A 144,179-nucleotide genomic window follows, 5' to 3' on the forward strand; every position below is an offset into this window, starting at 1 on the left:
CTGAACCCTATCACTTACCCTATAGTCTAGCAACTCCACTCCTAGGTATTTACCTGAGAAATGAAAACACATGTCCACAAGAAGAGTCCTACAGGAATATTCAGAGCAGCTGCTTTATCGGTAATGATCTCAAACTGGAAACAACACAAATGTCAATAAACAGAGAAAGTGATAAAGTATGTTCATACAATGGAATGCTACTGAGTGACAAAAGGAATGGAGTGCCAATATCAGTGACAACATGGCAAATCTCAAAAACGTTATGCTGAGCAAAAGAAGCCAGATGCAAAAGCCTACACATGGCGTAATTCCATTTATGTGAAACTTTAGAACAAGTAATAGTTACCTATGGTGATAGATATCAAAACAGTGGCTGCCTAGAAGTGGGTGGGTGGATGGATGGGATTGGATGAGAAGGGGCAGGAGGAACTTTCTGGGGCAATGGGAATGTTTTATATTTGACAGGCGTGGGTTACATGCATGCATATATTTATTCAAACTCTCATCAGGGGTGCCTCGCTGGCTCAGTCGGTGAGCATGTGAGTCTTGATCTCGGGGTTGTTAAGTTCAAGCTCCACGTCAGTTGTGAAGATTACTTAAAAATAAAATCTTAAAAAAAAAGATCTCTCATCAGACTGCTCGCTTAAGATTTTTGTGCATTTCAGAGAATGTGAATTAGGCCTCAACCAGAGGGGGAGAAAAGGGAAACAAATCCCTGTCCTCATGGCAAGTCCCTGTCCTCAGTTCAATAAGCAAAATAAGGGATGAATACCTATCGAGAAAAGCAAAACAGGGAAAGGAAGGATTACTGTTTTATGATTTATGTATTTATTTATTTAGGAAGGATTGCAATTTTAAGTAGACTGGTAAGACCTTATGGAGATGGTAGCATTTGAGCAGACTTAAAAGAGAGGAGGGGTAAAAATCTCCAACAAAATACTAGAGAACTGAATTGGACAGCATAGTAAAAGGATCATACACCACGACTAGGCATGATTTACCCCTGCAATACAAGGATGATTCAACATACAAAAACTTTTTTTTTTAATCTAAAATCTGTTTATTGGAATAGTTTCCATGCATGATGCTTCGGGGTGATTTTGGTACTAAAGGAGCATCCTTCTGTAAGCTTTGCTGTTCCTCCTGTGGGTTGGTACAGGACAGTGGAGCAGCCCACACACAAAACCACTGTCCATAATGTAGGAGCTGGGGCTCTGCGCCAGGCGCTCCTTCTTGTGCTTTCTCTTCTCCTCTTCCGGGGACGGGTGCGGGAGGTCCTTCGTGAGGAGCATGTTCTCCTGGGCATGTAGTCATTGCTGGAAAGCTTCAACATACAAAAATTGACCGATGTCATACACCACATTAACAGAATGAGGGGGGGAAACCACTCAATCATCTTAATTGATACAGAAAATGCATTTGACAACTGAGGGGTTAGTTGTGCTTGTGGTCCGAGGGAAGACGATTCCACGTGGTCCAATGGAAGACCATTTGTGGTATAGCAAGTGTAAGGACTTTCCTGAAGCAGGAAACAGCAAATGTATTTGAAAACAGCAAGATGATGGGTCTGGCATGTTTGAAAAGGCGTTGAAGGGGGCAGATGATAGGACTGGAAGTCAGAGAAGGGGCCAGGCTTGTGATGGGAAGGCACGGTGGGTGCAGTGCTACTGGAGGGCATACAGGGGGGCATTCACATGACCTGACTTCCTTTTCAAAGGATCCCTCTGGCTTTTTCTGTTGGGAACAGACCACAAGGAGCAAGGGTGGAAATGGAGAGGTTAGGAGGGCTAGTGCAATAATCCAGATGGTAGGTGATGGTGACTTGTACCAGAGAGAAGCAGTGCCGGTGGTGAGAAGTGGTAAGATTCTGGGCATATATTTTTTAATGTTTATTTATGCAAAAAGTTTTTAATGTGTATTTATTTTTCAGAGAGACACAGAGTTGTGAGTGGGGAGGGGCAGAGGGACAGGGAGGCACAGAATCTGAAGCAGGCTCCAGGCTCTGGGCTGTCAGCACAGAGACCGTCACAGAATTCGAACTCACGAACTCACAAGATCATGACCTGAGCCAAAGTTGGAGGTTTAACCGCTGAGGCACCCAGGTGTCCCTGATTCTGGGTATATTTTTGAAGGTAGAGTCTATAGGATTTGGTGGTGGATTAGTTGTGGGGAGTGTGTGTGTGTGTGTGTGTGTGTGTGTGTGAGAGAGAGAGAGAGAGAGACAGAGAGAGAGAGAGAGGGAGGGAGGTGATACTGAGAGGGAGAGAGGGAGACGGATGGAGAGGGAGAGGGAGGGAGAGAAGGAGAAAGCAGGAGAGGAGAGCAGTGAGAGAGAAAGCAGGCAGAGAATGTGTCATGGGTGACACCAAATCTTTCTTAAACTTTAGGATTTAGCTATCATCGGTGATAAGTGTTTCCGCCGTATTTTACAACTGAACCAGTGTATGGTAACATTGTGAGTGAGAATCTGCTCTTTACACAGAATTAAGCCTATGTCACAGTTGCAGGGTTTGTTGGTTTTTGTTTTTCTTTGACCATTTAGCTGACACACCTGGCTGATGTTAAGCTTGCTTATCACTAGATGGCACCGTAGCTTTAGTTGGCAGAAGATTGCATGTTTCAGTAACAGCTCAATCCCTTTCATTGCAAACTGGTCTTAAAGGGCCAGCTGTCAGGATTTTTAGGCGTGACTAAGTGACCTGGGTTTGTAAGTTTGCCTCCTGAAGGAGCAGCAAGCTCAGATGAGGAACTGAAAAGAAAAAACCTACACATTCACACCGACATGGTCCTACACAATGACTGCAAGAATAGTTTGGTGGAGAGAACCTAGAAGGAAGCTTAAGCTCTAGAAACCCCTCAACTTCACACTTCAAACGTCTGGGGAGAAGCACATTCTGGGATGGCAGAGGCAAATCACACTTCCTTGTATGCAATTTTTTTTGCAAGTAAGCTTTACACCCAACATGGGGCTTGAACTCAAGACCCTGATATCAAGAGTCACATGCCCTACAGACTGAGCCAGCCAGGCACCCCTCCTTGGGTGCAATTTATGTTCTTTGCATCTTGAGGCTATTTTTAGAACAAAACTGATGTGTCAATATTTTATTAGAAATATATTTACAAACTTATTTGTAATTTGTATTTATAAACACTTAAAAATTATGTTATGTTGGGGCACCTGGGTGGCTCAGTAGGTTAAGAGTCCAACTCTTGGTTTCAGCTCAGGTCATGATCTCACAGTTTCGTGAGTTTGAGCCCTGCATCAGGCTCTACACTGGCAGTGCAGAGCTTGCTTGGGATTCTCTCTCTCTCTCTCTCTCTCTCTCTCTCTCTCTCTTTCCCCCTCCCCCACTCACACTATCTCTCAAATAAATAAATAAACTTAAAAATTTTTAAAAATTATGTTATATTTATAAACAATATTCTCCCAATGTGGCAAAAGAAGTTATGTTTTTCTCATCATTCCATATAATTCCATTAGCTTTATTGTTCTCCCGGCACTGAGGGAAAACAAAGATAGAAAGCCCCTATTTTTGGTGTACCTGAATTGTGTAAGAACAGAAGACAATGCAACAATTTCGATTTAAAATAAGCCACAAGGCTCAATCAGTTCAGCATCCACCTCCTGGTTTTGGCTCAGGTCATGATCTCACAGTTCATGAGATGGAGCTCCACGTTGGGCTCTGTACTGACTGTGCGGAGCCCTACCTGGGAGTCTCTCTCTCCCTCTCTTTCTGCCCCCCCCCCCGCCACCAAAATAAATAAATAAACTTTAAAACTATTTAAAAAATAAAATGAGACGATTTGAATAGAAGATGAATGGATGGCAAATAAGCATATGAAAAGATGCTCAAACAACATAGATGAATCTCAAAATAATCATGTTGAGTGAAAATAAAGATGAAAAAGAGTACATACTGTATGATTGCTTTCATATAAAAATCTAGAAAATACAGATTAATCTGTGGTGACAGAAAGCAGATCAGTGGCTTCATGGGAATGGAGGAAGGGATGTGGGCAGGGACGGGGTGGTGGGGGGAGAGAACACAGGGACACCGAATATGTTCACTATCTTGATTTTGGTGATGGTTTCATGAGTGTATACATACATCAAAACATCAAATTGTACACTTGAAATATGTAAAGTTTATTGCATGTTAATTATACCTCAATAAAACTGTTAAAATTTAAAAATGAGACACCGATGTATAATGTTTATTAATTTACTCATTTATTTGCTTTCTCTTTCATGTAGCAAAATTTATTGAATCTCTTAACTGTGCCAAAAGAAAGAAGAGGAAAAAGATGGTCTGCCTCTCAGTCTAGTAGAGGAGCCAGGCAGTGACAGTGCTGCATGATATTCCTGTCGGATAGACCCGTAAGAAGCTAAGAAAATGTCGAGATTAGTGTGTATGTGTGTTGGGGAAGGCGTTTCAGAGGGCCTCGACCCTGAGCTGAGTTCTGAAGGATGAGGAGGTGGTTAGAGACAGTGAGGATGGGTTGTCTCTGTGGGGGTGGCCCTAGCTTGCTGTCTTCATCAAGGCTTAGGGTGAGAAGACAAGGCCCAGAGGCAGGGGAGCAAACTGTAGGAGAGAGGAGAGTTTTGAAACCAGGCAGGATAGAGAGATAGGGACTGATCCCTAAGACCCTGGGAAGCTGTGAGCAGGAACTGGACTCTGATAGGGAAGGTCTGGGGAATCAGGGAGGATTTTAAGCAAGGGAGAATATGATCAAATAGCATGGTTTAAAGAGCATGGACAGGTCAAGTTGAGAAAGAAACACCAACATTTTTGCCCTTAGGTTTTTCCATCATTATGGTTACACAAGTATATTTAACTAGCCTCCAAGCCCTGCTAGGAACTTTTCCTGAATCTGTTCAGATGTGTCCAATTCTTTACATCCTTGGCACAACTACCTTAGTTCTGTCCTCATTATTGCTTGCTTGGATTATCACTACATCCTCCGATAGGGGTCTCCTTGTCCTCTGTCCTGTCTCTGTGCTCTACCTGCAGCTTAAAATATTGTTCTGAAACTCAATCTGATCCTCTCAGTCTTAACTGAAAACCTGATCTTCAGCCTCCAGTCTTGTGCCTTACCAACACTATCTCCACATTTCCAACGATAATCAGTTTCAGTGTACTTATCAAGCATTTACAATATGCCAAGAACTGTGCTAAGCACTTTACTTTTTTTCATTAAATCCTTCCAATTCATTATTATTATCATCATCACTATTTTACAGCTGAGAAAACTGATTCTTTTTTTTTATTTTTTTTTTTCAACGTTTATTTATTTTTGGGACAGAGAGAGACAGAGCATGAACGGGGGAGGGGCAGAGAGAGAGGGAGACACAGAATCAGAAACAGGCTCCAGGCTCTGAGCCATCAGCCCAGAGCCTGACGCGGGGCTCGAACTCCCGGACCACAAGATCATGACCTGGCTGAAGTCGGACGCTCAACCGACTGCGCCACCCAGGGCCCCTGAGAAAACTGATTCTTAGTGTAGGGGAGGGAAAGCTTTCCTCTACCTCTTATGGGATCTTCATATTTAACTGAGAGAAGATAAATGAATGGAAAAAAAATAGAACGTAAACATGCAACACATACAGAACTCACTCTTGAGTAACTCAAAGGGGGTGGTTAGAATTTGGCACTCCTACATCTAACTCAGTAGGTGATGGGCAAGAGTAGAGAGGGCACTTACAGGAATGACTTTTTGGAAACATCAGTGGTTCTTTAGGAGAATAGGTAGGAGGTAATTTTGAGACAATGTCTGTTTGGGTGTGGTATTGATTTCTCAAGTGTAAGAGGATTAGTTGCTCCCAGGAAGGGGTTTATGACAGTTGAGTTCTTTTGGGATGTTCTGCTTTGGGCAGATAAGGGGTTTCAGGAAGTCAAATCCCTTCAGCTCAAAAGAATTCTTATGCTGAAGTAGCATATTTTGGGGTGGCATATCCGGGTCCCCCTCATTAGGGAGGTTTTTAATGTACCTGAGGTCATTTAGCTAATAAGTATAATTGACTAAAAAAACCCTTGAAGACAAATTTCAGTACAGAACAAGATTTTTTACTTGCACTTGCAAGAGAGTCTGCTTATTAGAGAGCTGGCTCTCTGAAGAAAAAGAAAAATGTAGGCAGATATTTAGAGTTAAAAATCATAAAGTCAAATGATAGCTCAATTGTTATTAGACGCTTGACAAGTCTGCTTGGTAGCATTTGGGTCAATTTTAATAAAAACAAGACAGTTCTTTCTTTTAACTAAGAAATAATAATACATCAACACCAAGCAACAACAGAAAGAAAAATCCATGTCTGTTTTTCATGACTTATCTGGTCTATCTTATAGGAATGTAAGGCCTTTTCTGGACTATAGAATATACAATAGCCCAGGAAAAAACATTTAAGTTGTACCATAGAGAAAGAGAGGAAGGCAGGATTGGAGAGAAACTAGTTCTAAGAATAGAAAGTGGATCAATTTTAAAATTATTAAGGTGGGCTGGGGCAGCTGGGTGGCTAAGTGGGTTAAGCTACCGGCTCTTGATTTCGGCTCAGGTCATGATCTCAGGATTCATGAGTTGGGAGCCCCACATCAGGCTCTCTGCTGTCAGCACGGAGCCAGCTTTGGATCCTCTGTCTCCCTGTCACTTCTCCTCCCCCACTCGTATGCGCTAGCTCTCTCAAGAATAAATAAACGTTTAAAAAAATATTAAGGTGGGGGGGCGCCTGGGTGGCACAGTCGGTTGAGCGTCCGACTTCAGCCAGGTCACGATCTCGCGGTCCGTGAGTTCGAGCCCCGCGTCAGGCTCTGCGCTGATGGCTCAGAGCCTGGAGCCTGTTTCCGATTCTGTGTCTCCCTCTCTCTCTGCCCCTCCCCCGTTCATGCTCTGGCTCTCTCTGTCCCAAAAATAAACGTTGAAAAAAAAAAATTAAAAAAAAAATATTAAGGTGGGGAAAGGACATTGAGCAGTCCCTTTACCTAGTTCCAAGTGTTGGTTAAAGTAGCTTCACATTACTAAATGCATCTTCAGTGATGAGCACTTAGATTTTCTTTAAAGTTTATTGATTTATTTTTGAGAGAGACAGGGACAACATGAGTTGGGGAGGGACAGAGAGACAGGGAGAGAGAGAATCCCAAGCAGTTTCCTCGGCACTGTCAGTGCAGAGCCCTACGCAGAGCTCAAACTCTTGAAACTGGGAGATGGTGACCTGAGCTGAAACCAAGAATCTGATGCTAAACTGACTGAGCCACCCACGCGCCCCTTGAGCACTTAGATTTTTACTACAAATCCTCTTTTGTAGCAACATTAGGCTTGCTTCTTCTCCCTGGTGTTTTGGGCAACAATTGGGTTGTTCATGGTATTCACTGGGATAGAACACAGAAGCTAGTTAAAAATAATTCTTTGACAAATTGATCTTGAACATGTATTAAGGTTTATTGCTAGTGAGGGAATGGGAGAGCATGTGGAAATAAGAAGTTATAGTTGAGAAAACACAGGTTTACATCAACAGCTAATTTTTTAAAAAGTAGCTAGTTAATAAATAGAGTTTTATTCACAGTCATTAGTTTTATAGAGGAAATCTAGGGCAGAATGACTCAGAAATGCTAGGTGTGTAGCCTACCAATTTAAAATAAGTATAGCTATTCATGCAAGAAGGAAACGATAAGGATGCATCTGGGCTTGTTAACTGGAGTAACAGTTTCATTCCCTTCTAGTAGTTCCTAGAAGTTCCAGTTTACAGGGAAAATGGGAAACCCCATAAACTGAGGGCAGAAATGGAAAACAGAAGCAACGAGCTCTAATTTTGAAAGGTGGCTGCCAGATACTGCAAACTAAGATGCAGAAACATGGTTTGTCTGTTTTTTCATTTGGGGTCAATTTTCCTTTCCTTTGGCACAGCAGAGCAGGTTTTAATTGTTGTCAGGAGGGATGGTGAGTTGATTTTGGACTATATTTAGTTGAAGGTTGGAAGATGGACATATGGGTCCAGAACTCGAGTGATATAGGTTGCAAACAGATTTACATTGTACATTTATGAAAATTATTGTAAAAGGGAAGACATACATCATGATTTAATCTCAGTTGAAGGTAAGCGTCATAAAAGGCTTATACTGTGACTATTTTGCTCACCATTCTATGCAGGGTGCCTAGAAGTGTGTGAAGGGGCTCAGAAGGAATTGCCCCAAGGTCTGCCACTTTGGCCTGCAGATTATTTCTGAGCTGAAAACCATCAAGGTACAAAAAAGACTCAGGAAGAAACTGACCTCCCCTAACTGCCTAAAAGAATTTAAAAAAAGGACCTGCTCCAGAAGAGAGCTATCACCATAGATGACTATAGTATAAGATGAATTAGATGTGATTAGGGAGGAATTTAGCAGTCTTAAAATTGCTCTCTATGTCCCATTGTTTCCTATGGGGCAGCAAACATTTCTTTACCAAACATTTACTCCTTTTCATCTTCTGTGAATTGCTTTCCTTCCCTTTGAAGTCCCAAACTCCCTTCTCCTCAGTTCAGGATGACATATATCCTCATTTTATCTTCCTGCCTTTTCATTTCTCCTGTACCTGGCATTCCCCATAGGTACAAAATTCAATTTGGTCTTCTTCTGTTAATGTATTTAATGTCAATTTAAGACTAAGATCAGCTGGAAGAAGCTTTGAAGGGTAGAGGAAAGGAAGAGAAACCTATTTCCTCTCCAACACGTGCCTGGCACAAAGCAGATGCTCCAGTTTGACTGGATTTTGTAGAAATCAGAGTTTGGCGGTCCCCGGTTCCCAGAGGTAGGTGGAGCGCCACCTCCTCCAGAAGCCCTGTCCCTTTAAGAAAGGTAGGAAAAGGGAGAGAGAGGCTGCTGGGAAGGAGGGCGGGGCCCTCTGCCAGCCGGAGCAGCGCGTCAACCTCCACGCGGGGGCTCGCAAGCGCCAGGCGCGCTTCTAAAAAACGCAGGAGAAGACGCACTGGGGCCGGGGGCTTAGCTTCCCTGGGCCCTGTTAGCCCAGCCTGGTAAGAAGAGGACTGTGTCTGCCCCTTTAAGGCTGACTCCTGTTCTCCTTGGAGGGAAATAACGTGGTCACACACACATTTGGGACTTACCCTTTTGAACTTCCCCTTCTTTCCTTAACAGTGCATACAGGTACCAAGTGTCCTCTACGTAAGTCGCGTGTTCATAACAGATGCTTCATTGGTGCTGGAGTGGGAGGGGGAAACGTCGGTCTAGAAGACATCGTGTCCCAAACCAAAACCAGTTTCACGTTTGTTCTGCTGTATTTTTAAGCTTAGGCTTGTGCGATTCAAGGGCTGACCCGATACTTCTAATAGAAGGAGTCCAGTGAGAAGGCAGGCTGTTAGAGACCCTGGGATCCCGAGGGCACGATCCGGAGATGATTAACACCCGCTGGAAGTCTGTACCGAGTTCACATAAGTGGCCTGACAGGTATTTTAGCCTGCCCTGTGTTTTGATATTTTAATTGATCGCTTGCATTTACAAGTGGGAGTTTATGTGTAAATATCTGGGTTATTATCTTGGGAAGATCTGGCAGTGTGTTCTTCCCTGACCAGTTTGCTGGCCTCTTTGGACTATTGAGAAACCATCTCCAGTTCGCTACAGTCTTTCTGTTACAACCATTGGCATCACTCATCACGAGTCTGGACCCTAGTAAGGGTTTGAGTTTGGGGCCCCTCCTCTAAATATTGGAGTGGATGGATATATGACTATTTAAAACATTTATGTAGAACAGATCAGAGGTCCCAAGTAACTGGGTGTATAGTTCGTGTTTAAACTGCTGTTCCTTACTCTCGCTTATTCTCATTCAAGGTGTTTTTCTGTTGGAACAAGCGTTTTTGGCCCAGGCTTGGGAAAGATGAGTCATCAGAGATATTTACAGAAAGATATTTGGGAGTTGATATTCTTTTGTGACAATTAAATCCACAAAGTTTTCTTTTGAGGAAAACATCTGAATCTTGATTACATTGATGTTTTATGCTACAACAATTTTTATTGAAATAGAGTGTACTCAGTATGATTTATATGTCTTTGTCCACAGGCAGCTATAGTTTGTTAACCTCCACAACTCTTGGCAAGGCTTCATAAAAGCGAGACCAGTGTTTGCCCTGGTAATAACTCTGCCTCACCCACTAGAATCTAAGCTTCCTGAAGCCGCAGACTTTTATTTTGTTCAGGGTGCGTGCTTAAAGGTAAGTGATTTATTCAATGTGTGAAAGCACTTTAAAGGTAAACCTTACTTTATGTAACAGGCATGTTCCCAAGGATTTCTCTCAGATTCAAGTGCGTGTATATTTGTTGTTCTAAATTATTAAAAGGCTTTTGTTGTGCAAAGGCTTCCTTTTTGAAAGGTTGTATTTTCCTAAATTGATGCACCAACACTTCCATCTGAAATGGACTTGCACTTGTGAATCATCTGCTACAGAGCTTACACTGTAATATTTTCTCACTGTGTAATGGGATTTGGACGTGTCAGTGAGCCTTGGAATTTTCAGCTTTATTTCTATTTTTAGAGACGCACAGATTTCCAGTTGAGATCAGTGTGGCAGCCAGACCCTTCCTTCCTCATGAGGAGCGGCAGCTCTTGTCAACAGCATCACTGACAGAACCTGTGTTTTGGAAAAGGACTGATGGCTTTGAGCCTGGGTGGGAGAACATTTGCACCATTTCCTGTGAACCACTCTGGTGTCTTTCTGAAAGCTGTGAGAAGCAATGGTCTTCCCTTGTTTCCCTGGAGCCACAGCCCCTGGAGAAGAACTGGAAACGTTTTGGATCCTGAGATGAAAGCTTTCCTGGAAGAGAACACTGAAGTCACCAACAGAGGCAGCCTCACTCCTGAGATCCAGTTGCGGCTTTTGACGCCAAGATGCAAGTTCTGGTGGCAAAGAGCTGACCTGTGGCCCTACAGCGATCCTTACTGGGCAATCTACTGGCCAGGAGGCCAAGCCCTGTCTAGGTACTGCCCTAATTGAAATGGGAACCTTTAAGGACCATTCAGATCCTTTCTGTTTTCTACAGATCCTTTTTTCTGCATTCTCCTTCTCACAAAAAACCAGAGTAAATCCCTAAATTCTTGTTTGTTTAATTTGGAACAGTTTACTTCAGGCTTATCAAGGTAATTCCCCATAGACAGTTCTCTCTCCAAGAGAAACCCTAGGGTCAGCTGTGAAGACCATCGCCAGCTATAAATGATCTGGAAATTTCACACTATTCTCAGGTTCATGGTTCATAATATATGGCCAGTGCAGAGTTCCTAGATGGAAACTAAAGCCCCAGTCCTTCAGCTTTCCTAGTTTAATTTCATAAATACTGCTCCTCGAGCCTCACACTCCCTCCATCATTGCATCTTAATCTCTCAAAGAACAAGAGATATGAGTGGGCCCCACAAAGGTTCCCTCTTCTGTAGTGGCTTATTGACGTCTCAAGTGAACTCTGGACTTGAATCAGCATTTTTTTTTTAAAGTAAGCCATATGCCCATTGTGGGGCTTAAACTCATGTCCCCAAGACCAAGGGTTGCACCTCTACTGACTGAGCCAGACAGGCGCCTCTGAATCTGCATTTTTTAAGGTCTCCTAATTCCCCAGACTGCAAAAGTGTTCTTTTTTTTTTTTTTTTAAAGTGTATTTATTTATTTTTAGAGAGAGCACATTCGAGCAGAAGAGGGGCAGAGAAAGAGGGAGAGAAAAAATCCCAAGCAGGCTCTGTGCTGTCAGCTCAAGTCCTGGGGCTCCATCCCACGAACCTCAAGATCATGAATGAACCTCAATATCATGACCGGAACCAAAATCTAGAGTTGGAGGCTTAACCGACTGAGCCACCCAGGCACCCACAAAGGTGTTCTTTAGAACATTTTCTCACACATTCACACTATGCTTTTTATTAAAACACAGCTGCTGAAACAAAGGCAAGACTTTGCAGCATTTCAATCAGGTCTTTGCTCTTGAATTGGTAAATGATTAAACCTGTTTATGCCTTGAGGTTCTAGAGCTCTGAAATGAAAAGGATAAGGACTTCTCATTCATAGGTATCATATGGCCTAACAGAACTAATGTTGCTTATAGTTTTAAATGTAAATTAAATAAATGTAAATATAGGGCTCTTCAGAGAATGAAGATTGGAAAGCTTTCTAGGTGTTAATAAACAATTCTGATTTTCTGGTTGTTGTTGGCAAATTTTCAAGCTTTCTTCACTTACATCCTACCTTAAAAATATTGACATTTTAAATGACGTCTATTAAAGTGATTGTTTATCAACTTCAAATACAAATTCCTTAACAGACTGAATCAGAGGCTGCACATTGGTGCACCCACAGATGTGTTTTGTTTGGCCTTGTAAGCTTAAAACAAAAAATTAGTTGCTAACATTTTACAACTTGGAAAACTTCATGTAAAAATCTACTCTGACTTGAAAAACAGGACTATGTGATAACATGGGATTTTGTGTGGCAACAGTGCGCTGAAGATGGGGTAGCAGCTCTCCCTTTAGCCTGGCCATGGACACCCCTACTTTGCCATAGTCCCTGCTGTTCTTCACTTTCCACTAGTAAGGTCGAGTGTCAGTTGATAATTATTATTTCAGGGTTTCTCATCCATCTTCATTGTTTGATAACTATTTATCCCTGGTCCAAATTCTTTAGTTGAACTGGACTGTGTGCCTTATCAGAGAGGTCATTATAATGTTAGCAGTAGGTAAAACCATTCTAGAATGAACAATCAAGAGGAGACTGTGAATTTTGGATCTCACTTACTGAGTCCTGATTGTAGCAATATTTTGTCTGCTTATATTCTTGGTGCTTAACAGTTTCTGGATCCTAGTAAAGTGCTCAGTACTTTAAAACGACACATTTTTGGTGGGTGCTTGGCTGGCTCAGTTGGTAGAGCATGTGACTTTTCATCTTAGGGTCATGAGTTCAAGCCCCATGTTGGTGTAGAGCTTAAAAAAAAAAAAGGCTTTTTCTTTTATTATTAAAAAAAAATTTTTTTTTTAACGTTTATTTATTTTTGAGACAGAGACAGAGCATGAACAGGGGAGGAGCAGAGAGAGAGGGAGACACAGAATCTGAAACAGGCTCCAGGCTTTGAGCTGTCAGCACAGAGCCCAACGCGGGGCTGGAACTCCTGGACCGTGAGATCATGACCTGATCCGAAGTCGGATGCTTAACTGACCAAGCCACCCAGGCGCCCCGCCATTTCTTTTATACTTCTTACTGACCTTCTCCCATCTCAGATAGTGTTTTTTTCTTTCTTTCTATTTAGGTATCTTTTGGATAATCCTGATGTTGTCAGAGGAAGGTCTGTATTGGATCTTGGGAGTGGATGTGGAGCTACAGCTATTGCTGCTAAGATGGGCGGGGCATCGAGGATCTTGGCCAACGACATAGACCCTAGTAAGGATTTCATATTTAAAAATATTTAAAACTCAACTTTATTTTCTTTCAGGATAAATATCTATAGATGCTTCAACGTGATAGCTTATTTCCATGCGTATTTTGTAATCTGATATTGTGAACTTATGTTCAGTGGGATATTGATATTATCTGTGAGGATCCCGTGAGGCCTGAATTGAAGTACATTTTTCTTAACAGGATTTATATTTATGTCTGTCAGATATCCCAAGGCGATACCACTTGGGAGCCTGGGAGCACTCACTGTTAATTTCTGGGCTGCGAATTTCCTGAAATATGTAGGTTGTGTGTATTTGACCCCAAACCGAAGTGAGGAGAGGCCTTGGGTTCTTAAGGGAGATTTTAGTCCATTAAAACCCAAGTTGAGACAGGTAAGTTTTAATTTCATCTGAGTTTCTTTTAGTTTTCAGTTTTACCGAGGATTTAGCTCTTGAAGATCCTGTTTTATACAGGGGTCTCAGTTCTAACTTGCCACATTGCTCAAGCCCAAGGTTTGTTTCCCTGTCTCCTAGACTAACAAACCAAACCCTTGGTTTCTAGGTCAGCAAATGTTCCTTAAAACCTCCACAGTTTTAGGTGTTTTGTGTTGTTTTGTTTTGTTTTCAGGATATCCATTCATATATCTGAAGCAGTAAATGGTTTCTATTGGTATAAACTGCTTTACCTAAAAAACAACTTACAACAAAAGGGAAAAAATATTGTTAGGAGATTTTCTGAATCACTTAAATGAATCAATAGGGAATTAAAACTGCCCAGCATATACCAATGCATTATGTTCTTTTTAAAGTTGCAGGAATGGCTATCACACTGAATTGTGAATTGAACCAACTGAATCCTTTTCCAATTTTAACCAAAAACATTTTGGATTTGGAACAAGATAAGTGGGACCTTGTTGTGCTTGGAGACATGTTTTATGATGAAGACCTTGCAGACAGTCTTCATCAATGGCTGAAGAATTGCTTTTGGACTCACAGAACTCGAGTACTGATTGGTGACCCTGGGCGACCCCAGTTCAGTGGACATAGCATTCAACATCAGCTGCACAAAGTGGTAGAATATTCACTTCCAGAGCCTACTAGGAAGGAAAACAATGGATTGACAACAAGCACAGTATGGGATTTTCGGCCTTGAGTTGTCCAAGTGCTTCTAAAATGAATATAGCTATGTTTGGGTTTACTCCTAAGAGACCTGCCAGTTTAGAGCATGCCGTTCCTGTTAAATGGCAAATCTTGTTTCCAAAATGTGAAGGCTTAAAGTTTTGTCAGCCGTTGTCACGTAGTTCTGCATTATGCCAAATATACAAATCTCTACCTGCAATTTTCTAGTTTTACTGCTGTAGGGATAGAACTATAAAAGACAGTACCAAAATGGTAGCAACATGTAATTTAAGTAGTGGAGACAAATGAGAAAGTGTAGCAAAGTCTGTTTGTGTAGTTGAGGACAACTATATGATATATCTTTGAATTAAACACAATACAAAATATATAAGAATGCTGTATTTCCAAAAAATTACCTGTAAAGATCAAAGATGCAGTTAACATGGTACAGAGTACATGGGCTTTGGAGTCAGGCAACTCTGTCACTTTCTAGTTGGGATTTTCAGGTAGTTAAGCTCTCTGAGCTCTAATTTCCTCATCTATAAAATTGTAACAAAACTTAGTAAACCTCACCTCAAAGGCTATTATATTAAATGAAAGCATAAAGTACATAATATATAATAGGACCTCAATGGAAAGTCATGCATAAAAATAAAGATTCTAGAATTTCCTACATACTCTGTACTGTGACACCTTATGATGCCTCTTTATGTCTCGCTAAGGTTAGCTAGAAATTGGTTATGCTACCACTACATGTCCCAGGTTGTCAGGATCTGATAAATCAGAAAAAAACCCTATGACATAAATGAGAATGTAAAGAAGAAGATGTACAGTATACCACTATTTATATAGAAAAGATATACATATGTACTTACATATATGTTCACATATAAAATACGTATTTGCTTGCAACATACATAGACTATCCCTGAAAAGATAAATAAGTAACTGGTAACAGTGGTTGCGTTCGGGGTAGGGTACCAGATAGCTGGTAGACTGGGGTAGGAGGGAGACCTAGATTTTACCTTTGGGTCTTATAATTTTGTACTAATTATATGTACTACATTTTCTTTCTTTTCCTTTTTTTTTTTTTTTTTTTTTTTTTACTTTTTTTAATGTTTAGTTTTGAGACAGTGAGCACGAGTGGGCAAAGGGCAGAGAGAGGGGGACAAAATCTGAAGCGGGCTCCACCCTGATAGCAGCAAGGCAACGCGGGGCTTGAACTCATGAACTATGAGATCATGACCTGAGCTGATATCAGACGCTCAATCTACTGAGCCTCCCAGGTGCCCCTATGTACTATATTTTCTATTCTCTAATTTAAAACTAAACACCAGCATCATATATGTTACAAGTGAAGTAGAAGATGCAGCCTTTCTAATGTGCTCTCACGTTCTTATACACTGCTTAGGAATTGTTTATAACATACGCATTATATGTAAGCTTTCTAATAATACATGCATGCCACTGGGATTAGGGTACCAAGGAGATGTGATCAGTTATACAGCAGAAATGTGCAGAAAGCAGTAAAGGACAAGTTGTTGCTTAAATAGGAAAATAGGATAATTAGATGGGAATTTTGGAGCTGGGGCTGCAGAGGAACTTGGGATTCTTGAACTTGGAAGTCAGAATTTATTCCAGCCTACTGAAACAACTCTTGTGCATCTAATTCCTGCTGGTTTACTGGGTCTCAAACATTATCAACTGTAAATTTTTATTCAGTCTTGGTTAAAATTAATAGAAATTATAGGCTACAATGGCATTGGATGATATTTGAGAGGAAAGAGTTTTGTTGACATATCCTTTGAAGATTCAGAGTATTCTGCTGGTTATTGCCCTTCTTAGCAAGATAAGAAAGAGAAAATTGGAGAAAATTACACTCTGGAGCACTGTGGAAATTAACCTGAGACAAAGAGAAGATTTAAGCTTAAATATCTACGAACCCTGCTTCTATTATCCTCTCTTGATGATTTATTTGGAGGGCACAAGAAGGTCGTTGAGGTATCCAAATGTTACTTATTTTAAAATCTCCCATGTATATAATGGTGAGCCGTGAATGACTTCATAGTTTAACAAACAGGTTTGTATTAAGACTATTCACATTTAGTGGTGCCTGGCTGGTTCAATTAGTGGAGCATGGGACTCTTGATCTCACCCCATGTTGAGTGTAGACATTACTTAAAAAAATCCTTTTTTTTTTTTTAAAAAGGACCATTCAGGGAGCGCCTGGGTGGCTCAGTCAGTTAAATGTCCAACTTCGGCTCAGGTCATGATTTCACGGTTCATGGGTTCAAGCCACGGTTCATGGGTTCAAGCTGTGCTGACAGCTCAGAGCCTGGAACCTGCTTCAGATTCTGTGTCTCCCTCTTTCTGCCCCTCCCCTGCTTGCGTGTGCTCTCTCTCAAAAATAAACATTTATTTTGAATTTTTTAAATGTTTTTTAATGTTTATTTTTGAGAGAAAGAGAGAGAGAGAGAGACTGAGCATGAGCAGGGGAGGGACAGAGACAGAGGGAGACACAGAATCCGAAGCAGGCTCCAGCCTCTGAGCTGTCAGTGCAGAGCCAGATGCGCGGCTCAAACCCACGAGCTGTGAGGTCATGACCTGAGCTGAAGTTGGACACCTAACCAACTGAGCCACCCAGGTGCCCCCAAAATAAATAAACATTAAAAAAAATAATAAAAAAGGACCATTCAATTTTAAAGTGGTTATTGATATAGTTGGATTAATATCTTCCATATTTGTAACTGTTTCCTATTTGTTGCCCAAGTTCCTGGTTTCCTTTTGGTGTTCTACTCTTGTCCTGCCTTCTCTGCTTTAAAGATTTTTTTGTTTAATGTTTATTTTTGAGAGAGAGAGATGGAGCGAGAGACAGAGTGTGAGCAGGGGAGGGCAGAGAGAGGGAAACAGACTCTGAAGCAGGTTTCAGGCTTTGCTCTGTCAGCACAGAGCCTGATGCAGGGCTCGAACTCATGTACTGTGAGATCATGACCTGAGCCAAAGCCGGGCACTTAACTGACTGAGCCACCCAGGTGCCCCCTGCCTTCTCTGCTTTAAAAAAAAAAATTTTTTTTTAATGTTTATTTTTGAGAGAGAGAGAGAGGGAGACAAAGAATCCGAAGCAGGCTCCAGGCTCTGAGCTGTGAGCACAGAGCGTGAAGTGGGGCTCAAACTCACAAACTGCAAGATAATGACCTGACCTTAAGTCAGACGCTTAACTGACTGAGCCACCCAGGTGCCCTGTGCCTTCTCTGCTTTTAATTGAGCATTTTCTATGATTCTCTCTCTTCCCTTAGGATATCAATTATACATACTAAAAAAAATTTTTTTAGTGGTATACATTTATAACTAGGCCGAGTCCACTTATAGTACAAGCAGTATTGTAGCACTTAATGACTTTCAGTTTGTTCAGCTTTTATCTTTCGAGGACAGGAGTGATGACTTCCAATCTCTTTATAACATCAGACCGGAAACTGGAAGTACGGAGATTATTTTTATTTATTTATTTTTGTCCTTTATTTTTTTCTGTGTCCATCAATTCAACAAATATTGGGTGCTTGTTATGTACCAGATACTGTTCTAGGTACTGGGAATACAGCAACGGGAAAAAAATTTTTTCTGTCTTCGTGAAGCTTATATTCTAGGGTGGGGAGACAGTAAACAAAAAATAGACAAGATGTCAGATGGTGATAGATGGTAAGGAGAAAAATAGAGATCAAGGTAACAGGTGAGGATGATGAGATAGATAGGCACGGGGTCCTGAAATTTTACTACACTTGATCTTAGCCAAAAGGCCGAGAAGCGATTGGGGTCCTGAAATTTTAAATAGAAATAGCTAATACAACCAGCAATATAAAAAGTCAAGAATATTAAACTGCAAAGTGCTTTAGGAAGATAATCCTTTACAGACCCTAAAAAGCTGATCTTTAGATCTTAAAACTTGTTTCCCCAAGAGAGGAAAAAGCTACTTTGTTTGATATTTACTATTAAATTTTATTGAATTTGTCTTTAGGGGTAGCTGGCTGGCTTAGTTCGTAGAGGAGGTGAGTCTTAATTTTAGGGTTATGAGTTCAAGCCCTAGATTGGTGGAACCTACTTAAAAGAAAATTCACAGGTAAAACAGGCTTTACCCATTTTACACATATACATATGTACCACCTTTGAGGGGCAATATATATATCCATACTATAAACATACCATATTTATAAAGTAATAGTAAGGTCAAGAAATAGAGTTGACTGTGTAAACCCTCCTTCTAAACATGTAGGAGAATTTTGCCTATGCTATACTTCCCTTCTTTTGCACTACATCAGAGTTAAAATAGAAAATCTTTAAGAAAGTCCCACTGAGACAGGCTCATGGCACAGGGAATATTCTGAATTTGGGGGTAGTTTAAACACTGTATATTTCACTGTATACGTATGATAATAAAAGAGCAATATGTTTGAAAACTAAGACCTGTGCTATTTGTTTCACAATGTGAAACCAACAGAGCTTTAGAAACAGCCTCTATAATGATATTTTGTAGCTACTCATTCTTACAAATTCCTGAATGCAGTTTTTAAGGAAGAAATTTCATAGATGCATAGCACGTATTTGGAAAAAGTAGCTATAAAAAGTAAGTGGCTGGGCAAGGGCCTCAGTAACATTCATATGCTGAATGGCTGAGGTGTATGATGTCATGGGTTTATGGCATTAAACTATTATATTTCTTTCTTTTATTGAAATATTGAATTCTGGGAAGATTTAAAGGCCTGATGTTCAGCTTTCCTTTTAGCCAATGAGCACTTAAATACTTCAGGAAGGTAGGGGCCAGAAAATAGGAAGGTAATTATGCCTTTAGAGATACTTAGAATTCTAATGGTTATTCATATTGGTAAAATTTCTCTTATAATGGCTCAAATATGTAAGTAGGAGAAGGAAATCTCCAGGGAAAACTGGTAATTTAAAACTTTGTTATTTAAGAAACAAACACAATACTCCCCCCCCCCCCCCAATACATCAGAGGGCATGCTAGGCTTACCATGTCAAAAACAATGACTCCTCAAACAAACATAGAATAATACCACTATTAAAATGTTTAAGAGTCTGGTTAACTTCAAAGCAAAAACCACATTATTGGAAAGCCAATCTCAAAAACCATTGTTTCCTGGGAATGTAGTATGAAGATCATTGCTTTGATAAGCTTCAATAAGCATCAATAAACAGTCCAAGTCACTTGCTTTAGTTTGTTTGGGCCTACTAATTGCTCCAGGACTTCTCGTGAATGATCTACAAAAGAAAACAATGACAATATATTAACTCACAATAATCAGAAATATTTAATATGTCCTCAATATAAACTAGGGGTGATAATAACTATTATATCTCATAGGGGTATTTAAAAGATTAAAGGGCATGATATACAAAGAATAGCATACAACTAAAAACATTTAATTAATGGTAACCTTCATTTATTAGCTGCAGTGCACATGTCATAGTAATACTTTTTAAAAATGGGTATTCATTATTTTCTCTGTAATTTCATCTTAATCTCACCAACCAGAGAGTAATGGTATAATTTCACCATTAGTCTGTGTATGAACTTTCCCAGGGTCCTGGTGGGAAACAGACATACTAAAGTGGTGTGCTTGAACAGGGTTTAACAAAACAACTATTTACAAAGGAGTGAGCAGGATTAAAGAAAACCTATAGGTGTGGTAAAGCACCTTGGAAAGCTGCAATATAAATGGTTAGGGGAAGGAGCAGTTACTAGGACAATTTGACCGGTCGGTAAACATTTCCACATCATACAATATTATTATAAAGCATGATTTTTAATAGATAACTATTATATGAATTCATTATGATTTAACCAATCTATATTATTTGACATTTAGATGTTCTCAGTTATTCATATTGTATAGCAGCAGTTTTTTGTTTTTTGTTTTTTTAAAAAAAAAATTTTTTTTTTTCAACGTTTATTTATTTTTTGGGACAGAGAGAGACAGAGCATGAACGGGGGAGGGGCAGAGAGAGAGGGAGACACAGAATCGGAAAGCAGGCTCCAGGCTCTGAGCCATCAGCCCAGATCCCGCCGCGGGCCTTGAACTCACGGACCGCGAGATCGTGACCTGGCTGAAGTCGGACGCTTAACCGACTGCGCCACCCAGGCGCCCCTAGCAGCAGTTTTAATATGGTTTACATTTCTTTTGCAAAACTGATTTTATAAGATCTTTTAAAAATATGAATTAAAGCAAAAATACTGATAAAATGTTATTGCTTTAAAAATTATTCACAAGTTTACCAAACTTGTTCCATAGATACAGCCTATGTTGTATATACAACAGATCTCCAAACTAGTCTTGGAAAGTTTCTAGGTTAGTGGTTGTTAGTTACAGTTTTCACAAACCAATAGAAAAAAATTGGGCCCAATATATGGTCCCTAAATTTGATTTTAAACAATACAAAAATAAGCCAAAATGCCAAGATTTAGTGCAAGCAAGAGAACCAGAGTGTATGAAATGAGAATTATAGTTCAAAAAACAAAGGTTTATATCAGCAGCTATTTTTTTTTTTTTTAAAGCAGCTTGTAAGTGAACAAATGTAGTTATTTTGTCATAAATATCAGGGGTGGGGGTCCTAGGTGGCTCAGTCAGTTAAGCGACCAACTTCAGCTCAGGTCCTGATCTCACATTCCTGAGTTCGAGCCCTGCGTCGGGCTCTGTGCTGACAGCTCAGAGTCTGCTTCAGATTCTATGTCTCCCTCTTTGTCTGCTCCTCCCCCACTCGTGCTCTCTCTTTCCCTCTCTCTCTCTCAAAAATAAATAAACATTTAAAAAATGTATCGGGGCGCCTGGGTGGCTGGCTCAGGTATGTCCAACTCTTCTTGATTTTGGCTCAGGTCATGATCTCAGGGTGGTGGGATCAAGCCCCATGTCAGCCTCCATGCTCAGAGTGAATTTCTTCCTCTCTCTCTCTCTTCCTCTGCCTCTTCCCCTTGCTCTCTCTAATGTAAATTTAGAAAAAAATTTTTTCAACGTTTATTTATTTATTTTTAATTATTATTATTTTTTAGAGAGAGATCGTGTGCGAGTTTGAGAGGGGCACAGAGAGAGGGAGACACAGAATCTGAAGCAGTCTCCAGGCTCTGAGCTATCAGCGTAGAGCCCGACGTGGGGCTTGAACCCATGAACTGTGAGATCATGACCTGAGCCGAAGTCCGACACTTAACCAACTGAGCCAGCCAGGCGCCCCAACGTTTATTTATTTTTTGAGAGAGAGAGCAAGAAAGGCAGAATATGAGTGAGGGAGGGGCAGAGACACAGAATCTGAAGCAGACTCCGGGCTCCAAGCTGTCAGCACAGAGCCTGATGCAGGGCTCAAGCCCACAAACCGTGAGATTATGACCTCAGCTGAAGTCAGATGCCCAAACAACTGAGCCACCCAGGCACCCCTCTCTAATGTAAATTTTAAAAATATCATTTATTATAGAGGAAATCTAGATTAAAGGCAGGCTTTAAATAGTTTGAAAGCAAAAAGATGGACAAGGCTGTATCATGAAAACAGTAACTATTAACAAAGCTGGAGTGGTTTTACTAAGAGCCGAAATGGGGAATACTTCCTAACTCATTCTGTAAGACCAGTATTACCCTGATGCCCTGATGCCAAATAAAGATATCACATACACACAAAGCTACAGACCCATATCTCTAGTAAATATGTACTCAAAAATCCTCAACAATACATTAGCAAATCAAATCTAACAACATATAAAAAAGCTCATATGCCATGATCAACTGGAATCTATCCCAGGAATGAAAGGTTGGCTTAACATCTGAAAATGAATTAATGTAATACACTGTATTACTTTCTTATTACTAATGTAATAAATTACTACCACCTTACTGGCTTAAAGCAACACAAATTTATTATTATATAGTCAGAATCCAAATTAAGTCTCGTTGGGCTAAAATGGATCAGCATTGCTTTTTGGAGGCTCAAGGGAGAGGATTTACCTTTGACTTTTCCAGCTTCTAGAGGCCACCACATTCCTTGCATTCCTCCATATTCAAATGGAACAACATGGGACAGAGTCCTCATGCTGCCATCTCTATGATTCTCCTTCTGCCTCCCTCTTCCACTTACAAAGATTTATGATTACACTGAGCCCACCTAGATAATCCAGGATAATCTCTATTTTAAGGTCAACTGATTAGCAACTTTAGTTCCACTTGCAATCTTATGTAACATAGCATACTCAGGTCCTGTGCATTAAAATGTGGACATCTTTGGGTGGGGGCATCATTCTGCCTATAACATATATATCAATAGACTAAAGGACAAAAACCATATCATTTCAATAGATGCAGAAAAAGCATTTTACAACACTGATGGTAAAAACATTCAACAAACTGGGAATAGAAGGGAACTTCCTCAACCTGATAAAGAACATCTAGGAAAAAGCTAATACTTAATGATGAGAGACTAATGTTTCCCCACTAAGATGAGAAACAAGATAAGGATGTCTGCTCTTTCCACTTCTATTCAGCATTGCAGTGGAGGTTCTAGCCAAGGAAATTAGGGAAGAAAAAGAAATAAAAGGCATCCATGTTGGTAAGAAAGTAAAACTATCATTACCTGTACATTATATAATACTGTATACAGAATGTCCTAAGGAATACACTAAAAAATTAGAACTAGTAAATGAGTTCAACAAGTCTCCACATACAAGATCAATATACAAAAATCAAATGATTTATATACACTAGCAAGGAACAATCCAAAAATGAAATTAAGAATTCCATTTATGTTACCAATAAAAAAGAATAAAATACTTAGAGATAAATTTAATAAAAGAAGTGAAAAAGTCTGAAAACTATAAAACATTGTTGAGAGAAATTCAAGATTTAAATAAATGAAAAGACATCTGTGTTCACAGATCAGAAGATAATATTAACATGGCAATACTCCCTAAACTGATTGCAGATTCAATGCAATCTCTCCCAGAATCCCGGTTGCCTTTTTTTTTTTTTTAAGAAATTGACAAGGGATGCTTGGCTGGCTCAGTAGGTAGGGCATGTGACTCTTGATCTCAGGGTTGTAAGTTTGAGCTCCACGATGGATGTAGAGATTACTTAAAAATAATAAAACCTTTAAAAAAAATTGAGAAGATGATCCTAAAGATGAGGGAGCATGGGGCACACTGAGGGCAAGGTATAGGCTAACAGCACACAGCACACTCTGCACCCCCCCCCCCCCGGTGGAATACGTGTGATATTCCACGGACACTCCTGGCTATCGAAGAACAAAAGGAAAGGGATTTAAGTGCTTGCCATGGTGATGTGGGAAACTAAGGCAAATGAAAAATTAAACTCTCTTACTGCCTACAGCCCACTGACAAGTCCTGGAAACCAGCAGAGTGACCTCCCACTACGAGCTCAGCTGCCTCTAAGATGACACTTTGCTGGGGGCAAAAGAGAATCTTAGCTGAACATTATCCCAACCTCAAGGATCCTGTAAGTCTACTTCCTTTATCTCAACTGCCCCAACATATATGCTGTCAATCATACTTCAAGATTATGGCCTCCTCATATACATCTGAAGGGTCTCATGACTGAGGCTTTACTAAACGGTAATAAATGGTGTTTTCCTAACAACAGTTAGCCACCCCCCCGCCAGGTCCTGGAAACCTTGCTTCCAAAATTTCTTAGAGACTTACACTGTCCCTGACCCTCTCCCAACCTGAGGGTATATAATGAGTTACCGGTCACAACCCCAGTGCAGCTCTTTCTGCCCATGGATCCTGTCCCTGTGCTTTAATAAAATCACCTTTTTGCACCAAAGACGTCTCCAAGAATTCTTTCTTGGCCGTCAGCTCCAAACCCCAAAACTTCATCACTAATATGTATATGGGAATTCAAGGGACCCAGAACAGCCAGTACAATTTTGAAAAGAAGAACAAAATTGGAAACTATACTTCCCAATTTCATTTTAGTTGTTTTTAGGATTATTTTGGCATTTTTACTAGTTAGGAATATGTTATCAAACATTATACATACATGTTTTCTAACTCTATTTGAGTCATTCTTCTATAGAAATTTATTACTGCACATAAATAAGAGGACACTTTTCCCTCCAATAGTAACCATACAATATATTTTTATGTAATTTAAAGATTTTGAGGCTAGATGGCAGTATTATATTACTCAAAGCCCCCCCCAGGCACCTTTTTCCTGAGAAAATAGAGTATTTAGGACTGTGAGTTTGAACAGGAGGAGTATTTGGTGCCTATGAGTTTATTATGCTATATGGAGAAACTGTGGATTCTCTAAGTATTTAGTGATCCCTTGCCAGAACACTGTAGAAACTGTAGGGGAGGAAAAACAATTTCCCCTCTATCCTCTAAGTTCTTGGCTGAGACACTCTTGTAAAAAAAAAAAAAAAAGGCAATTAACCAGAAAAAAACACAGTTTATCAATATGTTTACTTACTTCATGTATGCATGAGAGATACCCAGGGAAAATAAGTAAACTCCCTGAGACAGCCCTAGCCACCACCTCAAATCCCATCTTCAGCTAAAGACAAAAGAAAGATATTGGGGTGGAGTGGGCAGGCCAATTATAGCAAGTTATTAGAAAAAGCACAGTAAGGAGTAAAAGGTAAGATTTGCTATACACATTTAGGTTGGTGTCTCCTCCATTGGTAAGATTCTCTTGGATTTAGAGTTACCCTTTTCCTTCCCGGTGTAGAGGGGGAGATCCTTACAGATGGAGATTTCCTTTATAAATGCAAGTTTCTCTTACAAGAGGATAACTTCTCCATTTTCAGAGCTCTCTGGTTGTCTGCTGTTTCTCAGCCACAATCAGCTCAAAAAAAAAAAAAAATCCTTATCCTAAAGAAGCATATTTTGGGGTGGCATGTTCTGCCACCCTTTAAAACACAAACTCTCAACATTGAAAAAGACTCAAAACGTCATCAAACCAATCCCACTGCTGTTGCTTGATGTCACTCTCCTATTTCCCTCCCTTTTCTAGTAACAGTTAAGCCTCTTGACACTGTCGGCTCAGGAAATTGCTCTGTTGGGGAAAGAATTAGAGACTGAATCAGGTGACCTAGGTTTTTACTCCCAGTTCTACTATCAAGTGTTTCCACTTAAATTCATTCTCTGTTCCCTTATCCTTAAAACAAGGGTGTTATATAGATGAAGTCTAAGGAAGCTTCTACCATCTCTCAAAATCTATGACTAACATAGTTGGAGGCCACTTTTTGAAAGAGATGCATGGCAGGGGCTTTTAAAGCACCAAGAAAAAGAAGAAACTGTGGGAAATATAAATTAATGAATGTTTTCAAATGATCAAGGAAGATGTAATTTAGATATTTTTGTAGAATACACAGTGAAAAAGGTGAGGCTGGCAGATTTTTACAAACAATAGTTCTAATGCTTCAAGGTTCTAACGCTTCATCTGTGTCTGGCAGCAAGAAGTTCTGTCATGCATGGGGCTGGGGCGGGTGGGGATCGCCCCGGGTGGCTCAGTCAGTTAAGCCCTTAAGCATCAGACTTCAGCTCAGGCGAACTCAGGCTCAGGTGATCTCAGGGAGTTCAAGCCCCCTGTCAGGCTCTGTGCTGACAGCCTGGAGCCTGCTTTGGATTCTGTGTCTCCCTCTCTCTGCCCCTCCCCTGCACACACACACACACACACTCTCTCTCTCTTTCAAAATAAATAATAAAAAACATTTTAAAAACATTAAAAAAAAAGTTCTATCATGTGGGATTGATAATGGATGAATAAATAAGGAGAAGGAAACAATAATATAGGGTTTAGAAAAAGTAAAATACAAAATAAAAGAGTTGTCCTTTAAGCAAGGAATCAACTTTAATTAAAGGAAACTCTGAAGCAAAACACTTGGGTCTTAAAATATATATTTGTTAAGTTTATTTATTTATTTTTAGAGAGATTGAGAGAGAGAGAGGGCAAGGGAGTATGAGCTGGGGAGGGGCCTAAAGACAGGGAGACAGAGAATCCCAAGCAGGCTCCGTGCTGTCAGCAGAGTCTGATGAAAGGCTGGAACTCATGAATTAGGAGATAATGACCTGAGCTGAAACCAAGAGTTGGTTGCTTAACCGACTGAGCCACACAGGTGCCCCTTAAAATACTTTTGTTTTGGGCTCTATGTGGTAAATCGTGACATATTTATGATCCAGGAATTGAAGTAAAGAACTTCCTTGTATAGTAATCAGGATGAAACATATTCTCACATGTGACTAATATTTGGGTCAGTTCAATAAAAAGTGGCAGATTTCCTGTTGGATTTTCCTGTCTTTCAGTGTAATACATAAATTAATCTAGTGCTGTCTCATTGCTTTATTGCCCTTCTAAAATCTAAACCTCCATGCCTGCAAATACTGTGAAACTGAAATGCATGTCTGTTGTAGATTAGTAAAGGTGTATGAGTTGAACTTACTGATAATCATTGCAGACATAATTGAATTAAAAATAGTTTAATAAGTTGTAAAATTATTTTCCTGCCTCCATAACATGTATAAAAAATATATTATGTGAAAGAACAAAATTCAACCGAGTAAATTATTGGCTTTATTAATCGGTTCATTAATCAGGCTGCATCCCATCTAGCAAGTAGAGGGGAGTTCTAAGGAGTTGTACAAAATGGAAGATTTTTATAGGAAGGAGAGTAAGGCAAGAACTTATTAGCAAAAGAAAAGAAAGGATTGGTTCAGGCAAGTTCACCTTCTCATAGGAGGAAAGGCAAGGAAGGGGTCTTATTAGGTGGATTATCTCATCTTTCTTTGGGGGATGAAGAGGGCCCATATGACAGATTACCTCAGTGGTGCTGACCAGAAAACTCACATTGATTGGCTTAAAATTTCACTCTTGGAGAAGTTGAAACTTCAGTTAAGTCTTAGTTTGCTGTACTGGGGCAAGTGACTCTACCTTTGGCCTGTGGCTTTCTAACAATCATAATTTACGATATTTTAAATAACAGCATAGTTTTTTTTCTTTTCTCTTCTGCAGTAATAAAATCAGCGTGTTTCTAAGTTTCAAGACCCAATTTATAATGTGGAGTTCTGTTTATAGTCTGACCGTAAGGTTAAGAAAATTTAAATATACTAAGAATTATAGTAGAGAAGATAAACCTATTAATTGAGGGAATTTGATGAGAAACTACAGCAGACACTGCCAATTTTGGGGTCTGCTTACTTTGAGGTTAACATTATAATTGAACATACATGTGCATATATGTTTTAATGGAAAATAAATCCTATTATCTTATATATTCATATATGAGCAACCACATAGATATACGAGCATGAAAAAAAAATGTTATATAATGTGTCACATGAAAGACAAAAAACTTTCATTTACCAGGCCAAGAAATTCTTTGGAGAAAAAATAAATAAAAATTAAATATAAAGTGAATATATTACCTCAGTTTATTCTCATTCAATGACAGCAGCAAAAATATACAATGGCTGTAGTGCCGACAGGAAAGGGGGAAGAGTAGAGATGATCTGGGTAGCTGAAAAACTTCAGCTTCTTCTCTTTATAAACCTTTATTAATAAAACCATGGTAGGGGCGCCTGGGTGGCGCAGTCGGTTAAGCGTCCGACTTCAGCCAGGTCACGATCTTGCCGTCCGTGAGTTCGAGCCCCGCGTCGGGCTCTGGGCTGATGGCTCAGAGCCTGGAGCCTGTTTCCAATTCTGTGTCTCCCTCTCTCTCTGCCCCTCCCCCGTTCATGCTCTGTCTCTCTCTGTCCCAAAAATAAATAAACGTTGAAAAAAAATTAAAAAAAAATAAAATAAAACCATGGTATATGAACTCTTTTGCATTATTATCAGATCTCCCAATTTTATGTCTGACAATTATACGCAAGGGAAAGCTGAGGTGCACAAAAGTGTTCTGTGCTAAAAAAATCTTGGGAAATGCCTGCATAAAGAAAGTTAAATAAGATTCTTAGCTATAGTGTTTCTCAGAGTCTTTGATAAATTAAAATTCATTATAGTGGTATATTGCATTTCTCAAACTTTTTGGACATATAAACACTTTTAGTTCTATGCTATTGTTGGAGAAGAAAAATTTCCCTCTACCCTTCAAGATTTTTCTGGCTGATCTATGAATTAAATTGACATGAGATAGATTAACAGGAGAAAATAAAATTTAATTTCCATGTATGGAGGTCTCATAGATATGGGACCTAACAAGTGACCAAGACAGGCAGCTTTTATACTTTTTTGACAGAGAAACAAATTTGTGGGGAACTGACAGGAAAAAGAAAACTTATGTTTGGGAGCTTGAATTAATAAGGAATTCTAAACAGAATTTGGGCTGGGGTAGTAAATAAGTAAAAAAACAAGGTTTGTTTACATAGGCTTCTTAGGTCCTGAATTCCGCATCTCTGATGATAAGGATGCCTTTCTATCTCCTGGTATAGGGAGGGTACCTTTCACATGGGAGATTTGTTTCCTGCTTTCTAGAGACAAAAGACAGTCAGAGTGTTCTTGCACGGGCTGTTTCTTAAGTAACTTTACTTTGTATTTTTATTTTTTAAAACTTTTATTTATTTTTGAGAGAGAGAGAGAGAAAGAGAGAGCTCAAGGGGTAGAGGGGCAGAGAGACAGGGAATCAGAGGATGTGAAGTGGGCTCTGTGCTGATAGCAGAGAGCCGGATGCAGGGGTCAAAGTCATGAACTGTGAGACCATGACCTGAGCTGAAGTTGAATACTTAACTGACTGAGCCATCCAGGTGCCCCTCTTAAGTAACTTTAATTCAAAATAATAAATACGCTCCAGGGCATATTTTTGGGTGGCCTGCCCTGAGCCCAACACTATACCTATGGTATTTTCTAGAACACCATACCATACCAGGTCACTGTAGTAAGTTTAAGGGATTTCAGGGTAGAGCAAGGAAAAAGATATGACCACACGGTGGCAGTAGGACACAACGAGCTTTATTTGGGCAGTGCTTTGACAGATTTGTTCGCAGAAGTCCCTCACAACATAAGACCTTCCAAAGACAACAGTATGTGTGTATGTGTGTGTGTGTGTGTGTGTGTGTGTGTGTGTGTGTCTGTGTGTGTGGTGGGGGGGCACTACTGAGAAGGGAAGGAGGGTAAGGCAACTCTCAGAGGACAGGAGAGGAGGTTTAGGTCTAATGATGTTGCTTAGCATCAAGATAAGGAGTCTCTGGGTCAGAGTTCCAAAAGGCAAGGGGGTCTTTCACACCCCTAGGTTTCATCTTATCTATGGTGATAGATGTTGAATGAAGTTTTTCAGGGTATGCAAAGCAGGCAAGTTCTGGATGGCTAAAAATCTTCTTCTTTTAAAAATTTATTTTATTTTTTTAAATTTTATTTATTAATTTTTTAATTGTTTTAAAATTTAAGTTTATTTATTTATTTTGAGAAAGATTAGATAGCACAAGCAGGGGGAGGGGAAGAGAGAAGGAGAGACAGAATCCCAAGCAGGCTTTACGCCATCAGCACAGAATCTGATGTGGGGCTTAAACTCACGAACTGTGAAATCAGGACCTGAGCTGAGATCAAGAGTCGGCCACTTGGGGCGCCTGTGTGGCGCAGTCAGTTAAGCATCCAACTTCGGCTCAGGTCACGATCTCACAATTCCTGAGTTTGAGTCCTGCGTTGGGCTCTGTGCTGACAGCTCAGAGCCTGGAGGCTGCTTCAGATTCTGTGTCTCCCTCTCTCTCTGCCCCTCCTTTGCTCACATTCTGTCTCTCTCTCAAAAATAAATAAATGTTAAAACAATTAAAAACAAAAGAGTCAGATGCTTAACTGACTGCACCACCCATGTACCCCCTTAATTTTTTTTTATTTTAGAGAGAGTGTGTGAGTTGGGGAGAAGGACAGAGGGAGAGAAAGAATTCCAAGCAGTCTCCTCATTCAGCGTGTAGCCCAATGAGGGGCTTGATCCTATGACCCTGGGATCATGACCTGAGCTGAAATCAAGAGTCAGACACTCAACCAAATGAGCTACCCAGGCCCCCCAAGATCTGCTTTCTTAGCCTGTATTTAAAACCATTGGATAAACAAAGATTCAGTGCTGGTGGGCTTTTGAACTAACAGTCCCAATTTGATGTGAAGAAGTAAACAACATAGAAGTCATCTTTGGTTCATTCACATAACAGTAACATAGTTGGTAAATGCTGGCCTAGATAATCTTCCAGGTCAAACTATAGTTATTTTATCCCAAGTATTTTGAACTTCTGTCATTTTAATGTCTACTTTCACTTCCAGTAGTCACATGAAAATATAAGAAGTGATTTGAAAGGGATATTTGTTCCTGCTCCAAATGCTGAAGCTAACTGATAACTGTTTTTTTTTTACTGTAAAGCAATGGTTCTCAAAGTGTGGTCTGCAGATCCTCCAGTCAGACCTTTTTAGGGTTGTGAGCTAAACTAGTCATTTTATTCATGGCGCACCATTTTTATTTGAAAGAATGACTGTTAGCCTAAGGTTATTCAGACTTGGGTGCTTCTCAGACGATTTCTTGAAAAAGAGCGAAATGAACCTGTCACTTCAAAGAAAACACGTGACAGAATTTGTTGGCAATGAAAAATTTTAGCATCCAAGTGAATTTTGGAAAATTTGTAGCTGCCACTATGATCTTGACAACCACCCAATGGTGATATTAACAAATGTGACTTTTTTTTGTCTCATGAAATGTGTCAACATTGGAAGATCTGTATTACTAACAGAACCAATATTGTCTACACTGCCAATGCATGACATTACAAAATCATGTATGGGTAAAAGATCAAAGATCTAATCAAATGCAAGACAGACCAATGGATTGTAATTTAAGTATATAAAAATTTCATTAATATGTTTTCATTTCCTACACTGCAATTAACCTTTAAGAAACTACCAGTTACTAAGTTTTGGGGTAATATCAAAGAGGAGCATCCACAGGGTAACCAGAAAGATAATGAGGGTAAAATGAGCAACAGTTGATTTTATGACATGTTGTCTAGCCAAGTTATCCTGAGACAAATATAACAGAACATTAAAATAGAACTATTTCAGCTAATGTTCCAGGACTATAGTTACCAGCTACTCTCTGATTCTAGTGAGATTCCAGACCACGTATACATGACTTGAAAATGCTTGGCTAAAATCTGATTTTGGAATCCATGGCACTTCATCCATTCAAAGATACGAAAGTGTTAAATTTAGAAGGGATGGACAGTAGGAAATTGAAGAAAGGATTTCTTTGAAGACAGCTGTGACTGGAGTTCTAGAAAGAAGCCTGGAGGTGCTTGCTTTTCCCTTCAAGCCTAGTGAGAGGAAATTCTAAGGAGATCAGTCGGTGAGTCTGATATGTCCCTTGGAGCTTGGGGGACACAGGACACCAATATCAGACCCATATCTGAGAAAAATAAAGGACAAAAAGCTATGGTGAGAGTCTATACAGCTAAAGAGAAGACTGGGTTGGGAAGTACCCACACTCTCATTGCTGAAAGTATGTGTTTCCTGTGGACAGAGGTGGGCTGCCATGGGTTTGCCTTATATTCTGCTCATGAAAGCAACTGAGATAAGTTAGGAAACCTGAAACAGAGAAAGAGTGAAGATATATGCTGGATTCCTGGGGATAGAGAAAGAAAACAGTAGCTACTAGCCAGAAGAGGCACCATGGCTTAAATCAAGAGAACTGCAGATAGGAGATATATGCAGTGATGGGGGTGGGTAGTAGGAAGTGGGCCCTGAAGAACCTCAAAAGTGCCCCACTGTTGACAGAGTACAGATCAGCTCTCCACAGGCCTGGAGTGCTGATATTCAGTCACAGTAGCACTGATAAGTAAGCCTTTTCTTTCCCTTCCCTCTGTTCCTGCTTATCCCAGGCCCACCCTGTACTAACATCGGTGGGATCAGAAACTGCAGTGGGCAAGCTGGGGGTAGGAAGAAAACTGAGGGCTGGTAAAAGAGAGGAACTAACAATGTCTGCTTATCCACTGCAGGCCAAATCTGAGCTGATCAGAGGAGCAAAAGCTTTCACTTGAACTTGTTTAGAGTACTGCATGGATTGAAGACGTTTTAGTTACCGAAATGAGAGGTTTCAGTGATAAGAAATGACGAGGCATTTTAACTCTCTGAGAATGATAAGAAAAGCCAATGGCACCTGGGATTTCATCTGGCAGTAGGGAAAATCTGCTCTTTAGAGCAGATTTGTAATAAAGTAGTGTGAGGAAAACAGAGTGACTATGAGTACCCCTTGCTTATTCAATCTATTGATCAAATGCACACATAGCTCAGGGGGTAGATTTACACACTTAGATTGTTATTCTGGAAAGATTATCAAAGATTGCTGTTATTACATTCCATATTCTGTGGTCTTCTCTACCTTAAAATAAGAGCCTACTTGTCAGAATACATTTTTTTTTTGCCTTATTTGATAACCAGAGAACCTCTGTTTGCCTTCTCACAACCCCCAGGATAATGTACGCAGGTACCAATCCCCTGCACTCAGTCCCATGAGTTTTTCTTGCTCTAAGTGATTTTTTAAAAATTATTATTACTAATTTTAATAGATATAACCATCCACATGATACAAAATTCAAAAGGTACAAAGGGTATATAGTATAGGCTTTTTCTTGCTCTTGTCCCTCCACAACTTTTCCTGGAGGTAAGCACTGTTAACACTTCCTTTCTTTCTTTTTTTTAATTTGGGAGAGAGAGAGAGAGAGAGAGAGAGAGAGAGAGCAAGTGTGAGCAGGGAAGTGGGGCAGAGGGAGAGAGAATCCCAAGCAGGCTCCATGCTGTCAGCACAGAGCCTGATGTGGGACTCGATCCCACAACCCTGGGATCATGACCTGAGCTGAAACCGAGTCAGATGCTCAACCAATTCAGTCACCCAGGTGCCCGTTAACAGTTCCTGATGTCCTTTTTGGCCTTAGTTTTTTGAGAAATGTCTTGGCCAAAAATAAGATTTAGTCTTCATTATAGATGTCACTGATACCACATACAACCTGTTGTCGGCTAGGTTTACATTCACAGTCCAAACATAAGAACAGAAGTTGCTAAAAGGACTTCTAGGATCATAACTCAACCCAGAGAATAACTGTTTAGACTGTAACTAGAGAAATGACATGGAAGGACTGGGCATCAATGCTGACTTACAAGTGAAGTCCAGGTTATATTGTAGTATGTGGGCCATTGCAGAGGTGATGCAAAATGGCTGAGGTGCTAAGGTTTCAAGACATGGTCATGTATATTATCATGGCTCTTTTTTTTTTCACAATAACAAAATATTTTATTCATTATTTTATATAAATTGTGATACCAAAATGACATTTTGCCATTTAAAAATGTATGTTCTTATATATTACTATTATTGTGATTATATTTTATAAACAATAAAATATTCTTAAAGGTAAAATCTTTATATTTTACTATCTTTAGTAAAATTTTTTCTTAAAAAATCTTTTTTCTATTTGAATAGAGTTGACACACAATGTGACATTAGTTTCAGGTGTACAACATAGTGATTCAACATCTCTGCATGTTATACTATCCTCACCACAAATGTGGCTACCATCTGTCACCACACAACAATATCATTGGTTATATTCCCTATGCTATACCTTTTATTTCCAGTATCATGGCTCTTATACAGGCCAAATGGGCTGTGACTACTTTGTTCTCCTTCAGTGATGTATCACATTAGCCTAAGAATCCAAATTGTTCTGAATACGTTATGCTCGGCTCTGCTCACCACAAGTGCAGCCACCATCTGTCATCATACAACATCATTGGCTATATATCCCCTATGCTGTACCTGTTATTTCCAGTGTCATGGCTTCCAGCCACAGGCCAAATGGCCTGTGACTACTTTGTTCTCCTTCAGCGAAGTATCTATCACATTAGCCTGAGTCCAAATTGCTCTGAATCTCATTGGCTATAGTTTGATGAGATTATAGTCAACAGGTCATTTAGCATATTTAATAGACGTAATATTACAAGCTTGAATTTTTTGTGTCTACATAAAACATCATGTTTAATGTCAACACTAGTACCACCACTATCATCCTCATCATAGTTACCATTTTTTTAATTTTTAAAAATGTTTATTTATTTTAGAAAGAGAGTGTGAGCAGTAGAGGGACAGATAGAGAGGGGGATAGAGAATCTAAAGCATGGTCAGCACAAAGCCCAATGTGGGGCTTGATCCCACGCACTGCGAGATCATGACCTGAGCTGAAGTCAGATGCTCAACTGACTGAGCCACCCAGGCGCCCCCATAGTTAACACTTATTGAACACTTAGCATTACCAGCACCACCAACATCGTGACTAACATTTACTGAGCCTTTACTATGTGCTAGCCACCATATAAAGTGCTGTCAGATAATTTTCACGATCAAGTTACTACTATCATGTCCATTTACAGATGAGGAAAGTGAATAATGGAATGAGTTGAGTAATTTATTCAAGGTCACAGTTATTAAAAGATGAAGCCAGGATTTGAACCCAAGCAGTCTATCATACTAACCTGTTATTAGGGGGCATCCATGGAAGAGTAATATACGTATCTGAGGACAGCAAGTGAGGACAGCTTCTACAGCTTCATCAGTCAGATTCACACAATGTCCCATATGAATTTCCTATTTAAAAATAAAGAAAGGACAGTTAAAAGAAAAAAATTTATGATGACAGTATGAAAAAGCATGGGAAATACTCTGATACAAAAAGAACCAGGGGCGCCTGGCTGGCTCAGTTGGAGGAGCATGCACATCTTGATCTCTTGGTCATGAGTTTGAGCCCCATGTTGGGTGTAGAGATTACTCAAATAAATAAAACTTAAACAGCAAACAAACAAAAAGAACGAAATACCTACTTGCAAGAAAAATCCTATAGAAAGGACTAATGTAAGTATGTAGTAATTTGGAAAGTATAGATGACTTAAAAGTTAAGTGCCCAACCATTTTCTAAATCAATATGGCAAAATCTGTTAAGGCTGAAGACAAGTATACCCCAGAACCCAGCAGTACCAACTGCAAGTGTCCATTATACATAGAGTTACTCTTGTATATGTGCCCAAGGAAATAACTTATAAATGTGCTCATTTTAATATTATTTGTAATAGTAAAGAAGTGAGTAATGAATAAACAAATGGTGGTTTATTAATGGGACAGAAAAAAGAGTTAAAATGAAAAATATCTCCTTGTATTAATAGGCATAAATCTCAAACAGAATGTTAGTTCAGAAACTTTGGAAACCTGTATGGTTGTGTTTTTTAAAGCCAAATGTGTACTTTCTATATCTAGCAATTCCATTCCTAGGTGTTTACCCAAGAAAAATGAAAATGTATGTCTACACAAAGATTTGTATGCAAATCTTCATAGCAGTATTCATAACAGTCCAAAATTAGAACAACCCAAATATCCCTCAAATGGTGAATATCCGAACAAACTGTGTCATATCCACACTATGGAATACTACTCAGCAAAATGAATAAATAAAAGGAATGAAATATTAATACATGCAACAACATGGATGAATCTCAAAAACATTATGCTAAGTGAAGGAAGTAAAATAAAAAGGTAAAAAACAAAGAACAGTATTTCATGACTCCATTTATATAAAATTCTAGAAAAGGCAAAACTATGATGACAAAGTAAATCACTGGTTGCCTGGGGATGGAGGCATGGCAGGGAACGATTGCAAAGGGATGGGAGAAAACTTTTTTAGGATGTTTTATATATAATTGTGGTGGTTACAAGGCTGTGTAACAATTACCAAAATTCATCAAACTTCATTACACTTAAAATGGGTAAATTTTATTGTATGCAAATTATACTTTAATAAAGCTTGAAAAATTAAACAATTTTGAATAAAAAAGCAAATTGTAATAGAACACATATATTATGAAGCTATCATTTGAAAATTTATAACATAAGACAATACTCTATCTTGTTTATAGATCTATATCTATATGTTTCTATCCATATATAGATAAAGTATGCAAACACACAAGGATAAATACACAGGCATCTTTAGAATAGTGGTTACTTCTGCAGGAAGAAAGGGAGAATGAATGTCATGGGAACTTTACAGGTAACATATAATTTTTAACAAGGAACTGAAGTAAGTGCAGAACATGTTAAAATTCAAGGAGTGTCTGGGTGGCTCAGTCGGTTAAGCATCCAGCTCTTGATTTTAGCCCAGGTCATGATCTCATGGTTCATGGGATCGATCCCCACGTCGGGCTCTGTGCTGACAGCATGAAGCCTGCTTGGGATTCTCCTCTCCCTCTCTCTCTGCCCCTCCCCTGCTCATGCTCTCTCTTTCAAAATAAATAAATAAATTAAAAAAAAAAAGAAAACGTTAAAATTCAAGTGTTTGGTCCACAGGTTTATGTTAATATTACTTTCTATACTTTTTCATATGTTTGAAATATTATATACCCCTTGTTTGATGTTTTAATTTGGAATCCTTCTGCATTGGTGGTGGGAACATAAAATAGTACAGCCACTATGAAAGTAGTATGACAGTTCCTTAAAAAAATTAAACATAGCATTACCATATAATCCAGCTATTTCACTTCTAGGTAAATGCCCAAAGAATTGAAAGCAAAGACTCGAACATATTTTTGTATACCTATGCTCATAGCAGCAGTATTCACAATAGTGAAAAGGTAGAAACAAATATTGATAGGTGAATGGATAAACGAAATGTTTATGTACTTATATATACACACCCATAAGCATGCATATATAAACATATTCATATATAAGCATGCACATGTTTCTGCATATATATATGAATATACCATATATCTACAATGAAATATTATTCAGTCTTAAAAGGAACGAAATTCTGATATGTGCAACAACAGAGATAAACCTTGCAAACATTGTGCTAAATGAAATAAGTCAGACACAAAAGGACACATATTGTATGATCCACTTATATATGAGTTATCTGGAATAGGCAATTCATCGAGACAGAAAGTAGAATAGAGATAGTTAGAGGCTGGGGGTAAGGGGTAATAGGGAATTACTATTTTAATGGGTAACGAGTTTCAGTGTAGGATGAGGAAAAATATCTGGGAATGGATAGTGGTGTTGGCAGCACAATAATGTGAATGTGCTTAATTCCACTGAGCTGTACACTAAAAATGGTTAAAGTGGTAAAGTCTGCATTGTGTATATTTGACCACAGCAAAAAATATTTTAAGAATTTTGGAAGTAAGGGGGCACCCTGGTGGCTCAGTCGGATGACTGCCTGACTCTGGATTTCCGCTCAGGTCATGATCTCACAGTTTGTGAGTTTGAGCCCCGCATTGGGCTCTGCGCTGACAGTGCAGAGCCTGCTTGGGATTCTCTCTCTCCCTCTGTCTCTCTCTGCCCCTCCCTCACTCATGCTGTCTCTCTTTCTAAACAAACAAACAAACAAACAAACAAACTTAAAAAAAAGAATTTTGGAAGTAAGGTTATATAATGGTTGACACATTTATTTATGGCATTAATATTTTTTCCTTCCAAAAAATTGATATTAAGTTGGTGTGCATACTCTAATCAATCATATCGTGTAAGTAAAGGAAACCTGCGTATACCGAAAACTCATAAAATTGAGGAAAAAAGCATTTTCTGTTATAAACTGGCAAAGGTAGCCTATGATATAAATTGGCAAAAGATACGGACAAAGAAATACAATTTGAGAACAGATGGAAGGAATAGCGCTCCACCCAGGTACCATTTAAAATACATTAAGGCATTTAAGAAAAAAAAAAGATTCAATGTTGCAAACTGGGGTCTTGGCAAAATTGTGAATTCACAACATAACCTTTATAGGAAACAATCTTACAATATGAATTTAGGAGCATTAAAATATCCATACCTATTGACCCACTGATTCCATTTTTTGGAGTTTGTTACAGCAATGGAAGAAAAAATTTGTAAGCCCCAACATATGACTATTTCTAACAGTTAAAAACTGGAAATAATCTGGATTACCAATAACAGAAAAAGTGATTAAAGTAAGGAATGATACATTGTATGAACAGATTTTGTTCTCTGATACACCAATGCCTAGAACATAGCAAGTGCTTAATAAATAATTGTTGAATAAATGAAATTTTACAGGAAAAAAACTTTTAACCATGAAGACTGTAGAAACTTACAAAATGACTGTAATATAAAGTTAATATGATAACATTTATTGAGGTACTATCATGTGCCTGGAACTGCAGTAATACATAGGGATAAAATGATGATAAAATGATGAACAAAATGGTCTCTGCCCACTGGGAACTTAAATCAACAGAAATTTCAAACACAATCATGACATTCAATAAATGTTGTCACATAAGTTTGTATAACTGTTTTTCAGTCTTTAGGAAAGGTTGTTAGACTTTTTTCTTTCTTTCTTTTTCTTTCTTTCTTTTTCTTTCTTTCTTTCTTTCTTTCTCTCTCTCTTTCTTTCTTTCTTTCTTTCTTTCTTTCTTTCTTTCTTTCTTTCTTTCAATTAAGTAAGCTCTATTCCCAATGTGGGGCTTGAACTCATAACACTAAGATCAAGAGTTGCATACTCTACTGACTGAGCCAGCCAGGTACCTGAAGTCCTTAGAGTTTTAATCAAATTTCTTGTCTTTATTTCTTTTTTAAAGCTTATATATTTATTTTAAGAGAGAGAGAGAGAGAGTGAGCATGAGCAGGAGAGAGGCAGAGAGAGAGAGGGAGAAAGAGAATCCTAAGAAGGCGCCATGCTATCAGCCCACAGCCCAATGCTGGGCTCAATCCCACAAACCATGAGATCATGACCTGAGCTGAAATCAAGGGCAGGATGGATGCCCAACTGACTGAGCCACCCAGGCATCCCCAAATTTATTTTCAAGTTATAAACAATGCAGTAACATTGATAATATAATTTCCAGGAAGAGAACATATAAAAAGCAAGAGATTAAAACAGAGCATGTGATAAAAGGTAGGAATACATATTGCCCACAAGAGAAAAATCAGTAAAAAAGATGAAAAAGTTTGTGTTTCAGTGAGCCAGAAATTGTGGTCACAAAAATACTAGATGCTATCAGACAAAAGTCAAAGTGTATTTACTTTAAGGAAGGACTTAAGTTCTTCTTTAAAAAATTAAAAAAAAAATTTTTTTTAATGTTTATTTTTGAGAGAGAGAGAGAGAGAGAGAGAGAGAGAGAGAGAGAGAGAGAGTGTGTGAGCAGGGGAGGAACAGAGAGAGAGGGAGACACAGAATCCGAAGCAGGCTCCAGGCTCTGAGCTGTCACACCAGAGCCCGACTCAGAGCTCGAACTCATGAACTGCAAGATCATGACCTGAGCCAAAGTTGGATGCTTAACCGACTAAGACACCTAGGTGCCCCTTCTTTAAAAAAATTTTTTTAATGTTTATTCATTCTTAAGAGATAGAGAGAGACAGAGTGTGAGTCGGGGTGAGGCAGAGAGAGAGGGAGACCCAGAATCTGAAGTGGGTTCGAGGCTCTGAGCTGTCAGCACAGAGCCCAATGTGAGGCTTGAACCATGAGATTATGACCTGAGTTGAAGTCAGAGGCTTAACCGACTGAGCCACCCAGGTGACCCAACTTCTAATAAAGTTTAGAAATATTTCCATTGAAATATTTTGGCACTTAAAGAAATAAGATTTGTAAGTTTGAAAATATGAAAAATTGAATGATATGGCAGTATAATTGCCAACACTTATTGGTTCCTGAATCTCTTCCTAAGTCTGCTTAGGTTGGTGCTCCTAGTTTTGTAACACTGAAGTAAATATGCCGGTATGTTTCCTATCACTGCATAACATCTAATTTCCTGGTAGTTTTATTTGGGAAGGGTAAACTGTGTTAACTGTTTGGGAACTTTATCAAAAATGATGATGGGAGCTCCTGGGTAGCTCAGTTGGTTGAGTGTTGACTCTTGATTGTGGCTCAGGTCATGATCCCAGGGTCATGGGATCAAGCCCTGCATCAGGCTCTGTGCTGAGTGTAGAGCCTGACTGAGATTCTCTCTCTCTCCCTCTCTCTCTCCCTCCCCGCCCCCCTCTATCCCCTCCCCTGCTCATGCTCTCTCTCTCTCAACTTAAAAAAAATTATGATGAGTATAGGATAATGTTGTTGTAAGAATTAGATAACCTAATGAATATAAGGCAACAGTATGTAATATATAGTAAGTGCTCAACAAATGTTAGTATTTCAAACAGTAAACATTATGGCAGAGTTTATTACCCCTACAGTTAGGATGCAATTTGGAATATTGGAACTTGGTATAAGAAATACGGTAATTTGTTAATCAAAGGATTTGTAAAAATATATATGCTATATGTATGTATATATACACATACACATGCAAACACACATACATACAAGCAGCATGCAGATATAAAAACAAAAAAAATTATCTCAGGGCAATAACTCAAGGAGAAATATTTGGGCAAAAACATGGCACTGCTATTCTGATAGTTAGTATTAACATTTATAATTCATTTACAGCCTGTTTACTTCCAAAAAACATTTGATGTGGCTTATTAATATAAAGCACATCTATATTAAATAAGACTTAAAAAACCCCAATATAAACTGGGAAAGGCGGAAATCAAAATCCTGGGATAAAAGGCTTCTTAATATATTTAGAAACAGGTTATAGGTGCCACATCAGTCACTGAATGGAAGGGCTGCACACTAATTTAGGATTTTTTTAATAGCTGTACAATGCAGCTGTTGGGGAGGAAACCTTTTTCTCTATTCTATTATGTTCTATCTTTGGGAGCTTGTGAATTAAACTGACAAAGACAGACTAGCAAGAGAAAAGACAAAGTTTATTCACACACTAGCTCACAAAGAAAGTGGCTCAAAGAAATGGCTATGATTTTGAGTTTATATATCATCTTAACAGGAGAAAGGGAGGGGGAGATAGGACACTTAGAGAAAAACAGATGACTTTTAGGGAAAACGAAATGGGCCTTTAGAGAGTAAAGGAGGTATGACAGTCTTGTGATAATGTTTGTTTATGTAATTTCTCATTTGATTCCTCCAGTGATGGAAGCAATCTTCCTGGTATTGGGTAGTCTTCCTTGAAAGGGGTTCGAGGCAGTTGAGTGCTTTTGGAAGTCTCTGTTTTTAGGCAGATGGTGTGTGTGTGTGTGTGTGTGTGTGTGTGTGTGTGTGTGTTTCAGACAAAGCCTCTTTTTGCATTTGTAGATTTTTTTAAAGTTTATTTACTTTGAGAGAAAGTGAGAGAGCAAGCTGGGGAGGGTTAGAGAGAGAGAGAGAGAGAGAGAGAGAGAGAGAATCACAAGCAGGCTCCACACCGCGAGCACAGAGCCTGATGTGAGGCTCGAACTCACTAACCATGAGATCACAACCTGAACCGAAATCTAGAGCCGGATGCTTAACTGACTAAGCCACCCAGGTGCCTGCATCTGTTGATTTTTAAACATCGTTACTCAAAATAAGTTTTATGTGACTGGCATATTCTGAATCCCTTCATGTATATTAAGAAAATAGAATAGTAAGGGACTAAGTAGTCCTGGCAATGAAGATTCTAAAGAATGTAATTTTTACACTGACAAACTTTCATAATCTTTACCCATAATAAGATTATCCTTAAATGTGTTAGAAACTAAAACTTATGGAAAATGAGACCTTTTGTTAGAAGCAGAATGGGTTTTTATTTGAAGCATGCTTTATCTAACTTTACTGTTTTTCTTCACTCTGGAAATAAAGAGGTGGAGGCAAAAACCCAAAGCAAACCCAATCAAAATAATGCCATGGAAACACCTAATTTATAAGGCATTGGTTGTTTGCTACATTCAAAAAATAATTTCTGACGATAATATAAAGAATTTAGTCAGCACCAACTTCATAGATATTTAAAAATTACCTCTAATTTCTTGGCACAAGGTCCATTAACAAGCGCAACCACCCCATCATCTGACACCTAAGCAAAGAGAAAAAGCAACACAGCACACAAATGGGAAAGATGGAACTAAAATTTTCTAAATATTATTAATCATTTATGTATAGTTTTATCGCCTTCCATTTAGCAAACATGTGTTTTAGCCACACTTATCTTTTTCACCCTTACTTAAAATAATTGAGGGAAATGTGCCAAATTATATTGCAATTATATAAACAGTGAAGCATGAGGTAGTCAACAAATTCAACAACAACCAAAAGAATTAATTATGCTTTTCTGATGAGTCATGGAAGTTCACTGGGCAAACACATACAGTCTCTATATAGTAAGTCTGTATTTCATTTACCTGCGTAGCTGAGAAATCAACACACTGCAAAAATGGGCAGTTTTCTCCTAATGCATGTAAGGACACATCAGTAATACCTAAACAGCCACCTAAATCAATTATCTTTAGTAGCCGGCAGTTACGTGCAAGAGCAAGGACTCCTTCATCAGTGAGATTGCAGCATCTTTTCAAAGAAGCTTCATGCAGGTATGAACAGGAGGAAGCCACTGCTTTTATTCCTGAGGGGAAACATAATTATGTATCAATGAGCTATATATGCATATATATGAGAAATGTGACTGATTTTCATTTTAGCAGTCACCAGTATTGATGTATCCAACTGTATGTTAGCCTTTTGCAAAGTAGTCCGTCTGTGAGGATATACTTATTTTCCAGTGATGCTGCCGTTATTAAAACTCTTTTGGAAAGTTTCAGGAATTCTCTACATAGTCTGTAGTATATCATTCAGAATATCTGTAATGAATGGCAAGGCTTTATTGTTGACAAGTAGATCTGCCTTTAGGAAACAGCCAAAAGTTATTCAGAACCAAATTAGGCAATTAAATAGTAGATAAATCTTTTTGTTAAAAGTTTTAAAGTAATAAAGTTAATTTTCTTGTGGACTCTGAAGGGAAATCAAAAGTTAAATTGCCCCAATGTCTTAGGTAATAGTTTTCATTGTTATCCTTAGGAATCATACATATGTTTCTGCACTCTCTCTTCCCCCCTTTGACTCTTAAATCCAATTAAACTGATGTAAATGCACATTGGAGACTGGTACATGATAATGAGCCACATAAATAAGAGAGTACTTTGGGAATCTTGGGCCCTTTCATCATGCACACACATTACAACAGTGTTACAAGATAGCTTTATGGGCAAAATACACAAAAGGGAAGATGGTAAATTCATATGTAGGTCATTTTTACTGTTCTCTGTATCTTAAAACTTCGATTTTTTATTTTTTTTTTACCCCCCAAAAGAACTTTTATTTTATTTATCAGTGTCCAGCATGAAAGTTCTTTTTAGTGAGTTACTATTCGTGTAAACATTTAAAAAACTTAAGCTTCTTTGTAATATTATAGGTAGCCTAACTTGCTAACCAAGATGACTGCAAAATATAGCCAACTACTCACAAAACTTTCCAGAAACCTAGCTAGACAAATCAGTCCCTCTTTTTTTTTTTAATTTAATTTATTTTTAAAATTTACATTCAAGTTAGTTAGCATATAGTGCAACAATGATTTCAGGAATAGATTCCTTAATGCCCCTTCCCCCTCCCACAACCCCTCTAGTAACCCTCTGTTTGTTCTCCATATTTAAGCGTCTCTTATGTTTTTATCCCCTCCCTGTTTTTATATTATTTTTGCTTCCCTTCCCTTATGTTCATCTGTTCTGTGTCTTAAAGTCCTCATATGAATGAAGTCATGTGATATTTGTTTTTCTCTAATTTTGCTTAGCGTAATACCCTCTAGCTCCATCCACATAGCTGTGAATGGCAAGATTTCATTCTTTTTGATTGCTGAGTAATACCATTGTGTGTGTGTGTGTGTGTATGTGTATATATATACCATTGGTATATGGTATAATGGTATATATACCATTATATATATATACATATATATATGTATATATATACCATTGTGTGTGTGTATGTGTATATACATATACATATACATATACATATATATGTATATATATATATCTCACATCTTCTTTATCCATTCATCCATCGATAGTCTCTCTTTCTTATATTGAAAGGAAAGGTTAAAATTCTATATTGATAGAAAAAAAGGGCAAAAACTCTGTAATTCATGCAATAGTGACACTGAAAAATGCAGTCTGACTGGCTATTAAAAACTATGCATTGTAGGGGATGAAAAGTACAGCGTAGGGAATATAGTTGATGGTATTGTAATGGTCTTGCATGGTGACAGAGGGAAGCAACACTTGTGGTGAGCTTTGCATAATGTACAGGCTTGTCTAATCACTAAGTTTGTACCACTGAAACTATTGTAACATTGTATGTCAACCCTACTCCAATAAAAAATTTTTCTTAATCAAAAGACATAAAAACAAAAAATAAACTATGCATTGTACAGACTGATAGCAGACTGCTTAGTAACCTTACTCTGATGATGATTTAACTTTCTGTTGTAATTTTGCATCAAGAAAGCCTTAAAGTATGAACTGGTCATTTCTTATTCTATTGTACCAGGAAAAATATTTAAAATACAGAGGTGTCCATCCATGTTTATTTTAAATATGTTTAAATTGCAAGTAGTGACTTAGTGTATTCTTAACTTTCAGCAAAGATTATAAGCAGGAACTCTAATTTGGATTCTTTCGCTTGGTTTGAATATTAAACATTTTTTTTAATGTTTATTTATTTTTGAGAGAGAGAGAGTGTGTGTGTGTGTGTATACACACACACACACACATATATGTATATTATGTGTGTGTATATATATATATATATATATATATATATATATGAGTGGGGGAGGGGCAGAGAGCAAGGGAGACACAGAATCTGAAACAAGGTCCAGGCCCTGAGCTGCCAACACAGAGCCCAACATGGGGCTCGAATCCATGAGCCGTGAGATCATGACCCGAGCTGAAGTCAGACATATAACTGACTGAGCCACCCAGGCACTTTTAGTTTGAATATTTTTATTGATAAATACAGTTTCTGTTTCTTTGATGTCTTTGTACTCACTTTTGACACATTTACTACCCCTTCTTCCCGTTCTTTGTTCCAAAATTATACTAGATGAGGAATAGTAGTCTACCAATTTATTCAGTGTTAACAAACAGACCTTTTGAAGTTATGGAAATTCTGTTTTCTTTTGAGGAACTTAAATTTAATTTCTTCAGCTTTCTGCAGTTGCACAGGTGCAGGAGAGCAGTATCTGAAATATCACAGCTCCGTAGATCTAGAGTTTGGACTTCAGGATGTAAAATCTATAAAAAATACATGATTTAAAAATTAATTTTTCCTATGAATATAAATGTTTATTCCATATTCAGTGTTTTGGTGGTCCCATCAGATAAATGGTGGATGGAAAATGTAGCAAAGAATACAAAGACATATCTGTGTGGAGACACATATGTAAGGCAGGAAAAATACAAGCCCACTTCTAACTGGAGGTGCAGCTTCTAGCATCCCCAAAGTCTTTGCTGGGACCTGAGAAGCAGGATCGAGGTGGTGGCACGTGCTTATCTTTTTTCAGTAGATCTTGACTATTATTAGAGATCCTGGCTACATGCCTCTGCTCAGCAGGTATGAGTCTTTAATCACTTAGACACTGAATGGTTATAGGATATGAATATTACTTATCTACAACATTTACCTCCTTCATTCTTATTGGGAGCTAGTACAAGCAGACCCAGTATTTCTGAATGTTTACTTGAAAGCAACAAATATAGCAAATCAATTTCAAAGGGTTTTGAGCTCTTTTCTTGGGCGTTCTTTTTACTTTATTTTTCCCAAAGTAGAACTAACTTTACTTTTCTGAATGTAAAAGTAATGTATTATTACTGAAAAGATTTAGACAATATAGACAAATTATAAAAATAAGAAGAGTACTAAGTACATTATATACATGATGCCATTTAGTATTCTCTCTTTCTCAAACACATAAACACTCCTGAGAGATTCGTCATTACCATATTATAAAGGAGGGAACTGAGGCATCCAGAGCTTAAATAGTAACACAAAGTACACAGCAAAAAAGAAGCAGAGCTAAGATTGAAAACCAGGTCTTTCCAATTCCAAAGGCTATGATTTTATCCACTATAACTAAAATTACCCATCATACCAATGCCCAGAGAAAAGCATTTTAGTTTTGGTGTTTTTTGACTTAAAAAAAAAAAAAAAAAAACAACTTTGAAGAAAAATGGGATCAGATTATATATAAGATGAGCACTTTTTACAAAAACAACTTATTGTGGTTGCATACGATTCCATTTTATGAATGCACCATAATGTATTAAATGCATCCTACACTGACAAACACTTCAGTTGAACATTTAGGCTGAGTTAGGAGGCAATATAGTATAGTGATTAAGAACATGTCCTCTGGAGGCAGACTGCCTGAGTTTGAACCCTTTGAGTGTGATCCAATTCTGGTTTGTGTGTGTATGTGTGTGTGTGTGTGTGTGTGTGTGTGTGAGAGTGTGTGTGTATGCACCTCAATACCCTCTTTATTAAAATTGGTAGGATATTTTGTGACAAATAAAGGTGTCTCGCTTATGTGTTATATGTAACTGTCAACTATTATGATAAATGGTATTATGATGAGCATACCTGTGTACTTTCCTGATTATTATTTCTTGGGATTCATGTCAGAAGTAAATGGTAAGTGCAGATGCTAAATAACCCTATTGTGGTAATCATTTTGCAATATGTAAGTGTATCAAATCATCACATTATGCTGTAGGCTGTAAACCTACACAATGTTACATGTCAATCATATCTCAATAAAACTGGAAAAAATACTAGGACTAACATTTTTGAGTCCACAGTAAGTACATTTTTAGGACTTTTGATAGTTAATGCCACACTGTCCTCCTAAAAGGTTTTTATAAATTTACACTCCCATCAACAGGAGACAAAGTGACTGTTGCCCACACTATTGTCAACACTGGGTATTATTATTTTTTAAGTCTCTGGCAATGCCAAACTGAAAGACAAACTGTGACTTTTATTACTAATGAGGTTAAATATACTTTTATACACTGATAGTGATTTATATTTTTTCCTTTGAGTATTTCCTGATTCTTCTGTTTTAGTATTTGTTTTGATTTTTCTTATTGGTTTGTTATCAAGATAACAAACCTATAGAATTACATGTGTATTGCAAATATTTTTCCTAGTTTGTTACTTGACTTTGTTTCTTTTTCTTCTTGCAGTAAGAAATTTCATATTATTATGTAATCAAATCCATCAATAGTTTTCTTCTTGGTTTCTAACTTTGCTGTCATGTTTAGAAAGGCCTCCTCCATCTAACTATAAAAAGATTTAGGAAATATTTCAAAAAGAGCCATCCAATGATGCATTCAACTTTGCAACAGATGTTAGATCTGGCTTTTTGAATAATTTCATAAACAGGACTCCATTTTATAGGACAGGGATTTGAGAGAGAGCACTAAATAAAGCATACTTCTGTTTTTTCTCTATCTCATTCACCCCTTAGCCCTTTCCTATTCAGGTAAAATGAAGTTTAAATGAATATTAAGGATGGTCATAAAATGAACATTTAAGCCACTCCAATATAAGCTAAAGGGTTAGAACAAAATGGGGATAGTGGGGAAATGAGGAAAAGCATCAATTTTCTGTAGTTTCATAATGTTTCTTCTGTAAGCCATACACAAACTATATATATCCACAGAACCACTGGCAGTAAGAACCTGGGGATATTATTCTACCTCCATTGAGTCAAGCAGACTGCAACACTAAAATGTCTACGTTCCAGTGCAAGCTAACATGAAGAAATCAAAGCATTACAGGTACCTCAGGCTGTTAAAAGAAACACTAATGGCACATGTAAGTGCAATTACAAAGAGAGGTCACAGGGACAGTCATGTGCTGGAGTGCTATCACCACAGTTTGTTCCCTTTTGATTCCGGGCTTTGGGCAGAATGTGTACTAAAGTCAGCAGTTGGTAGTTAGAACCAGAGTTTCTATAGTAGACTAGTCTAGTCTAGACTAGAGTCTCCGAAGACAGTGATGATGGCTGCAAACCCATTTTATAGTTAAGGGCACTGACACTCAGTGTTAGAGAGTGGCAAAGCTAGGATTTCAAATCTGGTTGGAGGCCTTTACTATACTTATTGCCTTATAGAATAGCCAATTTTAGCTTAGCTGTAAGGAGGGAGAGTGAGCATTAGTTAGCAGGAGGGAGGTATCCAGAAGAATGAGTTTAGAGGAGTGGCTTTTAACTGCTGATTGTTAGCCATGAGTGGATAAAATCAACGTAGTGGACTCTGATCAACATTTTTGTAAATTGAAATAAGACATAATAGAACAAAATAGAAAATATTCAAGTGTACTGAACACAGTATGTTACATGTAAATGTGGTTTGTGTACCAGAGGCATAATAGAATATATATTTCTTACTGTGGGTTTGTTTTTTTTTTTGCCATTTGTGTATTCACCCTGCATTTTAATTTTTTCCAGCCTTATTGAGCTATAATAGTTCAAAAAGCTTAAAACTTTTAAAAAATGTAGAGATCAAGGGTGCTGGTATGATGAAGACAAGGGAAGCAGATGAAAGAATGGTGGGAGAAGATTTTTAAGTAACTATTACACATAAACATTTGGTTATATGCAGAGAAAAAAAGAACCCCAATGTTTTATTATATTTTGAAATTATTACTAAACCTAAAAAAAAAAACATTATTACTAACCTACTATATGCCATTGCTCTAAAAATCTGAAACCATATCTAAACAGTAAAATATAATATGCTTGCTTTACAAATATACATACTCTTACCTCACTTATATTTGAATCTGTTATCTGCCCCTGGGTACTCATTATTTTAATCAGTCTGTCTTTTATGTTTGGAGGCAAAGGCTTAATATCTGTGATATATCTGGAAATATTCTTCATGAAGCACCAAAGGCATCTGAAATACAAAACAATATAGTAAATTACATGGTACCTATACTGATTCCTAATATTTGATGCTGTTTGTTAGCACTTAGTCCTTTCATAAATAGGGTGTACATTTAATATAAATATTTGCAACATAAGCTTGGTAAGATTTAAAAGCCTAGCATGTACTCAGTTGTGGACCAGAGACTCTTCCCTCACATTTTTTTTCTCAGCATACCTCATTTACTAAAATGCATTCTAAATGTCAAAAAAAGTTTTTCCTAAGTCCTAAGTTTTTCTCTAATTCCTAAGACATACCTAACATTTCTGTTACATATTCCTAAATAAACAGTGAGCTAGGGCCTGTTAATTGACAAGTTTTATCTATTCATGCAGCAAACTTTTCATGATTTTTCTTAAAAATTATTTGTGTAATGAAATCATGAAAGAACTATGACCATGAAGACTGCACAAATAGTACAAATCATGGAGATAACAACCAGGGTTGTATATGCCTAGAGTAGGGTTATCAGAGCAGGCAATAACCAAGACCCATATGACCAACATATCTCATATGTGGCCTGAAATTCCAACTATCTGAGAACCTCATACTTTAAACAAACAAATAAATATAAACCTTACTTAAATTTCTGACTACAAATATCCCCACATATATATAATTTTACATTCATGAATTTCCCTCTCTGATCCTTTCCCCTTCCTTCCTCCCACTAATATCTAGTGTATGATCTTTCTTATTTTTTTCTATGCTTTTACACACACACATACACACACACAAACATACACACATACACATTTAAAGGGTTGTGGGGGGTGGGTGATCATTGTTTCCTAAAATGGCATCACTGTGTACTCTTTTCTATACCCTCTTTAACTCAATAATATCTTACAAAATTCTTCAAAGCATCAAGTATAGTTCTAATGCTCCTTTCATGGCTATATAACATTTCACAGTGTGGATGATTTATTTAGTCATTCTCCTATATATGATATTCCACTGCTTCTAGGACATGTTAACATATGCTGTCAGATTGTTTCCTAGAAAGTCTATAACACTTCATATTTATTATATCTACCCTATTTCTCTAAATCCCTCAGGCAATAGGTTTATTTTACTTAATTTTTCATTTTCATTATCTCCATTTCCCAATCACATCCTCCATCATCCAGGAATCTAATGTCTAGTATGTACCCTTTTGATGTATGTGTCCTTTTAACATGCTTGTATTTCTAATTTATATATGTGGTATTTGTCATAGATTTATCTAGTTTTTCACTCACCACTGCTTTAAAAGTCTACCTACTCTTGAATGTTGGAAAATCTTATGTGTGAAAAGTGGTACATTATTACTTTAATTTGCATTTCTCTATTTACTATAAATTTGACATCTTTTCATGAACCTATTGGCTATCTGGATAGCCTATTTCTCTAAATTGTCTATTCATATCCTTTGCCTATTTTACTATTTTTTGACTTAAATTTGTAAGAGTTGTTTTTGTGGCCAAATATATGACTGAATTTGTATTTGCTCTATAAACATTTAGAGAATGTATGTTCTCTAAGAGATGTAATGTTCTCTCCATTATGCATGTTTGTCTAACTATATCTCTCCATGTATGTATATGTGTATGCACACAAATATATTATGTGGACATATATGATTGTTTATGGATAGTATTAATTCTTCTATGTTCTTTTTTTTATGTTTATTTTTATTTTTAAGACAGAGAGAAACAGAGCATGAGTGGGGGAGGAGCAGAGAGAGAGGTAGACACAAAATCTGAAGCAGGCTGCAGGCTCTGAGCTGTCAGCACGGAGCCCGATGTGAGGCTGAAACCCGCAAACCATGAGATCATGACCTGAGCCGAGCATGATGCCTAACCAACTGAGCCACCCAGCCGCCCCAACTCATCTATGTTCTTATTTTTTCTACTAAATTTGTAGAATTCTTAATTTACAATACAGTGCTTGTATTTTGAAATCAAGTTACTTTCATTTCTTTTTTTGGGGGGGGATATTTTATTTTATTTATTTATTTTGTAATTTACATCCAAGTTAGTTAGCATATAGTACAATAACTATTTCAGGAGTAGAATCCAGTGATTAATCCCCTATGAAGTTACTTTCATTTCTACTAGTTTTTGCTTTTTGTACATTACTGTTTTATAATGAAAAAATTTAAATACATAAAAATAAAATAGAATGATATAAAATCCTTGCATCATAAATCTAGAATTTTAAAATTTATTATTTATCATATTGTGTCAAATATCTTTAAGACATAAAACATTTCAGATAAAATTAAAGCCTCCTTTGTACACCTACATAGGTTTACTCTCTTTATTGCCCTTGGTAGAGGCAACCACAACCATGAAGTGTTTTTTTTTTAAACAGCTTTTAAAACAGTTTCTGTCCATGATTTTATTATATTTTTACTACTAAAGTATATGTGTGTAAATAACAGAGTATTGTTTTCTATAATTGTAAAATGTAGTATATTAAATTTCCTACCATGGCTGAATGTGTCAATTGTCTTTGTATGTGACGACATTCCTTTTAATAAGACTTTGGTGTTAGTTGCAAATTCATGATCATTATTTCTTCTTGTAGAATATTCCTTTCCTCAGTAAGTAATTTCTCTATCCACATTAATGTTTTTCACATTAGATTGTATTCAGTCTGGTTTTAACGTTGTTCTACCATTTTTCTTTGGCTTCTTTGGCTAACATGTTTACAAGATTCATCTGCATTGTTGCAGGTAGCTATAGTTGATGTAAAAAAATTGTTTCTTAAAGTTTATTCATTTTTGAGACACAGAGAGAGACAGAGCATGAGCGGGGAAGGGGCAGAGACAGGGAGACACAGAATCTCAAACAGGCTCCAGGCTCTGAGCTGTCAGCACAGAGCCCGACGTGGGGCTCGAACTCATGGACTGTGAGATCATGACCCGAGCTGAAGTTGGACACTCAACTGACTGAGCCACCCAGGTGTCCCAAGTTGATTTTAATTTTGAGTTTGTTCAAGTCCATTTTCTTTTTTTTTTTTAATTTTTTTTTCAACATTTTTATTTATTTTTGGGACAGAGAGAGACAGAGCATGAACGGGGGAGGGGCAGAGAGAGAGGGAGACACAGAATCGGAAACAGGCTCCAGGCTCCGAGCCATCAGCCCAGAGCCTGACGCGGGGCTCGAACTCACGGACCGCGAGATTGTGACCTGGCTGAAGTCGGATGCTTAACCGACTGCGCCACCCAGGCGCCCCTCCCTTTTCAATACTGTATAATATTCCATTGTTTGAACAATTTGTCTTTTCTATTGTCAGTGAACATTTGGGTGGTTTATAATTTACTATTATAAATTATATTCATATGAATGCTCTTGGACAGGTCTTTTGGTGCACGTGTGCCTGTTTTAATCAAGTACATGTCTACAAGTGGAATTGCTGGCTCATAGGTATGCATATGTTTAGCTTCATGCTAAACAGTCTTCGGAAGTGATTGTACTAATTCCTATCTTCAATTAGTGAAAGTTCCTGGAATCCATATCCTTGTCAGCATGGCATTATCAGTCTTTTTAATTGTAGCCAATTTATGAATATATGGCAGCAATGCAATGTGACTTTAAATTGCAACCCCTTATTGGGGCGCCTGGGTGGCTCAGTGGGTTGAGCATCCAACTTTGGCTCAAGTCATGATCTCGCAGTCTGAGTTCGAGCCCTGCGTTGGGCTCTGTGCTGACAGCTCAGAGCCTGGGGTTTGCTTTGGATTCTGTGTCTCCCTCTCTCTCTGCCCCTCCCCTGCTCATGCTCTCTCTCTCTCTCTCTGTCAAAAATAAATAAAAAAACATTAAAAAAAATTGCAACCCCTTATTATGAATTAATTTGAGCATATTTTCATTTCTTTATTGTTCATTTGAATAGTCTCTTGTGGAGTATCTGTTCAAGTAGCCTGCCCAGTTTTCTTTTGGGTCTACGTTTTACTTACTGACATGTAGGAGTTCCTCTTCTATTCTGGACATGAGCTTTCTGTTGGTTATATATGTGGCAATTATATTCTCCCATTCTGTGGACCGCCTTTTCACTCTCTTTCCCAAGTCTTATGTTGAAGTATAGTCTAATGTTTTCTTTATGGCAAGTTTCTTTTGCATTCTGTTTATGAACTCTTTCACTGTCCTAAGTTCATGAAGCTAATCTGCTATGCTTTCTTCTAGGAAAAATTAACTAAATGTGTTGTTTTTATCTTTCACTTAAAAAAATTTTATTTTTATTTTTATTTTTATTTTTATTTTTTTTTCAACGTTTATTTATTTTTTGGGACAGAGAGAGACAGAGCATGAACGGGGGAGGGGCAGAGAGAGAGGGAGACACAGAATCGGAAGCAGGCTCCAGGCTCTGAGCCATCAGCCCAGAGCCTGACGCGGGGCTCGAACTCACAGACCGCGAGATCGTGACCTGGCTGAGGTCAGACGCTTAACCGACTGCGCCACCCAGGCGCCCCTAAAAAAATTTTTTTTAATTAAATAATCTCTGTGCCCAATGTGGGGCTTGAACTCACAACCCTGAGATCATGCTCTGCTGAATGAGCCAGCCAGGCACCCCGGCTTTTCACTTTTTGACTTAAAAACTACCTGGAATTGAATTTTGCAGTTGTCAAGAACTATGCAGAGTCTGAGAATTTCCCCCACTTACAAGCCTGCAAGTTAGCCTACTACCATGTCATGAATGCTAGCAGAAGATAGATTCCTGAGTCAAAGAAAAAGGACTTTATTACACATGACAAGAGCAGTAGTCAGAGCTTCACATTTATGCTGGCTCTTCATGCCCCCTAAATCCTACTGTGTAATATAGGTAGGGCCCAGATGAATGCTTGAGAAAAACAATGAGCTTGGGTGATTCACAACTTTTATGGTAAACTGAAGCAAGTTTGCTTTTTTTTTTTTTTTTGGAAGGAGACAGTACTTGCTGCAAAAACACATTTGAGAAATGCCCTAGGTAAAGAGTAGTCAAAGCCTTACATTCTTGGCATAACCAGTAGGTTCATGGCAGATTGCCTCTCCCAACATCCACCCAACATGTTCTTGGCTGAACTCAAATATTTATGTAAGTACACCACTCAGTCAGCTACTCTAATTTGACCAACAAAGGGAGAAACCAAATCTGTTCAATTTGTCTCTTAAAGCATTTAATTAAGGCTACTATCAATAGTATTCTACATAGTAAGATAAGGCCAATCTGCAGTAATGACCTCAACAGTGGCCCCCCAGAGTCCCAGACTCAGCTAACTGTGAATAAGTATGGAGGGGGGGAGGAGGACTAGTCAGTCTCATTTAGACAGACAGGATGTAGTCCAATATATCAGCTATTATGAAACATGAAAAGGAATTTAGATTGTTATTCAATCTGAGGATTCCTTAATGCCCTTTACCCATTTAGCCCATCCCCCCTCCCACGACCCCTCCAGCAACCCTCTGTTCTCTATATTTAAGAGTCTCTTATGTTTTGTCCCCCTCCCTGTTTTTTATTTTTTTATTTTTGCTTCCCTTCCCTTACGTCCATCTGTTTTGTATCTTAAAGTCCTCATATGAGTGAAGTCATATGACATTTGTCTTTCTCAGACTGACTAATTTAGCTTAGCATGATACCCTCTAGTTCCATCCATGTAGTTGCAAATGACAAGATTTCATTCTTTTTGATTGCTGAGTAATACTCCATGGTGTGTGTGTGTGTGTGTGTGTGTGTGTGTGTGTGTGTGTGTGTGTGTATATATATATATATATATATATATATATATATATATATATATCACATCTTCTTTACCCATTCTCCATCGATGGACATTTGGGCTCTTTCCATATTTTGGCTATTGTCGATAGAGCTGCTATAAACATTGGGGCACATGTGCCCCTTCAAAACAGCACACCTGTATCCCTTGGATAAATGCCTAGCAGTGAAATTGCTGGGTTGTAGGGTAGCTCTATTTTTAGGTTTTTGAGGAACCTCCATACTGTTTTCCAGAGTGGCTGCACCAGTTTGCCTTCCTACCAGCAATGCAAAAGAGATCCTCTTTCTTTGCATCCTCACCAATATCTGTTGTTGCCTGAGTTGTTAATGTTAGCCATTCTGACAGGTGTAAGGTGGTATCTCATTGTGGTTTTGATTTGTATTTCCCTGATGATGAGTGAGGTTGAGCATGTTTTCATATGTTGGTTGGCCATCTGGATGTCTTCTTTGAAGAAGTGTCTATTCATGTCTTTTGCCCATTTCTTCACTGGATTATTTGTTTTTTGGGTGTTGAGTTTGATAAGTTCTTTATAGATTTTGGATACTAACCCTTTATCTGATATGTCATTTGCAAATATCTTCTCCCATTCCGTTGGTTGCCTTTTAGTTTGTTGTTTTTGCTTATTGTTTCCTTTGCTGTCAGTTTTTTATTTTGAAGAGGTCCCAATAGTTCATTTTTGCTTTTGTTTCCCTTGCTTCTGGAGACATGTTGAGTAAGAAGTTGGCCAAGATCAAAGAGGTTTTTGCCTGCTTTCTCCTTGAGGATTTTGATGGCTTCCTGTCTTACATTTAGGTCTTTCATCCATTTTGAGTTTATTTTTGTGTATGGTGTGAGAAAGTAGTCCAGGTTCATTCTTCTGCATGTCACTGTCTGGTTTTCCCAGCACCACTTGAAGAGACTGTCTTATTCCATTGGATATTCTTTCCTGCTTTGTCAAAGATTAGTTGGCCATACGTTTGTGGGTCCATTTCTGGGTTCTCTATTCTGTTCCATTGACCTGAGTGTCTATTTTTGTGCCAATACCATACTGCCTTGATGATTACAGCTTTGTAATACAGTGTGAAGTCTGGGATTGTGATGCCTCCAGCTTTGGTTTTCTTTTTCAAGATTGCTTTGGCTATTTGGGGTCTTTTCTGGTTCCATACAAACTTTAGGATTGTTTGTTCTACCTCTGTGAAGAATGCTGGTGTTATTTTGATAGGGATTGCTTGTTTTTTTTTTTTTTTTAAGATTTTATTTTTAAGTAATCTCTACACCATCGTGGGTAGAGAATTTAGTCCTGAGACTGAGAGTCCTGTGCCCTACTGAATGAGCTAGGCATCCCCACATTTTGTTTATTGATTCATTGGTGATAGACATTTTGTTGTTTCCACTTTTTGGCTATTGTGAATACTGCTACTATGAATATATGTGTATAAGTACTTGTTTGAGTACCTAGTTTCAGTACTATTAGGTATGTATCTAGGAGTGGAAGCTGGGTAATATGGTAATTCTATGTTTAACTTCTTGAGGAACTGCCAAGTAGTTTTCTCCTTTACTTCTTAATATGACTTCCCTTAGTTCTTTGAACACATTTATAATACTTTCTCTGAAGCTCTCACTAAGTCCAACACCTGGGTCCTCTCAAAGGCAGTTTCTTTTGCCTATTTTTTTTCTCTGTGTATGGGTCACAGTTTCTGTTTCTTTGTCTTGCAATTTTTTTTTTTTTTAAACAGCATAGTCTAGATACTATAATACAGTAACTCTGGATATTGATGCCACAGATTTGTGATTATTTACTTGTTTGTTTAGTGACATGACTGGACTAAGGCTATTTTCCTGACTGTATGCAACCTCTGATTTGTTCCTTAGTGGGCACGGCTTGGACGTAAGCATTGTTACCCTGGGATGTGAGCGGTTGTAGTAGGGGTCTCTTTGACTATCTCTTTCTCTGATTATTTTGTTAAGTCTGTATTAGTATCACACCCGCTGTCAGCCTTCACTCATTACAGATCGATTGCTCTAATGTTTTCAACAATGCGTGGGGTATAAATTCCTCCATAATGTCATCCAATTCATTTTGGACTCCTTTGTAGTATTAGTTTCAGGGGTCAGTGTTTAAGGCTTGTTCTCACCCCAGGCAGGCTCTTGTTATATGTTCCTTTCCCCGGTTCTCTCTGGTAAACTTCCTGGCCTATGCTTTAGCTTGCATCTTACATGAAGCTCTCAGGCTCTTTGTAATTACTTTTATTTAAACTCCCCCCACCCTCTGTTTCAAATAAAGTCATTTTCTTGACAGCTTTGGAGTTCTGTGTTTTGCAGTCTGTCTTTCTTCCTGGGAAAAATCTTTAAGCCAGAATTTCAGAACTGGGAACAAGGATGATGATATGCTTTCCTCTGAGTGAAACCCATACTTTAGGAGCAGGGTGCTGGGAAGTAGCTTCTGGTCTTCCTGGCTTGTCTCGTTTAGGATGGAACCTCCACCCACAAATGAGCTGCCCAATAAGTGGGGGCTAGGTGGAGGTAGCAATCCCCCAATCACTGACCATACTCACCCATAATTTAGCCTGTGCACAAGTATCTGGGGTGGAGTGTGATGATAAATGCTGGTATCCTGTCCTTCCCAGGAAAACACTGAGGCCTCTGAGTAGGAGCTGGGGGGGAGAGGTAACCCCACCTGGAGTGGAGTTATAGCTCCAATGCCAGACTCTTGTTCTTACTGAGTTTTAAAAGATTATCTTGAATGGATGTTTCTTCATTTGCTGTATACCCTTAGGAAGCTGTCTGGAGACTTGAAGCAGTTGTTTTTATAATTGTCAACTTTTATGCTTATTTTACTGGGGGACATATTCTTGGAGCTTCTCATGCTGCCTTTTGTAAGTCTTCCAAATATCATCAATGTTCACATCCATTTAACAAATACCTGTATGCCATTAATAAGAAATATGGTGACTCCTTTTCTTTTAAATATGTACTTGGGTTCTTTTAAAATAAACTGTTCACTTTTTTTGCTTACTTTTCAGTAAAAGTTCTTTCTATCTCCATTAATTCTACAACAATTCTTGGAAAGAAATGGTGTGTGTGTGTGCAAGAGAGAGAGAGAGAGAGAGAGAGAGAGAGAGAGAGAGAGAGATTCATGTATTCTTAAAAATACATAAATTTGCTAAATTGTGTTAAAAATTGAGGTGAGAGATAGTTTTCCTACTTGTGGCTGGTGTTCACAGTTCAATCTTTCATACTTCCATAGGTATGCCATGAATGTAAGGTCCCAACAGCTCTTTATTTGGAGCATTTCTCAAGGGGGTTGTGTTTGCAGCAAACTAAACTGAGAGATGAGGTATCATCTCCCTCCAACCCAAAGGAAAGCTTGCTTACTGCTTGTTATAAAATTGTATCACACAATTGTTTTTGTGTGATACAAAAAACACTCAAGTGTTTTTCTTCCTGTAATACACCCACTGTGCAGGTATCCATCTGAGACCTCTGTGTCATCCTCATGGGATTTGGGGGAGAAGGGTAACTGAGGCAAACTGCTTGTGCTGCTTGCTGTGCTATAACACAGTCCTTTGTCTCTAGCCCAGAAATCGTAGGTCTTCTGCCAGTATCCATGAAACAGTAATAGTCTAATCAAGTAAAATCAAATCCTAGATCTAACAATATTGTGATGAGAATTGGATACTGATGGAAACATAGTTTTATGGAAGAGGAAGAAGAAAGGTTCTGTGGGCCTGGTCTGGAGATATGAGGAGACTCCTTGTGATCTGGCAGCAAATGTTCTCCCCATTTACAGCAATCTGTGCTGTCACCCAAAATAATATTTAAAAAAAATTGTTGCTTTCTCCACCTCCAGCCAAAGCAATTTTATGATCCACCTGAGGCAAGCAGCAGCTGTAGCTGTCAATTTGATCTGCTGCTGGGTTTCTTATCTCTGTCCATGTGCAGTAACAGAAAAATGTCTGTGGATATGGGTGGCCCTGAACTTCTGTGTATTATAAGGAAGGTTGCAGTTACTCAGCGACACTGCCCAGATGGCAGAAGCAAAACAATGTCATAGTGATCCAAATCGAGTTTAACAATAAATCCGGACTAGAGTGACCTGTGTCTCTTTGGTTTATATGGTTGTATGTAGAGAAGAATAGGCCATGGAATATCTCTCAGTTGGGTTCAGGGTTTCTTTTGGCTCATCTACTATCCCCGTAATTACTGACCATATCACTAAAGATTAACAGGTAAGCTTCAATTTCCTTGTGCAGGTCATAATGGATACTATCCTGGGCTTATACCACCTCTTGTCTAAGACCTACCGGTTTCCCTTGAGATTTATTCACAGCTGAGTCTGGGCTCCTGGGAACACAGCTGAGGTCAATATTGCAGGTTGACCTCACCCTGCTTCTTGGAGCTCTATTAATAGCCTCAGTTAAATGTTGTATTTTACAAACTCATTACATTTGGTCCTAGCCTCTGCTGATCAAATTAATCAGTGTGGCTGAAAAAGTATCATACTCATCTGATAATCTGTCAGAAGCCAAGATGGTAGGACCAAAAAGTGGAATGTTAGGAAAGGCAGTTCTTTATGGGTTTTTCATCATCTTACCAGTCTTGCTGGGAATGACAAGAATACACAGCCCTGATATGCTTTATCCGGGCCATCCACAGAGTTGTGTTTATAATAAGCAGCCCTGTGCCATAAAGTAATGTCTCCTTCCAGGACAAAGAGGTTGCTTACTGCTTACTATACATTGGCAGAGTCCCTAAATTCAGTGTTTCTTTTCTGTAATGCAACTCGTTGCTTGAGTAGACATTCATTTGGGCTGTGTTTCTCTCCTGGAATGCAACCCATTGTTTGTGTTGGCATCCATCTGAGCCCTTTGTGTTGCATCTGTGCGTCTTGGAGGTCAAGAGGAAGTGACATAAACATGCGAATGCTCATGTTGCTTGCTGTGCAATGAATAATAAAGTCCTTTGTGCCTTTGACCCAGGAGACTTTGTTCTTCTACCAGTATCCATGAAACAAGACCAGGCTAAAAATGTATTTGTTTATATATAAGACAGGTAAAATCAAATTCTACACTGACAGTCACTCCCCTTATATTTTTCTTTATGCAGATTTCAGCTATATTTTAAATGTTTACTTTTTTCCATGGTGCCATCTTTTTTGCTCCCCCATGTCTCTTCCTCAGTCTTTGTCATCTTGGCCTTTAGGGTTCTCTTCTCTGAGCTTAGCTGTGCAGCCTGTGCCACGTATTCCCCACAGTAAACGGTTTCCTCTTTCTGCTCCAGTTCCCTCCAGCAGCAACATAAGGGAGTTGGGACAGAAACAATTTAGTATTTTGAAAAATGCTGCTATGAGAATTACTAAATGGCTCACAAAAACTATCTAAAAGTCTGTTGGTCAAAGAAAGTTTATTAAATTTACTGCAGCAAGGGTTTAACAGGGTTTGGGTAATGTCTCAATAGGGGAAAGCTATGTAAGAGTACATTTGGGATTCTCCCTCCAAGATGGGGAATGGGTTAGGATGAGACAAAATTTGTAACATAATAGTATAAGACTGATGGACATGACACAGGTTCTCAAAGTAAGCCCCCATGAAACAATCTATCCTGATAAACATAATGTTTGCTCTAACAATCAAAATGTTTGCCCTAATAACCAAACATTTGTTTAGATAAACTGATTGCAAAAATTTCCTGGAGCAAAAAGTTATATTGACGTTAAGCGATCTCAGTTCTCAGTCCCAACAGTTGACATAGGTGGTCTAAGTTCTCAATACAAAATGAAAACTGGCAAGCTAGAACCTAACAAAATCTTTAAAAGTTATAGACAAAAAGGGGGGGTGGTGGTGGATAGATCTCTCATTCAATATGAATTGCTCTACATTTTATACTTAAACTTATTAATATAACCATCAGTTATATGGTGAAGTAATGTAACAAAGAAATGATTTTTGGCAAAATGGTCTACTGATATGAGTGTTGCACAAAATTTGGTCCTTAGCTTCCTTTTCTTCTCCCCATATTCTCTCTCATAAATTTAATATGGCTTCATCTACCATTTATTAGAAATTTAGTCCTAATATTTCAGTCTGCTTGTTTGATATTTCTACTGGATATTTGGATTCATTTTTCTCATAAGACACCTACTTCTCCACAGTTATCTAATGATATCACGATTCTCCTGGTCAAGAAAGCTGAAAACTTTAGAGTAATTTTTGCTTTTTCTTTTTTCTTGGTCCTTCTATTCAAAATTATTCACCACTTCCCAGATCCAAAGGATTCTCTAAGGCAGTGCTGTTCAAAATGCTAGTCAGTGAGATTAGGAGCTCATGCAAGGATGTAACCAAGCAGTTTCCTTCATGGAGAAGTCCCATCTTCTGGACAAACAGTGCACTTAGTAAAAGGGTTGATTGCTATTCTGGATCAAGCTCCTCGTTACAATCCAGAAATAGCTTACTGCTGACCAAGTGCCAGCCTGAACATACCTTGTCCCCAAAGGATTTGCAAATATGATTCTCAAGGCATATATGGACGCTTACATGGGGGACAACACCCTAGTATGACAGTGAAGGTCATGTGGTCATCTTTTTACTTTACTTCCAAGTTCTAGATGATTTTTCTTTTTTTATTTTATTTTATATTTAGAGAGAAAGAGAGCAAGTGGGGGAGGGGCAGAGAGAGGTGGGGACAGAGGATCTGAGGCTGGCTCTGTGCTGACAGCTGAGAGCCTGATGCATGGCGTGAACTCACAAACTGTGAAATCATGACCTGAGGCGAAGTCAGACACTCAACCAACTGAGCCACCCAGGTGCCCCTAGGTAGTTTTTCTTACCATGTTTTATTCTGTTTCCTCTTTGCTCACTAAGCACTACATTTTAAAGCTCCATCCATTTGAATATATATTCATCTACTCTTCACTTTCCTAACAGCTGCATAATACTTGAAGGCACCTCTCCCAGCAATGGACATCCCAATTCTCCACAATGGAATTCTGCAATGAACATCTTCATACATGTCTCCTAGTTTGGGCACTCCTTACCTCTTTCCAAGATTTTGCAACAGTTTCCTAATTGTCTCTTTATTCCCGACTTCTCCCTAATGCAAATCTCTCTCTACACCCAGTACAGTTCCAAAACCTTTTATAGACCCCTACTGCTATGAAATTAAACAGTCTAATATCATTTTGATCCCCAAAGTTCCACTTCTAATTATCAGCTTTATGTCTTACTGCTCTGCTATTCACATTGTATTCTCTAGCCAAATTGAAATGCTACTGTCTGGTCTTCTCACATATTTCTAACTCCTGCTTGTCAAGCCTTTGCCCTTATTATTCCACTCCTTCTTAGACGTTTTTCCTCCCATTTGCAAACGTCAGATGCTACCAACCTTCAAATACAACCCTCTTTACAAAGCCTTCTCCTAGTCTTGTATATTCTTCTCATCAGAAATTTCAAAATTCTTTGTTAATCTCTCTTTTGTGCTATTATTCTACCAATATTATAGTTTTTTATATACTTGCCTTATGCTTGCCCCATAAAACTGTACCTCTTTTATGCTAGATATTTGTCATAATCATCAGCATAGTGTTTCATATGCTAAATACATGCTTAACTGAATATTGAGCAACTCCTAAAAATAAGGAACTGTGGCTGTGAAGCGATAAAAGACTTGATTCTGGCCTCAGAAGTTCAGAGGATCATTTATATGGATGCCTCAGGGAATCTTCAATACAAAGGCAGGAATTAAAAGACAGGAAGATAGCTAGGCTTTCATCTGTCTTCGTAACTTGCACTCTTAACTATTTCTCTGTCTTTACTGACAGAAAGAAAATCTTATTTGGATCAGGTATAAAGTTAAAGCCAAGAATGAAAGCAAATACTTTTCTCAGGACTCTACACAAGCCTGAGTTATACAAAGGAGAGTCAACAGATTTCTCTTTTACAAAAAGTGATTGTGAGGGGTGCTTGTGTGGCTTAGCTGGTTAAGCGTCCAACTTCAGCTGAAATCATGATCTCATGGTTCATGAGTTTGGGTCCTGTGTTGGACTCTGTGCTGACAGCTCAGAGCCTGGAGCCTGCTTTGGATTCTGTGTCTCCTTCTCTGTCTGCCCCTCCCCCTCTCGTGCTCTGTCTCTCTGAAAAATAAATAAACATGTAAAAATACATTTAAAACAAGTGACTGTGGATTGAGGGACAGAAGTTTATGAGATGTAATGTAAATATCAATTCAAAAGCATTGATTTCAAAAGCATTCAGCAGATAAAGATAATTGTTCTCCTCAGTCTTAATTTTTACATGGCAATTTTTTAATGTAATATTAACAGACTGAAAACTCCCAGAGAGAAATAATTGCTATTGTAACTACAACTTCCAGCATATATTTCAGTGAAATAATTAATAACCATAAATAACACTTAGTAGTATTTACTACTTGCTAGGGTTAAAATAACATGCAGACCAGGCTTAAAAATTCTTCAAGCAGACAAAACCAGTCAGGTCATATAAGTGAAATTTAATCCAGCTTATATCATGAATGTAAGAGAAACTTAACCTAGGTTATTTCTTGTAAATGTCTCTGATAATCATAAATAAACCACCTTTCTAAAATGGTATAAAGAATCACTTTTAACCAATCCCCTTCTATATGTAAACTCTCATTTTTAAAAATTTTAATTCCAGTATACATAACATACAGTGTAATATTAGCTTCAAGTGTATAAAATAATCATTCAATAATTCTATGCATTGCTCAGTGCTCATCATGTTAAGTGCACTCTTTAATCTCCATTACCTATTTCACCCATCTCTACACCCACCTCCCCTCTGGTAATCATCAGTTCTCTATAGTTAAGAGTCTGATTCTTGGTTTGTCTCTCCTTCTCTCCCTCTCTCTTATTTTGCTTGTTTTGGTTATTAAATTACACATGAGTGAAATGATATGGTATTTGTCTTTCTCTGACTTCTTTCACTTAGTATTACATTTTCTAGCTTCACTCATGATTCATTTTTATGGCTGAATAATATTCCTGTGTGTGTGTGTGTGTGTGTGTGTGTGTGTGTCACATCTTCTTTGTCTATTCACCTCTCAATAGACACTTGGGTTGCTTCTATAATTTGGCTATTGTAAATAGTACTGCAATAAACATAGGGGTGTATATATCTTTTTGAATTAGCGTTTTCGTATTCTTCGGGGAAATACCCAGTAGTGAAATTATTGGATCATCCAGCAATCCTATTTTTAATTTTTTGAAAAACCTCCATACTGTGTAACTCCCCTTGTAATAACCAATCATTGTAAAGATTAAACAACTTCCTCATTCTCACTTTATGAGCCATCCTATGACCACATCTCGAGATTCTAACCATTTTTGGTTTTAAGTCTCCCTGTTCACTAACAGTTTGTTTCTCACTCAGTAAAACATTCATATCAACTAAAAATCTCTGAATTTTCTTTTGAAAGTTTTTGGTGTCAAAAGTGGGATCCAAAGATGACTCCTGATGAGCTCCAAGGCCACTGAGTAATTAGGTGCCAGCATCCATGGAGCCCAATGCACACTGCTTTCTTAACAACCATGGGATTCCAGGGCAAATCTTCCTCAGATCTAAACTCCACTCCCTTTGTGTTGACTCCTCTGATTTTACCGAGCAACACTTGTTGAAGCTTTTCAGTAAGTGATGATATTCTGTTCAAAAGAGGGGGGAATGTGTGATTCCCTCTACTTTGGAATAACTGTTGAAAAACAGGAGCCCTGATAATTAAGTTTTCTTAGGGGATCTAAGGCAAAGATGGGTTCCATCTGGTCCAAAGCTCAGATCAGGATCTTATACCTTTTTAGAAAAATGGGTAAACTTTACGAAGAATAATTGGAACTGCAGTGACCATTTTGGGAAAATCTTTAATTTAGATAAAATAGCCCACGTTAGGGGCATCTTTAAAAAAAGAGGATCCCAAATTTCTTAAAGGCAATAAATGCATTCCTTGGTTGTTATGTCAAAGCTTCTAAAAGACAAAATGATTCCAAAAATAGCTTCTCTAGAAAATTCTTACAGCAAATGAAAAATGTGTGGTAAAAGCTTAAGTCATTGCAGCACATAACCTTATCCCATCAGCCAGAAACACAATTTGGGTCCAACTATTCTTTTGAGTTTTGTATTGTTGTACCTGACATACAGCTAAAATTTTTAAATGAAAGCTACAAGATGTTTACAACTGTCTGTATACTAATGTATATGAATGTATATATGTATGTATGTTATGTATATGTGATTTCAAAAAGAGCTCTATTTAATTAGCTTAAAGAAAAATAAGTACTTATATAAGTTTAAGGATTCTTAAAACTCTCAGAAATAGAAACTAACCGAAATGCTTTTCAAGTTCATATGATCTGGAGAATCTTGAATTATAAAAGCTTCAGAAATAGTTTAGGGGTGCCTGGGTGGCTCTGTTGGTTAGGTGTCTGACTCTTGGTTTCAGCTCAGGTCATGATCTCACAGTTTGTAGGATCAAGCCCTACATTGGGTCTGCACTGATAGCGTAGAGCCTCCTTGGAATTCTCTCCTCCCTACTCTCTCTGCCCCTCCCCCCTCTCTTTCTCTCAAAATAAATAAAGTTAAAAAAAAAAAGAAATAATTTAAATGTGTTGGTTTAATAAAAATAGGCATGTCTTCACAGTAGTCAACATTAAACACAATGCAAATATACAATCTTTTCTACCTGAGTTTACTAGTCAGATACGCTGGTGCTATCTCTGTTATAAAGTTTGTAAGCAAGGGGTGCCTGGGTGGCTCAGTTGGTTAAGGGTTTGACTCTTGATTTTGGCTCAGGTCAAGATTTCATGGTTTGTGGGTTCAAGCCTCACGTTGGGCTCTGGGCTGAGAGTGAGGAGCCTGCTTGGGATTGTCTCTCTTTCCCTCTCTCTCTGTCCCTTCCCTGCTCTCTCTCTCTCAAAATAAATAAACAAACTTTAAAATAGTTTTAAATTTGTAAGCAAGAAAAACTTAAGATGCTAGTTAAGTGTTTAATGTTTAATACACATATGATTATTAAAAACAAATTAAGTAGATTACATTAGATGATGGGTATTTGTTAAATACGTAGATCATTCAATAACAAGCTAATATACTGAAATATTAATTGCTAAACATATGTTTAAGTTTATTTACTTTTGGCTGCTTAATTTTTACGAGACAAAAGATATTTGGATCTATTTTAATGTGGCCTTTTGCTGCATTAAAAAAAATGTACTATGAAGAAGCACATGTCTCTAAAAAGTATATTTTTTTATAATTAAATATTTATAAATTTGCTAATCTACTACAGGATGCTGATATACGCCAGGCAGTTCACAACTTCCTGTCCTAGTTTTCACTGGAAAATAAAGATTAATAATGGTTAAAACTTATAATCCATATATAAAAATAAGCCTCCTAAAAACAAGAGTGAAAGAAAACAACTTTGTATACAAAGTATGAGAGGAGAATGGGATGTGTTTTTTGTAAGAGTAAGCAAAGAATATAGGATGTGTTTTTATTAGGAAAAAAAGTAATTTTGTCTTAAAGTAAGATGAGAAAGAAAAAAGGAATGAAACAAAAATCTAAATGAATACAGAAAGTTGCAAAAAGCTTGTGAAGAAATTTCATGTTGCACGGTCAAAGTTAGCTAAAATTCAATGGATTTATTTACAAAGATTTCCAAAACTGAGCTGAATAATATACTGACATAAAACCACAGTTTAATTTTCTCTGTTAAAAGAACAAATTTTCTTATGTTGTTAGTCTGCTCCTAATACGGGATTATGAAAGGTTTTTCTTTACCTTTGTGTATTTTGTCTAGGAAACAAAGATTCTGTGTCTTATTAAAGTAATTTCCTGTGTTTCATTTTGTCTTTATCAGGTTTTTGATTGCTTAGGAAAACAGTCTTTTCAATATTAAAAGAGCTAAGGTACTTTTTTAAAACTATGTACTTTCTATATTTGCTTTTGAAATCTTTTTGTCACTTTGGTTGAATAGATAACTAAGTATTATTTCACAATGACTTGTGATCCTATTTAATCAAGTGTTTTAAACCTTTTGGCATTTTTTACAAACTTCGCAAAATCAAATTCTAAATTAAGTCTTTTTGACTTTGAGCTAACTTTCAGGGTTCCTAAAGATCTTGAAGTTTTTTTTTCTCTTCTTATAAAGGGAGACATTAAACTATAGGCTTTTTAAATGTGAAATTGCATGGAAAACATTATCAAGTAAAGCGGATGCTTAACCTTCTTAGGTTGTATTTGTATGGATACATGTTATTAATATAAGTGTTCCAGAAATTGCATGAAATTCCTAGGAATCTGATATGCCCTGATATAATGTTATCAGTCATAGTTCTAATCATTTTTAAATGTTGTATACCACAAAAGTAGCCAAACTTAGCAGTCAATCATATCATTTTTTTTTGTAGTGAGCTGTAACAAAGGCTATTTTTATCTTTTGTCATTTACAAACAGCTATTATTATACACTGAATCATCTATGAAAGCATTTATAACCAACCGCAGGCCAAAATGCTTTGTCTTCACGGAAATTCATGGAAAAGACCCTGACAAATACTCTAGAATACAAGTTTCTGATAATTTTAAGATCATACCACTTAACTGGGTAAGAATTTCTAGCATGCTAATGGAGAAACTGATTGATTCATAAAACTGCTAACCCAAGAGCAAGAAAAAAATAATTGATTACATGGGACTAAACCAACTAATAGAGATGATTATCATTTTTATGACATTGTTTGAAGCATTGCTGGTTCTTTAATGTTTTGCTTTCCAAATTTAAAGAACCCCCTTTCTGTTTTCTTTTAAACTACTATATAACTGGGGAGCCTGGGTGGCTCAGGTGGTTGAGCATTTGATTCCTGATTTTGGCTCAGGTCATGATCCCAGGGTCTTGGGAGGGAGCCCTGTGTCAGGCTCTTTGCTGAGCACGGAACCTGACTAAGATTCTTTCTCTCTCTTTTCCTCTACCTCTCTCTAAAATAAAATAAAATAAAATAAAATAAAATAAAATAAAATAAAATAAATAAAGTAAAAACTATATAACATAACAATGTGGTAAACTTTTGAGATCAAAAATTAAACATTTATCTTGTTCTCTCTACCTGATCCCTTCAGAGTTAAGACAAAAGAACTCTTATGAGTATTGAGTATTCTTATTTTCATGGCAGTGTAGGTATTAGCACAAATTCAATCAGAATTTGCTCTCTTTGTAACAGAACACAATTGGACAACCCATTAGCTTGACTTCTTGGCCTAAAGAGGTGTTTAAAGATCTAATCTGAGATTTCTTATTACCAGACAGTTTTTAAGAAACTAACATTGGATTTTTGGAGCAAACAAAGACCCTTGGATTACCAAAGCTTGGACTTGAATATCATTTTTGAAAATGTGCATAAAGTAACTATTCTGCTGCACTTATATAAATAATGAGCTGAATTTAATGGGACCAGATTCATTTTACAAATAAATTGGTCTTATTATGATTATCTTTGGTAAAAACAAAGTGGTTATAGAGAGAAAAATTATGTTTCAATAGAAAACTATAGTGTACCTGTTATTATATTCTAGTCCTGTTCATTATCTTTGAGGCTTTGTTATCTTTCTGTAAACTGGACTGGATCCTGAATTCTTCTAGTTTCCTCCAACATCTGGCTACAACTTTCCAACCTAACTTTTCCAATTTTCTCTTACCCTTCTGACTTGGAATAAAAACTAAAAAAACTACCCTTTTCCTCAAGTCCTACAACCTAAAGTCAGACAACTTGTTATAAACTTCAGAGAAATCACCACAACAGATCATGTACAGACAACCTTCGTGCCTACTTCTATTTCAGGCAACTCATGAGAGTTCACCAAAATACTCAATGATGTCATCAAAATCATTCAAACTGTAAACCAGGAAAATCCAACAGATAGAAATTGCCTCCTCACTCCATTATCTAAAGATGTTTTGAAAAAATGAAAATAAAACAAAATAAAATAAAGATGTTTTGAGCTCAAATCTAGAAATTTTCTTGACTGGTTGCTCTCCAGATTCAGAAACTGAGTTTGTAATTTGCTCCAAGTGTTAATTTGTATCTTTCTTTAGTTTCAATAGAAATGCCTAATTGCTCACACCATACAGAGGCGTAACTTAGATGGAAGCGCACCTATAACACTCCTGAAATAAGACATCCTCATGTTTATCTTCGGTGATCATAACATGATTCAATAGGGCAAGGCACTAATGCAATATTAAGAAATGTACTTTCCACCAGATTTAAAAATGTGATCCATTCCAAAAGAAAACATTCCTAGAGACTTAGTTTATTGGAAAGGATACTCACAAAAGACTACAGTTAAACCTCTTCAGGAGAGATCTTATCTCCTGCAAAATCCCTACCATTACAGCAAGAATCTGTAAACTCTTGCACAGCCTTAGACGCCCTAACCACTTAACAAGGAGATGCATATGTTGTAACTGGTTAAAAAAAAAAAAAAAGGTTCCATGGATTAAAAAAAAAAAAAAAAATTTAAAGTAGGCTTCGTGCCTACTGTGGAGCCCAACACAGGACTCCAACTCACAACCCCAAGATCGAGACCTGACTTGAGATCAAGAGTCGGACACTTAACTGATTGAGCTATCCAGGTACCCCGTTTCCACGTTAATAAATTAGGAATTATTACCCCTAATTTAAAAGATCTTAAAGATCCGATGTCAATCTTTTATCAGATAGGTGATGCTTCTTCCACTGATTTACTTAGTTGGTTAAACCTTGGCTCCTGGCAATCTCTCCCAGAATTTCTGAATTTCCATCTCATAGTCATCATATTAACATCCCTAGCTGTAGCAGCGCTGACAACACTGACTCCATCTTTGGCCCTCCATCTTGTTTCTGCTCTTGCAATGACCTCCCTCGGAGCTGTATGTTCCAAGCCCCTTGGAGGTTAAAGTATGCCCTGACTGGAATGCAGAAAGGCTTGCTCTGATCTTCTCTAAAGTGGTGCACAGAAGGTACCACTTTAGATAACTAGTAGAGATGACTGATGCACAAAAGGCACCACTTTAGATAACCAGGAGAGATGACTGCGAATAGATGGCGCCACTTTAGATAACTACACTTTGCACCATAATGCCCTTTGCTCTATAAAAGCTGTAAGTTAAGGTTTGGACTGGGTGGAGAATAGCTGCATAGCACCTGGATTGTAATGGGACCGAGGTCCACACAGAGAGTCAAGACACTCAGGCTTTTCTTTCCAGGAAGCAACTTTATTCATTGTGCCGGCATGGGCTCAATGGGTTTGTACCTGAGAAACTGAGCACCGAGCACAGCGGGGGTAGCCTTTTATGCAATTTCTACTTCTTTGTCTCCCATAAATGGTGACATATAGACATACAGTCTGATTGGGCAGTCTATGTTACAAAGTCGTGAGGAATGTCACGTACACACACATAGCCAGGTTGCCTTCCCTTGAGGTTTTCACCACATTCCTTAGGGAGGGGCTCTACCACAGGATCATCTGTCCACTGGCTCCCCTTTGTCAGTAGGTCACCCTGAATAAAAGTCTGTGTAAACAGTAATGGAGAGGCTGGCTTCATTTTTCTGCTTCCAAGTGTCTACTCAGTCTGGAGGATACTTTACTGTCCCTCCCCCACCTTTTAACACTAGTGCACTGTATCCTCTCAAGAGTTTTAAATGCCTTTCGGCAGCCACTCACACACCAAATGATAGCCATCAGGATTACACAACTCAAAGAACTCAGTGGTCCCACTGCCCATGTCTTCAATGACTATGCAACTGTTGGTAATGGCAACTACATGACCATACAGCCCAACGACTACATCAATGGGTATACAGTATATTGGGTATACATCAATGGGTATACAGTAACAGTATATCGGCTCACATTTTCAGCTTTCTGAGGGAATGACCCCAAGGGGATAATTTTTAAAATAAAATAAAATAAAATAAATAAAATAAAATAAAATAAATAAAATAAAATAAATAAAATAAAATAAAATAAAATAAAATAAAATAAAATAAAATAGAGACCATGCTTGAAAATCCCCTAAGCAGACCCAACCAGTTAGGTCACATAAGTGAAGCTAAATCTGGTTTATTTCACGAACAAAGTGAAATTTAGCAGGTTATTTCTTGTAAATCCCTCTGATAATCATAAACAAAGTTTATTTAAAAAAAATTTTTTTAAACATTTATTTTTGAGAAACAGAGTGAGACAAAGTGTGAGCAGGGGAGGGGCAGAGAGAGAAGGAGACCGAGAATCTGAAGCAGGCTCCAGGCTCTGAGCAAGCGGTCAGCACAGATCAAGATGCAGGGCTGGAACCCACCAACTGTGAGATCACGACCTGAGCCGAAGTCGGGAGGCTCAACCGATTGAGCCACCCAGGCGCCCCAATCATAAACAAAGTTTAAACCATCTTCCTAAAATAGTGTAAGACGACCACTTTTAACCAATCCCTTGAGGTTTTTAAAATTGTAGTAACCAACCATTGTAATAACCAATCACTGCAAAGGATAAACAATAGAGTCATTCTCAGTGTATAAGTCATTCTGCAACGACATGCCTCTGAGATTCTTGTTTCTCCCTCACTAAAATAATTTTTATCAAGTAAAGTTCTTTGAAATTTCTTTCGACACTAGGCATCCTTCAAAGGACTTTACATCCGTTAAATTTATTCCTTACTACAATTCTATGAGATACGTACTGTTGTTACACTAATTCGATAAATCAAGAACTCAGGCACAGAGGTTAAGTTACTCTCCGTGGTCACGCAGCTGGTGAACGGCAGACTGGGAGCTGAACCCAGCAATCGCGGTCAGGCAATCACGGAGCCGTGCTGCCTCAAAGAATCGGTATCTATCCCAGTTACAGGACCTGGGGGAACTCTGCTGAAGGCTTTTGAGAGCCACATGTAGTGTTTTTGTTGTTATTGTTCTACCAAGGCTTTCAGCTCTCCTCAGAAACAGGTCACTGGCAGCAACTACCAGAGCATCGAGGGTCAAGGCTGACAGAGTTCGGACCACCACCCATCTGGCGGCGCCCGGGGCGGAGGACAGAGGGGCAAGCCTCCCCAGCAGCACACTTGGCACAACTGTCATCTACGAGGAGACGACAAGTCAGGAACCCAGCAACAGAAACACCAGCGAGCCCTCTTCAGAGGTCCAGAGGTGGAAAGCGGGCGGGGAGGGAGAGCGAGCACAGGGCGGGGCGAAGGGGAGGCGGGGACCGGGTGAACTCACAGATCCAGGAGCTGACTGACCCGCCGCGAGCTAGGCATCGCGGCCGACCAGGGAAGCCTCTTCCGTGGTCCCGGGGCCGCCCAAACGCAGCCAGAGACCGTCCGTCAACTCCTGCCACCCGCGCGACGCGTAGGCCCTCGTGACGTCACACGGCTTCTTCCGGTGACCAGGACGCAGCCACCCTCGGGACTACAGAGGGAAAGAAGAGAAGTGGCTGGAGGTGATAAAATGTAGAGTAGCCCTAAACTCGGTGAGGCACGACGGGAGTTGTAGTTCTTCCACCTCGCGGGCTCCGTTTCCGGGCGGTTTCCCAGTAGTTTTAGCCCAGCGTGCCGCCTGGCCTAGTACGCCTCCGGCGGCGCTTTGCTTGGAGGTTGCTGCTGTTACTGTAGGGATGTGTTTGATGCTGGTCCATGCATTTGGCGACACACCCTGGAGACTCTCTTGGATACGGACACCATTAACGTCAAACGGAGAGTTTTAGAGCAATCAAGAGTGACCACTGTTTACCGAGCACGTTCTCTGAAGCACGCACTGCGCTACGTGCTCTCAATAATTAGCCACATTCATTTAATCCTATGAAGTCGGAATTATTTAGTCTTATTTTACAGATGACACTACAGGCCAACAAAAAAGCTCAGTAAGAATTCCATTATGGTGGTTGGGGGGGGGGGGGCGCTTATGTTCAAGTCAGAAGGAATTCCAGAGGGACACCTTTCATTTATCAAGCACTGAAGGAGAGTAGAGATCGTGTTGGTGCTGAGGATTCAGTGGTGAACATATGCACCAGACAAGTAGAAGGACAATCAGAATAACTGTTAAACGCTGATATGAAGTTGGTTCTATGTGAGCACCCATGGAAGAGTAGGGAGAACAGGCAGGTAGGAGGGCAAATGGTGGTCTCTTAGGGACTGCAGACAGTTCAGGGTGGCAGCTACGAAGGGGAGTGGTGAAAATGAGTAGAGCAGGGGTTGGCAAATTTTAAGGGCCAGACAGTAAAGATTTTACGGTTTTGTGGGCCATACTGCCTTGGTCACAGCTACTCAACTTGTAGCTGAAAAGAAGCCATAGACAGTATGAATGGGTACAGTTGTGTTCCAGTAAAGTTTTTTTTATGGATGCTGAAGTTTGAATTTCATGTAGTTTTCACTGTCATGAAATATTATGAATATTTTGAATTTTCATATATATACATATATGTATGTATATATAAAAGTTTTGTTTATTTTGAGACAGAGATAGCATGAGTTGGGGAGAGGCAGAGAGAGAGGGGGAGAGAGATAATACCAAACCGGCTCCTCGCTGCCAGGGCGGAGCTGGTCACAGGGCTTGAAACTCAAGAAACTGAGATCATTACCTGAGCCAGAACTGAGGGTCAGACGCTTAACCAACTGAGCCACTCAGCCGCCACATCATATTTTGATTTTTCCAACCGTTAAAAAATGTAAAGGCTTTACATTGGAAACAAAAACGGGCAGTGGGCTGGATTTGGCTGCCTGGTAGTATGTCCTCTCCTGATCCGAAAGCTAAACTGGGGCCTGATGATCTGTGTTATATGAAACACTTTAGGCTTTGGGTGGAGTCATAGATAAGTTTTAAGCAAGGACAGGGCATGCATAGGTAAAATGAGTTTTAGAAAGAACTCTAGCTGTTAAGCATTAAAAACTGTAGAGGTCACAGGTGGAGACCAGATAGGAGTCTTTTGATGACAGCTTAAGTTAAAGTAGTAACAGTGGAATGGATGGACAGATTTGAGGTAATAGAAGTAGAACTGATAGAATACAGAGATTGGTGGGGATGAGGGAAAGTGAAGACTCAAGGCTAATTTCTAGGCTTTGGGATTGGAGAATTATGTGGCGTATGGTGGTGCTATTTATTGAGCTGAGAGGATTACAGGAGCTTTTTGAAGAGAGGAGGGTATTTAAATGTTGGACATGTGGATTTTGAAGTATCTATGGAAAATGTAGGCATGGAGCTTTAGATCTGCAAATTGTGCTGGTTTGCTTATAAAGATGAGATTGAGGGGTGCCTGGGTGGCTCAGTTGGTTAAGCCTCTGACTTCGGCTCAGATCATGATCTCATGGTTCCATGGATTCGGGCCCTGTGTTGGGCTCAGTGCTGACAGCTCAGCCTGGAGCCTGCTTCGGACTCTGTGTCTCCCTCTCTCTCTCTCTCTGCCCCTCCCCCACTCATGCTCTGTCTCTGTCAAAAATAAATAAACGTTGAAAAAAATTAAAAACATAATAAAGATGAGGTTGAATAGCAATGACAATACATCCATTTACTTATTAACACAGTAATTTTTTTGGAAGAATTCTCTGCTGTTCTGGGAGCCAATTACACCTTGGAAGACCATAAGAGAGCTTGACAGAGCAGATAAGGTAGGACTTCATGGTCTTTTCTGTCTGTTGAGTGCTGCACATCTGTCCATCTAGGTCTTCCCACTGATTACTTGATTCTTCAAGCCCAGGAAAAGATAGGCCACGTCCCATCATTATGAGATGTTCAGCCCTGGGTGCCTGAATTGTTCTCAGTGGTCAAAGGAAGTCATCACAGCTGTTTTTTTTGTTTTTTTCTTTTAAGAAAATAATTATATAATGAGATAGGATGACAAAGTTCTAGTTGTTTCTAGCCAGTTATTTTAAAGGTCAAAGATGTGTAAGCCCTCATGATATGAAAATTATTAGAACTATTTTGATTATGATTTCCTGCAGCTTTTAGGACCTGTGGTGTCTACAAACCAGCCTCTCCAGTATTTAGCATACTGTATCAAGAATTATTTTGAGTCTCCACTGAATAAGATAGATCTGATATACATTGTGATTGCCTTGACAGTTTTATTTCATCCCTTCCTCTTTTCTTTTCTCTTTTCTTCTTCTTCTTCTTCTTCTTCTTCTTTTTTTTATGGCAGCCATGTGGTTTGGAGAACTGACCCCATCTTCAGAGGTGGGTCTACATTAGGCTAATCAGTGATTGCTGCAGTAATTGATTCAGGGATAAGCAGACCTTAATCAAGAAATCGCCATATTCCCTCAGCCTCAGAGTTAGGTTCAAAAATAGGCCCAGGGGCATGTGACCTATTTGGGACCAATAAGAAGCAGGAAAAGTTTTGCTGCAGATTTTTGAGAAAGAAGTTTTCTCAAATTTATGATAATGCTTCATGAATCAACATTCTCAGCATTGTCACATTGAATGAAGTTATATAGAGGAAGACAGATTAAGAGAATCAAGGGAGAGCAGCTAGGGTCCTGATTGAACCGTGCCTGAACACCACCCTTCCTCTCTATTATGAAATGACAAAAATAAAACAATTTAGCATCGAGTTTGATGTTCTTTACTCAAGGGAAAAACATCCATAGATTGAGGGAATCAGTGCCCCACAAGCATTGGAGCACTCTTCCCATGGGATGTTTGGACAGGAATGAGTTTATAGTGTTTGAAGCAGCAACAAGGAAACAGGGAATGATTGGCTAGGGGGTCAGGGATTTCCTTATAAGGCTAGTATGTTAATCAGGGAATAAAGAAAGAATATTTGGCTTAAGCTGATTGGCTGGAGTTGCATATCTGAGAACAAATAAATCATTGCAGATTCTTAGCAGTTGGGGATTGGCCAACTGGATATACCAAACTCTGGTGAAGCAGAGCATTTACAGAAACATGAAAGTTAGAATCCAAGTTTTGTTTTGCTGATGTGGCAACCTGGGCAGGGGTGGCTTTATTTTGTGCTGTCACACAATTCAGTTAATTCCCTTTGTTGTTGATAAAATTAGTGGAGTTGAATTTTCTGTTTCTTGCTGCCAAAACATCCTAACAATTATGTATCCATAACAGGAGTCACCAGCATATAAATGGAAATTGAAGGTATGGGAATTGATGAGCTCACCCATCAGATGTATATAGAGTGAGAACAACAAGTCCTTGGAGAGGCAGCTGAGAACAGCAATTGACTGGCAATTGACACTGAGAAGGAACAGCCAAAAAGGTAGGGGAAAAAAAACAGTGGGGTGCTACAGAAGATAAACATGAACAAAATTGTCACATGCTGAAGAGATGTCAAGTGGAATAACACTTGAAGGTAGTTTAGCCACAGGAAGGTCATTGAGGGTCCTTGAGGTGATGGTAAAGGATGTAGTCTGATGTAATGGGAGGAATGAAGGGGAAGAGAAGAAATAAACACACAAGTAGCCCAGCTCTCACTTACAATACATACTTGTTCAAATGAATTGCTGCTTCTATTAAGACTCATGCTGAGAAGAAAAGGAGATTGTATAAAGGTAGAGCTCTTTGAAAATTTTTTTTAATGTTTATTTTTGAGACAGAGGGAGACAGAGTGTGAGTGGAGGAAGGGTGGAGAGAGAGGGCGACACAGAATCTGAAACAGGCTCCAGGCTCTGAGCTGTCAGCACAGAGCCTGATGCAGGGCTCGAACCCACGAACCATGAGACCATGACCTGAGCCGAAGTTGGACGCTTAACCAACTGAGCCACCCAGGTGCCCCATAGACCTCTTTTTCAAAGAAGGTAAAATGGGATATTTCAGGATGATTTATGGACCTTCTAGGTGTCAAACATGGTAAATATTTACATGATCTCATGTAGTCAATCATCAACCAAGTCTGAGATATCATGCTATCTTATAGATGAAGGTGAGCCTTACCTAAATAAATAGCCATGTCAGACTCCAAAGACCATGCTCTTCCTACTTTATTTGGGTGCTCAGGAGAGGTTTATTTTATTTTTGAGAGACAGAGAGAGAAAGCTGGGGAGGGGCAGAGAGAGAGGGAGCCAGAGGATCTAAAGCAGGCTCTTCATTGAGAGTGGAGAGCCCAATGTGGGGCTCAAACTTATAAACCATGAGATCATGACCTGAGCCTGAGTCGGACGCTTAACCAACTGAACCACCCAGGAACCCCAGGAGAGAGGTTTATGATGCATCCAATACCATCAATATAACTTGCAAAACTCCTTTTCAAAAGGTTATTAGGAATTTCAAGATGGTGATAGCAGAGCATTAAACCAAGGCTGGGCCTTGTACGACTGCATCATTAGTTTGCCCATGAAGCTGGCCTTGGTATATCCAATACTTACCAAGAAAATCAGTTCCAACTACTGTCTATCCAGTAACTCTTTGTCAGAATAAAATTCAGAAAGAAATGTGAACACAGGGAAACTTTTTTAAAAAGTTGAAGTACAGTTGACATATTAGTTTCAGGTGTACAACATGGTGAGTTGACAGTTATGTACATTACGCAATGCTCATCATAAGTTGTCATTATACAAAGTTATTATAATATTATTGACTGTATTGTCGATGCAGTACTTTTCATCCCTGTGACTTATTTTATTTTATCTTTTATAACTGCAGGTTTCTACCTCTTTATCCCCTTTACCTATTTTGCCTTTTATTTGCTAATAAGTAAGCGAACCAGGCCTTCAGAAGTAGTGGCTCATCTCATAGAATAGGAGGAATTTATAGCTCTGATGATATGGCGGATATTTATAGCTCAGATATGGCAGTTGACAGTTCAGATTGGATAAGAACAAGATGTTCCTGTCTTTTTGAAAGGAAAACAGGATGTTCTTATTTTTGTGGCTTATCTCAAGAGGCAAAGATTTCAGGATTTCCTGTTAGTAAATGCTTTTGGGAGGTTCCTGTTATTCATGGTTTATCTTGGAATGCAAGGTTGTTAGGAATAAGTCTTTTCTGGTGCATGGTAAGTGATTTGTGGACAGTGCTAGGCTAAGGGCAGGATGTCATTTTCCCATTCTCCCCTCTTTGCTTACTGTGCCCACTTTGCTATAGTTTCCTCTAGCTCGAAACCTCTTCCATTTCCTACCCTAGCTACCATATAAAGAAAACTTTTATGTTTCTCTGGGCAGGTTACATGTTTCTCTGGGCAGGTTATATAAGAATAATAAGCAACATTACTTTCCTTAAATTATGCTATTTATTCCTAGTGTGTTTGTGTATGTAAAGAAAAATATATAATAAATGTATACAGATAAAATGATTAAGTATACCTTATGCTATGTATGTATGTGTATATATGTACACACACAGTTGACCCTTGAACAACATGGATTCGAACTATGCAAGTCTACTTATATGTGGATTTTTTCCAGTACTGCAAATGTATTTTCTTTATGTTTTTCTTCACGTATAATATTTTCTTCTCTCTAGCTTATTATAAGAATACAGTATATAATACATACAACATATAAAATATGTGTTAATTAACTTTATGTTTTGGTAAGCCTTCCTTCTGGTCAACAGTAGACTATTAGTAATTGAGTTTTGGGGAGTCAAAAGTTATATGTGAATTTTCGACTGCATAGTGGGTCGGGGCATGTAACCCCCACATTATTCAAGGGTCAACTGTATATGTGTGTTTTTGTGTGTGTGCATGTGTGTGCATGTATGTAGTAAATCTTGGGTCATTTATAAGAACGTATAGACATACAAGTAGATAGAAATAAATTGTTGTTCAAATCATCTTTACATGTCATATCAAAATATAAGAACAGGCTATGAGTTAGGGTCTTCACTCTTAAACCATATTATATTTATTTTTTTAATTAAAAATTTTTTGGGGGGCGCCTGGGTGGCTCAGTTGGTTAAGTGTCCGACTTCAGCTCAGGTCACGATCTCGCGGTCCGTGAGTTCGAGCCCCGCGTCGGGCCCTGGGCCGATGGCTCAGAGCCTGGAGCCTGCTTCCAATTCTGTGTCTCCCTCTCTCTCTGCCTCTCCCCCATTCATGCTCTGTCTCTCTCTGTCTCAAAAATAAATAAACGTTAAAAAAAATTAATTTTTTTTTTAATGTTTATCCATCCTTGAGAGAGAGACACACACACACAGTGTGAGCAGGTTAGGGGCAGAGAGAGAGGGAGACACAAAATTCAAAGCAGGCTCCAGGCTCTGAGCTGTTAGCACAGAGTTTAATGCGGGGCTTGAACCCACGAATGGTGAGATCGTGACCTGAGCTGAAGTCAGATGCTCAACTGACTGAACCACCCGGGTGCCCCATATTGCTTATATATAGATTCAAAATAGCAATTGCTCTTCTAAAGTTAATTTTCAGCTCAGTATAACCTATACTTCATCATCCACTGTTAACTCCAAATCTTCAGTTGGGTGTTAGTGTCCAGACCAGGTGCAAGATGGAACCACTTATGCTAAGCCCACATCAGCAAACTGGAATTTAACTAAGTTTCTATGCTTGGCTCTCCCAGAAAAAGTGGGCCTAGGCCAACCAATCAGTGCTTGCCTGTCCGCACAAGTTATCTAACCTGGCTCTAAGACTCTCCTTTGCTCCATATAAGGGAAGTAATCCTGCTTTAACCAATCAGCAAATGCCTAGTACAACTTCCTTGTTCCTTCTCACTTTGGTCTGTAAATATTTCTTGCCTTGTACAGCTCTTTAGAGCTCCGTTCTATCTGCTAGACTGGATGTTGCCCCATGTATGAGTTGCTGAATAAAAGCCTACTAGATCATTAAATTATGGAAAAAACTCTGTTAACAGTATCAGTGATCATTGTGAATACTTGCTGGGTGGCTAGAATAGTGCCTTGCACACAGTGAGTATTTTACAGGGTCAAACTCATTTCACCCTCAAAGAAATCCTCATTGGCAGGTATTTTTACTGTTATCATACCGATTTTCTAGTTGAGGAAACTGAGGCCCAAAGAGATTAAGAAACATGCCCAAGTCCATGTGGCTAGTCAGTGGTAGAGCTGGGATTTGAAGCCAAACAATTAGGCTGCAGAGCTGGGTTCTTAAACAATACTATATTGTTGCCTCTACCTCTTTAAAATAAAAACTCTTGATAGTTCTTCATAATTATAAAATATAGTTATCAGAGATTTAGAACTAAAAGGTATCTTAGCTATAACTCATTCCATCATCTTAATTTTGTAGTTTCAGGAAAGTTGACTGATTTCTCAAGATTTCTGAGCAAAGATGGAACTAGAATATGTTTGCTAATTCCTTGCCCAGGACATTTTCTATTTCTCAGCTCTTTAGGTTGTAACTCTAAAGGGGGCTGAAAACAAACAGAATAAAGAGAAGCCAGATGAGTGACTACTTTATTATCCTACCATGTGCAGGTTATTTCCAGGTAGGAATGTCCTTAATTGGTGCCAATGTGAAGATATTTAATTTCTTTTTGTATCTCATACTGTGTCTTACTCTAACTTGGAAACAACAGTGCCCACGCTCATGAATTCTTGTGCATTGTTAAAATTTTCCATTGACTGAGCCCTTGATTTAATTTGTATATAGGCTATAGACCCAGGTCTTTCAAATTCTCAGGAGTTTGAGGCATAAAATGTATGACTCAGGATTCTTGCAGGAAACAGCTGCAGAAGTTCAAACAGGATAGGCAAGGAGATATTAATAAAGAGGCTGTTTGTAAAGATGTGGGCAGAATTTAGGGAAAGCAGGGATAAGGGTGGTTCAATACCTAGACTAGCAATAGCAGGAAGCCCTTACCTCTCCTAGTCCTGAAAGCCAGGAAGGGAACAGTTACCAAAACCAGAGAGAGTGGCCATAGGTGAGGCCATCTAGAAGCAGCTATGGCTTTTGGGCCAGTAAAGGGATGTAGTCAGCCTGTGGCAACACAGCTGGCAGGGATCCTGGAAGAGTAAATGCTCTAACCCCATTCTTCATCCCCCTTTAGATCTCCTGGTGCTTCTGTGCATAGTTTCAACACACCCAGAAATTAGAGGTGCAGTCTACAAAAGTCAGCCTCTTAGAGCCCAAAGTAGAGAAGGATAGAGTGGAAAATAACGGATTCATAAGCCACTGATTTTTATATAAAATAATTAAATATCACAAACATTTTGAAAATTAATAAGTAATAGCTTAGTCTGAGCTGAAGTAATAATTGTTGTAGTTTTATAACAGTGAGAGGGATGGCAATCGTGGTCTTTAATCATGATGCTGAGAGCCAGTGCAACAGCAGCTTAAGTGTTGCCTTTTCCTAGTTAGCTTCATTATTTTTATAAAACTATACAATTCGTAACCCACATTTATTAGTCATTTGCAATAGAATCTAGTGCCTGTTATTTCTGTCAGATAGACTTTAAAAGCCCATTAATTACATTTATTCAAATAACTGTTTAATACCTATTATTTGCCAGGCAGTTTATCAGTAAACAAATGTCTCTCTTGGAGTTTACACATTAGTGTGAGAGCTACAAAACAGGCACACAAACAAAGCAATATATGGAGATAAGGGCTATAAAGAACTATAAAGATAGAATGGGGGAGAGATGGGGGAGAAGGGGGAGAGACAGAATGAGAGGGATTAGTTTTACTCTGGTGGTCAAGGAAGGCATCTTTAAGGCTGTAACATTTTTGCTGAGATTTGTTAAAAGATAAACTGAGGGGTATTAAAAATTTTATTTGAGCAAAGATGGATTGGAATTGGGCAGTGCCAAACCAAAAGTAGTTATGAGTGTTGAGCCAACAATTCAGAAGAAAGACTTGTATAGAGAAAGTGCAGAAGCAAAGAAAGGAAATTATTTGATTGGCTATATATTAAAATCTAGTTGGCTTTTTGTGATTGGTTATCCTTAGTGTTTTGATATTGGAACCTTGAGGCATTTACAGGCTTAGATTTTGGCTTGCATACGTAGGCCACCATGGCATTAGAGCCACCTCAGTCTAATGGCCTCCTTGTTTAATTAGTTTAACAGACTTGAAGGATGAAAGGAGCTAACCATGAAGGGATCTGGGGACAGAAGGAAAAGAAAGGCTCTGAAGCAAAAAATGTGCTTGGTAAAGTTCGAAGGATTGAAGGAGCCAGGTGGAAGGTGCCCCAGGGAAAGAGAAGAACTGTGGTGATAGTGAGCGTGAACATCCATAGGACCTTCATGCCTGGGACTTCTGGGATTTCAATTCTGGGTTGGGGTCATGGTGTTGATGAGAGCATTTAGAATCTGAGACTGTTAAATCTCAGAGCCATGAAGCCTGCATGGGAAGAGCTTGGGCTGTAACCTCAGAGTTGGAACGCTTATTTTTTCCACGGTGAATGTAATGTGATTTGTAACAATGGTGAAGTTTTGGGGTGATGGGCGGTTCATGAGGTCTGGAGTCGATGGCCCAGAAATAATTCTTGAAGACATCCTAGGGGGCAAAAAAGGTGATTATTAAAGCATGGGGACAGGACCCATGGGCAGGAAGAGCTGCACTGGGGTTGTGGGGAGTGACCATTTTATGGAGTTAGGGGAGATGAAGTTAAGAGGGGAGATAAAGTCAAGAGGGAGTTTCCAAAGAGACTTTCATATACTAAAGACTTACTGGAGGCCTCGCTATTATCAAGGTAAGGTTCCCCGCGCCCCCCCCCCCCCCCCCCCCCCCCCCCCCCCCCGTCTTCTCTCTCTCAAGTCATTAACATTAAGACAGTAGGGAGTTCCTGGATGTTAGGCTGTGATGAGGTTGCCTTTTTCTGGTAAACTGGTGGAGACTCTTATCAGTTTAACCATTTGTTTTTGTTTTTGTTTTTGTTTTTGTTTTCTTGTCCTTTCCTGTTTTGGTGTGGCTGGGAGTGTCCAAGGAATATCATATATTTCCTACCTCGGGAGGGGGTGTGGGCTAACTTGTACTTTGCCCTCAGTTTGCCGCAAGCTTCCTCATCAATAGGACACATATATTTGGTCTTCATCTTGTTTCTGGCAGAGCTCCTAAAACCCTTGGAATTTTTTTTTTTACATTTATTTATTTATTTAGAGAAAGAGAATGTGCGTGCATGTGGGAGGGGCAGAGAAAGAGGGAGAGAGAGAATCCCAAGCAATCTCTGAAGAGCCTGATTTGGGGCTGAAACTCAGGAACTGTGAGATCACGATCTGAGCAGAAATCAAGAGTCCTGTGCTTAACCTGCGAAGCCACCCAGATGCCCTAACCCTTGGAATTTCTTAAGAGCAATGGGAGTAGCCTTTGTTATAATATTTGGTCTTTTGTCCTTTGTTCCTGAAATAGCTCCAGATCCTTAAAGGTGAAAGGAGTGTCTTGTTCTTCATAACAAGCCCCTTTCAACCACACCTGAGTTTATGTTAATTTGGTAACTTTTGAAAAGGCTCTAAGGATGGGGGCTGGTTGCCAGGGGAAGCTACTGGATTAGAAGGTTGGAATTTTTAGTCCCACCCCCCCATCTCTGGGGAGGGGAGAAGGGCTGGAGGTCACCAGTGGCCAATGATTAAGTCTATCATGCCTGTGTATGAAGCCTCCATAAAAACTCAAAAGAACAGGTTTGGAGAGCTTCCTGGGTTGGCAAACACATGGAGATTTGGGGAGGGTGTTGCACCCAGAGAGAACATGGAAGCTCCATGCTCCTTCTCCCAAAACCTGCCCTATGCATTTCTTACATATGGCTGTTCCTGAGTTACATTTCTTAATAATAAATTGGTAATTTAATAAGTGAAATGTTTTCCTGACTTCTGTGAGCTGCTTTAGCAAAGTAATTAAACTGGAGAAGGGGTTCGTGGAATTTCCAATTTATAGCCAGTAGGTCAGAAACACAGGTGACAACCTGGACTTGTGACTGGCATCATATGTGAGTGTGGGAGGGGATTTGTGAGCCTTTAACTTGTGAGATCCAGTGCTATCCCCAGGTAGATAGTGTCAGATCTGAGTGAAATTGTAGGACACCCAGCTGGTGCTGCAGAATTGCTTGATGTGAAGAAAACTCACACATCTGCTGTCAGAGGTAAAGTAGTGTGCAGATGGTCCCCAACTTACAGTGTTTAACTGATATTTTTTGACTTTATGGTGGTATGAGAGCAATATGCATTCAGTATAAACTGTACTTCAAATTTTGAATTTTGTTCTTTTCCCAGGCTAGCGATATGTGGCAGGATCCTCTTTTGTGATGTGGGTAGTGGCAATGAGCCACAGCTTCTAGCCAGCCATGATTGCAAAGGTAAACAACCAATACACTTATAACCATTCTGTTTTTCACTTTCAGTACAGTATTCAATAAATTACATAGATATTCAACACTTCATCATAGAACAGGCTTTGTGTTAGATGATTTGCCCAATGTAAGTGATCTGACCATGTTTAAGGTAGGCTAGGCTAGGGGGGCTAGCCTGGGTGGCTCAGTCAGTTGAGCGTTTGACTCTTGATTTCAGCTCAGGTCATGATCTCAAAGTTCATAGGATTGAGCCCCATATTAGGCTCTGTGCTGTCAGCACAGAGCCTGCATGGGATTCTCTCTCTCTCTCTCTCTCTCTCTCTCTCTCTCTCCCTCCCTCTCCCTCTCCCTCTCCCTCTCCCTCTCCCTCTCCCTCTCCCTCTCCCTCTCCCTCTCTCCCCCTCCCCTGCATTCTCTCTCTCACACAAAATAAATAAACATTAAAATAATAATAAGTAGGCTAAGCTAAGCTATGATGCTCAGTAGTTTAGGTATATTAAATTCATTTTTGACATGGTATTTTCAGCACATGTAGCTTTATCAAGGTGTAACCCCATCATAAGTTAAGGAAGATACATAGTAGCAGAATATTGAGACTAGAGGAGAAACACACGGAAGTGAGTTTTCCTTAAATTGAGTCACTTAACTCCTTGGTAATTCAGTTTCCTCACTTGTAAAGTGAGGATAGTAATATAGTATCTTATCCAAAATCCATGAGGACAGATATATCTGAGAATTTCTAAATTTTAAGATTTTAGAATGCTGTCATGGTACATATACCAGATATTATGAGACACCCTCACGGGGCTCTAGGGCAAATCAAACATTAATATTTCTGCATTGAAAGGTATTATGGTGGACAGACTCTTAAAGTGACCCCACACTCTCCACTTCCTGGTGTTTACTCCCTTATATGATCCTGTCCCTTCAAGTGTGGGTAGGACCTATGACTTGCTTCTAACTGAAAGAATATGGCAAAGATAATAAGATGTATATGATTGCAAGTGCATGATTATGTGATTACATTACATAGGATTGTAGTATCCGTCTTGCTGGAGTGTCAGTCTCCGTCTTTTCTTCTCCCTACCACTCATCCTTGCTGGCTTTGAGGAAGCAAATGGCCATGGTAGGGGATGCCACACAGCAATGAATATGACTTCTAAGCTGAGGGCAGCCTCCGACTTACAGGCAGCAAACAAAACAAAACACACACACACACACACACACACACACACACACATACACACACACACACCAAACTGAAGCCCTCAGTCCTACCACCTCAGGGAACTGAATTCTGCCAATAACATGAGTAAACTTGGAAGTGGATCCTTCCCTGTTTGAACCCAGTAGAGACTGCAGCCCCAGCTGACCTTGATAGAAGCCTTGTGAGATCCTCAGCAGAGAACCCAGCTTGGACTCCTGACCAATGGAAACTTAGAGATAGTAGGGGCGCCTGAGTGGTTTAGTCGGTTAAGTGTCTAACTTGGGTTCAGGTCGTGATCTCGCGGTTGGTGAGTTTAAGCCCCGTGTGGGCCTCTATGCTGACAGCTCAGAGCCTGGAGCCTGCTTTAGATTCTGGCACTCCCTCTCTCTCTGACCCTCCCCCACTCACACTCTGTCTTCCTCCATCTCTCAAAAATAAATAAACATTAAAAAAAAAATTAGGGGTGCCTGGGTCGCTCAGTCGGTTAAGCGTCCGACTTCAGCTCAGGTCATGATCTCACAGTTTATGAGTTCGAGCCCTGCATCAGGCTCTGTGCTGACAGCTCGCAGCCTGGAGCCTGCTTCGGATTCTGTGTCTCTTCTCTCTTTGCCCCTCCCCAGCTTGTGCTCTCTCTCTCTCTGTCTCTCAAAAAACAAATAAATGTAAAAAAAAAAAACACTTTTTTTCAACGTTTATTTATTTTTGGGACAGAGAGAGACAGAGCATGAACGGGGGAGGGGCAGAGAGAGAGGGAGGCACAGAATCAGAAACAGGCTCCAGGCTCTGAGCCATCAGCCCAGAGCCTGACGCGGGGCTCGAACTCACGGACCGCGAGATCGTGACCTGGCTGAAGTCGGACACTTAACCGACTGCGCCACCCAGGCGCCCCAAAAAAAACCCTTTTTTAATAAAATAAAAAAAATTTAAAACTTAGAGATAGTAAATGTGTTGGTCTAAGTCACTAAATTTGTAGTAATATTGTTCCATAGCAATAGAAAACTAATAAAGTTATGGATATTCATACTTTTTTCCTGATTTTTAATTTTTTAAATAAAAAACATTATAAGTAATCTAAATAGCCTCACATCTGTTCAGGACAAATTTTGCTATCAGGAGAGTTTGGGCAGCAAATATAGGAAAAGTCTGTTGGTTTTCAGGGTCTTTTGGGCTTCCAAATTAAGATAAGAGATCTTAGACTTGTACCATATAACCTTATAGGGTTGCTGGGCAATGGAAAAAAATACTGTGTTAAGGGTTTTGGAACAGGATTTAGCACATAAGAAGTACTCCATAAACTATGATTGACTATTATTATGATTAGAATCGGAGCTCCTGGGACAGGTCAGCCTCTCTGCTGTTATTCCTTGTAAGTTGCTTCTCAAGTTTCCCCATTTCTAACAGGAGGGCTTCTTAGCGGAGACCAGAAAGAGAGTTGGGGGAATAACTTCTGTTTATTGAGCCCCTGTTCTGGGGAGGTTTGGGCTGGGTGTTCAGCGAGCTATAATGTGAATTGCTTGTGAGTGAAAAGACATAGGGTCTGCTTGTGGCCTTACTGCTGAAGAGGTGCACAACCCTAGGGAAATGGCTTCTTGCTGAGTCTCAATTTCTTTTTTTTTTAATTTTATTATTATTTTTTAAGTTTTTTATTTTGAGAATGAGAGAGTGTGCAGGTGCATGAGTGCATGAGTTGGGGAGGGGAAGAGAGAGGTAGAGAGAGAACCCCAAGTAGGCTCCACTGTCAGCACAGAGCTTCATACAGACTCAATCTCAGGAACTTGGAGACCTGAACTGAGCTCAAGAGTTGGACACCTAACCAACTGAGCCACCCAGGCACCCCTGAGTCTCAATTTCTTGATCTCTCAGATGGGGCTAGCTGATCCCTCCCACCTAAATATGTGAGAGGAGAGGTATGACAAGTGTACTTGAGACTGAAGGATTATTTTTGTTTTTAATGTCATTTGGAAAGGGGAAGAACATATGTAAGTTGTGCCTGACCTTTTTTCTTTTTTTTTTTTTTTTAATTTATTTTTGGGACAGAGAGAGACAAAGCATGAACGGGGGAGGGGCAGAGAGAGAGGGAGACACAGAATCGGAAACAGGCTCCAGGCTCCGAGCCATCAGCCCAGAGCCCGATGCGGGGCTCGAACTCACGGACCGCGAGATCGTGACCTGGCTGAAGTCGGACGCTTAACCGACTGCGCCACCCAGGCGCCCCTGACCTTTTCTTATATACACAAAGGAAATGCTCACAACCCCAATACAAAACCTCACCTTCATCCCTGTGCAGAGCACAGAGGAGTGGCTCCTTGTTTTTTGCCTAGTCTTCTGTGCAATGTGAATGGGGACTACAGGTCTCTACCTGCTCAGATCACCATACCTACCTTTGCATCCCCTATATTTTTTTAAGTTTGTTTATTTATTTATTTGTTTAGAGAGAGCACATGCGAGTGAGGGAAGGGCAGAGAGAGAGGGAGAGGGAGAATCCCAAGCAGGCTTCACACTGTTAGTGCAGAGCTTGAACTCATGAACGGTGAGACCGTGGTCTGAGCCGAAATCAAGAATCGGATGCTTAACTGGCTGAGCCACCCAGCACCCCTGCATGCCCTATTTCTTATGCAGTTATGACCTGTACAGGATCTCTCTCTACTTCCTCCACTAGACTATGGGTTCATGAGGGCAGTCCAGTGCCCTGCATGCATCTCAGTAAACATGGAATCAATGAAAACAGGAAAAGGAGTAAGGAGATTACCAGGTGAACAGGAGGGTAAAACACTTTCAACCTGGACACTCACTGTTGATAGTCCCAGGTATGGTCAGAATAGTCAAATTTGGATATATTTTGAGGGTTTAACCAATTGACTTGCTGAAGTATTGGAAATGAGGGAAAGAGAGAAATCAAGGCATTGTTCATTCATTCATTTTCAACTGATAATTATTGGCTATTGACTAGATACTAGGTACTATTTAAGATGCTTTAGGTGCAGAGCAAACAAGATGTTAAAGAGCTCATGTTCTGATTGATGGAGGCAAGCAATAAACAAGCAAGATATTGCAAAGAATGTCAAGTGCTAAGAAGAAGACAAAAGAGGACAATGTAACAGGTTATTAGGTAGGATATATTTGGCTGAAAACCCAATTCAGAATGGCGTGAACGTTAAGAGTTTTATGTCATGGGAAAACTCAGAGTAGGATTGTTCCACAGTTGGTTATTCGGTGGCTCGATGACATCATGGCTCCAGCTCAGCATCTCTGTGACTCGCAGGTTTTCTTCTCACGCTTGTAAGATGATTCTACAGGTCTAAGCAATACCTCCTCGCACTAAGGTGTAGGCAGGGAAAATCTGTTTTTTCTCACATCTCTCTTTTAAGGGCATAGAAATCTTTGCCTAGAAGAACCCTCCAGCTCTATCCTTACTAAACCATCCTTGCCAAGGGGAACGAGACATCATCTTTGATGTAGATCAGTCATGATTTATCCCTTGGGGTTGGACATGGGCCTGACCACCCTTGTAGCATGTAGGTATTGGATACATGAACAAAATGATGATTCTGTTAAAGAGAGAGGGAATGACCATAAGCAACAAACAGTGTCATCCAAAGAGGCAGGGAATAATTAGAAAGGGTAATGTGACCTCCCTAGAGATGGTAATGCTTGTTTGAGTCTTGTCAAGAAGTAGTTGTTAGTCTTAGGAAATCTGGGGACTAGCACTGAGTATAGGGTTTCTTTTTGGGGTGATGAAAATGTTCTGAAATTGATTGTGGTGATTTTTGTACAATTCTGTGAATATACTAAAATGTGTTAAATTATATACCTCAAGTGGGTGAATTATATGGCCTATGAATGATATCTCAAAGATGTTATTTTCTAGAAGAACAATAAATGCAATGCCTTGAGACTAGACAAACTTGGTATGAATCACAAAAATTGTTTGATTCACTGGGCCAGATTCAGTGGAGAATTCTCATAGCAAACTTTAGTTATAATTCGTTCATTAACAAAGGGTATGAAACTCAATTTCAGAACTTTTATTTTATTATTATTATGTTTTTTGGTGCAAAAAGGTGATTTTATTAAAGCGTGGGGACAGGACCCATGGGCTGGAAGAGCTGCGTCAGAACTTTTAATAAAAGGTAGAGAAATACCCTGTATTTTCAGATGTGATATTCCCTGTTGGTGTTTTTTTTTTTTTCCCCCAAGAATGCAGTTTTCCTAGGCTTCAAACCACTCAGCATGGATGGCCTCCAACAGACCTGCAGCCACTAGTAGATGGGATCTTGTCTCATCCAAAGGGCTTCTTCTGTGGCTTATAGAGGGAGATGTTGCATTCTCCTTACATGTAACATCTGGTCTACTAATTCAGATGATCATTTTCCATTGGATACAAGCTTCAATGATAGATATTACCCAGCTTAGTTTCTGTCTTTCTCTTTTGTGGCTGAGATTATTTTTGCTGTTCAGGGATTAGTTTTTGTTTGTTTGTTTTTGTTTTTGTTTTTTTTGGTCCTAACACAATTATAAGAAAACATGTTTAAAAAATCACTTTAACATTATTGAAATATAGGGACGCCTGGGTGGCTCAGTTGATTGAGTGTCCGACTTCGGCTTGGGTCATGATCTCATGGTTTGTGAGTTCGAGCCCCGCATTAGACTCTGTGCTGACAGCTTAGAGTCTGGAGCCTGCTTCTGATTCTGTGTCTTCTTCTCTCTCTCTGCCCCTCCCCAACTCCTGCTCTGTTTCTCTCAACAATAAATAAACATTAAAAAAAAAGTTTTAAATGGGAATGCAAGCTGGAACAGCCACTCTGGAAAACAGTATGGAGGTTCCTCAAAAAGTTAAAAATAGAACTACCCTACAACCCAGCAATTGCACTACTAAGCATTTATCCAAGGGGTACAGGTGTGCTGTTTCGAAGGGACACATGCACCCCAATGTTTATAGCAGCACTATCGACAATAGCTAAAGTATGGAAAGAGCCCAAATGTCCACTGAAGGATGAATGGATAAAGAAGATGTGGTATATATATGTACACAATGGAGTATTACTTGGCAATCAAAAAGAATGAAGTCTTGCCATTTGCAACTACGTGGATGGAACTGGAGGGTATTATGCTAAGTGAAATGAGTCTGTCAGAGAAAGACAAAAATCGTTTGACTTCACTCATATGAGGACTTTAAGAGACAAAACAGATGAACATAAAAGGGAAGGGAAACGAAAATAATATAAAAACAGGGAGGGGGACAAAACAGAAGAGACTCATAATATGGAGAACAAACTGAGGGTTACGGGAGGGGTTGTGGGAGGGGGGATGGGCTAAATGGGTAAGGGGCACTAAGGAATCTACTCCTGAAATCATTGTTGCACTATATGCTAACTAATTTGGATGTAAATTAAAAAAAATAAAAGAAGTCAAAAAAAAATTTTTTTGAAAACACTGTGCTCACCATTGATAGGAGTACAGTGCCTTGTACAGATGAGGAAGCTGATACAAGTGTTATGTAACTGTTCTTTGTGTTTAATAAATGGCAGCATGAGAATCTGAAAAAAATTTTTTTTAAATTATTGAAATATAGTTGACATACAATGTTGTATTAGTTTCCGGTGTAAAACGCACTGATTCAACAATTCTCTACAAAAAGAAAGCATTTTTATCAGAGCCAGTGCTTTGCACCTTGCAGCTGGGCCTTTTCTAACACTCTGCAGAGGTGCAAATGAGCATTTACTAAGAACTGGCATTTGTCCAAAGCTGTGCAAGAGAGGGAGCTCAAGTCTATCTCCTAAACATAACTGAGGAACAAAAAGAAGGCCAGTGTTGCTGGAGTTCAGGGACAGAGAGATAGGCGGGACTGGATCATTTAGGGCCTTGACAGCTAACTGCAGTTGGGAGCCACTGGAAGTCTTGAAACAAGGACATGACAAGACCTGAAAGGCATTTTAAACAGATCAATTTAGAGCCATAAATTTGGGTAAAATACCTGCAACACGAGTAACTGAAGAAGACTAGTATCTAGAGTATAAAAAGTACTCCCACAAGATAAATATGATAAAAGCCAAAAAATGCAATTGGAAAATCAGCAAAATACCTGAGTCACCAGTTTCCCCAAAGAGGAAATCCAGATGGTCAATAAACATGTAAAAAATGTTCAGTCTCATTAATCAACCAGGAAAATATGCTAAAACCACACACACACACACACAAATACCCATATAAGCCACCAGATTGTTAAAAGTAGAAAAAAAGAATCTGATATTATCAAAGAGCTTTGACAGTAGTAATGCAAATATTATGTAGGGAGACAGTGGAGAGCACCAGGGACTCAGGATAGAGTGTTCATAATTAAAAGCCAGACAGAGGAAGGGGTGGGTCCTCAAAAGGAGATTGAGAAGGAGCAGCCAGTGAGAAGGGAGGGGAACAGAAGAGTGTGGCTTTAGGAAATCTTAGAGAGGAAAGTGTTTCAAAGAGATACTGCTCAGAGATCAATTATGGTTTAGATGGAGAACAAATCATTAGATTTGGCAAGGTGAAGATGGGTGGCAGGTTTGATAAGGGATATTTTGTGGAGGAAGCAGGCAAAAGCCTGATTGACTTTACCCAGCCACACTGGGGAGTTGAATGCTCAGGGGCCACCATTTAGTTTGTTCACTTTCTTCTTTTTTACGGTTTGTCTCAAAAAATATCAAGAGACATATTGTTGACCACCAATTCTTTGTAAAGCAGTGCACGTATGCCTTCTTACATGTAGCTAGCTGGTATCAGAACTAAATCCATCATACCCTTTCCAGTCCAAGTTACAAAATAGTGATAATCTTAAAAAAAAAAAAAAAAAGAGTTCTCCTTAAGCACTGGATTTTAATAATGAGCAGAACAAAAAGTCCTCTAGTACTTCTCCTTATACCACATATATGCCTAGAACTGACTCATTTTCTAGACAGTTGTGATTAGTGGCATCATACAACTCTAAATAGAATATTTGCTAGCATGAACACAGAGCAGTAATTCCTCTTTCACATTAAATGCCATTGACATTATATGATGCCAAATGCACTGACATGGAATTTTGCCAGCAGCTTGTTTTGCTTTCTCTGAGCATATTTTCAAGAACTTTCTAGCTGGCTTTTACAAACCTTTTGACAACAGTGAGAACCACCTGGTTTAGTAAATAAGGAATGCAGTTCTGAATGAAATATTGGTAGTTTTGGTCTGTTTCTGACTTTAGCAAAAATAATTATTAAATTCTGTACTAAATTGTTTTGTTGTAGTGGTAAAAAGTTTAATTGGTTTACCGGAGGTCACAATGTTATGCTAGAAATTGAAATGAAGGCATCATTAACTTCATGCCAAAACCTGACAAAGTTTCTTAGAAGATAGATAGCACAGGGTCAAAAAAAATAACTTCATTGCTGATTTTCATATATTCACCTTTACACTTCTATCCATATATTTTTTTACTTGTTTCTGTGAAATTACCACATTGGTCTCCTTCTAAAAATGGGCATCCTGTTCATTTTTTATATTTATGCCATTATGAACTTTAATATTTACATTGCTATTTTCATCATTAAAGTTTTGCTTTAGTGCTTCCCGAGTTCTTGATAACATTTATTTAAGCATTGGAGATATAAGACCACACAGTAGTAACCACACAAAACTTAAAGTGTGAAAATATTTTAAATCGAAATGAACTGCACCTGATAACTGAATATTAGTGGAGACAAATTGCCAAACACAGTTCTTATAGTTCATGTGGTATGCCAAAAATGGTATAATCACAAAGAATGTAGCAGGACTTATTATTATTTGAAGACAGTAGTATAAAGTTAGTATTTTTCCTTTTGGGGGGTAAATCACTCAAAAGTAAAGAACAGAATAAGAAAAACTATGAGGCAAATCCTTAAATTTCAAAATAAGTGGATGGGAGTGAGAGTATGGGAGGTTGTTAAGAGTGCAGATTTTAGAAAGATCTTATTAGATTTAGGGTTTCAGATTGGATTGGGGTCAGGGTTAGGATTAAATAGCAAAATATACTACTTAAAAGTTAAGGACATAGCTTAAATCTCTTGTATAGAGCCTAAATCTTTCATTTCAAAGGTAGGAATGCAATTCACAGGTTGGTTGTAGGAGCTTCCCTGGATCCACATGGCTTCAAGAATCAGAGAAAGTGCAGCAACATATGTATCACATAGACAAGTTGTACCTTCAGAAAACAGTCTTTGTCTGTGACACTTGGGGAGAAGAGACTGCACTGTGAATATCCCTATATGGCCTATCTCCATTTGCTGGGGAAAAGTTAAGGTCAAGCAAAATACTGGGTCATAAGCAAAATTCTTGTTGGTTTGGAAAACAGTAGATAGCCAGAGTAACAGGAAGCTGCCTGAATGCGCAGGAAGCCAGGAAGAACCGTGTAGGCCTGAGGAAGTGTTCCTATAGCAACACAATTGTTGTGTGTACCAACCCTTGGAATGGCAGCTATGTGGACAAGCTGACCCTGGGACACTCTTAAGCCAAAACCCAAGGAAGACTGAAGTGGTCTTGGCTGCTGACAGAAATAGAAACAATCATTATCTGGAGGAGAGCTCTCCAAGTTCGGTTCAGAGGACTCCCACAGATTATGACTAAGCACTGAACTCAGAAACAAGATTACCAAATACACAAGAAGGCAATAACCATGAGTAAGAGTCAGCAGAAACAAACTATCAATTTAGATTCCCCAAAGATTTCAAGTATTGGAATTATATATATATATATATATATATATATATATATATATATATATATGTAACATGTATAAATAAAACATATGTATAAATAAAACATATATAAATATGTATAAATAAAATATATGTATTTATATATTTTTGAGGGGCACCTGGGTGGCTCAGTCCTTTAAGCATCTGACTTCAGCTCAGGTCATGATCTCATGGTCATGAGTTTGAGCCCTGCATCGGCTCTCTGCTGTCAGCACAGAGCCTGCTTCAGATCCTCTGTCCCCCTCTCTCTGCCCTTCCCCTGTTCTTGTGTGCACGTGCTCTCTCAAAAATAAAACATTTTTAAAAAAGCAGCTGTGTGAACTGTTTAAATCATGTAATTTAAAAAGTGATCATTCAATTAAAAACATCCAGGAATGAACAGAAGCATTTTGGGAACAATTCAAAAGAAACCAGAAATAAAAAATACAATTGTTGGCAGCAAAAACAAATAAGCAAACAAATAATAAACTGTGAAGAGATTAACTAGATAACTCAAATGGGAGTTTATGAACCAGAAGATCTGTCTGAAGATCTGATCCAGATCTTCAGTAGTAAAGAGAAACAAGGAAATGGAAAATGTGAATTAAAAAAAAGGTTAGAAGATATGGAAGATGGAATGATAAGATCTAACACTTAGAGTTCCACATAGAAAGAATGAGAAAGGAGGAGAAGCAATATATAGAGATAATGGCTGTGAATTTTTTTCTAGAACTGATGAAAAACCATAAATCCACAGATCTTAAAAGCAAAGGGAAAAAATTAAAAATCTAATTCAAGAAAAAAATCACAGAAATAAAAAGATACTTGAGTCTGAAAATATAAAAGGGCAAATACTGTTTTACAAAAATAGTCCCACATGGTCAATACCAACATATGTCCTCATAAAATTCTTAGATTTCAAAAATTAGCATTCTTTGAAAGTGAAAGAAAATAAATCACTTATAATGAGGAAAACAGGCTGACTTCACATTTTTCCACAATATTCATTCCTAGACGACATTGTAGATAGAGCAATACAGATAAAATCCTCAAGGAAAGAGATGTGACCCAGGAATTACATATCCAGTCAAACTGTTGCTGAAGTATAAAGGTAAACAGTTCTGAAAACACAAGATCCTAGGGATAATGTTTCCGTTGACTCATTTGAAGATTCTGCCAGTGAACAATTTTTTTTTTTTAATTTTTTTTTCAACGTTTATTTATTTTTGGGACAGAGAGAGACAGAGCATGAACGGAGGAGGGGCAGAGAGAGAGGGAGACACAGAATCGGAAACAGGCTCCAGGCTCCGAGCCATCAGCCCAGAGCCCGACGCGGGGCTCGAACTCACGGACGGTGAGATCATGACCTGGCTGAAGTCGGACGCTTAACCGACTGCGCCACCCAGGCGCCCCAAGTGAACAATTTTTAATCAAACAATAGATAACTAGAAAGCATAAGGTAGGTAACATTAAGGATTGCTGATGAATAGGATTAAAGCTAAAAAACAAATATGGGTATTATATTTACTAAACAAAGATAAACATTAAGAAAGATAATATAATTAACTAAAATTGGGAAGTTATGGAGAAGAAAGGGAGGTGGAATGATGAGGCAAACTACTAATTAATTGTTGCTTAAAATTGGGCATTTATAATCCTGTCTAAAGAAGATTAGACATTGACAAAAATACCAAGTCATAATTATCAGAAGAATTGCATGTCATAGGGGCACTTGTACCCCAATGTTTATAGCAGCACTCTCAACAATAGCCAAATTATGGAAAGAGCCTAAATGTCCATCAACTGATGAACGGATAAAGACATTGTGGTTTATATACACAATGGAGTACTATGTGGCAATGAGAAAGAATGAAATATGGACTTTTGTAGCAACATGGATGGAACTGGAGAGTGTTATGCTAAGTGAAATAAGCCATACAGAGAAAGACAGATACCATATGGTTTCACTCTTATGTGGATCCTGAGAAACTTAACAGAAACCCATGGGGGAGGGGAAGGAAAAAAAAAAAAAAGAGGTTAGAGTGGAAGAGAGCCAAAGCATAATAGACTGTTAAAAACTGAGAACAAACTGAGGTTTGATGGGGGGTGGGAGGGAGGGGAGGGTGGGTGATGGGTATTGAGGAGGGCACCTTTTGGGATGAGCACTGGGTGTTGTATGGAAACCAATTTGACAATAAACTTCATATATTGAAAAAAAAAAAAAAGAAGAATTGCATGTATAACCAAGCAAAATACCACACAGGAAATAATTTTTTAACCTTAAAAGCATGAATGATATCACAGTATAACAACTAAACAGTCATGGCATTCTTATGACTAAATAATTGTAATAATTATAATTATAATATAATTGTAAATAATTGTAATAATTATAAATGAGTTAAACTCATCCAGTAAAAGGGAAGAGTCAGATTGTATACAAAATAAAAGTAATTCTACACTGTAAAGAAAGAGAAACTTAAAACTGAAAGAAAAAAAGCATTAAATAAGACACTTCATATGCAAAAGGGTGCAATTCACAGAGATAAGAATTAGGGATACCTAGGGGCGCCTGGGTGGCTCAGTCAGTTGGGTGTCCGACTTCAGCTCAGGTCATGATCTCACGGTTCGTGAGTTCGAGCCTCACGTCAGGCTGTGTTGACAGCTCAGGGCCTGGAGCCTGTTTTGGATTCTGTGTCCCTCTCTCTCTCTGCTCCTCTCCTGCTCATGTTCTGTCTCTCTCTCAAAAATAAATAAAGATTAAAAAAATTAAAAAAAAAAAAGAGGGATATCTATGTACATATGACATAGCATCAATATAAGCATAGTCCTTAAAGCAAAAGTTAAGGTCTACACAGAGAAGTAGACAGAAGCACATTAATGGCAGGATACTTCAATTCATCCCCCAAGTCCATGGCAGATTAAATATACAAAGAAACAAATAAGGATATCATGGACTTAAATAACATAATATAGTAGAGTTATTAATCAATTTTGTGATTCTGAAAACAGAGAATATATCTCATATTTTCCCAATTAAACAGGAAACCTTAATAAATTCCAAAAACAAACAAAAACCAAACAGTACAGACAACTTTCTCTAGAAGCAATACAAGAAAACTAGAAGGCAATAGCATAACAAGGAAACAAAAGCCCCACTTGGAAAATAAAATATCTTGGGTTAAACAGCTCTTGGGCCCAAGGGAAAAATGGAATTGCAGACTATTTGGATAAAACAGTAATAAAAACATTACATATCAGAATTTATGTGTTACTGCTAAAAGAGTGTTCAGAGGAAAATATTTTAAATATTTTTATAGTATATCACAATTTGGTTAGAATAGCTAGGGATTGTACTAGGGGATTTCAAAAACCTACTACATACATAAATATCCTATTTAATAAGCAAAAATCACTGGCAACAAAATTATAATCCAAAACTCAATGGAATTCTAGAAATCAAAGTGTCTTTCAAACTCTTACGATGTCAAAACAAAAATATGAGTCTGGATATTAGCAAGGCAAGTATTTATTAAGGGGACTATTGCAATAGGGAGATACTCAAAACCTAAGCGAGAAACATCTCTGAGAAGGCGTGGGCAAGCAAAATTTTTATATGCACAGACCAGGGGACAGGTGACTGTGGAAAGAGGAAGGGGGACACTAAAATTGCAAGGAGGGTGGGTCTTGAACTTAATGAACTGTGTCAAATATTGCAAAAGCAGAAAGATCAAGGTAGGAAATTTTAGTTGGTGGTTAGGCACATGGGGTGGAGTTTGCATCTGAGACGGAGCAAACAATTACAGTGCAGAAAGTTTGCATAAAGGTCAGGGTCTGTCTTTTAGCAAACTAATGTTATGTCAAGCATTAAGTTTGACCAGTTTTGTCACTGGCTATCAGTGGCTGCTTAAATGATTTTGTTTTTTAAGTGGATATAAATTGCATATGTATCAGGTCATGTTGATACAAACATATCCTAGACTATAGCTCTATAAATGTTCCAAAGTAGGTCTTATTCACAGGTAATTAAATTACAAAGCAGCTAGAATATTTCACCGTATTAACTAATAAGAAAGAATGAAGCATCCAAATGAAATTAAAGATAAGCAAAATAAATGTAAGAAAACAGAGAAGATTAAAAAGATAAAAGTAGAAACTACTTAATTATAAAATAAAAATGGTAGAATTAAATAACCCAAGAGCTGGTTGCTTGAAAAAAGAAAAAAAAAAACTTTTAAGTATGTTAATTAAGAAAAAAAGCACAAATATACATGATGCAATAATTTGGAAATTCTAGGTAAAATGGGTTTAAGAAACTATAATATACCCAGGGTGCCTGAGTGGCTCAATCAATTAAGCATCTGACTCTTGGTTTTGGCTCAGGTTATCATCTCATGGTTCATGAGATTGAGTCCACATTGGGCTCTGTGCTGACAGCATGGAGCCTACTTGGGGTCCTCTCTCTCTCTCTCTCTCTCTCTCTCTCTCTCTGCCCCTCCCCATGCTCTCACTCACTTGCTCTCAAAATAAATAAATAAACCTTAAAAAAAGAAAGTAGCTGTAATATGCCAAACTGATCTGAAAAGAAATTGAAAGTCTAAACAAATTAATTACTTAAAAGAAAGTATAAAGAGCTATCCCACACACAAAAAAACACTTTTTATAGGCTGTTACACTGCAACCTTAAAGGATAGATAATTCCAAAATTATTTAAGGTATTCCAGCACACAGAGAAAGAAGAAACCTTCCAAGTTCTTTATATGAAACAAGAATAATTTAGATACTAAATCTGATAAAGACTATAAGGAAAGGAAATGCCCATTAATTTCACTTATTGATGAAATAATACTAAATAAAATATTAGGACATGGAATCATGCAATATCTTAAAAGAACAGTATGACAGAATGGGTTTATTTCAGGAATACAAAGGTGATTAAATATTAGGACATACATTTTATGAATAGATACAAAGAATATCAACTACAGACTTTGAAACAGGATTTGATCAAAACTTAAAATCTACTTTTGAATCAAAATGTTTATAAAAGAATAAGAATAGAATATACTACCTTAACATAAATCTATTTTAATGCCCAAGACAGCTTCTGTTTGATAGAAAAATATTAGAAGCACTCCCATTAACAAAAAGTTTAAAAAATAATGACTACTATTTTCACCAACGTTTTCCTAGCTAATGCAATTATCTTTATAATTTGGGGAAAAATTAGAAGTTAAAAAATATTGGAATAAGTATGCTGCTCCCATTCAACATTGTACTAGAGGTTTCAGCCAAGGCAATTAGGCAAGAAAATAAAATAAAAGGCATCTAGATTAAAAAAGAAGTAAAACTATTTCTATCTGCAGATGACATAGTTTTATATATATAGAAAGTCCTAGAGAATCTACAAATCCATCGGGGCTAATAAATGACTATAGCAATGTTTCAGAGATACAGCATCAATATACAAAAATAATTGTATTTTTATGCATTAGTAATAACAATCCAAAATTGAAGAAAATGCTTCCATTTACAATAGTATTAAAAAGAACAAGAAAGTTAATATAAATTTAACAAAAGAAGTGAATGGCTCATAGTTAAAAAATAAAACATCATTGAAAGAAATTAAAGAAGACTGGAAATTGAACAAACACTCATGTTTATAGATTGGAATACCTAATGTTAAGATGACACTACTCCCCCACATTAACCTACAATACAATGCCTGTCAAAATTCCAATCGCCTTTTTGCAGAAATGGAGGAGCTGGTCCTCAAGTTCAAGGGGAAAGGGGCCTTATAGAGCTAAAACATCTTGAAAAAGAAGCACAATATTCCAGTTATAAAAATAAGTAAGATAGGGGCGCCTGGGTGGCTCAGTTGGTTAAGTATCTGACTTCAGCTGAAGTCATGATCTTGCGGCTCATGAGTTCGAGCTCCACATTGGGGTCTGTGCTGACAGCTCAGAGCCTGGAGCCTGCTTCAGATTCTGTGTCTCCCTCTCTCTCTCCCCCTTCCCCGCTCATACTCTGTCTGTCTGTCTGTCTGTCTGTCTGTCTCAAAAATAAACATTAAAAAAATAAATAAATAAGATATAGGGATATAATGAACAGCGTAGGGAATATAGTCAATAACACTGTTACAATTTTATATGATGACCGACTTATTATGGTGACTATTTTCTATATAAATATCAAATCATGTTATACACCTGAAACTAATACAACATTGTATGTCAATTATTTTTTCAATAAAAAAGACTTTCAGATGTATAACAAAAGAATAAGTTCAAAGTTCGAACACACAATTCTCCATTTGAAAACTTACTTTAAAGCTCCAGTATTCAAGGCTATGTGGTACTAGCATAAGGATACACATAGAGATGAATGGAATGAACTGAGAGTCCAGAAAAAAACCCATATACTTATGGTAAAATGATTTTCAATAAGAGTGTCAAGACAATTCAATGGGGGGAAAATAGTCTTTAATGAATAGTTCTGTGACAATTGGAATCTACAAACAAATGAATTTAGAACTTAAGTACCACCCACTATACACAAAAATTAACTGAAACCGGATTAATACCTAGATATAAGGGCTAAAGCTATAAGAAAACATAGATATAGATCTTTGTGACCTTGCATTAGTCAATGGTTTCTTAGATATGGCACCAAAAGCGTAAGCAACAAAAGAAAAAAAATAGATAAATTGGACTTCATTAAAATTAGAAATTTTTGTGCTTCCAGAACATTACCTAGAAAGTGAAAAGACAACCAAAGAATGGGATAAAGTGTTTTTAAGTCACATTTAAAAAAAATTCTGCAGGGGAAGAGTTACCATAAAGTAAGTCAAAATGTAATGGCTACTTGAGGAAATTCATTTTATATTTGTATCACAAAGGGATAATTTTCCTAATATAAAAGAGCACCTACAATAACTAAAGGAAAAAACAACCCAATAAAAAATGGACAAATCATATGACCAGATAATTCACAGAAAAGGTAATACAAATGATTCAAACATAAAAAAAAAGTAAACTACTTTCACAATAGAATGCTAGTTAATATCCTGCTAAGTGATCATTTTTGAACTGTTTGATTAGCAGAGAAAATAATTTGATAATAATGTATTGTGTGGCTGAGCCTATGGGGAAATAGGCACTCTAATTTCCATGAGAGGATGAATTGCCCCCATGAAGAGAGATTTTGTAACTTTAAAAGTTACAAATTCACATACCTTTTGACCCAACAGTTCTGTCTCTAGGAATTTGTCCTACAGATAGATTCAAATGTGTATGAACTAACATTTGTACAAAGTTATTTATTAAGATCTTAGTAGTTTAAAAAAGAAAACTTCTTTATGTCCATTCAAGAATTCTCTGAGCTGTATAAGAGAATGCGACTACTCTGTGTACTGAAATGGAAGGCTGCCATAGACATACTGTTGCATGTATGTAACAAGTAAGGTGCAGAAGACTATAGCCTAAACCACTTGTCTAAAATGATCAGTGGTGTGTGTATGTGTGAGTGTGTTTTCTTATATGTTGTAAAATATCTCTGGGGGCTCCTGAGTGGCTCAGTCGATTAGGCGTCTGACTTTGGCTCAGGTCATTGTCTCGCGGTCTGTGAGTTTGAGCCCCGCGTCGGGCTCTGTGCTGACAGCTCAGAGCCTGGAGCCTGTTTCAGATTCTGTGTCTCCCTCTCTGTTTGTGACCCTCCCCCGTTCATGCTCTGTCTCTCTCTGTCTCAAAAATAAATAAATATTAAAAAAAAATTTTTTTTTTTAATAAAGTATCTCTGGAAGGATACATAACAAACTGACCAATATTGGCTAGGGGATGTGGTTGTGGTGAGACTTTTTACTGTTTATCCTTTGACCTTTTTCAATTTTATGTTTTAACTAATCTCTACACCCAAGGTGGGTCTCAAATCCCTGAGATCAAGAGTCATGTGCTCTACCGACTGAGCCAGCCAGGTGCCCCAACTGTTTTCAGTTTTGAATCATGAAAATCATAATGTATTTTTAAGATAATGAACTAAGAATATAAGAGGATTTCTGTAAAAATAAGTAATGAATCTTTAAAAAAATTTTTTTTATGTTCATTTTTGAGAGTGTGATAGAGCATGAATGGGGGAGGGGGAGAGGTGGGGGTGGGGAGGGACATAGAATCTGAAGCAGGTAGGCTCCAGGCTCTAAGCTGTTAGCACACAGCCTGACTTGGGGCTAGAACCCACGAACTATGAAATCATGACCTGAGCCAAACTCAGACGCTTAACTGACTGAACCACCCAGGTGCCCCCAAGAAGTAATTAATCTTAACCTCACATTTATGAACTATGTGTGAACAAAATTACCTCTTTGCTTTTTCCCCCTGAAATGGCCAACTTTTTTTGAATATTTGATAAACCACCACTAGTTAACTACTCTTTGAGCAATTCTGTCCTAGAACATTAAACATTAAGATCCCAAAGAGTCCACCACAGATGGACTCAGGATCTGTCTATATTGCCTTAGGACTAAGTATTATATTCTTATACCAGAAATTAAATGGGATCTTATTTAGAGAAATTTAGTTCTTAATTCAATTCAATAAATATTTGCTGAAAACCCATTATGTAATGTAACTTGTTATGGAGATATGAATGTATCATGGCTACCATTCTTAAGAAGCCCACAACCGTGCTAAAATACCAAACTATACTTAGCCATATAAAATACGTTCCAAAGATCCTAGCAACACCATGGCAACTGGCTAAAATAGCCTTCTTATAACACCTCTGTGCCTAAGTTTACATCTGAGAAGATATACATATAATTGTTATTAGCAATTACCTCTATTGGGTGGGGTTAGTAGGAAGCAGATCAGGACTTGTAAGTTTTTAAATATTAAGAAAATGAAGATGGTGGGATCATGAGTGATTTCATTTAGTTTTAGGATTTTTGTTTTTCAAATGTAAACATAGGAACAAATCAAGAGTTTTAAAAAAAACAAATAGAAGGGGTGCCTCAGTGGCTCAGTCAGTTTAAAGTCCAACTCTTGATGTTGGCTCAGGTTATGATCTCGCGGTTTGTGGGTTCAAGTCCCACATTGGGCTCTCTGCAAAGCCCACTTTGGATCCTCTGTCTTCCTCTCTCTCTGCCCCTTCCCCATTCGTGTGCTCGCTCTCTCGCTCCCTCTCTCAAAAATAAATAAATATTAAAAAAACACATAAAATTATTTCTTCCCATAATGAAAACAAATTCTTATATACTGCTTTTCCAACAACCTTCACTTAACAGTATCAAAACTTGGCACTTTGTGTTTTCCTTGACCCTTGATAAATTAAGAATAAGTTTGTCTTAAGAAGAATGTATAGGGGCGCCTGGGTGGCGCAGTCGGTTAAGCATCCGACTTCAGCCAGGTCACGATCTCGCGGTCCGTGAGTTCGAGCCCCGCGTCAGGCTCTGGGCTGATGGCTCAGAGCCTGGAGCCTGTCTCCGATTCTGTGTCTCCCTCTCTCTCTGCCCCTCCCCCGTTCATGCTCTGTCTCTCTCTGTCCCAAAAATAAATAAACATTGAAAAAAAAATTTAAGAAGAATGTATAATATTTCAAAGGATGAGATCATCAACCAAAATGTGAAACCTAGACACTGAATTTATTGTTTACTTAAGTAAGGGAAGGCTATGCTGATCAGACACAGTCTCACTGAGCAAAGCAAATACAGGTTTTATGGGAAATTTTGTTTGGGGAGGTATTGGTTACTGAGGAAGGAGTAGCTGAAAATCAGCCTTAGAGACATGGGTTATAGAAGCATGTTTCCTGTTCCTGAGGTGTGTTTACTGAAGTTGTCACTTATCAGTTAAATAGTTTTTAAAACCAGCTTTGGTGTTTGTTACCATGGCTATAAAAATATCCGTCTTTTCCTAGGTTCCTGGGGATATTTTTTTTATTCTTAAAAAATAAGTTATGTCTCTTTTTGCCTGCCCTGGATTTAAAAACTAGAGGTTATCTTACACTAAAAGGAAACAATTTCCTTAGTCTAACCATAATTTGTTATTAAAAGGTCTTAATATAGTGTATTCATTTCCTATTGCCAGTGTAACAGATTACTGCATATTTAGTGGTTTGAACAACAAGAATTTACTGTTTTATAGTTCGGTAGGTTAGAAATCTGACACAGGCCTCACTAGGCTAAAACTAAGGTGTCGGAAAGGCTGCATTCCTTCTGGTCTCGGGAAGATGCTGTTTGTTTTCCAGCTTCTAGGGGTTGCCTACATTCCTTGCCTCACCGCCCCCTTCCTCCTCCTCCAAAGCCAGCAACATAGCATTCCTTTGACTCTGCTTCCGTTGTCACATATTTCTCTGATCCTTCCTTCTACCTCTCTCTTTCCCTTATAGGGACTTTTATGATCACATTGGGTCCAACTGGACAATCCAGGACATTCTCCCCAAATCTGGTTGAAGGGAGGTCCAAGACTGGTATGGTAGCTCAACACCACCACCAACTGACCCTTCTGTCTTGCTGTATACCATACTTGCCAATGACTGGTCAGACTCCAGAATCATGCATGTGTTCCAGGCAAGAAGCATGAAATGGAAGAGGCGGTACCATAAATAGTATTCAGCTTACATTTCATTTGCCAGAACTGAGTTATAGGACCACCTCTAATGGCAAGGACATCTGAGAAGGTAAGTTAGCTTTCTTACATCTCTAAAAAGGGAAGGAAAATGGAGATCTGTGTTGGAACAAGGGATAGATGCGCTAACCTACCAGAATGACTGCAAGAACTAGATGAACTTAACAAAGAACTTTGTCCCGTTACTGAAGAGCAGGGACCAGGTGCTAGAATTTTAGTGGACGACTTGCTACATGTGTTATGTAATACCTGGTGACAGGTTAGGTGTGGCTTCCACTCTCCTCCACTCCTCAGGGCTGAGTCACAAGAGATGAGGGCAAACCTGGTGCAGACAGTTTCACCTTAGGACAGCCACCCCATCTGTTCCCTCCCTGTGTTACCCGTGTGTAATCCCCTGCTTGTTACATAGTCTCTTCAGGAGCAAATGCCAAGTCACATGCCTCCCAGTGCAGCTGCAACCCATCAGTGAGATTTCACAATGAATGCTTCTGTAAACCAGGTGCAATCTGACCTGCTAACATTCCACGTTTATCTTACTTTGCTACATTCTGGAGAGCTGAGTGGCAAGAAGGCAAATCTAAGGTCATATCCCCAGGGTCCCTTGGTCTGATGTAGGAGTTCAGACCAGCTGAAACCCCTTTTCTTGCAGGAACCAAGTACCTAAAAAAAAAAAATCATCTCTTTCTTCCTCTCCAATTCAGAATCAGTTGAAAGAGATACAGAATCAGACAAATGAAGGTCAAACTATCAGCTTCATAAAGCTGACTGGAAGACACGGCCAAGTGGGCACTCTCACACTTTTCCCAGAGTTATCCAGTAGTCACTGGAGCAGTGGAACAACACAGTCTTCCCAGCGGAATAAGGTCCCAGGAGAGGAAAGCTCACACGCTGTCTGCAAAACACTGGACTAGAGAGGGTGGGGGAAGGGCTGAGCTGTTTATTCTCCCCAGCTTCCCTAGGGAGGAGTAAATGAGGGGTGGAGAGAAGCTCAGTAATTCTCAGTTTTCCAGGAAGTTTGAGGTCACCAGGGAACAAATGAGCAGCCAGGTTAGAAAACCGTTTTGGTCTAGTTCAAATTACTGCGTATGGAAACACAAGGGGTGGAGAGAACTCTTTTTCCCTATAGCTAGGAAAGTTCATTTTGTGTTTGTGTGTGCGTTGTTTTTCTTCTTTTTTCTTAATGTTTATTTCTGAGAGAGAGAGAGAGAGAGGAGAGAGAGAGAGAGAGAGAGAGAGAGAGAGAGAGGGAGAGAGGGAGAGAATGAGTGGGGGAGGGGCAGAGAAGAGGGACAGAGGATCTGAGATCTGAAGCTGGTTCCTCGCTGACAGCAGAGAGCCAGATTTAGGGCTCAAACTCATGAACTGTGAGATCATGACCTGAGCTAAGATGCTCAACTGACTGAGCCACCCAGGTGCCCTTGTTGTTTTTCTTTTTAATTAAACTTTTTTTTTGAGATAATGGTAGATTCACATACAGTTGTAAGAAATAACACAGAGAGATCCCATCCAGCTTTCTCCGGTGGTAACATTTTGCAAAACCATAGTACAATGTCACAACCAACATATTGACATTGATACGGTCAAGGTACAGATTAGTTCCATCAACACAAGGACCCTTCATCTTGCCCTTTTATAACCATGCTCATTTCTTGTCCCCCACACTCCAGAAAGGGTTGGTTTAATGCACTCTACTGTTTTCATAAATGGTAGATTTCCTCTGATGTATTTTCCTTCCTTTTAATACACAGCAAATAAAGACACTTGCTTTCAATTTCTTTGTATCAGTAGGACTATTTTAGGCACCAAAAACGTTTTGCCTCTAGGCTTGTGTTAACACTCTTTTTGTTTGAGAGTCATATTACCTAGTCATATTACCTACAATCATAAAACATTTCTCTGGGGAAAGGTGTAGGTAGGAAAATAAGTTCATTCATAAAATATCCTTCAGACATTCTTCACTGAGTTTGTAAATACCACGATCAATATAGATTTCATTTTTCCTTTGTTCAATCTCTGGAGCAGATTTTATTTTTAAGATGGTTGTGAAAATGAACTGTCTCCCTCCTGCTTAAGTCTTCAATAGCTAAATAGTGTTCTTTGATTGTATCAGAAACTAAAACACAATTAGAACTTTATTTTTTCTTTGTGGACCCATCATGACATACCTCAGTTTCTCAGGGCATGTCTCTCACTGGGTTTACTTCATAGAATTTCTGGAATCATCTCAGAAGACCCCCAGAAATACCCTCACCTCACCTGTTTCACCACCCTGTCCCTCCAGTTCTCCTGGTTTTGAAGTCCCCTTCTGGCCTTACATTTCTTTCTTTTTTTTTTTTTTTTAAGTTTATTTATTTATTTTGAGAGAGAGAGAGAGCATGTGAGCAGGGGAGGGGCAGAGAGAAAGGGAGAGAGAGGGAGAGAAAATTCCAAGCAGGCTCCGTGCTGCCAGCAGAGAGTCCGATGTGTGGCTCGAACCCACGAATGGTGAGATCACGACCTGAGCCAAAATCAAAAGTCAGATGCTTAACTGACTGAGCCACCGAGGCACCCCTGGCCTCACTTTCATCCCTAGCTTGGAGGCCCTACCACCCATCATCATTTGCAGGCTTCCTGACCCTCTCACATTCTTACTCTCCTGTTCCACCTGTACTGTAACCCCCAAACAATTGTCTTCTTCATTCCCATTAGGAGGCAACTTGGCAAAGAACATACCATATTAGGTTTTACATGTGACAAATATAGATTCAGATCTTAATGCTGAAGCTTTTATTCTTTTATCTACAGCAGACATTTATTAATTTTTGCTCACCATCATCCAACCCCTTTTCTTTTGGCAACAGCATCACAATTCTTTAGTGAATTACCTGTCCAACCCTCTAGGCTTGGAGGCAGCTCCCCTAAGCATATGAGCCTTGCTAGGACAAACAGTTTCTCTCTCTCTGGAACTGGACTCTGGAATGGAGTGATCCAAAGCATTAAGTGATTCACATAGGCAGCTATTTGTTTCTACTACCAAGACCTGTGAAAACATTTTGTCCTTTACATGCTGGTTCATTAGCCTCCCCTTTGTTTTGATAGCTTGCACATATCCTTTCAATGAAATTGCTTTTTATCTTCTATTAGCCAGAGTAATTTTCTGTTGTTTGCAACCATGAGACCCTAATGTGCTAGCGGTAGAAGCTTATATTAGTGCCTTAAATTCTGTATAATCAAGACAAATTACATATACATACATGGATGTCACGAGCATTAAATGTGAAAACAAACCTAATGGTTCTGGCATGTAAGAGCCACAATAAATCCATGACCTCTAAATTCAGGTGAAACTCCAACAGAGCTTGGCAATCTTTATTTGTTCTGGGCCATCTGCTTCTCCAAAATTCCCTCAGCAGATTTTACAAACATTTATAATTTTCTTCAAGCTGCCCATTTAGCCTCCCACTCAATCTCAACAGCCTGTCTTAAGCATAACAGGAGAATGTCAAGGAGACAGAGGTACTAGGTTTGCAGAACCTTGGAAGGTTTTATTGATCTTGTGATTCATGCCAGTGTTGTGATGTCTCAAACCTAGCTCGTGAGAATAAACTTTTGAAAAACCATATATGATCAAAGCCATCCCAGATTGACGATGTTGATGACAACAATGGTAAGAGTCTCCTTTCCATTACCTACATCCTATAATAAGTAATACTTGGAGTGCTTCAGTGGTTCCTTTGGCATATAGGTACCACTGTGCAATATGCAGACTTAGACTGGGCAGATGGATGGAGTGGGGTTGCTCTGCTGTTGAAATTCTTTCTCTTAATTTGATGATGGTGGACTTGAAGGTCATATCTGCTAGTTTATCTTCTAACGTAGGCTTCTGGTATGTGTGGAAGTCAGTACTATTCAGTCTTTGAACAGCTGTTAGGATCAGAATGCTCCTGGTTTATTCCAGTACTAGAGACACTATTGGAAACTTTTTGTGCCTTTTTCCCAAACATCAGAATATCAAGATTACATGTGGCTCTAAATAATTAATGTAGTAAAGGATGCAAATTATGTCTTTTTTAATTGACATATAATTAACATACAGTGGTGTATTAGTTTCAGGTGTACAATATAATGATTCATCAGTTCTGTACATTTCTCAGTGTTCAAGATAAGTATACTCTTAATCCCCTTATTAATATTTCATATTTTATATTTCACCTGTGAATTATGTCTTGGTTACAAGAGTCTATAAAGTATTCTCAAAATAACAAAAATACAAGCATATCAGTGTAAAACAACATCAGCCATAAATTTATGCAATCTCAATAAGTAAAAAAATAGTGCTATAAGAGAAAGGAGCCCCGACTAACTTCCAAAGGTAGTTTCAGAGTATCTAGAGCCAAACCTTGTATTTTCTTATTAATTTCTAGATAAAGAAGCTTTTTGTATATACTTTTCTCTTTCCTTCCCTTCCCCCTCACTTTTCCCTACTCTTCCCTTCCTTCCTTTCTTCTCTGCCTTTTCACCGTAAATAATCTAGAACTAGCATTAAGTTTGTTAGACATGGCATTTTCTCAGTACATATGTTGCAAATATCCTATTTGTTTGTTTATTTATTTATTTATTTTCCCACTTGAGAGAGAGTATGCATGCACAAGCAGGGGAGAGGGGCGGGGGGCGGGGAGAGAAAGAGAGAGAAAGAGAGAGAGAGAGAGAGAGAGAGAGAGAGAGAATGAGAATCTCAAGCAGGCTTCACTCTGAGCATGGAGCCAAACATGGGGCTTGATCCCATGGCACTGGGATTATGACCTGAGCTGAAATTGAGCCAACCAGGCACCCCATCACATTTTTTCTATTTAAAATTTTGTTTTATTTTACAATTCTCTCCCCCCACAACTACTAAAGTTTTTCAATGTTTTCATATTTTTCCCTGGATGAAACATAATTTTTGTTCTTCTTTTTATTTTTTTAAATGTTTATTTATTTTTGAGAGAGAGAAAGAACATGAGTGGGGAGGGTCAGAGAGAGAGGAATACAGAGAATCCCAAACAAGCTCCATCCACGCTGTCAGTGCAGAGCCTGATGTGGGGCTTGAACTCAGGAACTGTGAGATCATGACCTGAGCCAAACTCAAGAGTTGGATGCTTAATGGACTGAGCCACCCAGGCACCCTGAAACATGAGTTTTTCTTGTGATCCCTGATCAGTTTTATACCTTAGAACCACAGTAGCACTTGCTGGCTGGTTTCTGGCAGTCTCTTGACTAGATGGGCTTAAAGTACAGAGATGGTTACATTAGCCTTAGAATGAGGCTCTGGAGGCTCCAAGATACGGAGAAATTCTGGGTGCTCAGTCTCAATGCCAGTGACTTCACTGGCAAAAATAAGGTTTGTGGCTTGAATAAAAGGAAACACCTATGCACCTGACGTCTAGTTTTGCCCGTGAGAGGAGCACATACCAACGTGGAAATGTTCAATGTTTCTGACCCTGTGGGCATATGAACAGCAGGCTGCTGCCTGGGACCATGTGTCTGGGCATCATGACGTTATTGAACATGATGAACTCTTGCTCACAGCACATTTATATGGTGGAAATGTGAGGATGTGAGGACGGCACGAGTAGCTGCAGTAACAACAGCTGCGGGTTGTGGACCCAGCGTCTGTGCTAACAACACACGGTGGGACGTGACTCAGAGTGTGGTCTCATAACAATAGTTTGGGAGCAGTTTAGGTCTGAAACCCTGAGCATTCCAGGGAGAAGCTGGTCTTCGCTGGACAATTTGTCCAGGAGGACAGAATGTGGCAAGGTCCTGGGAGCCTTGGCACAGCCACCGTGAAGTATCTGCAGGTGGTGCTGGTGAATGGGAGTTGATTATGAAGCTGCATGCAGCTCTTGATTTTACCAATCTCTGCATGAACTGATTTTGACAGTGAGCTGCTGACTCTTCTTTATGTTGAACTAAAATGGTGAATAATGGCTTGGTGGATAAATTGGTGGCTTCTCCTAGGGAGACAGGGAAACCCTTTGCTGGGATCACACTCCATCATGCCTTTGCACTAAAGGTTGTGCCAAATGGATAAAACTCTGTTTGGAGATAAGGTTTCCTATAGAATACTTTTTTTTTGGGATGCCTGGGTGACTCAGTTGGGTGAGTGTCTGACTTCAGCTCAGGTCATGATCTCACAGTTTGTGAGTTCGAGTCCCACATCGGGCTTGCTGCTGTCAGCAGGGAACCTGCTTTGAATCTTCTGTCCCTTTCTCTCTGTGCCCCTCTACCACTTGTGTTCCATCTCTCTCTCTCTCTCTCTCAAAAAAAAAATTATATATATATATATATATATATATATATAATACTTTCTTTTTTTATTAAGCTTTCCCCTCCCACTTACAAGTTCTCAGAAGTAACTGATCTCCTCAAACTGAGTCAACACATCTATCTATTGAGAAACCTGTGGGACTTTCATAGTCTTAAGCAAGGAGTTGGTTATAATGGTGTGAAGTTCAAGAAAGAGAAGGAATCTGGAGATTTAGATTTGGCAGTTAGCTGCATACAGATGGTAGCAAAAGCCACCGGAATAGAAAAAAGGGAGAGTGTTTAAAATAATAAGAAAAAGAGGTGAGGGTTGAATTGCAGAGAATACCAATACTTACAGAGAGGTAAAGGAAAAAGCTCAGCAATGGAAGTAAGAAATAGTCATGAAATTAGAACAAAAGCCAGGGAGGAATGGTGTCACAGCAGCCAAGGGAAAAGAAATTCATGGAAAACAAATGACGCAGAGATTAAGTAAGGACTGAAAATGTGTTGGAATTTACATTTTTAAATGTTTATTTATTTTTGAGCAGAGAGAGAGGGAGACAGAGAATCTGAAACAGGCTCCAGGCTCTGAGCTGTCAGCACGGAGCCCGATGCAGGGCTTGAACACACGAGCAGTGAATTCACAGCCTGAGCCGAAGTCAGATACTTAACCAACTGAGCCACCCAGGCGCCCCAAATGTATTAGAATTTTAAATGAAGAACTCCTAGCAATGTTCCAGTGACCTGGGATTACAGTTCCATTGGACAGGTTGGGGTGCAGGTCAGATTTCTGTGGACCAGGTGAAGAAGTGTAAGCGTGTGTGGATTTCTCTTTCAGGAATTCAGCCATGGAGACTGACTGGTAACTAGAGTTGAACTAGGAAGAACAGTTTAGGAAGGACTTTGTTTTTTCTTTTTTCCCAAGAAGGTATACAAGTGATGTTTCAGAGGATAGTGTCAGAGTGTCTAGAACCAAGATAGAAGAAGAGCTAGTAAGGACAAAGTAGTTTAAGTTGAAAGAGCACAAGGGTGATGGGAGCCAGAGAAGAGAATAAAGGATACAAGGGAAGGGAGGTAGCCAGGCTCCAGGATGTCCCCCTATGAGCCCTGCATCCCCGTATTCACACCCTTGTGTCACCTCCTCCCATATAGTATCAGGGATGGTCTTTGTGACCGATTGGATACAACAAAAATGGTGCTATGTCACTTCTGAGATGAGGTTATAAAAGACACTGTAGTTTCATCTTGGTGCCTTCTCTCTCCCTCGTCATTTGCTCTGGGGGAGGGCAGCTGCCATTGCATAAGCAATCCTATGGAGAGGGCACACATGGTGACTAGCTGAGGCTTCTTGCTGACAACCAAGTGACAGGCTTGGGAGGGGATCCTCCAGCTCCGTTAAGTCTTCATATGACCGCGGCGCTGGCTGACAGTTTGGCTGTAACCTCATGAGATATTCTGAGGCAGCAACACTCAGCTAAGCTGTTCCCAGATTCCTCACCATTTGAAATGGTGTGAGATAATAAGTGTTTATTGTTTTAAGCTGCTAAGTCTCCGTAATTTGCTATGCAGTGTAGGGGAGGAAAAAGTTTTCTTCAACCCTGTTAAGGTCCCTGGCTGGGTCTGAAAATTAAACCGGCAAAGACAGATTAACAAGAGAAAAGCATACAAATTTAATACAAGTGTTATGTGACACAGGAGCCTTCATAAGGAAATGAAGACCCAAAGAAACAGACCTCAGTATTTTGATGCTAGGTTTGCTGGAGAGTGGATTGTTGTGGAGGAATACGATAGATGAAGGGAGTATGAGGTAACTGTAGTAGCATACTTAGCAAGGCCCGTTTGCTCGGATTCTTCTTAGTGTCCTTTTGTCTTTGGAGATAAAGATGCTCCTTTCCACCACATTTAGGGAAGGCGCCTCTCACATGAGGGCTTTATGACCCGTTTCAAGGCAGAAGGGTAGGAAGAAGGTCAGAGTGATCTTGCTTCTGCTTGTTTTCTCAAACTCCTTCAGCTTAAAACACTCAGTACTCATATTTTGGGATAGCGTGTTCTGAACCCCATCTGCATAAGTAGATAAATAATACAGGAGGGATTGGCTTTGGGCAATGTTCTTTGCTTTCTCTGAGACGTTATCAAGTCTGGTCATTTTTACAAGTTCTTATTCTTTAAGCTTATCTTTTATTGCTTACACTTGGTATCTTAAAATATTTCACATTCTAACTTACAACTAGACTTCAACTATTTTTATTACTCAAAAAAACCACATTAGAATCTCCTACTTTTGTGTAACATCCCATTGGAATTTGTCTATACTACCTCTTAGCTAGTATCCATTTAATGATTCATTTGAAAAATGTTTAAACTTTAGAGAATGTTATAATGTTATAATGTTATAAACTTTAGAGAAAGCAGTGGTTACTTTTAAAATAGTAGAGTGACAGATGAGCTATTTGCTAGTATAGCCAAATTATCCAACAATAAGGCTTTACTGAACAAAGCGGTATGGGTGTTAGCATAAAAGCATGAACAAATACCCAAATAGTATACTTGCGAAGTTAATAATTCAGGCAGAAAAAAATGATACATACAGAGAACCCATGCATGCCTGAAGAACAATCTGAGAACAAATCAAATCAAAGTTGTGTTCAAAGCAAAAATCATGTTTGCATGACGAACAGTAGAGTATCAGTGAAGACAAATGATACCCTTGATCACAGAACAATGAGAAATTCTTCCAGCAAGTGAGCGTAACTGCCAAATGGGATCATATAAAAGAAGTATGAAGGGAAAACTAATTTTGAGGATATAACCAGGTGGAACTGAAGCTGATTCTTGAAGTTCTGCTTCAGGTCATCCAAGAGAGTTGTGCCCCGCTTTTAACCATTAATGATAAGTATAAGATTCATGCAGGAGCGCCTGTGTGGCTCAGTTGGTTAAGCATCAGACTTCGGCTCAGGTCATGATCTCACCGTTCGTGAGTTCGAGCCCCATGTTGGGCTCTGTGTTGACAGCTGGGAGCCTAGAGCCTGCTTTAGATTCTGTGTGTCCCTCTCTCTCTGCCCCTCTCCTACTCATGCTCAGTCTCTCTCTCTCTCTCTCAAAAATAAACATTAAAGGGGCACGTGGGTGTCTCAATCAGTTAAGTGGTTAAGCATCTGACTTCGGCTCAAGGCATGATTTCACAGTTTGTGGGTTCCAGCCCCACATCAGGCTCTGTGTTAACAGCTCAGTCTGGAGCCTGCTTCAGATTCTGTGTCTCCCTCTCTCTTTTCCCCTCCCCCACTCTCACTCAAAAATAAACAAACATTAAAAAAATAAAAAAAAACATTAAAAAAACTTTTAAGTAAAAGATTCATACATAAACAATTATTCTGCTGGTGGATGTGACTTATTGCATTAATAAACTTGTGAATTTTCAGTCATTTCCATTATTTGTCTCAGACCATTACTCTTGTATTCATTTTAGGAAGGATTTATATGCAAACCATTGTACAAATTTTAAAATGCCAAATATGCCTCAAAGAAATGAAAGACAGTGGGTTTTTTTCCTTAACAAAAGAGGTGTTTTTTGTTTTTGTTTCTGTTTTTGTTTTTCATTTTTTTATTGCTATCTATTCTCCTTTGTTGTATTTTGGGTTTCCCTTGCTTGGAGCAGGATGGACCACAGTGAGAGTCTGGAGCTTGGCCGGGTCATGGGACCAGGCAAAGGTGACAAGATTAACCGGCCCTTCCGTCAGTACAGAGAAGGGTTTAACAAGGTGGACAAGGCATAGTTTTCATGGTTTCCCATTAATACTCTATAGGAAAAATTACAGTACTTGGATATGGAAGATCTTGATTTGAATTCTGATTTTACTATTTAGTAGCTATGTGATACTGAGCAAGATATTTACCTCTCTGAGTCTCAGTGTCTCCCCCACAAAGTAGAGCTAAAAAAAACCCTGCCATTATTACATTCTATTTTTTTTCTTAAAAGTCAAATGAGCCCTGTATGAAATATTTGTGAAGCTATTTTTTAAATCTATAAACATTATTATTTTTATTGTTGATACTATTATCGTCTCTTCTTACCTTGAATTTTTGTGTTCTTGGCAAAAGCTTGAATGGTCTTTAAGTCTTGAATGCACTAGAGAAAGGCTAACAGCTAATGCTAAAAAAAAAAAAGGAAACAAAATCATGTCTTTTAAACAAAATTATTAACACATTTGAAGTTAATTTTTGAGTCAAAAAATAATGTCTAAAACAAGTCTTTATCACTGGAAAATATTAAATATTTATTTCTTTTATTAAAACTTTTAAAAAATGTTTTATTTATTTGTGAGAGAGGAACACAGTGTGAGTGGGGCAGTGGCAAAGAGGGAGACACAGAATCCAAAGCAGGCTCCAGGCTCCAAGCTGTCAGCACAGAGCCTGATGCAGGGCTTGAACTCACAAACCGTGAGATCATGACCTGAGCTGAATCAGGTGCTTAACTGACTGAGCCACCCAGGCACCCCACATATTTATTTCTTTGAGATTGCAAGGATTGTATTTAGCACCCTAGAACAAGATCTGTTTTCCCAACACTAAAAAGCTAACCTATTAGCATTTGCTATTGCAAATAGTTGTCACAAAAAGAAAACAATGGAGATTTAATTTATGGATTATATAAAAGGTGAGACCCTTAGTGTGTTAAAACAATTTTTTTCTAATTATAAACATAACACATCCATTGAAGAAAATTTGGAAACTGCATATAAGTATGAAGAAGAGAATTATAACTCGTAACCACATTACTTAAAGATAGTCACTGTTAACATTTTTGCATAGTTTTTCCAGTTCCTTTCTCCCTCTTTTCTGCTTCTTTCCCATATATTAAAAAAAATGGTTTTTTTAGTGTTTATTTTTGAGAGAGAGAAAAAGAGAAAGAGAGACAGATCATGAGCTGGGGAGGGGCAGAGAGAGAGGGAGACACAGAATCTGAAGCAGGCTCCAGGCTCTGAACAATCAGCAGAGAATCCCAAGCAGGCTCCTTGCCTTCAGCGCAGAACCAGACATGGGGCTTGATCTCATGAATTGTGAGATCGTGACCTGAGCTGAAACCAAGAGTTGCTCACTCAATAGACTGAGTCACCCAGGCACCCCTAAAAATCTTTTTAAAATAATATCTGAAATTATTTCAAAGGTAAATATTTTTTTCTCCAAGTATTTTCCTAAGGACCTATGTTCAAAGCTTTGCATTACTCCAGACTCCTTTTTTTTTTTTCTTCCTTGTGGGAAGTCATCAATTCTATCATTGAATCCTAAGAATTCTTTCCTTTCTATCCTATTACCGTAGGCCTAGGCCAGGCTCTTTTCTCCTCCATTCTAGATTATTGAAGTAAGTTTTCTTACTGGTCTCCTTCTTTCTAGTCTTTTTGCTCTATAATTCATTTTATAGACCTTTTTAATGCATCATTACATTGCTCAAAAATATTGACTGTTTCTATGTTCGATAGCAGAGGTTGCAAAGTGGATCTCCAAGGCTGGTTATAGTCTGCAAATTTGTTTTATTGCTCCAGTGTTCTGAACATTGTTTAATTAGTTGGAATCCTTTAGGTGGGTCATATGCTTCACTGATTTTTGTTCCTTGCCTGGCTTCTAGGTTTCCAAGTATAGCTGAGCAGATTTTGCGTTGTATAATTCCAGGGGGCACTATGTACATAGCACCCCCTACAGTTGTGCAGTGCACAACCTATATGATCACAGCCCGTCTTGAAGCCTCCAGATGTTTGAAGCTCTACACTCTAGTTTATATAATATGGCAAAGAAAACTGTTGTCTTGTCTAACCCTGTCCACAATAACGACTAATCAAGCCCATGACGTACTAAAGCCTAAAAAAAGGCTGACATTTCTAAAAGCATTTCGCTCTAAGACAAGTCTTAAAAAAACAGGAATATTCTAAAAGCCTTGCATTCTAAGATAAGCCATAAAGTTATTTTTTATTCAAAAGAAACATTTTGTTTTTCGTTTTTATCAAAATGGACCCCAAAGCTATCTAATCAGAATTACTGACTACCAAGGAACAAATGGAATTATCTCCTGACCTTGTGATTTTTTTTAATTCAAAGACTTCTATTTTCTTGAATAGGTGAGCCAGTTCTGTATTAACTTGTCTCCTTTGCAAATGCAAGTTAAAACTCTAGTCAGTTCTTCAATTTGTGTCTGAGTTTTGCAAAATAAAGTTCCTTTAATCCTAATTCTAAACTCTTTACAATGTGGATCCTATATCCCCACAGTTTTCTCTTTTGCATAAATATTACACTTGAGACAAACCAATTCCCCCCTTCACATAAACTTCACAATGCTTTGTTGCATTTCTCCTTCCCCTAATCCTCTGCCCTCCTTTGCTTCTTCTCTTAACCTACATCACTTCTGTTTAAGGCCATTTCACTGCCACTGCCTTTGTGAAACATCTTTTGTCACTCTAGTTTCCATCTGTTTTTCTTGGAACTCTTTATGCCCGTATTGTCTTAACCTTATTTATTTGATGCTGTGTGAACCTGTATGTATATGAATTTTTTAAAAATTATTTTTTATCTTTTTTCTTAAAATTATTTTCTATCTTTTTTCTTATAAAAGTAAAACTTGTTCAACTTAAAATACAGAAAATATAAAGGTGCAAAATGGAATGAAACACTTGTCATAAAACAGTAAATATCAAAGGAAAAGAAACCCTAATGAATATTTGTATAATCTTGGGATGAAATGGGGATATTCTGATGCCAAAAACATAAACCTTGAATTTAGAAACAATAATTTCCTTTGTAAAAGAGTTACCTTTCTACATGAACACAGAAAAAAATGGACAGCCTTTCCAGACCTTGATTAATAGCAGCGTGTATCTTTATAAAGCTCTTTGTGCTGTTGTACAGATAGGGTAAAAATGTGTAGAATGTTGACACTTACAATAGAAACTGTTCATATCACCAGAGCTTTTGGTTCTGGACAGAATTTGGACAGTTCTGGCAAGAAAATAATGGAAAATTTGTGATTTCTGGGAATGAAACTACTAAACAGCAGATGGGAATTAATCACCATTCTTTCAGGCTTAGTGCTAAAGAGAAGCTATTGGATTAGTCATTAATACTTTTGACATCTGAAGAAATCTACCTTATTTTCAAAGAGCCAAAAAAAAAAAAAAGGAAAAAGGAAAGAAAAAAAGGAATTTCTTTCCCCCAAGGAAAATATAGTAAAACCTCTAAGTAATGAGTACCAAATAAAACACCTTCAAACTACTATGAATCACCGGTCTGTGTTCCAACCTATTGAGTGGGTGAGGTCCAACGACAGCTTGGGAAGTCCCCTGACTCCAAAATCTCTAGGCATACTCTCTACCCCTCACCTCATATGGCTTTTGAAGTTTTCATCCTTTATTATGAATAATTGATTTTTTCTCAAACTTACGGAAACTGTGAATCAAAGCTTCTGTAGTAAATTGTGTTTTATTTATTGGCCTATAATATGTAATCTAAGTAGAAAATGATGAATTTATTATGCAAATACAAGAAAGCCTTGGGAAAGTCCCTTAGCTCTCCCTTAAAGATCCAGAATGTTGTCTTTTAGAGATGGCAACTTGGTTGGGTTGAGAAGGATGGCGAATGGTACAGTGTCATAGGGATTAGTGTTGAGCTAGTTCTTTGAGAACAAGTCATTTTCCACATCAGAGGATGTATGTGGAAGAGTTTATTAAAATTATGGAAGCAGGCGCCTGGGTAGCTCAGTCGTTTTGTATCTGACTTTGGCTCAGGTCATGATCTCACAGTTAGTGAGTTAAGTCCCACATCAGGTGACCACGAGCCCCCTTTCGGGTGAACACAAGCCCTGCTTCAGGTGAACATGAGCCTGCTTCTCTCACTCTCCCTCTCTGCCCCTCGTGGGATTCTCTCTCTTCCTCTGCCTCTCGCTCACTTGCATCCTCTCTCTCTCTCTCTCTCAAAAAAAAAAAAAATTACATAGACACTAATGCCAATCCAAGCCTCCTTTTGTTACTGACCCCCTTCCAAATGAATTGTGTCAGTCACTGTTTTGCCTGCTTTATATTTAATAACATATTTACTCTTCTCAACAACTTGGGAGGTATGTACTATATATCCTTTTGTTTTGTGGTGAGGACATTTGAGTTTGGGAGAGAGGAAAATTTATGTAAGAGTCCCTGAGGATGCAAGAGTTTTCCATGTGGCCCCTGTATGTCTACTTTGCCTGAATTGTTTCTCCCATTCTTCTTGCACAGGATCCTAGTCCCTATCTGTCTCTCCCATCTATGTTGATAAATTCAAGTTGCCCAAATAATGGCTGGTAATCTGCAGTACAATTTCCTCCTCTTTCAAGACACTTTTCTGACCAGCTATTCCCCAAACTAGCTGAATTTTGGCTGATAGTCTCCTACTCAACACCAGCTAAAATTCTATGAAATTCTTGCCCCTTCCTTCCCGAAGGTAAACTGTTCTCTAGCTCCTTCAAGACACTTCTTGGGACCAATATTTTAAAATAAAGTCTTATGTTAATGGTGCTCTGACTGATTTTTTCCATATTATTTTCCCCAAAGCCACATAGTTAGGAAGTAGTAGAGCTAGGATTTAGACCCTGATCGTTTAGTAGACTATACTGATAATTCTCCATTTTAAAAGTTACTGGTTGAATTGGTTTGCAACCTGAAATACCCTTTCTCATAGAAATATCCTTATCATAGAAGTGATCCCATGGTCTGAAGCCAGCTCTTTAGGATGTTATAACCACCCTGAGCTGCTATAAGTGGAAGAAACAAAGCAATAATGAAATAAAAGATTGGAATTAAGTGAATGAAAGAAGCAGGTTTTGACAGAGTCACCATAAAGTTTATTGTCCAAGTAGGAGACTTGGGAGAGTGAGAGTTGCTATTAATAATTACACTAGGAGAACAGGCATAAATGGGGACTATACTGGACACGCCAGCACATATCTTCAATCTAGGTGTAGGTCACAGCTGAATGACTTTGAGCAAGGCCTCTTAGCCTGCTTGAGCCCCAATTTCTTCACTGTAAGTGGGAGTGTTGACACCTAACTCAAGGGGGCAGTAGCGAGAATGAAACGAGTATACTGCACACTTGAATTTGTAAAGTACTGTATAAATATAACCTTTTAATAATGATAATTACTAATATTACTTATCTGCACCATCACACAGTATGTGAATACATATGTATGTATGTATAATTTTTTATTGAGGTAAAAATGACATATAATATTATATTAGTTTCAGGTGTATGATTTAATGATCTGATATTTATATACATTGCAAAATGACTAGTGCACATCATCCACTGTATGTTAAATGTTGATTTGTATTGCTTTTCTCTTTGATACTCTCCCCGTCTAGATAGTCTCTTTGTAACTGTAGTAAGAGGCAGAGAAAGCAAACCAAGCAGTAAGAGGCCATAGGCATCCATTCCCTACCAGGGCACACAAACTACCTGGGGAATAAGTTGTTTCATTTCAGGAAAAACAAAACAAAACAAAACAAAACAAAACAAAAAAACCAACTTGTTTTTATTGAAGTATAATATGAATCAATGTTGTTGATTCAAAGGTCAAATTTATAACTACAAACCCCAGTCGTGAATCCATCTGGAGAAAGGTTCATGGATATTCAATAACCATGAAGTTCTTGAGCCCAAGTTTATTTTTATTTACAGTCTAAAATCTGTACTCAGGTATTCTTATCCTTGATCCATGTTTACATCTCCCCCAGGTCTTCCTCCAAGGTGGCACTGATTACATCAATATGCTCAGTGATGATTTTCTTCATTTCTCATTATAATATTATCCTCAAGAGGAGGCTCATCTCTTTGGTAACCAGTGCATGCCTGGGGAGTCCTGCTTTGTGGAGCCTTTTACCTATGCCCTGGGCCAGTTTCCAATGTGTTCTTGGCTTACTCGGTAAGTAAGATCTGGTTGTCTCAAGTCTGAAGCACAATTTGATCTTCTTTCTTTTATCTCTTGTCTAAGAGCCAGCTATTCAACTTCGTTCTTCTTTATTGCTGACCAGGGCAATTTTCCCATAGAACTGAAAACCCTCCAAATACCCATATCTGTATGTCCTTGTTTTCCATTTTCCAAGGCTTTTAACCAAATATAACTGTTATTTACAATTCTATGTAAATTCTATGTGTGTTTCTTGCATTCTGTTAGGATTCATTTATTCGTACATTCAACAAATGTTTATTGGGCACCTAGTATATGACAGGCATTGGTTTAGGTGTAGAGATAATACAGTGTGAAGACTAAGTTTTTGTTTGCATTCAATTGGGGAACACAAAAACAACAAATAAATAGATAATATATTAAGTAGTAATAGGTGCTATGGAGAAAAATAAGAGCAAGGCGGGTTAGGCTGTCCTAGGGGTGGGTGGCAGAAATACAAAATAGTTTGTAGGGTGGTCAGGGAGAGCTTCTCCGTGAAGGTGACATCTAAATAGAGACCTGAAGGATGTAAGGGAGGAAGCCATATGGTTATGCGATGAAATAGTCTTCCAAACAGAAGGAAAAGTAAGTGCCAAGCTCCTGAGGTATAGAAGCATGCTTGCATTCAGGAAACCGAAAAGAAGCCAGTGTGGCTGGAGATGAGGGACCAATGGGAAGAATAAAAGGAGAAGTAGGGAGGCGAGGGCTGGGTGTTGCTTATAAAATCATGAGTGAGATAGAATGTCATTGAGGCCTTGAGCCAAAATGTGACATGATCTGGTGTCCATTTTCAACAGCATGAAGAACAGCTACAAAGAAATCTAGAGATTAATTAGAAAGTTATTGCAATAATCTGGGCAAGAAATGATGATGGTTTGGAGCATGGTGGTAGCAGTGAAGTGCTATGGGATGGGCAGTTATGGTTATCGTACATTTTGATTTTAAAGCCGATGTAATTTGTTAAAGGATTCATGGAGGGTTTGAGAGCAAGACATCAAAGATGACTCCAAGATTTTTGCCCTAAACATGCAAGAAAAGTTTTTCTTCACTGAGCTGGGTAATGCTATAGGAAGGGTAGGATTTTTTTTGTTTTTCCCAGTTGGGGAATATTGGGTTGTTTCCAGGTTTTGGTGATTATTGATAAAGCTGCTTTAAACATTCACATACAGGTTGTTTGTGTGAACATAGATTTTCATTGCCTTCAGATAAATGTGCAAAGTGTATGTTTCACTTTAAAAGAAACTGCTAAAGACTTTTCTAAATTGGCTGTCTCACCAGCAAAATATAAGGATGCCAGTTACTTTGAGTCCTCACCAGCACTTGGTATTGTCAGGTTTTTGTGTGTGTGTAGTCATGCTAATAGGTACCTAATATTTCATTTTCATTGTAGTTTTAATTTGCATTTCCCTAATGACTAGTGATGTTGAACATCTCTTCATAGGCTTATTTGCCATCTGTACATCCTATTTGGCGAAGTGATTGTTTAAATCTTTTAAAAAGAAGGCTATTGGGGCATTTGTGTGGCTTAGTTGGTTAAGCATCCATTTCTTGGTTTAGCTCAGGTCACGATCTCATGGTTTGTGAAATTGAGTCCGACATGCTGACAGCATGGAGCCTGCATGGAAATCTGTCTCTGTCTCTGTCTCTGTCTCTCCCTGCCCCTCCCCTGCTCATGTGTGTGCATGCGCACTCTCTCAAAATAAATAAATAAAACTTTTTAAAAATAAAAAATAAAATAAAAAGAAGCCTATTTATTTTCTTATTTCTGCATTTTGAGAGTTCTTTCCATATTCTGGAGTCAAGTCCTTTGTCAGATAGATGGTTTGCAAATATTTTTGAGGAAAGGTAGGATTGAAGGAAAATCGGGAATTTGTTTTTGGGGAAGTTGAGTTTGTGATCCCTGATGTTCAAGTGGGGGTGTGAAATAGGTAGAAGTTCAGAGGGGAGGCTCAGGCTAGATATATAAATTGGGGAGTTATCAGCTTGTAGATGGTTTTTAAAGCCATGTAACTAGTTAAGTCCACCTGAGCAAGAGTAGACAGAGAAGGGAAGAAGTCTAAAGAGTGAGTTCTGTGGGAAGATGTAGAGGAATTAGCAAAGGATACTGACACGTAGTAGGGAGATAGGAGGGGGATCAAGAGATAGAAGGGTGATGTGGTGCATGGGTGGCTCAGTTGGTTAAGGCGCTGACTCTTGATTTTGGCTCAGATCATGATGTCCTGGTTTGTGGGATCAAGCCCTGAGTCTGGGTCTGCCCTGATAGGTCTTCCCCCGCTTGCATGCCCTCTCTCTGTCTCTCAAAATATATCAACTTTTAAAGAAAGGCAGAGGAATATCACATAAGCCACATGAAGAAAATGGTCATAAACATACTCTAAAATGATCTGCTTTTTAATTTTATCACATGATATCAGTTTCCTCATTTGCCTTCTTCACTAAATGTCAGATTTTGAGGCCCGGGAATTTATCACATCCATTACTCTCTCTCTGGGGCTCTGGTTAGCTCAGAGCCTGCCACATATTAGACTCTCTTGATGGGATTTCTTTTCCATGTATTTATTTATTTATTTATTTTTAATTTTTAATTTTTTTAACATTTATTTATTTATTTATTTATTTATTTATTTATTTTTTTTTTTTTCAACGTTTTTTTATTTATTTTTGGGACAGAGAGAGACAAAGCATGAACGGGGGAGGGGCAGAGAGAGAGGGAGACACAGAATCGGAAACAGGCTCCAGGCTCTGAGCCATCAGCCCAGAGCCTGACGCAGGGCTCGAACTCAGGGACCGCGAGATCGTGACCTGGCTGAAGTCGGACGCTTCACCGACTGCGCCACCCAGGCGCCCCTAACGTTTATTTATTTTTGAGAGAGAGAGAACCAGTGCGGGAGGAGCAGAGAGAATGGGGGACAGAGGATCTGAAGTGGGCTCTGTGCTGACAGCAGAGAACCTGACTCAGGGCTCAAACTCATGAAATGTAAGATCAACTGAGCTCAAGCTGGACGCTTAACTGACTGAGCCACCCAGGTGCCCCTACTTTTGTTTATTTTGAAAAAAGTTGTAAATTAGAGAAAAGTTACAAGAATACTATCATGAGCTCTGGAACCCCCTTTACCCAGGTCAATAATGTTTAGTAAACATTTTGCCAGGTTTGATTCTTTTTCTTTCTCCCTTTGAAACTAAGTTACAGAGATCACGACGTATCATACCTAAGTAATTTAGCATCCATCCTTAAGAAAAAGGTATTGTCATACAAAACCACAGTATAATTACCAAATTCAGGAATTTTGACATCAATACACTGTTGCTGTGAATATACAATCCATATGCAAATTTTGCCAGTTGTTTCAGTAATGCCCTCCTTCCCCTTCTCACTTTTCATTCAGCTCCTGTGTCCCTTTAGTCTCCTCTGATCTGGAACAGTTCCTCAGACTTTGTCTTCTTTGACATTGACTTTTCTTTTTTTGACATTGATGTTTTTGAAGCACATAGACCAATGTTTTTAGAATGTTAGCCAATTAAGATTTTTTCCAATGTTTCTTCATGTTTAGATTTCTTCCATTTTAGGCAGCAAAATGCGTAAGTGACATTGTATACATATTAGAAACTCAATGTTGGTTGAATCATTATTAAAGAGAGTAATTCACTAATTTCTTAAAGGGAGATTATGTCAAGTCAGAAACGAAGATGAATATTAGATGCTACCCTGCTTGCATAGAGATAGGTAGATAGGAAGGTGGGGTTGGGGGGAGGTACTAGTAAAAACAGGTCTCTGGATGAGAGATTAGAACTTTTATTTACTCACAGCAATAACGCCGGGTGGACTAACACTGTTGCATAGTCCCTCGGGCCTAAAACCCCACATAGGGAGACACTGATGAGAGCAAGGTGGCTAGACCTACATGTAGGGAGGGATGAGGGACTCTGCTCCCTTATAGAAAGAGAAATAACCTTTCTTCTTTCCCTTCCTTGAAGGAGGGAGAAAAGTCTTTGCCTCTAGTGTAAACTAATTCTCCTTAGGAACAGAGGGGAAGAATTCTTGGATTGTTACCCTTTGGAAGCTAAATTATCTAAATTGTCTCTGAGGGAAGATAAAACCAGCCTCTTTGAGATTGCAGCCAGGGTTTTCTGTTCTTTTGATGTGTGAGCACATAGGCAGATAGTTCCCCAAATCCTTCCTTAGGCATCTCTGGGGAGGAGGGAAAGTTCCCTGTTCTGGAATGTAAGGCTTTGACTCCAGGTAAGATAAGTTTTATTACCCTTTAAAGGGCAACAAACATCTTTGAAAGCAAGACTTTAAACATTCTCATCTTCATAGTAGATCAATGTCCATAGCTCAATGTCCTGCAGAAACACAGGAACATAGGGAAAATTGCTCTTCCCTAGGCTACAGTGCAAAATTTCAGAATGGGCAAAATTTGTGTTTTGTGATGCATGGACATCCTTTCTGCACTCTTTCCCTCTCATTTAGTGCATCTTTCCTTTGACCTTTGGTAGTCTCATGAGGCTCTACCCTATCACTTCAGTTTGGGGTATGAGATCTATTTCAAAATACTCTATGCTACAAGATTATTTTGTCCTGTGTCCCCAAATTAAAAAGTTCCATACTTTTAGGGTAGTGGATCTTAGCTTCTTAGAAGGAGAGCAAGCTAAAGTTTAACCATCAAAATTAGCCATCAGCAAATCATGTGCTCTTAATATTGCAGGAGATTTTTGTCTCGCAGAGTTCTGATACCTATCACATAGAGGTGGAGAGATTGAAAGAATGAGATGAAGTAAATTTTGTGAAAGCACACTTGGGATTCATAAAATCCCATATAAATGAACGCAAATTTGTGTAATAATAATTACTAATGCTACTGCACTAAGGCCTGGGTACAAGAAGACACTATTTTAATTCATGGCTTGTGTTGACTTCCGCCATTTTAGTGCATAGGCATTCATTTTCCTGCTTTCCGTCTCATGGCCACAAGATGGTTGCTGCATCTACAGACACATTTGTGTACATTCCTGGCAGAAAGAAGGATGTGAAGTAAAGAGCAAAGAGGACAAAATAAGCTGTGTCTTTTTATTCAGAAAGAGACACTATCTCCAGAAACTACTACCCGATGGGGTTTTGGAGTGGTGGTGGGGGTTTGGAGCTGGCGGCCAAGAAAGAATTCTTGGAGATGTCTTTGGTGCAAAAAGGTGATTTTATTAAAGCACGGGGACAGGACCCGTGGGCAGAAAGAACTACACTGGGGTTGTGAAGAGTGTCTGGTTATATATTATGGAGTTGGGGGAGGTAAAGTCAAGAGGAAGTTTCTTAAAGGGATTTCCATATGCTAAAGAAGACTCAGATTACTGGCGCCCTAGCTATTGTCAAGTTAAGGTTGTCTTCCCTCTAGTAAGGCATTAACATTATGACAGTAGGGGGTTCCTACTCTGTATTTGCCTCAAGTATTTGTCAATGGGCTGCAGGTTATAAAGAAATTTAATTATACCTGCCCTTTCCTTCTTGTCTTTGTTTCCCATATCACTATGAAGGAGAGGGTGATATTAGAGGATCCAGGAAACCGAGTCTCTAGGTTTCTAGAGATTAGGCTATTGATAAGATTGTCCTTTTCTTGTAATTTACTAAGATATTTGTAAACTGATGGAGACTCAGGACTGGCATGACTGTGATCTCTATCAGTTAACCATTTGTTTGCTTTGCTTTCCTTTGTTCTTGGGCAGCCAGGAATGCCTGAGGAATATCACACATATCCCACGGTGGGGGGAGTTGTGAAGGGTGGGGGTGGGGAGAGTGTGGGGGGGCTGTGCTAGTTTGTGATTTGCCCTCAGTTTGCCTTATGCTCCCTCATCACTACCTTCATCTTATTTTGAAAACTGTCACCTGGCCAGCCCAGATGCCAAAGAAGATGAAAGAGTATTTTTTTAAATCACATCTACTTTGAATAAAATCAGTGCTCTATTAGGAAGAAGGACTGGGCAGGGGTGGGGTGGGTATTGTTTGAATAGGCAACTGGCAATGTTAGTCCCATATAACAGTTTTACTTCTAGGAATTTATCCTACAGTTTTACTCACTGTTGCAGAATCTGTTGGTGCCCCAGGCATCCCTGCTACCATTTTGGTGTGCTCATCCCCCCAGCAGCTGTGGGAGCTGCTGGGAATAGCTCCCACCTACAACCCCAGAAGATTGCCCTTGGATGATTAGAGCCACCTGAATCTTAAAGTGCCTGGAGTTATGTGCTGCTTTCCCATACCTCCCCCCCCAACCCCCATCCTGGAGTAGCCAGTGACTATTTGGATGTTGGAAGGTGGTGGGAGGGACACTAAAATATCCTCCAGACTGAGAATGCACTTTGAGACCAAAAAACAGAGCAAGCCACTCCATACCATACACAGAACTTCTTTAGGGTGAACAACCTACTGATGGGGGAGATCAGGCAGGCAAGGATCCAGGCAACACACAGCCATTCTCTGCCCAGTCTGGACTTTAACTTACAGCTTTTTTAGAGTGAGGGGATCATTGTGGTGAGGTCAAAGGGCAGTCATCTAAAGTGGTGACTTTTGTCTGTAAGTCACCTCTAGTAGTTATCTAAAAGGGTGCAATCTGTGAGCCAGTCATCTTTACTGGTTATCTAAAGTGATGTCTTCTGCGTGCCAATTTAGGGAAGGTCAGAACAAACCTTCCTGTATTCTGTTCAGGGCACACATAGTCTGGAACACATAGTCCTGAGGGAGGTCATTGTGCAGGCATGAACAAGGTGGAAGGCCAAAGATGGAGTCAGTGTTGTCAGCACTCCCACAGTGAGGGTACAAATGTTCTGGTCCTTGTCTGAAGGCAGACAGCAGCTGCTTGTACTTTATGCTTCAGAGCTCCCTGAAGGAACAGACTGAATCCAGACTTCATCTGCAACCACATTCTTGCTTTACTTCTTCTCCTTCCTTGTCCTGCTTCCCTCATTCTCTTAGGTTTACTCCTGAGAGTGTTCTAATAAAACACTTGCACAAGAATCTCCATCAGAATCTCTGCAGCTGGAAAGACAGACCTAAGGCACTCACACATATGTGAAATGACACATACAAGATTATCCATTGCTTTATTATTTGTAATAGGAAAAGACTCTTAACAAGCTAAATGCCCATCATTAGTATACTGGTTAAATAAAGTATGGTAACATATATAATTGAATACTTACCATGCGAGGGTTAAAAAGAATGAGGCAGCTAAACTTGTAATCTTGGTTCTTCTGGGAAAGAAACTGTGGGTTGAGGAACAGGGTGAGAAGTAAACATTTCACTGTACTGTTTGTTCCTTTTGAATTTGAAAGCATTTGGATGTATTGAATATTTTATAAAGCAAAATTGACATTAAAAATTAATGTGGACTAAGCAAGTAAATTTGGTACTTAAGTGAAAACTCCCAAGTACCTGTAACATTTATTAAATGACTATAAAATAGTAGTAACGAAAACTATTACTTACTAAGAGATTACTCTGTGGCCTATGTCTTCTCCTTTTATATCTGCATTTCTCAAAGTCATATATACATCCTGTCACCATACAGGTCTGTCCTCTCTGCTAAGATAACTCTTAATAATCTTATCAATGACCTCCTTGTCTTTAAATCCAGTAGCTGTTTTTCAATCCTCATTTTTGTTGTCTCTCAACAGCATTCTGTGACATTATGCCTCCTTGTTTACTGCCTACACTATACCCATGTCTTCCTAGCCTCCTTGCTCAGTTTGTCTGCTGCTGCCATCTTTAAATGTCCAAATTTCTCAAGACTCAGACTTAGGCTGGCTTCCCTTCTTACTTTGTGCTCTTTTCTCAGGCCTTACTATCCACATCCATGGCTTCAGTGACAATCTATGGACAAATGCATCCCTGATTTTATAAAATCTCCTCTGAACTCCTGTTTTCAAGTGCATATTTACTATGTCCTCTTGGATGTCCAGTGAATGGCACCACCAGTGACCCAATTTCTCCTTTCAGGAGACTAGAGATTGTCTTTCTCCTTTAATACTCATATCCAATCCAATGTAATGTACCTCCCTTCAATAAAACTTTGCAATGGGTTTTCATTGCGTTTCAAATAAAATCTAAATTTCTCACCAAGGACTCCAAGACTACATGATCTGAGCTATGCCTACCTCTTCAATCTCATTTCAAAGCATTCTCACTTTGGCTCCCTCAGGGTTCTGTTCTCAATACTGGCTCTTCATTGTCTCACCTACTTTTGTTGTTTTAAGTTTTTAACGTTATTTTTTGTGCTTTCATGTGTTTGGCCTTTTCTCAGTGTTCAAGTCTCAGATCAAGTGTTACTTCCTCAAAAATTGTTCTCTAACTATGCATCTAAAGTGCCTTCATGCTGTTTTATATTTTCTTCTTAGCACTTACCACAATATGTTGTTACACTCATTTATACATGCATATACATACATACAGTATTTATTTATGAGTTTATTATCTGTCTCTAAAATTCACCTCTATCCCACATGTCCACCCTATTAGGGCAGAGACCTGTCAGTCTTATTCACCACTGTATTCCTTTTATCTAGAAAAATGCCTGGCATATAGGAAGAAATTAATAAACATTTGTTAAAAGACTTTCACATCACTCTTATGTTTTTGCCCTCTGGTCACATTGGCTTTATTTGAGCTCTCAAAAAAATGCAGGCAACTTTCTCCCTCAGCACCTTAGCACATCCTATTTGCTTTGCCTATAGAATTCCTTGCCACCATATTTTTAGTTACCAGCTACTGTTTTTCAGGTCTTACTGTACATGTTATTTCCTCAACTTTATTATCCCTGATATTCTAGACTAGATGAGGTCAGTGTTATATAATCTCCTAATGCCTGTATTTTTCCTTCATAGCACTTATGAAAATTTGTAATTATATTTATTTGTTGCTCTGTTTCCTACAGACTAGAGATCAGCAAGCTATGGCCAATGAACCAAGTCTAGCCACAACCTATTCTGTAAATAAAATATATTGGAACACTGTAACACCCATTCATTTATATATTGCTTGTATGGCTCCTAAAATATTTACATTCTGGGTGCCTGGGTGGCTTAGTGGGTTAAGTAGCCGACTCTTGATTTCAGCTCAGGTCATAATCTGGCAGTTCTTGAGTTCAAGTCCCGCGTTGGGTTCCGTGCTGACAGTGCAGAGCTTGCTTGGGATTCTCTGTCTGCCCCTCTGTCTGCCCTCCCTGCTTTCTCACTCTCTCTCAAGATAAATAAATAAACAAACTTAAAAACAATTAAAATATTTACATCCTGGTTCTTTACAGAAAAAAATTGTTGATTACCTGCTGTAGACTAGAATATAATCTCTATTAAGGCAAGCATACTATCTGTTTTACTTATGTCTTCCTAGATCACTACTAAAAATTAAAGAACTCCAATAAAAACTAGTTAAAATAAATGAATGGTAATCACTCTGCTAAGTACTTTGCATATATTATCATATTTTATTCTTTACAACTTTATGAAATAATTAGTATTATCTACAATTTACAGATGAGGAAACTGAAGCTCAGAGCCATCAGTGAGTGCCCTAAGATCACACAACTGACATGTAGCAAACCAAAGTTTGAAACTAAGTTAAAAATTTTTTTTCTTCTATAAATTTTATTTAGAAATAATTAATTGATACTAAAACTAGTCAGTAAAAGTTTAATAAGGAACAGTATATTATTACACAAATTACTAATTAATTATAAAAGAAAAACAGAACTTTGCAGTGGAAACACCAGTTGATCAAGGTTAACGTCACCAATAATGGGGTAAACTGATATTATTTCCTCCTGATGCAATATAATGAGAAGGTCATAACATCTGTTATGCAATTTTAATGCCCAAAACACATGATCTGAATCTAATTACCAGGAAATATCAGACAAATTGAGGAATATTCTGCAAAATTCAAAATTTCAAAACATCAATTAAAAAAACAAAATTCAAAAATGTCGATGTCATGATAGATGAAGAAAAGCTAAGGAACTATTACAAATTAAAGGAAACTAAAGAGATATGACAACTAAAGGCAATGTGTGATCTCAAATTGGATCTTCGAATAGAGAATCTTTACTTTGTCAATAAAGGATATCATTGGAACAGCTGATGAATTTATGTTAGAAATATTGAAGGGGGTGCCTGGGTGGCTCAGTTGGTTGAGCATCTGACTCTTGGTTTCGACTCAGGTCGTGATCTCATGGTTTGTGAGATTGAGCCCTGTGTTGGGCTCTCGTCTGATAGCATGGAGCCTGCCTGGGATTCTCTCCTTTCCTCTCTGCTCCTCCCCTGCTTGCACACACTCTGTCTAAGGAAACATTAAAAAAAAAATAGTGGAGGATTACATGTAGGTGCAGATTTGTATGTAGCTTCTCCTGAAAAGAGGGGGAGACTGTTTCTCCACTGTATAAGTCAGGGCTCTCTAGAAAAAGAGTACTGATGGAATGGATATGAAAACAGATCTAGATATATAGATAAGAAGGATTGGCTCATGTGATTACAGAGGCCAAGAAGTCTCAATGTCTGCCATCTGCAAGCTGAAGAACCAAGATAGCCAGTGGTATGTTAGTCCAAGTCTGAAGTTCTGAGAATATGGGATTGTTGGCATGTGTCCTGAGCTGAGTCTGAACTCCTGAGAACCAGGAGTGCCAATGTCTGAGGGCAGGAGGCGATGGATGTCTGAGTTCAAGCAGACCGAGTGAATTTGTCCCTCCTTTTTGTTCTACTCAGGCCTTTGAAGGACTGGAAGATGCCCAGTCACCCTGATGAGGGTGTTGTTCTTTATTCAGTCTGCTGTTTCAAATGCTAATCCCTCCCGCAGACATCCCCACAGACACACTCAGAAATCATGTTTTACCAGCTATCTGGGCATCCCTTATCCCAGTTAAGCAGACAACATAAAATTAACCATCATGCCTACTTCTTGAATCTTGGGCTGGTCTCATGACTTAGTTTGCCCAGTCAAAGTAGAAACAGTGTTATAGATTTCTGAATTTCAGCCTCCAAAGGTCTTATGCTTTTGCTCTTGCTTTCTTAGAATGCTGCCCTGAGACTACCATGTAAATAAGCTCAGTCTAGGTTACTGGACTATAAATAATAAATAAAACAAATTTAAAATTGTTTTATTTTCATGAAGTCAGGGAGTGATTCTGTGTGCTAAGGTTTTAGATACATACCTGGTATAGTTAAAAGAGAGATGATTGTCAGAAAGGTTTATTTTTACACATAAAGCCAAACAAAACAAAACAAAACAAAACAAAACAAAACAAAAAACCTTTTTGTGAGCCTGGGTGGCTCAGTTGGTTAAGCATCTGACTTCAGCTCAAGTCATGATCCTATGGTTCATAGGTTCGAGCCCCACATCGGGCTCTGTGCTGACAGCTCAGAGCCTGGAGCCTGCTTCTGATTCTGTGTCTCCCTCTCTCTGCACTTCCCCTGCTTGTGCTCTATCTCTCTCTGACTCTCAAAAAATAAATAAATGTTAATAAAAAAATTAAAAAAAAATAACTATATGTTAAAAAAATTTTTTTAATGCAAAAGAAAACATAAGAATCATCTTATTTTACTTATGTGCCACTTAACTTTAATTTATTATTGTTTATTTGTGTTTAGACAAGAAAGAAGGATTTTTTTTTTCAGAAAGTAAACAATTTCTATTTCAAAGGAGCACTAGTTGAGAGCCAGCACAAGTGCCATTTGTGTGAATGAGACTATCTTGGCGAGATTACTGTAGCCACATTAGTAATTCCAGGGAAGACCAGCAGAACTACCACCCAGCTGAACAAATTGCAATTCTCAAAACTATGAGCAATAAATAGATGCTGTTTTAGGTTACTAATTTTGGGGGTGGTTTGTAATGCAACAAAAGCTAACTGAGACAGGTGTATCTGAGATCAATTGGCTGCTTGAGTAAAGGCTCACGAGGTGAAATTGTTAATTAGTCATCAACGTACAGTCTGGTTCTCAGCTCACAGATGTGCAAATTTAAAATCGTTAATAAATCCAGCATTGATCAGACTCCATGAATATGATGATAACCAAACTCAGAAGAAATGGTTTATAAGCCAGGACATCTAACAGAAAAAATTATAGTAAAAATTATATGTTTTTTCATTTCCTCTGTTTAGGTGATTGGAAAGCATTTATATAATCACTTTACTTACAGGCGAATGGAATTAGAGCAATAGGAGGTATATTGTTTATCCTAACTCTGAAATTCTTTTTTTTTAAATTTGTTTTTAATGTTTATTTATTTTTGAGAGAGAGAGCACGAGTAGGGGAAGGGCAGAGAGAGAGGGAAACACAGAATCCGAAGCAGGCTCCAGGCTCTGAGCTGTTGGCACAGAGCTCAACACGGGCTCAAACTCACGAACTGTGAAATCATGACCTGAGCTGAAGTTGGATGCTTAACTGACTGAGCCACCCAGGCACCCCAAACTATGAAATTCTTGATCTAAATTATAATGAGGTAAAGTAAGCCAACTTTATCTTCCAGGAGTCTGTAACTATGGCACAGAGTACATGTGTCCACCATGGTCAATTTCTCTGGACTCTAGTAATTAGGTAATCAGTGCCAAAATCTTGCTCTCTTGCTATCATCAATTATCTCCTCTAAACTTTGCTTTTACTGCAAAATTTCTTTGGACAGTGTAAAATTGATATTTTAGCAATGTTGGGTACAATCACATTCTAGTCCTTTCTCAATAGTCTTACATCCCAATCACCTTAATGGATCTTGTGTGTTTCTAGGTATTCTTATAGCATAGGTGTTTCTCATTTGCCTTTTGACCTTGTTAATACTTTCTTGACTTATGCCATGTGTAATTTTTTTTAGTAATCAAGTTTGTCATTTAAAAAGATCTCTTTGGGATTTTGTGTCACACTTAGGAGGTCAGAGTCCTCAGAGATATACCTCTGGGTGTTGGAGGCCAAAAAAAAAAAAAAAAAACACCAAAAAACAAAAAAAACCCCACAACTTTTATCCCAGGGTCAGCACTACAGGAGGAGGCTAGTTGACCTGGTAACAAAACACATGACTTCAATATAGATAGTAAGAACCCATGTCAATTATATCTCAGTAAAGCTGGAAGATAGATAGATAGATAGATAGATAGATAAATGAATAGATAGATAGGAAGAGTTCCTGAATATAATAAAAAATCAAAAACTTGAACTTGAAGAAAAACAATCTTCCTCATTCCTGATCTTTGAAACAATTTCCTGATTCATAATAGAGGATTGTCTCACTAGCTTTGGTTTTGTTTTATTTTCATGAAGTTAGGGAGTTGCTATTCTGTTCTGTGTGATAAGGTTTCAGATACATACCTGGTATACTTACATGAGAGATGATTGTCAAAAGGTTTATTTTTAACACTAAAGCAAAAGAAAACACAGGAATCTTCTTATTTTACTTACCTGCCACTTATTTTAATTTATTATTGTTTATTTGTGTTTAGACAAGAAAGAAGGATTTTTTTTTCAGAAATTTAAATAATTTCTATTTCAGAGACAATTTAGATAACTGTGCATTCTGGGTAACCTGAAATTTTTGTCCTGTTATAATATACACAAATATTTTTTGTATACACATAAAACAACTTACGTTTATGTTCCCTGGCCATGACCCAAATCTATTATCTTTTAACCTAATGGTATATTATCTTTTGTATCAAAGTAAAATTTGACCTAACAGAAAAGCATATGTAAAAAAGAATAAAGCAGCATTTAGGGTATATTTGCTTATGTTGCTGTAAATTTGTATAAAGTGACATTCTAGCGATACTTCCTATATTCTCACATTTATAAATATGTGACCGGGGCACTGGTCGCTTAGTTGGTTGAGCCTCTGACTTTGGTGCAGGTCATGAACTCCAGGCCTGTAAGTTGAGCCCCACATCAGGCTCTGTGCTGTAAATGCAGAGCCCCGCTTTGGGATTCTCTGTCCTCTTCTCTCTCTGCCCCTGGCCCACTCTCATGCTGTCTCTCTGAAAAATAAATAAATAAATAAATACATATATACATACATACATACAACAACAACAACAACAAATGTGACCATACAGTGTGGAAAAGTAATGCTATGTGTTCCTTATATAATTGTTATTATAAGATCTTATTCATTTTCAACTGTATTTATGTCATTAAAATTGATCTCCATAGGTCTGCTTTTAGCTTATAATGCTAACTAGTGAAAATACAGAGCTTGGTTTTATCAGTGCAAACCTTTCTAATGAATAAAAGATGTCTCAGAAAGCTATAAAGGATATGCTCCCATGCCCTATAGCACAGAGGAAGAGATCTCTTTCTGTGACATAAACCTTGTTCAAAATATTTGATTTTATAAAATGTTAAATGGTGGATATTCATAAAAATATCGATTTTTTTCTGTACAATATTGAGATAGTATAAATATTCATAATTATTTTCAGCATGTTTTATATCTTGTTATTATAAATCTGTCCTGGAAAGTATATATTTTTTTCTATTTAATGAAACTCTGTATTTCTTTTCTTTTTTTTCTTTTTATTTATGTATTTTATTTTAATTTTATTGTTTAAATTTACATCCAAATTAGTTAGCGTATAGTGCAAAATGATTTCAGGAGTAGATTCCTTAATGCCCTTTGCCCATTTAACCATCCCCCCTCCCTCAACCCCTCCAGCAACTCTCTGTTTGTTCTCCATATTTAAGAGTCTCTTATGTTTTGTTCCCCTCCCTGTTTTTATATTATTTTTGCTTCCCTTCCCTTATTCTCATCTGTTTTGTCTCTTAAAGTCCTCACATGAGTGAAGTCATATGATATTTGTCTTTCTCTAACTGGATAATCTCGCTTAGCATAATATACTCTAGTTCCATCCATGTAGTTGCAAATGGAAAGATTTCATTCTTTTTGATTGCTGAGTAATACTCCATAGTGTGTGTGTGTGTGTGTGTGTGTGTGTGTGTGTGTGTATACACCACCTCTTCTTTATCCATTCATCCATCGATGGACATTTGGACTCTTTCCATGCTTTGTCTATTGTTGACAGTGCTGCTATAAACATTGGGGTGTATGTGTCCCTTCAAAACAGCATCCCTGTATCCCTTGGATAAATACCTAGTAGTGCAATTGCTGGGTCGTAGGGTAGTTCTATTTTCAATTTTTTGAGGAACCTCCATACTGTTTTCCAGAGTGGCTGCACCAGTTTGCATTCCCACCAACATTGCAAAAGAGATCCTCTTTCTCTGCATCCTTGCCAACATCTGTTGTTGCCTGAGTTGTTAATGTTAGCCGTTCTGACAGGCATAGGTGGTATCTCCCTGTGGTTTTGATTTGTATTTTCCTGATGGTGAGTGATGTGAGCATTTTTTCATGTGTCGGTTGGCCATCTAGATGTCTTTTTTGGAGAAGTGTCTATTCATGTCTTTTGCTTATTTCTTCACTGGATTATTTGTTTTTTGGGTGTTGAATTTGGACTTAGCATGCTTTCAAGATTCATTCACGTTATAACATGCATTAGTACTTCATTTCTTTTTATTGCTGAATAATATTCCATTGTATAACTATATCACATTCAATTTATCCATTCATCAGTTGATGGAAATTTGTTTCTACATTTTGGCTATGATGAATAGCGCTACCATAAACACTCATGTACAGGGTTGCCTGGGGGAGCTCAGTTGGTTAAATGTCCAACTTTGGCTCAGGTCATGATCTTGTGGTTCATGAGTTTGAGCCCCGTGTTGGGCTTTGTGCTGACAGCTCAGAGCCTGGCGCCTGCTCCAGATTCTGTGTCTCCCCTTCTCTCTGCCCCTTGCCTGCTCACACTCTGTCCTTCTCTCTCAAAAATAAATAAACATTAAAAAAACTAAAAAAAATATTCATGTACAGGTTATATTTGAACATACACTTTTATTTCTCTTGGGTATATAGCTGGGAGTGGAATTGCTGGGTCATATGAGAGTTCCAGGTTTAATGTTTTGAGGAACTTCTAAACTCTTCCTTCCAGCATTGCATAAGGGTTTCTATTTTTTCACATCCTCCCCAACACTTATTATTTGTCCTTTCATGACTTCTATACAAGGTGGATTTTTTCTTTCATACTTCCAGGTATAATCTGTGATGAAAAATCAATAATTACCATCTTGAGACTGTCCTAAGTTCTGAAAAAGGATAATGCTCTGAGAGAATAGTTTCTTGTTTATCACTCAATTTTTCTGTTCAGTTTTTAGTTGGGAATATTATGTTATATAATTGTTCAAGTCAAATGATTTCTAAATTTACATATCACCAAGAAGTGGTGAATTCACCATTACTGGGCATATTTGAATAGATACGGCATGACTAGTTAGCAGAGACATTAATTACAAAGGCAGTATGGGTTAGAATAGATGGTGTTTTGGGGACTCCAAGATCACCCCACATTTGGTGATTTTTTATACAACATAAGCTACAGAGCAAAAGCAATAGGAAAAAGACATGAATCAGGTGGTGTCTAAAGAGGTCTAATATGTATTACAAATCCTGCCTTATCTGAAGCCACACAGGATATGCTTTCTCTCCAGAAGCAAATTACAGGGACATAGGAGGAATATCTTTACTCAGAGAAGGCCATTCAGGACTTAGGGTATGAGGTTTTTATGGAGGACTGGTCACACAGACACATGCTGTTGTGCTACCAGTGGTAGCAACCACAACTCAGGACCTCAATAATGAGCCCAGGTGTATATCATCAGTATGGATTTTGTGCAAAGCAAATTGACAAGCTGGTATGGCATTGTACATTGCTTCGGATGTACATAATAAAAATAATTAATTAGTGACATAAAGAACACTCTGAGGACCACATTGCTGGAGGCTGGCCAAGGGTCAGCTCTAGTTCAAGCCTGCCTTAGAGATGTGAGGACTGAGTGACTAGACCTGGTGTGTTGGCTTTCCTCATGGATAGTCTCTTAAAGAGAGTTTTTATCATTCTAGATTCTTTATTAACAAGATTCACACACAAAAAGTCAATATGCCCAAAGACTGGAGAACAAATTTATTGAGGAGAAAACTTAGATTGCAAGGAAAATAATAAGGAAGTGACTAGAATCAATTACATAAATCAGTTTTAATATATTTGCTTAAAGAAAAGATTGGTAAGTAGAACTTAGATATCAATATTGTGGTATTAATTTTTTATTATTTTTTAAGATTTTTACTTTAATTCCAGTTATTTAACATACAGGGTTGTATTAGTTTCAGGTGTACATGTGGTATTTATTTTTAACTTGGGATGGGCATATCAAGTCTATTCTATCTTCTACAGCATGAAGTCTAATTTCTATCTTGATATGAGCTGAAATATGGCTCAGTAGGAGTCCAGCAGGTAGGCATGCAGGAATAAGAGAGTGTATAATCTGTTTCAGAAGGGGGAAACAGAAATTCTGGGTATCAGAAGGTTAAGTTTGGACCAGATAGCAAGGTCACACTGGCCCTTTTAGGAAAGGGAAGCTTAAACAGCTAAGAGTGAAACTTTAGGGTAGATGAGGAAGTGAAAATGCTTAGTAGGGGAAAAGAGTAGAAACAGGAAGGGAAATGGGACCACAAGTGTTGCTTTTTGTTTCTCTTCCTTTTTCTTCCTTCCTCTTCTCTCTCAACAAATATTTATAAAATACCTGTAGTATAGACATGAAGAAAATTTACAATGTGCCCTGAATGAATGATTTTCAAATCAACTTGAGTCACATGTGTCTAGATGTTTTCCTAATGTGCATTAAACCCCTCGGTTTGTTGAATTTGCACTGAGGGCTCTTAAAGGAAAGGCCTTTCCTGGGAAAGTGTGGACAGACAATAGATTGATTTATAGCTTTGGGGGAGCCTGGATGTTTGGATTCTGACTCTTGGTTAACGTAAGGGCAGTGGAATTTATGATGTGCTATTTAAAATTTGAATCTCCCCCGGCAACTCCCAAAGTCACTTTCTTTACTAATGGTTTTCAACCAGTGTAACCAGTTAGATCACCTGGTTTGATTATGTGACCAGAGGGGCAAAAACCCTGCCGGAAACTTCTGTTCTAGCCTCTCCTGAAGACAAGATTCCTTGCACATATCTTTATGGTTCAAATTGGTGATAAAGCCTCAGTCCTCCATAAGTTTAAGAACCAGGGGAACTTTTTTATTTTGTTGTTGTTTTAAGCTACTAAACTTTTGAGGTATTTCTATACAGTAATAGATAAATAGCTAATTAATCAAGGCATGAGTTGGTCATTTGGGTATCTGGATGAAATAAAGCTGAATGTGATGAATAGTCTCTTTATTTCTTGCTTTAGAGAGCATTTTTACAGTTCCCCATCCACACACTACACACATTATACACATTTTGAAATGGGTGAGAGGTATGCCTTATTTTCTAAGTTGGGAAAAGGGTGATTGGAATACTAGTACACCACAACACATTCCCAAGCAGATCGGTTTTATGAGAGGGCAAATAGAAGCTGAGAGACAGAAATTAGTTCTTTTAAAGCTATTCATGTTCATGCACATCATGGAAATTCTTCAAGTTCCCCCAAGGGAACATATCCCAGTTTGAAGACTGGAGAGGAGATGTTGTGCTGTGTTGGGAAATACTCCATACTAGGAAACAGTGAGTGTGATGAAATAAATACTTTTGAAAAGGATTCCAGTGGGTCACTGTTGCTGACTGTCAAGCTATAGTCACATCTAGAAAGGCATCATAAACCAGGATCTGGGCTCAGTTGGGTTTTCTGGGACAATAGAAGACATCTATGCATGGGCTCCATCTCCTTGTCTTTTTTTTTTTTTTTTAATTTTCTTTCCAATGTGTGTTTATTTTTGAGAGAGAGAGACAGAATGCAAGTGAGGGAGGAATCTGAAACAGGCCCCAGGCTCTGAGCTGTCAGCACAGAGCTGCACACGGGGCTGGAACCCACAAGCCACAAGATCGTGACCTGAGCTAAAGTTGGACGTTTATACAATTGGGCCACCCAGGCACCCCATCCATCTCCCTGCCTTTGATGCTCTTTTTCTCTGAGAGATGGAAGACGGGTATCAGCTTGCTTGGTTGTTTTTGACAACTTTTTTCCCCTTGGAATTCTTTTGTTTTATTATGCTTGTTAATGTGGATCTTCTAATTGTTTCTTTCTCCCTCATACATATTTACCCAACATAGGATCTTTTGCCCTTCATGGTATGTTTTGCATGGCAACTCTCGATACATTTAGCCAACATAAGACATTTCAAATGTGACTCTGCAATAGCTATTTAATGTTTTATTATCACTGCCAGTGCATAATCACATTTTTAAAATTTCTTTTTTTTAGTTTTTTTTTGAGATATAATTGACGTACAGCACTACAATACATTAACACCCGTCATCTCATAGATACAAAAAAAAAAAGGAAAAGGAAAAAAATTGTTTCAAATATACTATACCATTTAAAAAATCTTTTCAATCCACTTGGAAGCTGACTCTTAATAAAGGGTACAAGTAGAACTCATTCTCAGATATCTTTACAGTTCCTGAGGTTTTGGTCAACTCTCATAGCTTCACTTGCCATCTATGCATCTATAACAAAGATGCTAAAAGTGATTCTTCACTAGATCAGAATTGGGGACTGGTGTTGAAAGCCGAGACAACCAAAAAAGAGAGATGTTTTAAAGAGAGTTACCCATTTTGGGGCTAGATTCCACCCCTGGGCTTACCAACACACAGTAGGATGAGCTTTACTCAAACCAGCTTTCACCCTGTCTCCAACTCCAATCTACAGAAGAGGACTAGGGAGGGGTGAGGGTCAGAGTTGCCCACAGCCAGTGGTCCTTGCTTCCTTCACAAAACTACATGAGGGAGAAGACTCCAATAGAAATACTGAGAGAGCTTGGGATACCTACAACACAGAGATTGGCGTTTCTTCTCCAGGTGAACCTTAGAGTTGTCAGCATGATAGTGAGAGACAGCCTTGGAGTTGTCACAACTCTCACTGGATGGAATGGCAGGAATACACGTGTTTTCTTGGGCCTTTAGCTAGCCCCAAAACACTTTTGGTAAGGTGAAGGGGCGCTAGCAGTAAAAAGCTAGAGGAATGCAATAGGGGTAGGATGAGGTGGAAGAGGTCAAGTGAAAGCCTGATCTCATGTCAGTGTAGTGGAGGAAATCATGGAACTGAATATTACTGACCCAACCCCACCCCCACCCCCAGCTACTTTCGGTTCCTCAAGCCAAAACTCTAGCAAGAAATGAAGAATGAAGGGTAGGGAAGTTTTGAATTACATATATGACTGCATTTTTTAAGTGGGCTGGACTAAGTTTTAATAACTGAAAGTGAGGAATCCAATGTCTTGTTGTTACAAGACAAAGAAAGGGAATTCAGCAGAGCATGATTGAAAGCACTGACTTGAGAAAAATTTTTTTTTCATATATGCACCCCACTGAATTGAGATTCTTATAAGCTGCTTACTGGCTGATGACTCTAAAATTCACATTTCTAGCTCCATTTCTATATTCTCAACGGGCTTCTGGGCATCTCCACTGGGATACTGTACAAAGTCCATATATGTTAGTTCATTAGTACGGGCTCAGGAGCCAGACTGACTGGGTTAATTCCAGTCTCTGTAACCCTAGCTCTGTAACCCTGGGCAAGTTATTTAACCTTTTTGTGCCTCAGTTTCTTCATTTATGAAATGTTGATAATAATATATTATTCTTAGGATTGTTATATGGACTAAATTATTTATATTGGCTGGCACTTGATAGAACAAAGCGAATAGTAGAACAAGGATTTCAACCCAGTTTTATGAGATTCCAGAGTCCATGCTGTCAATCTCTGAGATCTACTCATGATTACATGCTGAAGTGACAATATTTTGACATATATGACTGTAAAATATATTAGTAAAATTCATTTCAATTAACTTCAGCTCTTTCATTTTCTTTGATGTGATTACTAGAAAATTGAAAACTGCACGTGTGGCTCACTTTCTATTTCTGCTGGGCAGTGCTGCTCAGAACCTTATTATTATCTGAAATTTTCTAGCCTTCAAAATCTCAAACATCTCACTCACCAAATACAATCTCTTTCCTTGAATTTTTCCTAAAATGGTCTCAGCTCCTCAACTTATGCACAGAGACACCCAATCCATCAGTTCACCTAATAAACACCTATTCATCATTTAGGGGCAAATCAATGATCACTTCCTCAGAGAAGCCTTCCTTGACTTCTCTGATTAGGTCACAGGCCCTATTATAGCATTCCTTAAACATTGTATACTCAGTTCTTTCTGTCTTATTCCTTGTTATAGTTACAATTTTCTGTGTATTTATTTGTGCAATTATTTGAGTGTTGTTTGGTTCCTCCACTAGAATGGAAAATCCCTAAGCGGGTGAACTGTATGTTTTGACCCAACAGAAATTCCCCAGTGTCCAGCCAAGCAGTTAGCCCATACTAAACATTCAAAAAGATAAATTTTAAGTACATAAACATTCTTTTTAAAAATTTTTTTTTATATTTATTTATTTTTGAGAGACAGAGTGAGACAGAGCACAAGTGGAGGAGGGGCAGAGAAAGAAGGGGACACAGAATCTGAAGCAGGCTCCAGGCTCTGAGCTGTCAGCACAGAGCCTGATGTGGGTCCCGAACTCACAAACCATGAGATCATGACCCGAGCTGAAGTCGGATGCTTAACCAACTGAGCCACCCAGGTGCCCCAGTACATAAACATTCTTAATAATTTCCAAACTCACAGGGCTCTAGACTCTACTGACACTAATATTCTATATTTTGTCCCTATTCATCAGTCCTCTCCTAACTGTATTGACACCTGCCCAGATTAGATGCCATGATTAATTACTGCAATGGTTTCTTGCAAGTATCAAACTCATTTTATTGCATCTCACTAGCTCTAACTTGAGGTAAACCCAATCCTCTGCCTTCTCTTTTTTTATACCTGGCTAGCCTTTTTCCAAGCCCTGGTGGAGAAAATGAAACCAGGTATGGTGGGTGCCTCTAAATTCATAAACTCTAAACTTGACTGTTTGGCAAACCCAAAAGGGCTTCATACTTCCTGGCAATTCTACTTTATCTTGATGTAGAATTTCTGTCCCACTGTTGTTTAAAAAATTTTTTTTTATTGTGAAATATCATTTGTACAAAACTTTAAACACAACATATACATAATAATAAAAAGCATCCATATATCCACCGTTCTGTTTAAGAAATAGAATATTACCAGTATCTTTAACTAAGTGTGACTTTCACCTTTTCACTTTTAAGAGTGAAAGGGTTTGCTAAATGTTCAGGATGCAATGACAAGAGGTGTAAACCAGTACTCTCCCAGGCAAATCAGGACACGTGGTCACCACAGGCACTCTCCTGTGCCCTCCTGTGTGCCTCACTCAAATTGTATACTCCTCTACTCTGAATTTCATATTATCTTATTTTTGTTTCTTTATAGTATGTATGTATTCCTAAACAAAGTTGTTTCATTTTATCTGTTTCTAAGCATAATATAAGTTGAATCATACCACATAAATTTTTCTGGTGTTTGTTTCTCTTATATAACAGTGTTTCTGAGATTTATCCATGTGATGTAAATATCTGTAGTTCATTCAGATTTTTCTGCTGTATTCCATTCATGAATACACAAAATTTACCAATTCTGTGGTTTATTGACATAAAGCAGTTTTCAGTTGGTTGACATAAGGCAGTTTTTAGTTGGGGGCTATTATAGTGTTGTTAAGAATATTCTTGGGATTGTGTCCTGATGCTCATGTGCCAAACTGTGGATCAAGGACTTTAGGTTATGTGCATGTTCAACTTCACTCTGTAATGCAAAACTACTTTACAAAGTGGTTATATCAATTCCCACTAGCATGGGGTGAATGTTTTATTCCATATCCTCACCGACACTTGGTATCATCAGATTAAAACATTTTTGCAAATCCAGTGCCTAGGAAATATTATCTCATTGTGTTTTTAATTTGCATTCCTTCTTTCCTAAACAGGTTGAACATTTTTTTCATATGTTTATGGTTCCTACTTTATGAAATGCTTTTTGCCCATTTTTCTGTGTATTTTTCTTTTTTATTTGTAGAAATTCTTTATGTATTCTGGGTATTAATCCTTTCGGTTGTATGA

General features: G+C 38.5%; 2 protein-coding genes, 1 long non-coding RNA gene and 1 pseudogene across 8 annotated transcripts; 2 read left to right on the forward strand and 2 right to left on the reverse strand.

The window, feature by feature from the left end:
* Window positions 1–819: 819 nt before the first annotated feature.
* On the reverse strand, window positions 820–9,209 carry LOC122472894 (annotated as a pseudogene).
* Window positions 8,858–15,177, forward strand: ETFBKMT (electron transfer flavoprotein subunit beta lysine methyltransferase). 5 transcript variants are annotated; one of them, XM_043562881.1, is made up of 6 exons: window positions 8,858–9,149; window positions 9,273–9,431; window positions 10,042–10,192; window positions 10,514–10,956; window positions 13,257–13,387; window positions 14,193–15,177. In XM_043562881.1, the coding sequence occupies exons 4-6, from the start codon at window positions 10,631–10,633 to the stop codon at window positions 14,534–14,536; spliced, it is 801 nt and encodes a 266-aa protein (XP_043418816.1). In that variant the 5' UTR covers window positions 8,858–9,149; window positions 9,273–9,431; window positions 10,042–10,192; window positions 10,514–10,630; the 3' UTR covers window positions 14,537–15,177. The 5 variants fall into 5 exon arrangements, with proteins under 5 accessions (XP_043418816.1, XP_043418815.1, XP_043418817.1 ...); XM_043562880.1 differs by having other exon boundaries at window positions 8,858–9,131; XM_043562882.1 differs by having other exon boundaries at window positions 8,858–9,131; window positions 9,278–9,431.
* A 4,380-nt stretch (window positions 15,178–19,557) lies between these two features.
* AMN1 (antagonist of mitotic exit network 1 homolog) lies at window positions 19,558–72,603 on the reverse strand. 2 transcript variants are annotated; one of them, XM_043562905.1, is made up of 7 exons: window positions 72,374–72,603; window positions 49,221–49,353; window positions 45,540–45,684; window positions 42,742–42,959; window positions 42,360–42,416; window positions 35,004–35,115; window positions 19,558–19,773 (listed from the first exon to the last, which is right to left on the reverse strand). In XM_043562905.1, exons 1-7 carry the CDS (start codon window positions 72,409–72,411, stop codon window positions 19,700–19,702), a joined length of 777 nt encoding a protein of 258 aa, XP_043418840.1. In that variant the 5' UTR covers window positions 72,412–72,603; the 3' UTR covers window positions 19,558–19,699. The 2 variants fall into 2 exon arrangements, with proteins under 2 accessions (XP_043418840.1, XP_043418841.1); XM_043562906.1 differs by lacking the exon at window positions 72,374–72,603 and adding an exon at window positions 60,235–60,740.
* Window positions 72,604–72,641: 38 nt separating this feature from the next.
* Window positions 72,642–84,458, forward strand: LOC122472901. Its single transcript, XR_006294547.1, has 4 exons — window positions 72,642–73,013; window positions 74,671–74,754; window positions 76,205–76,355; window positions 84,209–84,458. It is a non-coding gene; the product is annotated as an uncharacterized LOC122472901 (long non-coding RNA).
* The last annotated feature ends 59,721 nt before the right edge of the window (window positions 84,459–144,179 follow it).

This window comes from Prionailurus bengalensis, chromosome B4, assembly GCF_016509475.1.
Source record: "Prionailurus bengalensis isolate Pbe53 chromosome B4, Fcat_Pben_1.1_paternal_pri, whole genome shotgun sequence".
NCBI lineage: Eukaryota > Metazoa > Chordata > Mammalia > Carnivora > Felidae > Prionailurus > Prionailurus bengalensis.

Excerpts from the sequence above, each read along its gene's own strand:
- ETFBKMT (XM_043562881.1), top strand. The coding sequence starts at position 10,631 with ATGGCTTTGAGCCTGGGTGGGAGAACATTTGCACCATTTCCTGTGAAC. Across the intron at positions 10,957-13,256 it reads GGAGGCCAAGCCCTGTCTAG|GTATCTTTTGGATAATCCTG; the intron begins GTACTGCCCTAA and ends CTTTCTATTTAG. Across the intron at positions 13,388-14,192 it reads GGCCAACGACATAGACCCTA|TTGCAGGAATGGCTATCACA; the intron begins GTAAGGATTTCA and ends TTCTTTTTAAAG.
- AMN1 (XM_043562905.1), bottom strand. The coding sequence starts at position 72,411 with ATGCCTAGCTCGCGGCGGGTCAGTCAGCTCCTGGATCT. Across the intron at positions 49,354-72,373 it reads GTCAGTCAGCTCCTGGATCT|ATGCCTTTGGTGCTTCATGA; the intron begins GTGAGTTCACCC and ends TTTGTATTTCAG. Across the intron at positions 19,774-35,003 it reads TGGATGCCCCCTAATAACAG|ATCATTCACGAGAAGTCCTG; the intron begins GTTAGTATGATA and ends TTTCTTTTGTAG.